The sequence below is a fragment of the Pinus tabuliformis genome, chromosome 1_1 (assembly GCF_031772625.1).
Source record: "Pinus tabuliformis cultivar Carrire ecotype Pingquan chromosome 1_1, CPIR1, whole genome shotgun sequence".
Lineage (NCBI taxonomy): Eukaryota > Viridiplantae > Streptophyta > Pinopsida > Pinales > Pinaceae > Pinus > Pinus tabuliformis.
In genome coordinates, this window is record NC_142297.1 from 496,764,059 (window position 1) to 496,908,237 (window position 144,179).

The following is a 144,179-nucleotide window of genomic DNA, read 5'->3' on the forward strand; positions in this document are numbered from 1 at the left end:
AATCTTCCATCTGAATTTTCCACAACGAGAAGTTTTGGCCATTAAATTTCTCGAACCTAAACTTACCATCTTCCGCCATTGCTCCCACTTGAATGAGGAACCCTTCTTTCCTGCGAGTTTATCAGCCAAATAAACCTTCAAATTTGATACCAGTTGTTAGAAAATTATATATTACGGAGCAATGGAACACATAAAATATTGCAGAAATATAAACACAGAAAATGCATAAAACAAGAGAGACACAGATATACGTGGTTCACCTAGTTTGGGCTACGTCCACCCCAAATAGCTAGTCCTTCCTTTCTATTATCCAACAAAATGAAGAGACACAACCTACAACAGATCCGCTGTAATATCCTCTGTTTTCTCTCACAGTCTCGCCTCTCTATTTCTTGCTCGAAGAATACACATCTATTACATAGCCTCAATACAATGTCCTCATATGAAGAGAGGGGTTTCCTTCTAGGGGAAAAAACCCTAAACTAAACATAAGTTCTACTGTCAGATCATCCGCCTAATGAACGACCTATATTGACTAGAAATTACTATACTTTTACAAGGCAATTTTACATTTGTTTTTAGCTTCGGGGGTGTTGCCCCCGAAACCCCGCCGAGGGACTGTTGGCCCTCGAACCCCCCAGTTGGGGGGGATTGCCACCCCCGGACCCTCATGGGGGGACAAGTCCCCCCCGCATCCCCCCGCATGGATGGGTCTACAAACTTCCTAGGGTGTACATCTGGTGAAGAAAAGACCTCTGAACAATCATGCTCCACATCCAACAATAGGAGAGTGTAGGTAAATCATATTTAAGCTAATAACTCTTATGGGATGGATTTTTAGGCATGAATTTTGCATGCAAGGTAGCATGATGTCAAGTAACATCAATTGAAGTACAGGTTCCAAAAAAAGGGTGAAAGTGATAGGAATCAAGAGTATCACCTCAAGATAGATGGATTGGTCATATTTATGAACAATATTTATGTTCTAGACAACAGTGAGTTGAAGAAGCTCATCTTGAGGGAGTTTAATGTCAAGCCATATTTAGGTCACCCAGGATACTAGAAGACTTTGACAGTTGTCAATAAGTTCTATTACTAGCCGAACCTGAAGAAGGAGGTGGCTAAGTTTGTTGCTAGATGTTTTGACTATCATTAGGTGAAGCTAGAGTGTAAGCACCCATCTATTCTATTACAACCTATTTCTATTCCATAATTTAAATGGGAGGTTATTTCCGTGGATTTCATTATAGTTTTTCCGAGAACATCTAGGCAACATGATCCCATAATGGTTTTGGTTGACATGATGAGCAATCTAGATCATTTCATTGCAGTGAATTCTATGAATATAACAAGTGAGGTGGCTCAGATATTCATCAAGAACATAGTGAGGTTACATGGTGTTCCCAAGAAGATTATATAAGATAGAGATTCCAAGTTCACTTCCAGGTTTTAGAAGGAGTCGTTTGCAGGCTTGGGGACAAAGTTAGCTTTCAACACAACTTATCATCTATAGATAGATAGACAAACATAAAGAGTTAACAAGATTCTTGAGGACATGCCTAGGATGTATGTCAGGCATCAACAAAGGAAGTGGGAGGAGTATATTACACTAGTGGAGTTTGCATATAATAATGGGTATCAAGAATCCTTGAAGATGAGTCCATTTAAGGCTCTCTATAGGTAGATTTGTAATATTCCTATCAACTGGAATGATCCATTAAACATGGTGTTTACCAATATTTTTTCATTTGAACTACAATACTTATTGTACAATAATAAAGGTGTTTTGCTCCTACATTGTTTTAATTGGTCATCACATGCATTAGACTACTATACATTTTATCCAAATCACTAGTACACATTTTAGGTTTTAATCTAATTATTATCACTTATGAGAGTATGAAATCTTTACTCATTTTAGAAACATTTTATATTTTTTATGTTGAGGCAGTTAATTATTTTGTAAACATCCAACAAACATTATATTCTTAATGTTGGCATAGTTAATTATTTTGTAAACATCTAACAAAATAATAGAAAGATTAAAATTCATGAATGACATATTATCACAAATAATATCAACTATAATTATTTTGGGAGGAACCACATTCATAATTATAATCCTTAATGTTTCTAACCCACCACCAGATCTCATCATTAGAAAATAATATAATATGTTAGAGTGATGAGAAATTCCAACCAAGCTAAAGACCATAAATGAGAAAAAACTTAAAAAGGATAATAAAAAAATTAAATTGAAAATAAATATAATAAACAAAATAATAAACAAACTATTAATATAAGACCCAAAATATTTTCTATGATATAGATCAAGTATAATATTCAAGAGTAAAAAATGGTTTTAGACTTAAAAGATAATACATAAATATTATGTTATTAAGCTTATGATATAGATGAAGTATAATATTCTAGAGTAAAAAATGGTTTTAGAATTAAAAGATAATACATAAATATTATGTTATTAAGTTAATTAATAAAATTGATATAATATTATATATAATAGAAAACCAACCTAGAAACAAAGTTAAATATAAACATATAAAAGAAAAAAATCATAATAGAGACTAAAAATAATTATTTAATTTGGAAACTATACGAGAATAATAAAAATATATATGAATGTCAAGTGGATGTTTAAAAAAATAAAACACAAGCTTAAACAATTTAATGAAAATACTAGTCACCTTAATAGTTTATTTAATGAAAATACTATTCACCTTAATAGTTTATTTAGGTTTGTATAAGAGTGATCAACATGATGAGCCTCCAAATTAAACACAAATTAAGCCCCATCTAACATTTCGTAGGCACATGAAGGCTATATTAGAATTCTCCTTTTACACTTGATAATGTTTTTTAGTTTTAATATGTTCATTAGGAAGGTTTAGAGATGATTTCATAGTTGTGCCTAATATTATTTATTTTTGTAAAATATTCTGAGAATATTGGGTAGATTATGAAGATTTGGAGGAGATAATTTAGGAACCTGATCCCTACTATAAGAGGCTTAATATTGGATAATAAATCAACAAGATATTATGAAATTACTGCACAAATTCTCGAGCTCCAATGATTGAGAAAAACTAGGAATGTGTTCACTGTCATTTAATGCACATTCCTAGTGTTGGGAACCAGATCCACTATTTGAGAGATTTTGGAGGGGAAGATTCCTCCTTTCAAGGAGAATTCTTCCCCATAATCTTGCATAAGTATCAATTCAAATTTTCCTATAGGGGTTGTTTTTTCTTAGTCTTCTTGTGGAGAAAACTTGTATTTTTGTAGCTCCACTTTCATTTCTTGCAGGGATGTAATTGTATTAATGGAAATAATGAAGTTTGGTGCCATGTTAAGCTTCTAAATATTGGTCTCCTTCACAAAACTTTGAGTTTCCTTGGGCTTGTTCATCCCAGGAGACTCAGAGCCTTTTTGTATACTTTACATTTCTTCTTTTCACTTCTTATTCACTTGCATCTCTTTTTTTTTGCATTTAGTCTGGATGATCTCTTGTTGTAGGATTAGGTTAAATGGTTGAAGCAAGTTCTTTTGAAGGATAAAAATCATGATTTAATCCTTGGAAAAACTTTGGAATGTCATAGTAATCATTGAGATACTTGGACTAGTTTGTTTATTCCCAAATCTACATTTTTGGAAGTCCCTTGTGAAAATAGTAGTAATTTTCTGTTATTTTTTAGAACAATGAGCTTCAATTTATTTGATTCCACTTGAATTAGATCATACAAAATTCAATTTAATAACAAAATTTACCACATTGCATTTGCACTTGATTAGGTTAGGCATTTGATAGATTAACTAGTTCACTAGTTCTCGAATTTCTAGATTTTAGACTAGTAATTTTATGCTATGTTTTAGCATGTGTTAACATCGACATTTTTGAGTGATTCCACTTATAATGGAGACCAAATAAATCCTATTCAATAAAAAAAATTGTCCCATAGCTTTGTGTGGTAGCCTGTAACTTCATGTAGTAGCATATGTAACTTCCTGTAGCACTCTTCTAGCACATATATACTTGCCCATATTTGCTCAAAAAGCATGTTTTTTGTCGCTTATGGTTGAATCATAACCCTTAGGCTCTAAATCAATGTTTGAGGAGGAATAAGCAAAACTTAGGACTTGCGTTTTTACCCCTGCAAAACATCTCAACAATTTGGGTTAATGGACATATTTATGAACTAGATAATACAATAATGATTTTCTTGATTGCCACATCCAATGAGATATATCAATGGATCTAAAATATTTGAAATTTAATGATTGATATTTAGTTCATTATATTTACTTTATGCCATTATAATATGTTTTATTTCCTTGCATTTTCTTTCCTGCAATAGGTTAAGGTTTCCATTTTGAGAATACCATTTCTAAAATTAGTTTAGGATTTAATTTCATTGCATTCACTCCATTACATCATGACATCGAAGCAAGGATACATTATATGCTGCACATATAGTGCCAATACATCTTAAATTTGTACGAACCCCAGGAGGTGTCAAAGTATGCATTGTTTTCTTCTCTAGTTGATTCATTTGTTTTACTTTCTGCAAAAACAAAATATTTCATTAGGCATATTTCATTTAAAGAACATAAAATTGCATTGCATTATCATTCTCATTCTAGTTTTTTTTTATTAAAAAAAATACTTCTCCAACACCAATTCCCCCATTTGATCGCGTGGTGCAGTAAGAGCCACATCACCAACCACTTTTGCAGATAGAAGTAGAGGAGGTGACAAAGACAGTAGAAGAAATGGATGGAAATGATGACAAGGAAGAAGATCCTATTGGATTTCCCATTCAAGATACTGATATCAATGTGCATATGAAGAACATACCTCCATATTTCCTTCGTAACTTCCATGGTATAAGGTCAGAGGATCCAGAAACCTTTCTATTTGAATTTGAAATTGTTTGTAGATGTTATGGTTACTTATTCAACACTCAAAATTGAGATTGTTTCGGGCAACATTGAAAGATAGAGCTCTTAAATGGTTCATGAGTTTAGGGACTAATTCAATAAGATAATGTAATGATATGCAAAAAATATTTCTAGAAAAATATAAAGATCATGATCTTAAAGAAGAAATCTTTAGTATGAACAAAAAAGAATATGAGAGCCTTGAGGATCTAGTACAGAGGTTCATGTATAATGTTAAGAGGGAAAAATTAATCATTTAGGACTTGACAAACTAAAAACCCTCTTACTTATAACAATTAGGGCTGAGTGAATTCATCTCCTTGATCTCATGAGTAGAGGTGATATATACTAATTATCACTTCAAGAAATTTGTGAAACATGCAAACACATATCAAGAGGAAGGGCAAGAGTAAGTAAATCAACATCAAGATTGGTAAGTCAAGCTAAACTTGGAAATTTTTTTGATGACTTTAGAACTGAAATTCTTAGTGACCTAAGGAAGCAAGTAGACATGTTAAGAATGCAAGATGAGGAAAAATATGATGCTGATATTTGTGTTGTCCATGTAGAATCACATGTTGTTAAATATTTCTCATCATTACCAAGGTTGAAGGAAGTTTACCAAGAGGAAAATGAAGCATGTCAATCACCAACGCAATTATTTTATGTAGCTCCAAGTGGACTATGGAAGCCTAGTCAATTTGGTATGATGCAAGAGCCCCATTCACAATTTCAAGATTATGTACATCCATCTCAAAGTAATTTGAACACACCCTTTCCTTGGCAACCTTGGCGATCTCAACCCCAAAACCAATCTTGGCAACAAGGTTGGTAAGAACCTTATGGGAGAAATCCACAATATACTCAATATTTTTCTGAATATACCCATACCGAACCCCATGCTATTGCTACCATCCACCTCCACCGCAACCACAAACCCAACCACATCCATCTCAAAGATCCACCCCCACTCAACTACCTGTACCACCATTTCCAAACTCACACAAGGAAGTATCTCAAGCCACTTACAATGTTGAGATATAACACTTCCTAACATATCCTCTTGATCTCAATGGTATTCATCTTATATTAGGAATATTATTGCAAAAAATAGATTCTATTGATGCCATTGCAGGACAACACATAGAAAAAGAAGATTCAAATGAGAAGACCAAAGAATCATGCGTTGCACTTGATGGAGAAAAGACACAAGAATCAAAGATTGAGGAAGTTACATGATGTTCACCATTCAATCCTCTATGTGTTCAAGATAATAATCAACAAAAATAAGAATATTTGATTTTCATGGAAGAAGAAGGCATCCAAGATGATCCAAAATAGCAAGTGGTCCAGGGGTATCACAACTATAATTAAATATGGTTCCAAAAAATTGTTAAGTTGCAGGAACACACTCTTCTCTAACAAGTTTTGGTCTCATCTCAGTCAAAGCAGTTGGTATCTCACATTCAGGTACATGCCAAAGCGTATGTTTGGAGCCTACACATGATTTTATCTGTCATCCTGCTATGCAAGTGGCTCCATTGGAAGTATTCCTACACTTGAAAATGACTTTGTTTTTTCAAGTAGAGTAGGATAGAAAAAATATATTAAAAAATGAAAAAATAAGAGGAAAAATAAAATATTATGTGAAAACCTCCTTTGAGGTGCCTGAGATTGGTTCATTGATTTAAAACCTCCATGTGGTGGTTGATGGGTTGGAAAAAAGAGAAAAAAAGAGAAAAATAAAATATCCTAGGTGAAAACCTCCTTTGATATACCTAAGCAGACCTATTAGTTGAAAACTTCATTGAGGCAGCTAGTAGGCCTAAAAGAAAAAAATGAAAAATTGAAAAAAAATTCCTTTGCTCTATGTATCTCTTTGATGAATGCAGGTGCTCTCCAACCTCCGCAAGCAACAAAAACAAGTTGGCACCAAAAGAAAAAGCTGGTCAAAATTCTAGTCAAAGGAAGTCAAACTTGGATTTTCTCCTTCTTTGTGCAGATCCTATAACATGACCAAGAACATGCCAATCCATCACACTCATCTAGTTCCACCATCCACCCCTCCTTTCCAAGGTTTTCCCATTCATTTTCCTCGCTATTCTAAAATTCTACAGGAAGGGTTTGTTTTGCTACAAGAAGTCAAAATACACATAGCATAATTTTTTTTATCATATCTTGAAAAACATGCATCTATTTGCTGAGATGTTTCATGGGTAGATGCATATGGATGAGGGTAACATGCCCAAGAAATTTCAGCAAATGCTGGTGCACACTTTTTGAGAAATCGACCTCCATCACCTACATCCATTTTATTTTTTCTCAAGATTCGTGCATCAAATTCCCAATATTTTTAATGGGAGATGCATAGGGATGATGGAAACATGCTCACCAAATTTCATGTCAATCCAGTATACTTCTTGCGAGATATGCATAAAACAAGTTTGCTATAGGAGGTTGTCCTGAAATGCTACAAGAAGTTCTGAATTGCTACAGGATGGCCGAGAAGAAGCTACAAGAGGAAATATGATTGGAGAAATGGGTCAAAAGGTCATGTTTTCTTTAGGGAAGGTTGAGATAGGTCCACCATAGCCTCATCATTCATTTTCCACACCACTTTACCTATTCTCCACTCTCGTCGTCATCCCTGTCCATGAAAAATATTCATTTTCACCCTTTCTTCCATCCTTTTCACCACAAAAAATGCCTTTGATCCTTGTCAAAAGATTACACATGAATTATCAGTATTTTTAAAGGTATCACTTGAAGGAAATAATGATCCTAGGAGGGTTTATTTGATTGCTACTGGAAGACACACAATCTTGTAGTAGTCTGCACAAGCCCTCTATAACCATGATCGAAACCACTTGGAATCACCAAAATGAAGAATTGACCAACATGAAGCAATGTGGGATTATGTCTTAGATCTTGGGCAGCCACAAAACTTTTTCAGGGCTACTACATGGTCACTGATAATCTCAAACAATAGAAGCTTGATCCACCATCAACAAGACCTACAGTGACAACTTCATTCAGCCAAACACATTCGAAAAGAAATTTAAGAGAAAAGCTAATGCATGGAGAAAAAAAGCATAAAAAGATGACACCTCAAGAAGCTAGCATATCAGACACTACTTTCATTCAGAAGTAGCATGCAACCACCAAAGGATCATCACTAGCAGCTTTAACACCACCAAAGGGAGCTTCAATAATCATATCAGCGACCTCAATATCACCTGTAAAAATACATCAAGGGTAAGGCCCAGGTATGCAATCCTCGAAACATCTCCTACAAACTTATTTTAGCTCAAAAATGTTGTAAGTTAATGAAGGAAAATGTTCTTTTATAAGCCAAACTTAGTAGTAGAGAATCCTTGGACTTATCTTGCAGTTAACTTCACTTTTCCACCAAGACACCTGCACATGGGGAAGAGGGCAAGATATAAGTGAAGAGGTCTTGAGAAAAGTGGGTTGTAATCATTTAGTAGTGATGGAGGATAAGGAGTGCGAAAGGGGTAGGTGACGACCGACCCAGTTAACTCAAAGCACTTCGAGTTTATTTTGCATGCAATGAACAAAATAGAGAAAATTTGAAAAAGAAAAAGAAAAAATAATGAAAAAAATCAACGAAAAAACAAAATAAATAAATAAATAAAAGAAATAAAAGGTGGACCCACCACCTCTTGGCATGCAAAACTTAGTTTCTACATGATTCAGGTTGTGTGCAGCTCATGTACTCACCACTCTCCATCATCCTAGTAGCTCACAAATCAAATCGTATCCCCTATTTGGATTGTTACAGGAAGGCTGTAATTGCTATAGGAAGATCCTGTAGCACTACCAAAAAGGTCGAGAAACTGCTAAAGGAAGCAAATAGAGTGCTACAGGAAGGAACATTTTGCCCAGAACAACCACTAGAGCCTTGGGAAGCAAGCAAATATTCAAAGGAAATGGTACAGGTGCAATCAAAAGGTAAGGGGGTATGATGATGGGATTTCACTTGAGTTTGTAGTCAATTTACAAGATCAAAGTCGCCAAGAATATGAACTAAAAGCAAGGTGTTTCCCTCAAAAGTAAAACTCATTACAATTGAAGAATCACCTAAGAGAAAGAAGCTTCCTTAACCTACATCAGGGTTTCCTTGGGAAACTAAAATAGGGAAAAAATGCAGTAGATAGAAGGGCAACAGAAAGAGCATTAAATATTCCAACAAACAAATCATGAAACATGTCAGCATAGATGAAGAACAATAGGTGAAGGAGGATGGATAAGTTGCTCAGAGGATGAGCAACAATTTTAGTGGGGGGTATGATGGACCTCCAAATTAGACACAAATTAAGGCCCATCTAACCTTTCTTAGGCACATGAATGCTATATTAAACCTTTCCGTCTACACTTAATAATGTTTTTTAGCTTTAATATGTTCATTAGGAAGGTTTAGAGATGATTTCATGTTTGTGCCTAATATTATTTATTTTTGTAGAATATTGTGAGAATATTGGGCAGATTATGAATATTTGGAGGAGGAGATAATTTAGGGACTTATTCCCTACTACAGGAGGATCAATGTTGGATAATAAATCAACAGATATTCTAAAATTATTGCATAAATTCTGGAGCTCCAATGATTGTGAAAATATAGGATTGTGTTACCTGTCATTTAATGTTGATTCCTAGTGTTGGGAACTAGACCTGCTGTTTGAGGGATTTTGGAGGGAAAAGCTTCCTCCTTTCAAAGAGAATGCTTTCTCATCATCTTGTATAAGTACCAATTCTAATTTGTATTTAGGGTTGTTTTTTCTTAGTCTTCTTGTGGAGAAAACTTGTATTTTTGCAGCTCCACTTTCATTTCTTGCAAGGATGTAATTGTATTGATGGAAATAATGAAGTTTCGTTCCATGTTTAGCTTCTAAACCTTGTGCTCCTTCATAGGAATTTGAGTTTCCTTAGTCTTGGAAATCCCAGGAGCCTCAAATCCCTTTTGTATAATTTACTTTTATTATTTTTACTTCTTATTCACATGCATATCTTGTTTTTTTTTTTGAATTTAGTCTTGATGATATCTTGTTGTAGTATTGGGTTAAATGTTGAAGTAAGTTATTTTACAAGATCAAAAGCATGATTTCATCCTTGGAAAAACTTTGGAATGTTATATTAATCATTGAGCTACTTGTATTAGTTTGCTTATTCCCAAATCTAAATTCTGGAAGCCCCTTGTGGCAAATAGTAGTAATTATCTGCTATTTTTTTAGAACATGCTAATAAGCTTCAATTGAGTTGATTGCACTTGCATTAGATCATGAGAACATTAAAGTTTATAACAAAATTTACCCTATTTCATTTTCATTTGATTAGGTTAGGTATTTGATACATTAACTAGCTCACTATTTCTTGAATTTCTAGATTTTAGACTAGTAATTTTCTGCTATTTTTTAGAATGTGTTAATAGGGCTATTTTTGAGTGATTCCACTTGGAATGGAGACCTAATACATCCTATTCAATAAAAAAATTTGTCCCATCCAATTTTGATTTTATTTTCTTGGTCACTTGGTGAATTATCTTCTTGTAGAAAATCCCATAACTTCTTGTAGCAGCATGTAACTTCCTATAGGAGCACCTGTAACTTCCTGTAGCACTCTTTTAACATGTATATACTTGCCCAGATTTTCTCAAAAAGCTTGGTTTTTGTCCCTTATATTTTAATCATAACCCCTAGGCTCTAAATCAATGGTTGAAAAGGAATAAACACCACTTAGGACTTGCCTTTTTACCCCTGTGAAACATCTCAACAATTTGGGTTAATGGAAAAATTTATGAATTGGATAATACAATAATGATTTTCTTGATTTCCACATCCAATGAAATATATTAATGGATATAAAATATTTAAAATGTAATGATTGATATTTAGTTCGTGATCTTTACTTTATGCAATTAGAAGAGGTTTTCTTTCCTTGTATTTATTTCCTCCAATAGGTTGAGGTTTCCATTTTGAGAATTTCCATTTATGAAATTAGTTTAGGATTTGATTTCATTAATTAACTCGATTACATCATGACATCGAAGGAAGGACACATTGTATGATAAAAATATAGTGCCAATACCTCTTAAGTTTGTATGAACCCCAGGTTGATAATTAAAAGTGGTAGCCTTGGGAGTTGCAACATTCTTGTTGCAATACTAAGACTCCTCAAAAGAACAAGAATCCAACTTTTATTGATTTACTTTTCATCCAATATGCTCTTTTCCTTGAAAATTGAGTCAAATCTCTAGACTTCCATATTCTCTGTCTATGTTCCACTAAACATGTGACGATGGCATGCCACATGATCAAACTGTATCCAAACAATCATGTTTTCACTAACACACAAGCATCCATGCTTGTAACCATGTCATGTACAACATCACACTTCATGTTGGTTCATCCTACATGGCTCCATGTGTCCACCACATAGTCCACCCTATTAGCACCCATGTCTAGGTTTTTACAAAATGCATAGTTAAAATAATTTATAGATGTATGAACTTTCGAATTATGTTAGATGATAGGAAATAATACCATAAACTAACATAAAGGTAATTACTGGATTCTTCACTGAAGAAGGGTTATTTTCCATATTCCAGATTTATACCCTAGTGATCTCTAGATCTAGTTTTTTCATCAAGTCTCTTTAATGGATTTTTCCAAATGCCCAAAATTTTGCACCTTAACAAACCCAATCTTCATCACCAGATAGATATTGATTCTCGATATGTGGCACACAATATCAAAAATTCTATGAGTTCCAAGTGCCACTATGCACGTACTTCAACATTTTGCATTTAATTTTATGGATTTTTTTTTAAAATTTTTTCCAGATATCTTGGTACTCAAAATTCTAGATATCAAGAACATGTCACACTTCCACTAGAATTGTTGATGAAATGTCCTTATTTATGCTAACAATTTATAACAGACACATCTACTCCTTCCAAATTTCTCTTGCTTTAGCCCCTTTTCTATCTAGGCCTTGGTTGTAACCTCCTATTTAGACCATGTGAACAAAGGCTAGGGTTAAACACTCCAATCCAAAAATTTTCCTTGGTTACTATCCCAAATTCCGATCTTAATTGCAACCATAGAGTTTTAGTCTTCTTAACTACACATCAATGTTTATACTATTGTCACGTGGTAAACATGCAGCAACCCTTTACCCCCATGTCACCACTTGCAATATCATGTTAGTTGACACATGGAAGCTTCCCTATCCACGTGTCACCTCCATGTAAGGCCACATCTTTGATCAGATGTGTTGGCTTGCCTAACCCATCTAGATTCGAGAATTTTTGTAAGATCCTTTTATAAAATTTTCTAGATATTAAATCTTTTGGATTCCTTCTTTTCCAAATTTGGGAAATTCAAAACTTCAAGATACAACAAAACCAGAGTTTTTTTTTTCCATTGTGCTCCTCTCCTTTCTTTCACATTCCACTACAAACAATGAGTCAAATATCTGTACTTCTAGATTCCCCATAAGCATGCTATGTCGATAATCTACGGAAACATGTCACATTCGTAAACTCTATCCAAACTATTGCATGATCAATTACATGTTAATTGCCATGTCATGTACCCTGTCACACTTCTAGTGGGTCCACTTGACGTGGCTCCATGTGTTCTACACTAACGGTATTCAAAATTAGTTTTTTGCAAAATATGTGGTGAAAAGAATTTATGGATTTCTAGACTTCTTGTACGAATTTACAGGGGAAGTTCCTCAGATAGAACACTAAAGGACACCACTCACAAATAGATCACAGATCAATGCACCAGTATTCTTGACGTGGTTAAAATCCTCAAAGAGGGAAACAATCCATGGTTTGAGCCAACATGGCCACTTCAGGCAATTTATTAATAAAATAAATAAAATTTACATAAGCTTCTCTCGTGAATAGTCACCCTACAAAGGACCCTCCATGCTCTTTAAATAGAGAGCATGGACCAATCAGGTGTTAAGCCACAGATCAACTGTCGGTAGTACTGAGGAGAGAATGAACCATCAGATCACTTCATGTCTAGAACATATCATGACTGTAATATTGTAAGTTACAAAAGTACATAGTAAATAAACACACTTTACCTAACTCTACACTAGACCAAGTTATACTTAACTATTTCCTATGTGTCGGAATATCCTAACATCCCCCCTTAAGAACAACTTGGGATAGGATTGAAGGATGTACAAATATGACACAATAGGAGAAGGAAGGAGGCATTATATTCTATCCCCCCTTAGTGACAACTTCTTGAACTCCAACCAGAAATCGAAGTTTAGTAAACTTCGCCTCTCCGAGAGCCTTTGTAAAGATGTCTACAACTTGAGCATCGATTGAAAAATATTGCACTTCAAGAACATGGTCATGAATGAGCTTTCTGATGAAGTGCATTTGTAGTTCAATGTGTTTGCTATGACGATGTTGGACTCGCTCTTTTCAGAGTTGAATGGCACTTTGATTATCACACCAAAGTGTAGTCAGATGTTGCTGCTGAAAGCCAAACTCTGACAGGATTTGACAAAGCCATAAGGCTTCCTTACTAGCTTCTACGGTGCCACGATACGTTACTTCTGTTGAAGAAAGAGAAATGGCACCCTGTTTCTTACAAGCCCATGTAATAAGTCCAGAACCAAGAGTGTAGACATAACCTACAATAGACTTCCGATCATCAGGGCCACCAGCTCGATTGGAATCAATGAAACCAACCAATAGAGGAGACGCTTCTGCACTGTAATGAATCCCAAACTGAACTATACCTTGAATATAACGAAGTATTATTTTAGCTACTTTCCAATGACTTTCATGTGCGTTTTGCATAAATCGAGCAATAAGCCCAACATGAAAGGAAAGGCCAGGACGAGTATGGGTCAGATACAAAGGTTTTCCTACAAGCTGACGATATAAGGTAGCATTAACTTTAGGGGAAGTACAAGTGATTGAAAGTTTGGCTCCAGACTGAAAGGGATAAGGGGTTGGCTTACAATCTTCCATGTGAAAGTGGCGTAGAATATCATAGGCATACTTGGACTGGGAAAGGGAAATACCTTCCTTGGATTGCAAGACTTGAAGACTAAGAAAATAATGCAAGTGTCCTAAGTCTGTCATTTCAAAATTCTTTTTAAGGCTGAACTTCACATGGTTTATAAGGTTGGGATCACTGCCAGTAAGGATAAGATCATCAACATAAAGAACAAGAATGATAAGAGACTTGCACACTTTCTTGGTGTAGACAATATTGTCAGAATGACACCTAGAAAAGCCAGTATCTACAAGAAAGCTATCCATTTTGGCATACAAAGACTGAGGGGCTTGCTTGAGACCATAAAGGGATTTCTTAAGCTGACATACAAGGCTGGAGTATATTTGTATAAATCTATGAGGTTGTTCCATATAGTTTTCTTCATGCAAGTCCCCATGCAAGAAGGCAGATTTAACATCCATCTGATGGACTTCCCATTTGAAAGAGGTAGCAAGGGAAATAACAAGGTCGATAGAGTTCATTTTGGCAACAAGGGAGAAGGCTTCAGTATAGTCAATGCATTCAACTTGTGAAAAACCCTTAGCAACAAGACGAGCTTTATGTTTACCAACTTTTCCATCTGGTCCAAACTTGGTTCCGTAAACCCTTTTGCATCTAACAAGTTTTCGTCCCTTTGGAAGAGGAACAAGATCCCATGTATCATTTTCCAATAATGAACAATATTCTTCATTCATAGTTGCGTCCCAATCTGGATGGGTTGAAGCTTTTGCAAAGGTGTTGGGATCATAATTCACTGAAGCTTGAGCTAGAAAAGAAGAGGCTATATCGAACTGAGAACATGTACGTCATTTATCTGTAGGATCACCTGCAAGAGCACCTATTGCATCCTGAGTAGCACAGACCCATTTTGGAAGTTGAGGAGCTGAAGGAGGATCTTGAGAAGGTGGGGGGAGGGGGATTTTCATCCTCATTGTAATCATCTGAAGAAAAAATATTTTTAGAAGTAGAAGGGATAGAAAGAGGTGGAACATCCACCAAACTAGGCTCGTGGGCAGATATATTTTCAGAAAACTTTACATCTCTTCTAATGCTAACATTTTTGGACATAGGTGAAAGAAGTCTATACCCTTTGACATCTACAGAATATCCAACAAAAATACATTTTTCACTCTTAGGTTCTAAAGCTTTATGTTTCTCATCTGGAACATGGGCCCATGCTTCACTTCCAAAAACACAAAAGTGACTTACATATGGTTTAATTGAGCTCCATGCTTCTTCTAGAGTTATATTCTTTAAAACCTTAGTAGGAGTACGATTTACTATGTAATTTGCACAGTTAATTACTTTTTCCCAAAAATTAAGAATAAGTCCTGATTGAAGCATACAATTAGCCATTTCCTTAAGGTGCGATTCTTCTTTTCAGCTACACCATTTTGTTGTGGAGTATATGGAACAATATGTTGCATTTGAATTCCATGCTCAGTGCAAAAGTTGATGAATTTGTTGTAAACATATTCTCTACCATTATCAGATTTTAGCTTAAGAATTTGATGTACAGATTGTTTCTCAACAAAGGGCTTAAAGACCAAGAACATGTTAAAGACTTCACTCTTGAGTTTTAAGAAGTATACCCAAGTGCATCTGGAGAAATCATCAATGAAGAAATACTTGTAGCCAGAGAATGAAAGAACTCAAAGCGGACCACATAAATCACTATGCACAAGTTGTAAAGGGTTTGAGGCGTGCCTAGTGGCACATTTTTCAAAAACTATCTCGATGATGTTTTTTGAGTACACATCCGGAACAAACACCATCTCTGTAATATACCATAGGAAGACCTATCACCATATTTTCTTTACATAGATTTTGAAGGGAGCGATAGTTCAAGTGACCAAATCACTCATGCCAAAGTTTGCTCACTTCATCATTATGACCAACAAATACTGAGGGAAGAGTTGATGACCCAAAGTTGTTAAACTTATACAACCTTGTAGAATCATCAGCAATTCCAGTAGCTAAAATTTGTTTAGGATCTCCTAGGTCCTTAATTACAACATCGTGAGGTGAAAATTCAACGATTTTACCTTCACCTGAATGAGTTATCTGATATACAGATAGAAGGTTGCAGGATAAGGTTGGAACACATAATACATCATTAAATTGACCATTGTCTAGATGAACAGTTCCAACCGCTACAACACTAAGAGATCTATCATCACTAACATATATATTTTTGGTGTTACAATCATTTAAAGAATAAAACATGGCTCTTTTTTTGTCCATGTGATAAGAAGCTCCAGAATCAATGAGCCACTCATGAGAATGAGAAGAAGAAGATACATTTAGTGCATAACCAGACCGAGATGCTTGACAACCACATGCAGAAAATACTATTCTTGAAGATGAAGTTGAAGTTGAAGAGTGCTCCAAATGGATGTTATGCTTCTTCATTGTTGCTTCCAAGGCTTCCATATTCTTAAATAATTTGTAATCTAAGTGGCCATCTTGATTACAAAAGTTTCAAAGTCTATCACTCTTGTTCCCTTTGTTTTTATTTGCCTTATCATTTTGAGAATGAAATTTCTTAGGACCCTTGTTTGGTTTAGGACCATTGTTTTTAGGATATTGCGTCTTAGGATTCTTTTAATTTGGTTGTTGCTGGGTGGCTAAGGCTTTCTTAGAAGAGTTTCCAAGATTGAGAAGACCAAGATGAAAGATTTTTTCTTGTTCTCTTATTAAAGAATTAAAAACGGTATCAAAAGAGGGGGACTTGTAGTCTTGTCCTTGAGAAATAAAGGCTTCTTTAGTAGAATGGAAGGTGGAAACAAACATAGAGTAGGCTGGTCCCAACTTAGTATGAATGGAATATATAAGGCTACCATCTTCTTTCTCAACCTTAACACTTTCCAATAGAAGTCTAAGGGTCTTAAATTTGGACAAAAAATATTCAATGGAAGAAAAATTATTGGAGTCCAACATAAGCAACTTATTTTCAAGTTGATGGGCTCTAATTTCATTTTTAATTCCAAAAACTTTAGTGAGTTGTTTAATTTCTTCATTAGGGGTATCAAGTTTTACGATATGGAATCTAAGGTCTGGAGAAATAGACGTCCCTATCAACCCACGTGCTTGATATTGCCTATTTTTCCATTTGGTGGCCTTATCTTCATATTTAGGTTTAGTTTCTTAGCTTGAGGCTATTTTGTAAAGGCCTTTACTTCTAAGTAAATCCACAATGTAGGATCACCATTAGAAGTAGTTGGTGTTGTTAAATAATAAATTGGCATGGAATTTCCATTTTAATAGAAACTGAAGCTGTATATGTTGAAACTAAGTGTTCTAATGGAAATATCTCGAAAAATTAGGCTGATTAAAAAAAAATGGCTCTAAAAACGACTTCCGAATGAAGAAGTTATGGCTTTTGAAGAAAAGTTGTTGAAGATGCCGACGAAGTGCATGAATGTGCGGAAGTGAATGATAATGTTATATTTTAAAAAAATACCCCCTTTACAAAATTAATCTAATTAGCTCACTTTTAAAAAAACATTATCTGACCCACTTTTATAAATAAGTGAAAGTCACTTTTACAATGGTACTTTATGAGCTACCCGCTAAATATTAACTTAAATAAAAGATAAAGAAACTTTAGAATAATAAGTGACTCACTTTTTATAATGGGTGAGAACACTTTTACATAAAGTAAATTTAAAGCATAAGTTACATGTGCTTTTGAAAAAGTAATTGAACAAAATGAAAGACTTGAACTCAAGACCTCTATTCTCATAAAGTAGCTTTGGATCAAGTGAGCTAGTTTAAAAGATTAGTACACACAACCCAACATGGACATGCAAAAAAAATCAAGCTTATGGCTTGAAGTTATATTTTTCCGAAAACTAAATATTTTTGTCAATGTTTCTGATTTTCTGAGACCACACTAAGGCGAGGCGGAAAAGAGCATTTTCATGAGAAAAATCCTTCCTTTCTATTTTTGATTTGTCCAGATCGCACAGAGTCATGAGGCAAAGAGCATATGCAGAAATGAAAGGTATAGATCCGGTAATAAAAACAGAGAGATAAATTAGCCGAAATAAATAGAGAGAAAATAACTAAAACTACAAATAAACATTGTATACCTCTAGATCTTAAAAATGACGTAGCTAGGGCTATCGAAAAACTTTTCGTGTGAAATAAAGGGGTTCCTCACTAGAACAGATGCTCATAACACAATAGAGCAGTCCTCTCAGCTCGAAAGCATTCAGAAACTATAGATCTAGGATATGATAGTCGGATGCAGTTGTACTGGCTTCAGGTTTGGATCACCAATGGATGCAGCCATCAAATAGCTCTGACACCATGTACGGATTTATAGGGTAAGTTCCTAATATAGAACACCAAAGGACACCACTTACAAATAGATCACAGATCAATACATCAGTATTCTTGACATGGTTAAAACCCTCAAATAGGGAAACAATCCACGACTTGAGCCAATGCAACCACTTCAAGCAATTTATTAATGAAAGAAATAAAATTTATTCTATCATGAACGGTCGCCCTACAAATGACCCATCCACGCTCTTTAAGTAGAGATCATGGACTAATCGGGTGTTAAGCCACAGATCAAGTGTCAGTAATACTGAGGAGAGAATGAACTATCAGATCACTTCATGCCTAGAACATATCATGACCATCAGATTGTAAGTTACAAAAATACATAGTAAAGAAACACACTTTACCTAACTCTACACTAGACCAGGTTATACTTAACTATTTCCTATGTGTTGGAATATTCTAACACTTCTAAACTTCTAGATTCATCAAAGGGAAATAAATAACCCCATCAACACATAGGAAGATAAAATTGTGAAGTTTTTAATCTTCCATATCCATTCGAATTTTATTAATACATAGGAAGTATGTCAATAACTAATAAAAAAAGTCTTATTTTCCAAATTCTATAGTTTTTCCCTGGTGGCATCTAGATCCAATTCTTTTTATTAAGCTTCTTTGGAATATCTTTCCAAATGCTTGTAATTCATGACCATCACAAATATTAGAGTCTAATCTACAACATGCGATGCAAAAAATTTGATCAGTTGTAGGTTTAATCGTGCATAGGTTTCAACATCCAACATCTAGGTTGTCAGAAAAAGGATTTTATAAGTGTTTCTAGATGTTTTGATACTTAAATATCTAGATATAAAAAGCACTCCACACTTACACTAGTATTGATCAATAAATTACCATGGATATTCCTCTAGATAGTTTATCACAACAAATATGATAAAAAAAGATTGAAAATCTATACTACGAGGGTTAAATGCCTTTAAATTTTATATTTATTAATTATTGTTTTTCTGCATATGCATGTAATAGATAAAATGTGGAAAATAGAGAAAAAATAAAATACAATCACACACCAACAACAATGAACACAAGATATGCTTTTGGAAACCCTTATGAGAGAAAAACCAACTGGAAGGTGACAATGTTATGCTCTCTTTTAAATGGAATGCAAATAGAAAGGAAATATCACTTTCTATGTAGTTACCTAAGAGTTGTGGCCTGAGATTCCAATCCCCACTATTGGAAATATCCATTGGCACCAATATAAGACATTTTTTTATTTATAAGAGGGGGGTGGGTTGGGGGAATCAATATAAGACAATTCCTTATTTACACATTCATGAATCATAACCAAACAATCTCATATATGTAATAAAATATATAAATGAAAACTTCTTTGTAATAGATCTTTGCAGGAACTAATATATTGATAAATAATTTTTACACATTAATCTACTATTACAAGAGTTATAGGAATCAATGTATAAGTGATACCACCCCCATTTCTACAAGATTTATAGGGACCAACCTATAGGAGACAAGAATCCCCTTTGCTACAAGATTTGTAGGAACCAATCTGACACCAATCCTAAATATTGCAAGATTTGCAGTCACCAACCTACAATAGACACCAATCCCATCTACTACAAATATTCATAGGAAGCAACCTACAAGAGACACCAGACCCCAATATTGTAAATGTTCATATGCAACAACCTACTTTACTGAATCTACTTGTTACTTCAATATTCAATAGGTTAGTTAGCTACTTCCACCTCCACTATGTCTTCTTGTTGTTTCTTCCTTCATCAGGTATGCTTGCTACTTCTACCTTTACCAAGTTTGCTTCTCCCAGAACTTGTTTCTTTTGGAATCTTCCTAAGAACAAATTTGTACAACATTCCATGTATCCAATTTTCCAAACATGATTATGAAATTTTACCTAGGGAAATTCTATATGTCTCCTCGAATATTTAAAATTTTCAAAATCTAAAAAGTCCCAAAAAATAAGTTATAGAAAAAATGCCAAACTAACCCATTTGAATTTGTTTTTTGGACTATTTAGTAACCCTAACTTCCAGTGAGAATATTTTGAAATTATAATGAACCAAAGTATGAAATTTATATCACTTATACCTAGATATATCTTTTATATCTCCTCCAGAGTTCACAATTTGAAACATCTCAGAAAAAAGTTATAGCATAAATGCCAAGCTAGCCTATTTGAAGCATATTTCAAGAGCATTGAGGAAAACTAAACTCCTCAGAGCATATATCCAAAATTTAAGAAAACAAAGATTTGAAATTTTTGTCCCTAGTATCTAGGGATCTATTCTCTATCTCCTCTACACTTCATAGTGTGACACGTCTCAGAAAGAAAATTATAACAAAAATTCCAAGCGGACTTGTTTGAAGCATAATTTGGGAGCATTTAGGAAACCTAAATTCCTCAAAGTATCTCCAAAATTATAGTAAACATGTTAAAATTATGGAGAGAAGTATAAATTTATTGAAATAAGATTAAAAAAAACCAACAACAAATCATAAATCATAAAAAAATTGTTTATCATGGAAAAATCCCAATCCAAGGAAAAAATAGGTAGCAAAATATTATATTAGTCCCTTATCAAAAATTTCAACCATAGGTAACTAGAAATATTTCCTCTCTCTCCTTCATATTTCATAGTCTAAAACATAACAAAACGAAATCTATACTAAAAATGTCAAGCTAGCCTATTTGAAGCATCTTTCAGGAGTATCTAGGAATGTTAACTTCCTAGGTCTAGTTTTATTTGTTTGACATCTTAGTTAGCTTAGATGCAAAATCTCTCTATACTAACATTCCAATATATGAAGCCATGGAAGTTTTCCATTAGATCACTGATCCTGACACGGCTAAATTGGTAGAAATCTGTTTGAAATCTACCTTTTTCAGTTTTAAAGATGACATATATGAACAGACGTGTGGTGTAGCTATGGGATCACCTCTATCTCCCATCATTGCCAATCTATTCATGGAAGACTTTGAAGCGAAAGCCATTGAATCATCCCCATTAAAACCTAAACTTTGGAAAATATTTGTCGATGACACTTACATTATCTGGCCTCATGGAAAAGAAAACTTAGATATTTTCCTGAAGCACCTCAACAATCAATCACATTCTATCAAGTTTACTATGGAAGTGGAAGAAAATGGAAGCCTGCCCTTTCTTGACATCCTTATCAAGAGAAACCAAGATGGCACCATATCTCACCAGGTCTATCGTAAGAAGACCCACATGGAACATTACCTTCATGCTAGCTCTCACCATCATCCTGCTCAAAAACTTGGGGTTCTCAACATGCTAGCAACCAGGGTTGTTCACATTTCAGATGATGATCATTTTGAACAAGAGAAGGAACATCTCATGAACATTTTCGAGAAGAATGGATATAGACGACACCAAGGGATCAAAGCTTTCAAAAAGGTGGAGAATCCTAAAAACAAACAACCAAGGGATGATTATGCGGGTAAGGTCCACCTACCCTACATATTGGGTACCACTGATAAAATTGCAAACATTCTAAAGAAAAACAATATAAAAACCACATTCAAGCCTATGAACACCATTAGCCACTGCCTCAAATCTGTAAAAGATCCTATTGATCCTAAATTCCATAAAGGGGTTTATTTAGTTCCTTGCTCTTGTGGCAAAACATACATCGGTGAAATAGGTCGATCTATCTTAACTAGGATTCAAGAGCATGCCGCTGACATTAAACACAACCGGTCCAAGACCTCAGCATTGGCTGAGCACTCTAGCAAAACCAATCATCATATTTGTATTGAGAACTCCTGTGTGGTGGCCAAGATTGATCATTATCACCATAGGAAATTTAGAGAAGCCATCGAAATAGGAAAACACCCTAACAACCTTAACCACGATGAAGGTTGGAAAATCAATGATAATTGGATTCCTACTCTATTTCGTGATTCTACCTACTCCTAGTTGCTACCTACCCTCTTATCTATGAATTTGACCTTTCTAGGCTTTCCCCATAATTCGCTATCGCTAAAATTTATTAAAATACTCTAATATTACTTGAATGTATTAAAATACTCTAATATTACTAAAATTGATTAAAATACTCTAATATTAAAATCTCAAATTAAAATTAATTGAATTTAATTTTAAATCAAAACCAAAACTTTAATTCAACATAAATCTCATTTAAAATTAACAATTGATTAATAATATTTAATAATTAATAAAAATTTTAATATATACTTTATAAACTTTAAAAACAATTTCAAAATTAAAATTAGTTTAATTCAAAAAGTTTAAATTGGAGCCAAAAACTGTAATTCTATTTAATCTCAAAATAATTAATATCTAAATAATAATATTTGATAATGAATTAAATAAAGGCTATATAACATTAATAATTTGAGAAAGAGATAAAAACAAACATTAAATTTAGTTTTAATTTCCATCCCAAAAATTAAATTATTTAATTAAAAATAGATTAGTTCAATTTTATATTAAGCATCATCCTACTAAACATAAGTTACATTAAATAAAAATATAATAACAATTAATTTATGAATTAATATCAATAATTTTTAATTATTAACAATCCTAAAAATAAAACACTAGACACATATTAAAAACAAGGACTATAATCATTAAAAATTAAAAACAAGGATTATAATCATTAAAAAAAAGAAAAAAAAGGTTAAAACTAAACTTGAATTAATCACCACATGTCAATTCATTCTCCTTCAAAATTGGTTGGCTGCCATTCATTTCCATCTGAACCCTCACCTTTATTTATTTACACTATTGAGTCTTGACTTCTTCACTCATGGATCTATCTTGATGATGAACCACGAAGGATGGTTCGAAACATCGATTCCAATAATTTATATGTGATGACTTTGGAAGACAACAGTACACAACATATAGCATAAACAGATACAATGGAAACACTTAACAATTCTTCAAAAAGTTGTCTTTATTGATCTTCAACTCACCGATTACAAAATCTTCTTACCCTGCGCACACAGCTACAGAGGTCCGCGCACTCAGATGAGGACTCTACCTAGGCCTCCTGCGCACTCAATTGCCGGAGTCTCCCTTTCTCTATCTAAGCATAGGAAGCAGAGCCTTCCTGCCTTAGCCCTTGCTCAATACAACAAAAACTCTTCAACATAGTCCAATGTATATTCAAAGTTATCTCTAAGAATTGTTAAGACTTAATTATTTGTATCTTTTCTAATACAATACCATGGACCTCGGATCATGGGCGAGTCTTCAAAAATGACCAAAAAGAAGGGGCTAAATCCCCTTTGACTCTATCTATCTACATGCTCTGCATCCACATTTTGTGGAGAATTCACATCTCTTACAAAATCCTTTACGAAAATTGACTTGTTTATTAAATTCTACCCCTGGGGACCCCAACCCAACAAGAACCCAACACAAAGATCGTGACTCTCCCTCGAGTCACTCTACTGGTTGTTCCAGTTTCTGGCAGAGTTTTTTGAATGCCTTGATCAACACTTGAAGCTTCGCGATACTGTGTTTTGCTACTTGCTATACCTCCTGGACTAGTTTCTAAGTGGTTGGCCCTTATACTACAAGTTTCATAGTCCTCTAGGTCTGTTGCATGGCCTTTATCTTCTCATGAATGTTCTTTGCAGGCTTGCAGGATTCCTCTGTCCAAGGCTCAAGCTAGGCTTTGAGCAAGGACTTCTTTTTTTGCAACCCCTAGATCTGCATCAATTTTTCCTTGCCTTCCTGCAAGCACACGATGTGTTGGACTGGCACCAACATTCGCGTTGTCATATTGATTTCATCATATTATTGATGTGCTTCCCCGAGCTCCGTGTTCAACTGTTTCAGTGTATCCCATAGGCCCATTTATTGAGTGAATAGTGGGTCGCAACCCTGAACCACGACATCTAGTTAACCCATGGACACTTTGATAGTGACGCCTCATTGTTCCTAAACTTCTGGTGGTGTAGCCGACTACAACTTCAACTGCAACTCAGCTATTTGCATTCGAAAATTGAAAGTCATCTTATCGATTTTCTCCTTTGATGCACACACTGCAACAACCAATTTCCTTACCTTGGATGAGGCCTCTGCATCCTCTGGAATGGTCATCTCAGGCACTGACTTGCAAGCCTACTCAATTATTATTACTAGGTTCTGGCGATGTGTTCACAATTCCTCCTATTGCTTCAGTGCCTAAGTTTTCATGCAAAAAAATGCTCATTATTGACTTTAAACTCACTGACGACAGTGAGTGGGTGTTGTTCTCTAATCTTCAACTCATCTGAGAACCCCTGATGCAACCCATGAAGGGTCTAGAGCAGTAGTGTGACAAGGTTTAGTCCCATATCCTTCAATATGTTGAGCACTGGGTGATCCTCGTTCGATTCCACACGGACTGAACCCTCTGGAAAAGGAAAGACTTTGAGATCCAGATTCCTTTAAATATATGTTACTACGTTATTGCCCTACGTTAGGATCACTTGTGTGCCACTCGCCTTCCCAGCATCCACCTGAATCTTGTTTGCCTGGATCTATAGCTCACGTAGATCCTTCTGGACGCTCCCTAGCATCTGCATGTATTGCTGCAACACCTCTGTCGTTGTGTCTTGTATCTTGTCTGCGATCTCATTAAGATCGCCCTCTGTTAGCACCATGGGATCAATATGTGTCTGCTTATCAGACTTGTGTTTCTTTCGCTATCCACCTTTCTGCTCCCCCTTGTGCCTCTTCAAGATGAAAGGAGTGCTTTTCTCCTCACCGTCGCCTCCTCCCTGGGTTGACAGCTATTGCTCACCAGTATGATGTGATGCAAACTTCTCACTCTCCTCGGCATCTTTCCATTCTCTTTTTTCCTGCTCTCTAGTAGTGTGCTCTTCCTCTAGACAGGCCTTCTCTGGAGCTACCTTGGCAACCTCCTTCTTCTGCTAGGCCGGTGTTATAGATATTTTTGTGCCTTACAACTCCAAGCATGAAATGTCCATAAACCAAGGGCTCCTAAGTCCCTAAAAGTGTTGTTCTAACCCCTAAAGGAACAAGGTCAACAAATTACAGCTTCTCCCAGAAGTTCTCCACCAGAAACTGCTCAGAATAAGTCAAAACATGATCATTTCAGCTGCTCCACTGGCTAAGTGTGTTGCATAGCACCTAAATCCACTGGCTAGGTGCGTTGCAATGCACCTAAATGCACTATGAGGGTGCATTGGGCGAGAAATGACAAATGGCAGTGTCATTCCGCGAGGTGGAGAGACAATGAAAGCTTCCAGAATCTTCTCCTATGACACTTGCCTCACTGAATTCGACCAAGGATGAGTAAGAGGCCTTCAGTATCCAAGTGGAAGCAAGAACTGACAGAGAGAAGACATTAATCAAATCACAAGCTGACTCATCCTCCTTACACACATCTATATATGGACCCCTCATCTCAGAGATCAAGAGGCTGGAATTTTGCACATTGTAAGGAATTGCTGTTGGTTTTGAGACAAACATCAGAGTATTGGGTGATCTATGCTTTGTTCGAGGTGAAGAGGGGCTTCTTTGCTGGGAGGTTGATGCTGGGTCAGGAACCATCGGTTGTAACTCCTCTTGGATCTTCTTGTTTATTAATAAAAACTATTTGAGTTTCTCCTCCATGCTTTTGTATCATTGATGCTTGTTACATTTGTATGGTTAACTTAAATCTGATCCTAAGTTATTTATGAATATAGATCCATGTCTTTGTATAGCTTTCTTCTTCTGTGATCTTACAGGTACTTGGTGAAGCTGGGCAAGTAAGGGAGCAGGTAGCTGGAAGCTGTCGAAGAAGAGAGGGATTGGATCAAAGGATTAGCGCAAGACATAGGTTGGTTCTTTCTACTCCTCTCTATTTATAGTTCATAAAGGAAATACAAAAGTAGTTTTCTCTGTTTGTTTCTAAGGCAGCTGTCACACCTTAGTGGGATAGAGCAGTTCTAAATAGAAACTTTTCCCGGTAACAGCCGGGTTGCGCACAACTTTTTGAGCGGTGTCCTTTTGCTTTTGTGCAATAGAGCTTTCAATGCCTTTGTTGGTTCCTACCTCCAGCGTTGTAGGTTTGCACCACTCCAACAGCTAATACCTTACAACTTCCCGCACATCCGTCTTCGACACTAAATAAGGCAATGAATGCCAAGTTCCTTCTGGGTACTTTCGCGTGTAGATTGAGACGTTGTGAAAGTCAGCCCTGAAGTCAGCATAGGCTGTTAATTGTCTAAGCAAAGTTGGAGATAACCTTGACTACTGATTGATCACCATCCAAAGGTACATCTCCATTAGGACCTGGAAAATATTCGTTTCCTTGATGCGTGTCACATCCTTTGTAGACTAGAGCGAGGCGAATCACGCTGCTTCGGATAAAGCTTCCTTGTGTGCAGGAAATTGGCTGTCCTCTGGCAACCTCCACGCAAATAATATAATAGACAAGTGAAGCCAAGCATAATGAAATGGATTTCTTTCTTCTTGGGCTTCTTGGAAGTTTGTGAGGAACTCCTAGGAGAGATACTTGGACCAACTATACTGCACGCCCCTCGCGCACTTTATAGCAAGTGACACTACCAATGCCGGAACTTTGTTGGCGTGACACTTCCTCATGATCTTGCCTGCAAGGATCTAGGCAATGAATTGGACTGCATGGTCTTGAATGGACATGATAGAGTATCCTCATGACTTTTTCACTAGACCATATTCCTTCTTCATCTTATTAGCAAGTTCCTTTTCCCTGGTTTTCCCTCCAAACTCCTTGGCAGGGTCCACTCCTTTGTAGGGTAACTTCGTTATCATGTGGATCAACATGTATGTTATTGGAATAGGCTGCCCGAGCCATATGATCCCATCGTGCACCAGTACAAGGAGCTGGCACACGTAAATCATATTGATATGTGAGTGGTGATAATGCGGTACTAAAAGCATGTTCAGCAGTCGCGACTGCTCAACGTTGCGAACTCACTTCATGGGTTTTGACTATGTAGCTCCTATTTCACCATAGTATATCTTGGTCATATACTTATGGGTCACCAGATGTGGAATGTTTTCATGTTGCGCGAGGTCCTAGTCCTCCATTTTCGTTTTTGCTGAAGCAAGAGTCGTACCTTCTTTTTCATTAAATCGGAAAACCAATTACATAAAATACAACAGTCCGCGAGGAACTGTGGGCTAAGGAAAAACTATCCTCTTAAAGCCGAGGGCACCGAGCTAAAGGCAAAAAACTTGAGCCCTACAAACAAAACTGCAATACCCTCAAAAGACAGACAATGCTGAGACCGTATGATCTTCCCGCAGAGATCCGATAGACGAGACACAATTCGGGCTAGAAACTGTTATGAAACCAGCTCACAAAAAGATAGAAAAGAGAGATCCACGCCTTAGAATTCAGCCTCTTCGAGGGGGCAACCTCCTTTACATTACATAAATGAACAATTCATGGATGATACAAATGATAAAACCTCCTTTCTATATATAGGAGTCTAAGGAGCCACAATATAATCCAGCCGACCTAACAATAATAATATAAAGCCACAAAAATAGCAATAGAGGGATTCTAAGGGGCACAGAAATAATAGTATGGGGGTAATAGGGGCACAACAATATAAATAGGGGGTATAACTACAATAGTAATGGGGTAATCACTAGTATTATAGGGACCCAACATGCCCCTCTTCTTCAAAAAAGTTTTGTCCTCAACGCTTGAGCAATTCTGGATACTTCTGCACAAAATTCTGATCCTCCCATGTGGAATCTTCAGCGGATAAGTTCTTCCACTTGATAAGATACTCTGAAATTGATCGATTTTGTAGCTGTCGAGTTCTTGTTTCTGTGATTGCTTCCGGTTCCAATATAATTTTTCCTTCCTCGTCAAGTTCTGGAAATATTGTTTGAATTGGGAGCTTGTCACCTATAACCTTCTTTAAACATGAAACATGGAAAACTGGGTGCAATTGAGAAGCTGCAGGGAGCTCAAATTTGTATACCATAGTACCAATCTTTTCCAACACCTTGTACGGACCATAATACTTTGGTGATAATTTATTATCCTTCTTAGCTTGCTTTAGGGACATTTGCTTATATGGTTGTAGTCGTAGGAATACCCAATCACCTACATCAAAACTTCTTTCACTGCGATGTTGATCTGCCTGTTGTTTCATTCTATTTTGTGCCAACACGAGGTTATCCTTTAAGAGTTGGAGGACTTGTTGTTGATGTTCGATGTGATGTTCCACTGCCTGAACCTTAGAATTTTCTCTTAAATATGATGTGATGGATGGTGGTTGATACCCATAAAGTGCCATAAATGGGGTCATTTTTGTTGCTGTATGGAAGGAAGTGTTATACCACCATTCAGCCAGAGGCAACCATTTGACCCATTGTGTCTGTTTATTAGATACAAAGCAACGAAGATATCCTTCCAAACATTTGTTTACTATCTCAGTTTTCCCATCAGATTGAGGATGATAAGATGAGCTATGAGCTAACTGAGTACCAAGACAAGAAAATAATTCTGTCCAAAAATTTCCAGTGAAAATGGGATCTCTGTCACTTACAATAATCTTTGGGTTTCCATGTAGCTTTTGAATTGTTTCCATAAATGCAGTAGAAATTGTACTGGCTTTAAATGGATGTGATAATGCAAAAAAGTGTGCATACTTGGTAAGTCTGTCAACTACCACCATGATGACACTCTTTCCCTCAGACTTGGGTAAACCTGTGATAAAATCCATTGAAACCTCCTCCCAACGTTGGCTTGGAATGGATAAAGGTTGTAATAGACCCGGTGTCTTAATTGTTTCAACTTTATTTTGCTGGAAAACCAAACATTTCGCCACAAACTTTTGAATATCTGATTTAAGGCCATCCCAAAAAAATTCCTTCTTAACCCTGTGGTAAGTTTTTAAAAATCCTGAGTGCCCTCCTAAGGGAGAAGTGTGCAATTCCATAAGAATCTTTTGTTTTAGCTGGGAATTCTTACAGAGGTATAAGCGATCTTTGTACCATAACGAATCATTTTGCCAGCTAAATGTATCAGAAGTACTGGAATCTTGTTGTAGCTTTTGAATAAGTGCCCACACTTCTTCGTCATTCTTCCATTCCTCCCTTGCTTCGTTTATCCAATCTGGTTGGATAATAGAAATGGCACACAACAATGCTTCCACATCCTCATCCTTTCTTGAGAGTGCATCTGCCACCACATTTTGCTTCCCTTTTTTGTAGATGATTTCAAAGTCATAACCCAACATCTTTGTGACCCACTTTTGTTGCTCTTCAGAGGATAATCTTTGTTCTAAAAAGTATTTAAGGCTATCATGATCCGTTTTTACCTTGAAGTGTCTTCCCATTAGGTAGGGTCGCCATTTCTTAAGTGCATGGAGTATTGCCAACATTTCCTTCTCATAAATAGCTTTGCTTAAAAACTTTCCCTTGATTGGACGACTTTCAAAAGCAATGGGTCTTTCATCTTGCATTAGAACAACACCAATTCCATTTCCTGAAGCATCACATTCCACAATAAAGGTTTTTGTGAAGTCCGGTGTAGCTAAGACCGGTGCTTGGCACATTGCCTCTTTAAGATGTTCAAAGGCCTTTGTTGCTTCCGAAGTCCATGAAAATGAATCTTTCTTCAATAATGTTGTTAGAGGTGCTGCTATTCTCCCATAATTCTTAACAAACTTGCGATAATACCCTGTCAACCCAAGAAATCCTCGCAGATGCTTTATGGATGTGGGGATTTTCCATTCCTTAATGGCTTTAATTTTGCTAGGGTCTACCTTAACTCCTTCATGAGATACAATATGACCCAAATATTCCACCTCCTGGACTCCAAAGAAACATTTGGATCTTTTTGCATATAATTGTTTCTCCTCCAATAGTTGTAACACCCTGTCAACATGTTCAACATGATCCTTCCAAGACTTGCTGTAGATTAGTATATCATCAAAAAATACTAACACAAATTTTCTAAGGAATGGTTTGAAAATTGAATTCATCAAACCTTGAAATGTTGAAGGTGCATTGGTAAGGCCAAAAGGCATGACCAAAAATTCATAATGACCCTCATGAGTTCTAAATGTTGTTTTCAGAATGTCTTCAATCTTCATTCTGATTTGATGATATCCCGAACGAAGATCCAACTTGGTGAAGTAAATTGATCCATGCAATTCATCCAGTAATTCATCAATAACAGGAATGGGGAACTTATCTTTAATAGTGAGCTTGTTGAGCTCCCTATAATCTGGACACATGCGCCATGATCCATCCTTCTTGTGCACCAATACTACTGGAGTTGAGAAAGAACTTTGACTCGGTTGAATTATACCAGCCTCTAGCATTTCTGCAACCATACGTTCAATTTCACTTTTTTGGACATATGGATATCTGTACGGCCTGATGTTTGGAGGAACACTTCCTGGAATCAGATGAATAGCATGATCATGATCACGCATAGGTGGGAGACCTTTGGGAGTCTCAAATACCTTGGAATGATTGTCCAGGACTTTTTGGAGATCTGGAGAAATAGATGATTCCAATGTGGAAACATCTAGTGAACATAATTGTGCAATTACACCTCTTTGCTCCTTTTTTAGAAGCTTTGTCATTCCATTAGAGTTGATTATCTTTCCTGGTTTCCCTGCAATACCCCTTAATTCAACTTCCTTTCCTTCCACAGAAAATTTCATGAAAAGTTCTTGAAAATTAAAAGCTATTGTACCCAAGGATTGTAGCCATTGGACTCCTAGTACAACATCAACACCTCCCATTGGAATGGAAAGCATTGGGCTAGTCAATACATATTCTCCCATGGATAGCTTGATATTATGGCACTTTCCAGAACAATTTATTGTTCCTCCATTTGCAATCATCACTTGACACTCTGGTGCTGGATATAGGAAGCAATTCAATTCTTTTGCTACCCTACAATGAATAAAATTGTGGGTGCTTCCTGAATCAATCAACACTATTACCTTTTTCTTCTTGATTTGTCCTTCTATCTTGATGGTTTGAGGAGTGGTAATTCCCGCCAATGCATTACAAGATATGGTCGGATTTATTTTTTCTTCATCTAGGCTTTGTTCCTGGAATATATTCTCCTCTTTTGACCTTTCTTGCTCCTTTTCTTCTTCCTCTTCACAATCTATGTAGAATAATTTCTTCTCAGCACACTTATGACCTTTTGTGTATTTGCTATCACAATTGTAACAAAGCCCTTTTGCTCTTTTTTCTTCCAATTGTTGTGGTGTCAACCTTGTAGGTTGTGGAAGACTATGGGTAACAACACTTCCGTCTTTATAGTTGTGAATGGTATGCTTCCTAGTTGCCATAATTTTGCTTTCCATTTTTCTTGCTAACCTGAATGCCTTCTCTAATGAATCAGGTTCCCAAACGCGCACATCATGTTGGATATTATCCTTTAAAGACCCTATGAACACATCAATCCTATGCTCCTCTGGAATATCTTTTACCCTTATGTTCAATTTTTGGAACTCCTCAATGTGCTTCATTATTGAACCCTTTTGTTTGAGACTTATCAATTGGCTAAAAAAAGTGTTGCTTTTTGTATCCTCATAATGTGCTATTAATTCTTCCGTAAAAATTTCCCAAGTGATAAATTGTTTACGAGAACAAAGCCATTGATACCATACAAACTGATTTGGTTCCAAATATAAAGTTTCCATACATACCTTTTGTGTGTTTTGCACATTATTGAGATCGAAGAATTGCTCCATCTGTAATATCCATGTGGCGGGATCCTTGCCATCAAACTTCCTCATATCGATTTTTGGAACATGGTGAGTCTTTGATCCAACATTAGAGTCTATGGAATCATGATTAACATTTCTTTTGTTCTCATCATGAGTTTCCTTTACTACCTTTTCACCATTAGTGACCCTTTCTTGTAGCAACTTCTCCAACTCTTCCATGTTTGTATTCAAATCTATCTTCAAATTTGCCATCGAATCCTCCATATTAGCTTCCATGCCCTTTATCTTATATTCCACGCCATTTACCTTAGATTCCACGCCACTTATCCTAGCTTCTGTTAACTTTTGTGAGCGTGACATTTGTTGCACTTGTTCTTGTAATTTTGATATATCATGTAGCATTTCTTCCTCTTCTTCATGCGTCATGCTAGAGCTTTCAGGTTCCTTACTAGGTGTTTGCATTTTCTTTCCTCGGGGCACCAGTTACCGATAATAATGCTTTACTATGCCCTTTGAATTCTGTTAAACCAAGCTTACAAAAAAAAAAAAAAAAACTACACACCTTTTTTCACTTTATAGAAGCCTGATATTGAATCTGATTTATCTCTGTAATTTCGGATCATCCAATTATGAAATTTCTACCTGTAGTAGCCTTCTATGTCCTCTTTCCAATGCCACAAGTCTGAGCCAAATTGGATTCTCCAAGGAAGATTTATGTGAAATCTCCCACAGTGACTTTCTTTTAGACTGGTTCAGTAGAGCGAAGTTGTACGACGTGCCACGAGTCCCTGTTTCAGCCTTTGAATCTAAAACACACATACAAGAAACTACAGTCCGTTCTCTTTCTGTACCTTCTTACGAAATTTCAATCCGATCCCCAGAGAGAAGGTTATGACGATTTTCCTCAGGTCACCTGTTTTGAATGTAATTCAGGAGTCTGCAAGAAGACCAACTTCCTCAGATCATATCTCCGAAAATATCGCGCGAAAAGCTCTGACATTCGGACCCAAGGTTCAGCGTGATTTCTTCTCAAATGTTTTATTTTGCGACTTCTGAAACGTCACAGAAAAAAAGTTATAGCGAAAATTCCACGATGACCTGTTTGGAGCAGCGAAACCCTAGAATCCAAAGCTCTGATACCAAATGTTATGAAACCATCTCACAAAAAGATAGAAAAGAGAGATCCACGCCTTAGAATTCAGCCTCTTCGAGGGGGCAACCTCCTTTACATTACATAAATGAACAATTCTTGGATGATACAAATGATAAAACCTCCTTTCTATATATAGGAGTCTAAGGAGCCACAATATAATCCAGCCGACCTAACAATAATAATATAAAGCCACAAAAATAGAAATAGAGGGATTCTAAGGGGCACAAAAATAACAATATGGGGGTAATAGGGGCACAACAATATATATAGGGGGTATAACTACAATAGTAATGGGGTAATCACTAGTATTATACGGACCCAACAGAAACATGCACACACTTTAAATTTAGAATCAGACCCGAAGAGGAAAAAGGGACTAATATAAAAGGATTTCGGGTCTGAATGGGGGGATAACCGTCGAGCATGTAGAATGCGAGAAAATCATCGATTTCCTCCATGAAGCGAAACAAGCATAGAATATAGTCCTCATCTGGACTTGTATCCTTAATCTTAACCGTCAAATCTCCTCACCCGATCCAACAGTGGAGGAAGATGTCACAATACGTAGAAGCATGACGATTGACCACCTGGACCAACCTACATGCTTGTTTATTCCTGACCATAGATCTGTCTTATTTGATCCAATAGCTGAGGATTATATCGCATGCGTCTAAAGCACCGATAATTACCGTGCGATGAGGGCGGTATTATTTCCCATCCCTTGGCCACGTGTTGCTTGGTGACTGGAATCACTCCCATCTCACAAAAACCACTTCTGGCTTGAAGGGCCTGTGATGAACCATATACCACCCCGCGAGCTGTATTGTGTCCACTGACAGAAAACTGGGGGTATTAAGGCGGTCGAGAAAGCTAGGAGTCTAGCCCCTCGCACCATCCCCTATACGCCAGTGCATGAACCAATGTAAGATGATAATCCATCCATCTGGCTGACCATCTGAGAAACAAAGTTTGCACAGTAACTTCCACTTGAAACATTTGTGTTTGTACTTACCATGGTTGCGGAGACCTATAGTGGCCTGCATCCCACAAAAGACCACACTGCAGAAAAAACAAAATTTCATAATGAATCCAAATCATCTAGACCCCGCCTCCATGGCTCTGTTTCGAAACACCATCCTGTCCTCATCCGCCTGGTCATGACAATGTGCCTTTAGTCTATTCTGATGCATCTCTTGCCAACTCAGCGCGACCCTGCTTTTGGTACAGAGCACCCCTTGATTGGCCAAAATATCCGCTAATTTATTGGCCGTCCTTCATACATGGTTAAAGCTTACTGTACAAAGGCATAGGAGGTGAAGCTAAATCTGTTGAAAGACCTGGAGCAGCCTCCAGTGTTTTGAGACTTTTTTCGGCTCCATGTCACAGCTGATTCTCTTGATTGAGTTAATGATTAACCCAGAATCATCTTCGACAATCACATTTTGGCGATTATCCTGCTCCAAGAATTCTAAAAATTGCTGTAGAGCCATTAATTTCGCCATATTGTTAGTGGCACTTCCTAAATGGCAATGGAATATGAAAATGATACTTCCATTTTCATCCCTTAACGCCCCCCCAAAGCCAGCAGTACTCGGGTTGCCTTTTGAAGCCCCATCATTGTTATATTTCAAACAACCCTGAGGGGGAGGATGCAAGTAATCTTGCTCAGTATCCATTTTCATTACCTTCCTATCCAAGCCTTGAGGAATAAGCCCCTGCATACCCAACTGAAGAAGTATATTCATTTTAGCTTTTGAAGGTGGATTCTTAGGGGAAATTCGCACTATAGTACCAACTGTCTCCTTAAGCTGTGTTAAGATCTTCTCAAAAAGGCGTTGGGAGGGACTCTTTTCATTTTTGAAGATTCTATTGTTCCTTTCTTTCCAGAAATTCCATATTATGAAGCTTGGCGTAAGAGCCCAAGCTAAGCCAAGAAATTCATAATCAGAAAAGTTTTGTCTCCAGTTACTTAGGGTATTAATAATACTCCATTTTTCCCTGTCAGTCTATTGGAAAATGGTGGAAAAATTATTCCACAACCTGGAGGTGAAAATGCAATTATTGGGAGGTTGCTCCATTGTTTCCTCTAGGGCTTCACAGAGCTGGCATCTAGAAAGCCCTAGAACACCCCTCTTCCGAATGTTATCCCAAGTTAGAATTTTCTTATGATGAACTAGCCACATGAAGAGTTTAATCTTCATCCAACCTTGATGCCTCGATAGGATCTTCCAAATACTATTCGGTACATGGGAATCCAGCTCAAGGAGTATGCGTTTTTCCTCCTTAAGATTAAAGGTACCTTCATTATTGTTGCCCCATCTAAGTTGGTCATGCCCCCCTGTCACTAAAATCTTCCTTTGTTCTAATAAGTGCCTCTACTTTTCCTTTCATGGGGCTGTCATCCCTGTAATCAATATTCCTCCAGGTTCTCCATTTTCATGCACTGTTGGTTTGATCCCAAAAATATTTTACCTTAGATAACACTTTGGTGTCTGTCTTTGTCTTTGTTGGAATTTGGTACTGAAGGACAGGTGGTTCCCTTAGGCTTTGATCTTCGGCCTAGGGAAAAGTTTCCAAAAGAATTTAATTTTTCTCCTAAAGTGACATTATAATTTTATAAAGTTAGATCTAATTTAAAAGTGACTTTAAGTGATAAAGTTATTAAGTCTAATTTTAAAGTGACTTTTATAAAGTCAATGAAAAATTAGAAAGGAAAAGTGACTTTGGAAATAAATGACTAAGTGGGTCTTTATTAAAGTGGGGTGAATTAAAAAATAAAAGGTGAGATTTAAATGAGCATTTAATTGATCTAAATCTATTTCAGCCATTGGATTTAGAGATCACCCAAAAGTCACTTGGATCACCCAAGAGTCACTTGGAGTTATATTAAGGGAGGAAAATATTACATTCGATTCAATTATTTCTTGAGTAGATTGAGAGAAGGAGAGCAAGAGAGCAAGGGAGATTTCTGGGCGGTGTAACAGCTGCGGAGTATCAGCAGCGGTGTATCAGCAATAGCAGTGGTGTATCAACAACAACAGCGGTGTATTAGCAACTGTGTATCAGCAACAGCAGCGGTGTATCAGCAGTTGTGTATCAGCAACAGCAGCAGTGTATCAGCAACAGCAGCGGTGTATCAGCAACATCAGCGGTGTATCAACAGCTGTGTATCAGCAACAACAGCGGTGTATCAGCAGCGGTGTATCAGCAATAGCAACGGTGTATCAGCAACAATAGCAGTGTATCAGCAGCGGTGTATCAGCAGCAGCAACGATGTATCAGCAGCAACAACGGTGTATCGACAGCGGTGTATCAGCAGCGGTGTAACAATAGCGGTGTATCAGCAGTGGAGTATCAGGAAGGCTAAGTTTCAACAAGGCTGAGATAAGTTGTAAAAGTTTGTTTGCTGATTTTTTTGCTGAATATTTCTCCTACTGTAAAAAGGCATTTTCCAGAAATAAAGAAGAGCTCTCAAACTGGTTTTCCCCAAGAGTTGTAGGGGGTTTTTCCAGGGTCACATTGACAAAAAATCTTAGTGTTTAAATGTGTTTTAATGGTTGTTTATTACTGCTGATTTTTATTTCTGCAATTTCCAGCATTCTATAAAATTTCCAGAATTTGTGTTTTCAGCAAATTTATTTTTTTCAGCTTGTTAAATGTATGGTTATGGGAAAAGGAATTTAACTATATGGGAGAAATAAGGAGAAACTGAAAACCGGGGTGGGAAAACTGAAATTTCTACATGGTATCAGAGCTTGAGTGCTGAAGGGCAGTTTGGGACAGCAAAAGGAAAAATTACAGTTGCTGATTTTTCACTCAGAAAATTCCAGCAAGCTGATTTTTCATAAACAACAGTTTTACCTTTACTACATCAGTGCTATTTTCAGTTTTAGGACAGCAGGATGTCATTGAGATCGAGGGTGGAGGATAGGCTGGATGGGCATATAAATTACAACGTTTGGAAGGAGAGAATGCAGAGTATCTTTGAGGAGGCAGAAGTCTGGGATATCATGGTGCATACCATACAGAACCCTGTTGTTGTGCCTACTGATGCTACTCAGTTGACAGCTTATAATAAAAAGAACAACAAGGGTAAGAAGTTGATTCTAGAAGGAATCAAAGACCATTGCATTCCTCATGTGAGAGGAAAGATCAATGCCCATGAGATGTGGACAGCATTGTCCAATCTCTACCAGAGTACCAATGAGAACCAGAAGATGGTCCTGAAGGAGAAGTTGAAGAACATTAAGATGGGTAATGATAGTGCAGCTGGATATCTCACAAAGATTACTAATGTGAGAGATGAGTTGGCAGCGATTGGAGAGGCCATTCCACCCACTGAGTTGGTGCATATTGCAGTGAATGGCCTCCCCCGTTCATGGTTGAACTTTGCTGATGGGGTTTGTGCACGTGAGACCCTTCCCACATGGGAGAGGTTTTGGGATGATTGTATTCAGATAGAGATCAGGAAAGGTCAGCTTGGGGCAGCCAAGCCAGTTGAGCAAGAAAGACAAAGGGAAGAAGCAGGCTTCCACAAGCAGTGGTGGGGGCAAAGGCAAAGGTAAAGGTAAACAGGGGAATACACAGAAGGACTATTCCAAGGTGAAGTGTTGGAAAGGTCAAAAGATGGGACACTATGCAGTTGTGTGTCCGGAGAAGAAAAAGAAGAAGGGGAAGAACCAGGACGTGGCAGCTTCAGCAGAGATTGAGGACTTTGCTGGTTGTTTTGACCGAGAGTTTGCGTTCACTACGTGTGAGTCCTCTAGTGCAGGATCACCTGCCACACAGGTTCAGAGGGAGCATGCTTTTCCCTCGATTAGTGGAGCATCTTCAGGTATCTGGTATGTGGACAGTGGGGCTTCACGTCATATGACAGGAGTCCGTGAGTACTTCTCAGAGCTTTCAGAGAGTGGCACTGATATAGTACTCGGTGATGACAGAGTTGTTAGAGCAGTCGGGGTGGGGACAATGACATTTCAGAGGGAGTCCAAACCTCCCTTGAAGGTGTCAGAGGTTCTTTATGTGCCAGGGATGAGGAAGAACGTCATATCCGTCTCAGCTTTGGAGGACAGAGGATGAGAGGTACTGTTCAGGGGAGGACAAGTGTTGATGTATCCCTGGGGCACTCCAGCTGATTCAGCTAGAGTGATAGGTGTACACCATGAAAAGGTGTACAAGTTTGCATTCCAGGCCCTTTTGGCATTGAGCAGTAGTACCGACAGCAGAGCTAGCAGTTTTGAGCTGTGTGAGATTTGGCACCGCAGGATGGGACATATGTATCATGGAGCCTTGAGGACACTGCGGGAGATCACTACATGTGTGCCAGATTTCAGTACTGATCACTTTGATACTTGCAGAGGTTGTGCGATGGGTAAGTTTGCCAAATCCCCTTTTCCCAGTAGTGACAGCAGAGCGACGGGGATACTTGATTTGATTCATTTCGATGTGAGCGGTCGGATGTCTCATGTGTGTAGACTGAAGAAGGCCCTTTATGGCCCGAAGCAAGCTCCCAGAGCTTGGTACTCCAGGATAGATACATATTTGCAGGGGATGGGTTTCACAAAGAGTGAGGCAGATCCGAACCTTTACCTTATTGTGATTGATGAGGAGCCTCTCATTTTGGTGTTGTATGTGGATGACTTGATCATTACAGGTGCAGAGAGACTCATAGAGAACTGCAAGAGAGATCTTGCGACGGAGTTTGAGATAAAAGATATCGGCTTGATGCATTACTTTTTGGGTTTGGAGGTGTGGCAAGAGGAGGGGCATTTCTTCCTGGGGAAGGGGAAGTATATTGTGGACATCCTTAGTAGATTCCACATGGAGGATTGTAGACCCATGTCGACACCGATGATCACCAACTGGAAGAAGCTTCATGCTTCGGATTCTGATTTGGTGGATCCCACATTATACAGGCAGCTGATTGGTTCCTTGATGTATTTGGTCAACACTAGACCAGATATCTGTTTTGCAGTCAACACGATGAGTTAGTTTATGTGTCAGCTTAGGAAGGTTCACTGGGTGGCTGCAAAACACATTTTGTGGTACTTGCAGGGGACAGTGGATTATGGTCTGGACTACAAGCATGGAGATGGAGTGAGATTGGCAGGATACACTGATTCTGATTGGGCAGGTTGTGCTTCTGATAGGAAGAGCACTTCAGGGTGCTGTTTTGGGTTGGGTTCAGCAGTAGTGTCATGGTTCAGCCGGAAGCAGCAGTCAGTAGCACTGAGTTCCGCGGAAGCAGAGTATATGGTAGCCTGTCTAGCTAGTTGTGAGGCTATCTGGCTTCGCAAGAAGTTGTTTGGCTTATTTGGTCAGCCGTTGAGACCTTCAGTGATTTACTGTGATAATCAGAGTTGCATTAAACTCACGGAGAATCCAGTATTTCATGACAGGTCAAAGCATATCGGGATCAAATATCATTTCATCAGAGACTATGTTCAAAAGGGAGTTGTGAAGCTTGAGTATATTTCCACTGATGAGCAGGTTGCAGATATTCTTACCAAAGCCTTACCACGGGGCAAGCATGTCTACTTCAGAGACAAGATGGGTGTGGTGAGGAACACCTTCCTCGGTAAGAGGGAGTGTTGAAATTTGGTACCGGAGGACAGGTGGTTCCCTTAGGCTTTGATCTTTGGCCTAGGGAAAACTGTCCAAAAGAATTTAATTTTTCTCCTAAAGTGACTTTATAATTTTATAAAGTTAAATCTAATTTAAAAGTGACTTTAAGTGATAAAGTTATTAAGTCTAATTTTAAAGTGACTTTTATAAAGTCAATGAAAAATTAGAAAGGAAAAGTGACTTTGGAAATAAATGACTAAGTGGGTCTTTATTAAAGTGGGGTGAATTAAAAAATAAAAGGTGAGATTTAAATGAGCATTTAATTGATCTAAATCTATTTCAGCCATTAGATTTAGAGATCACCCAAAAGTCACTTGGATCACCCAAGAGTCACTTGGAGTTATATTAAGGGAGGAAAAGGAGGAAAATATTACATTCGATTCAATTCTTTCATGAACAGATTGAGAGAAGGAGAGCAAGAGAGCAAGGGAGATTTCTGGGCGGTGTATCAGCTGCGGAGTATTAGCAGCGGTGTATCAGCAGCGGTGTATCAGTAACAACAGCGGTGTATCAACAACAACAACGGTGTATTAGTAACAACAACGGTGTATCAGCAACAGCAGCGGTGTATCAGCAGCTGTGTATCAGTAACAACAGCGGTGTATCAGCAGCTGTGTATCAGCAACAACAGTGGTGTATCAGCAACAGTAGCGGTGTATCAGCAACGGTGTATCAGTAACAACAGCGGTGTATCAGTAGCTGTGTATCAGCAACAGCAGCGGTGTATCACCAGTGGTGTATCAGTAACAACAACGGTGTATCAGCCGCTGTGTATCAGCAACAACAGCGGTGTATCAACAACAGCAGCGGTGTATTAGCAGCGTTGTATCAGCGGCGATGTATCAGCAGCGGTGTAACAGCAGCGGTGTATCAGCAGCGGAGTATCAGCAAGGCTGAGTTTCAGCAAGGCTGAGTTTCAGCAAGGCTGAGATAAGTTGTAAAAGTCTGTTTGCTGATTTTTTTGCTGAATATTTCTCCTACTGTAAAAAGGAATTTTCCAGAAATAAAGAAGAGCTCTCAAACTGGTTTTCCCCAAGAGTTTTAGGGGGTTTTTCCAGGGTCACATTGACCAAAAATCTCAGTGTTTAAATGTGTTTTAATGGCTGTTTATTACTGCTGATTTTTATTTCTGCAGTTTCCAGCATTCTCTAAAATTTCCAGAATTTGTGTTTTCAGCAAATTTATTTTTTTCAGCTTGTTAAATGTATGGTTATGGGAAAAGGCGTTTAACTATATGGGAGAAATAAGGAGAAACTGAAAACCGGGGTGGGAAAACAGAAATTTCTACAGTCTTGAGTTCCAAAAAGTCCTCTCTTAACAATGTAGGTTCTTGTTTCCATTTATCCTCCCAAAATAAAGCTAGATCTCCCTCTCTAATTTCCCAGAAGCTATTTTTTTTCACTAAGCCTCTGTTCTCCCATGCCTTATTCCAAATTTGTGAGCAGTTTATGCTTCCAGACATCCTTATGTGATCATTATTTTGCCATATGGTGGCATATTTTTCTTTCCAAATACTAGCCCAATGAGACTTTGGGTCTTTTACCCAACACCACCATAATTTTGCCCCTAAAAGTTTTCTTAGAACCTCTGGATCATCCAATCTAAGACCCCCATGATTTTTAGGTTTGCAAATTTTATCGCAGCTTACTAAGGCCCATTTCTTTCTTTCCTCCCCTTTAACCCAAAGAAAGTCGCTTTGAATGGTTGTAAATTGTTGCAAAACTCCTTTTGGAGCTGGGAGGGCTGATAGCATGAAGACGGGGATTGATTGAAGAACAACTTTTGTAAGCACCAACCAACCAACCAAGTTTAAAGATCTAATAGTCCATTTCCTAATTTTATCCTGCATCTTATTAATCACCGGCTCGCAAATGCTCTTGTGCAAAAGTTTAGCAATTAGAGGAACTGTTATAGACGTTTTTGTGCCTGGCATCACTGAGCATGAAATGCCAATAATCAAGGGATCCAAAGTCCCTAAACATGTTGTTCTTACCCCTAGAGGAACAAGGCCAGCAAACCACATCACTTAACAGAATTTCTCCACCTGAAAACACTCAAAAACAAGGAAATTCTGGATCATGTCAACTGCTCCACTGAGCATCTGCGCTGAATGTCAACTGCTCCACTGTCTACCTGCGTTGAATGTCAACTGCAAAGAAGGCTACCTGCGCTGAGCGAGTTTGTACAAGTGGCAGAGTCATTCCTCAAGGTGTCAATGCCCAGGAAGCTTCCAAAATGACACTTGGATCAGGGAATTCGACTGGTGATGAGTAAGAGGTTCCAAATCTCCAAGTGGAAGCAAGAACCTCCAAGAGAAATCAAGAACTGAAGTGGGAGAGGACACTAGTTAGCTTCATACCATTCTCAAGCTGACTCATCCTCTCTCCAATATCCCTATATATAGATCTCTTCTACACGAGATCAGGGAGGCTGGAATTTAGTATTTGCAAAGAATTGTTGTTGGTTTGTGGCTAGAAATATTGGGTGTGTTATGCTTTGAAAGGAGCTGAAGAAGGAATTCCATTCTGCTAGGAAGGAGATGCTGGGTTGGAGCCCTATGGGTTGTATCTCTTCCTGAACCCTGTTACTTTCAATAAAGCTATCTTGATTCTTTCCTATATGCTGGTGTATTTTGTGTAATTGCATTAGTATATTTGATTTACTTCTAATCCTGAATCATTTATGAATATGTATATTTGCCTTTGTATTTTGTCCTTCTCTTGTTGCAAGTAGCTGTTCTCTTGTCACAGGTAGCTGTTCTCTTGTGATCTCGTGGTATTCAAGTAGTTGTTCTCTTGATCAAGCAAGGAGGCAAGTAGTTGTGGACACACAAAGAGAAGAGGATCTAGTTCGAGGGACAACCGGAAGATAACGGTAAGTCTGTCGATCTCCTCTATTTCATATTTCATAAAGGAAGAAATCATGATAGTTGTATTCGTTTGTTGCTAAGGCGCTGTCACACCTTAGGTGGATAGGATCGTCCTAAATAGGCATTTTTCCCCACAACAAATTGGCGACTCCACTGGGGAAGAACTTGTTTATTCATTTCATTTGTGTTTCTGTCATTTGTTTACTTCATAGACTTGACAACAACTCTTGAACTGTATCTTTCCCGGATGCAAAGTAAAAGTTGCTGCTTTGAACCAGTATGTTGGACTTGTCTATGATTTAAACTAGATCCACAAATGATTTGATTGATCCTTGTGATAGTCTTTAGTACCCTATCAAAGCATCCCTCTGTTTATACCTTGCTTGTGTTTCTGATTTGGCCTGAAACAGTTGATTTTTTAGCATTTTGTGACCCAAAAACCAAGAGAAACGAGAGTTTCTCTCTTCAGCGCAGGCACTGTGAAGGCAGTCTGCATTTCAACGCAGGTCCCGAAGGGGCTACCTGCGCTGAATGTCAAAATGACAGTGTTGGACCTGCGCTGAACCAGTGTGGCCTTGTGCAGCTGGGGTTCTTCGTCCTTTTTTTCCCTGTTTTGATCTCTGTTTTGCAGCCTTTAACCAAGTATAGGTGCTGGTCTTATAACCCTTTTCTTTGCCTGAATTCCACCCCAATTTTTTGTACAAAAAGATTGTGAATTTTTTTTATGTGTTTGTGGCGTCATTTACAGTCTTCCTTTGCATGAGTAAAGTAGTCTTTCTGTAGCCTTTGATTCACATCGGATTGAAAGTGATCTTAGAAGAGAGTTCATTGGCTGTTTGTTCAGATTGATTATAGTTTTACTTTTTCTTATTGGTTTGAATTTTTTCTTTTCAAAGTATCAAACTGAGTCTTTATTTCGAAAATCACAAAGTGATTGTAATCTCTTCTACCCTTGTTGATTTCGAAGAAAGTGAACTTGTTTATTTTGATCATTGTAAAAGAAAATTCAAAGTTGTGCAAAAAGTTTTCTTTGTAGGCATTTATACTAAGAAAGTGAAAACAAACACCTGCATTGTGCATTTTGCATTTGATAAGTTTGCATGTTGGATTTAGGGAAAGTGCATTAGAGTGTGCTGATTGCTCTTTGAGAAAATATAGTCGCTCTCTTTTCCCTTAGTAGCTAGGATTTTCAAAGTTGAAAGATTGTAAAGCTTGATTATCATCTTAGACTGCATTTAGGAAGTTGTATCATACATCTCGTGGTGAACCTTGAAAGGCAAACTTTAAAAAGATCAACCTAAAATAAACTGAATGAACCTAACAACGCTTTGTAACATAATGCACAACATAGAGGTCTAGGCTAGAGACGTGTTCCAGCGTCGTTAAACATAGTGATTGTTGATCTCGAAGAAGGTGGGTGATTCCTACTGAGAGTCGGTGGTGCTAATACAGATTGTGCTCCCATGTACCGTCGCGTATATATTGGGAGACCCCTATAGGCATATATCTTTTATCCTTATGAAGCCGTGTCGGCCGCCCTACTAATCGCAATGCAGTGAACACAGCATTCACGAAGATCGACCACCCGTACCGTAAAAAATATTCTGTGGTTTTGCGAAAGGTTTGGCACACCCTCTTCCTAGATCTCCAGAGCAGTTCCTTTTGGCCTTTTTCAGAATCTATAATAGAAAAAGTCCATCCGAGCACTTGTCACTTCGGGCTCGTTAAAACATCGAAGGAGACTAGAGTCATATTTAGCTTTTTCTCGACTCTTTAAAAGTGAAAAAGCAAGTTGTGTCTAAAAGCGTCTAATAAAATTCATTCCGTTCGGAAACACAAATTTCCCATTTTAATATTTTGGTTGATCGAGTAATCTGCAATCGTGGAAGAAAGTCAATTGAAACCTCGTCGTTCGCGGAGGCTTACGAGTCAACCGTGTTTGTCTCCGGAATTGATATAGTACGGACAAAGCGAACTCGTATAACCGGTTCAAAATCTCCTATAAAAGTTAGAACTAGTGTTCCAACTACATATGAGATACCGGTTACTCCAAACATTTTTGGAAACCCTGCCTCTACAGAAGAAGTTCAACAGCCACAGAGGGACAGTAATACTGATCCTAGTCTAGGGGCAAATACTTGTATAACTGAACCAGTTCCATCTGTAACCGGTTCAGAGAGTTTTGTTCCTCAAACAATTGTCGCTGTCGAAACAACCCCTTCTTCGGCACCAGAAATATTTTACGGACCTGACGGTCTTCCTCTTCCACCTGGTTTGATTGCGATAGAGGAAATTGCAGAGGATCCACAAGCAAGTACTCCAACCCATTTTGGAGTCGGGGTCACTCTATTTCCTTCATCAGAAGTTAATCCACCACAAGTGGAGGTTCCTGTAGAATCGCTAGGCAATCTATTGGATAGACTTAAAATGTCTGAACAACCGTCATCATCTAGGACTGTGTCAAATGATACAACGACAACAGAAGCCCCTGCCATCACTCCAACAATGTTTGCCGGCATACCATCTGTCCCAACTAGCTCACAACCGCTAGAAGGAGTCCACCTAGGGACTATTTCGACAGTATGGTCTGTTCCAGTTTGTTCATCCGGAGTAATATCCAGCAACTCTTATGTTGAGACTCGCCAAATTGATCCATTTGGAGGTCAATTTGGGCAATCCGGTCCCCAATAACAATCAATCCCCTTGAATTCCGGATTGCTACCGTATGGGGGGCAGTATGCCCTTTCATTACCCCCTCCGGGACGGTACCCATACGGGGGTTCGCAACAATATTCAGGTTATACTGGAATTACATCAAGTGGTTGGGTACCTATGCTACCTCAACAACCAAGGGTTGTATATTCTATGCAACAATGTGTACCTATGACGAACATCCCAACCACACCGACTATTGTAACAGTGTCACAAGTTCAAGCGATGCTTGTTGCATGTCAACCTCAGATTTCTCAGGTTGTAATGCAACAGCCCCTTGACCATGGGTCACAACCACAATCGCCAACTGGTGGGGCGACACAGGTCCAAACGGGTACAATTACCCCACACCTTGGTCCAATGGTTAGCATAGCACAACAGAACATGGCTTCACAACCGTGGCTAGTGCAATACCAACAACCACAATTTCAGCAGGTGTACCAAGGTTCTGAGCAGCAGATCTTTGCGAACAGTGGACAACCGTATATCCAAAACGGTCAAAACCAACCACTTTACAGTGGTCAAGTCCACCAACCGTATCAGTCATACCAACATTAATTACATTATGCTGGTATGCAAAGACCCACTGCTCAAGCGATTCCATCGTACCTTAGTTATGCTTCGCCTAACCTGAATCAACAGTTACCATTCGTGGCAACTTTAGAGTTACCTGATTTACACCCGTTAAGCAACGATTCGATTGCTTATGCCCCTTGGTGGCCAGCGATTCCTCACAAGCTTCCATCTGAAATTCCTAAATTCAATGGAAATCCAGGTGAAGACCCATCGACTCACGGATTGACTTTTCATCTGTGGTGTTCGTCGAACACCCTAAACGACGATTCGATAAGGCTTCGCCTTTTTCATAGGACATTGACAGGTCCAGCGGCTAAATGGTATATTGAATTACCTAGAGCCTCGTTCGACAATTTTAGTTCCCTAGCCACAACTTTCTTAACCCATTTTCAATTACCGATAAGGTATGAAACGAGAACAAAAATATTAACCAACTTCAAGCAGACAACTGCCACTCATATATCTGATCATATACATGAATGGCGTCGTCGTCGTAGGATGGTGAAAACATACGTTCTCGATAGAATGTTAGCTGAATGGTTTATAAAGTTGTTACTTCCTGCTATAACGGAAGATGTGGCAAAGGGGGGAGTCGTAATAGAGGAGAAAGTTATTGCTCATGCACAATATCTAGACTTGGTTTATACTCAGTCTGGCACGCTCTACGACAAAATACCTGACACCCCTAGACCGGAATTTTCAATTCCTCCTCCTCAAAAATCCAATAGTGACTCTCATGCCGGTGATGGTGTGATTGGCACGGCAAACGCGAAATTGATAAAGGCTTCGTCTAAGAAAGCCCGTAAGAATTCGGATCAAAATGCAAAAGAAGAAATTCTTGCTTCGGAAGTAAATGTCGTATCAGTAGATAGAGGCAAAGAAACCAATCAACCAGGAAGCAAGAAGAACCAAAACAAAGGGAAGAAGAAAAAACATGGTGTGTCATCTCCTCGAAAAACTTTTTCAAACCCTCCTGGGAAAGGGAAACCAAAAAGTCCATGTATGATATGTGACGAGGAGGATCACTGGACAAGGGATTGTCCCTACAAAGCTGAGCTTAAAAGGTTCTTTAAAAGTTCACAAACCTCAGCTGTGTTAACTGATCCATTCCCCAACCCAGGTCAAAATATGGTTGATAGTGGAAATGCTTCCCCGTCTCAAGTACTTATGTTGTCGGTTTCAAAACAGCAGAATGATGCTTTGATTTCGACAAGGAACAAAGATTACGGGAATCCTCAGCTGTCGAACGACAAAGGTAAAGATCAGCCAAGTGGTTCGACAGAAGTTGTACCGCCCATCATTCCTGAATTAACAATAAAACCACTGAAGGGAGTAGTACACAAGTCGACATTTAATCCTCGCGCCAGGGCGGCGCAGCATTATAACATAGTGGAAGATTTGGCCCAATCTCCATCCGCTATGTCGACTCTTGAGGTATTACAAAATTGCCCATCCCAAAGGCAGGCGTTGTTATCAGCTATTGGTGGGGTTGATCCTAAGGATTCCAATCTTGTATCCTTTGATCACAAAGGATACGATCCTCAGTTACCAGCTCAACTAGCTTTCCTTATTCAAGTGAAAGCCCTCAACAAAACTGTTCACAGAACAATTATTGATGAGGGAGCATCTACATGTATTATGTCGATGAGTTGCTGGAAAACTTTAGGATCTCCAACCTTGTCGCGATCTTCGACGACATTGAAAGCTTTCGACGGAAGGACTTATACCCCGTACGGTATCCTTAACAACTTGAAGGTTGAACTGGGAGGAAAAACAGTGGAAATTGATGTTGAGGTCATCGATGGAAATCTTGACTACAACATCCTACTGGGTAGACCATGGATCTATGCCATGGCAGCTGTTGTGTCGACTTATTTTAGGAAGATCGCATTCCCGTTTGAAGGAGGGATTACGGTCGTCGACCAACAGAACTTCCTCCCTAATGGTTCACAAGTTACAGGAAGCATTCCCATGATCCATGAGAGCAACCATTCGCTTCAAGATATCGGAGTAGGATTATTGAAAGACCCCACAATGATGGGAACTTTCGCGCTACCACCTCCTATTTACATAGGAAATATACCGTTTGTAGCAACCTGCAACATGATATCTTCCACGAAGGTCTCAAAAGATAGTGTTGACATGGATCATTCAATTGTTTTTCCCCCAAGCCCTTTAGAAATATTGTAGCAATCAATGTTTCAAGCATGGGAGGCGAACCCAAATCAACGCTCATCAAGCGTTTGGGTAGATAGGTCTAGAGAATATGGTACCTCATTAGATCCTTGGTCGAAAGTACATGGGACTGACGAATGAATCTTACAATCAATGTTGATTGAGGGGGCACCATGGAATGATCACCACCATCGTTCCCTTCTTCCCGAATATGAAGAAGATACTCAACGTGACCTTTATCACCCTTCAGTTTTTGAATTCCTAACAAATACTGTAAATACGGTGGATTCTGAGCGAAAATTATCCAATATTGAAGAGACTATAGCCATAAATATCTCGACTAAAACAAATGTTGTAGAGAATATTTATGTCGGCAAAGGTTGTTCTCCTTCAGAACTGGAAATATATAACGCTCTTTTTCGCGAATTCAGAGATGTCTTTGCTTGGTCATATGATGAAATGCCAGGCATTGACTCGAGTATCATTGAACATGAAATTAAAATGTATCCTGATGTCAAACCAGTTAGACAACGGCTTCGGCAGGTGCACCCCAAGAAAGCCACTGCCATTAAGGCAGAAGTTGAAAAACTTCTTCATGCTGGATTCATCTACCTGGTTCCTCTAACCGATTGGGTATCGAATATTGTCCCTGTTATGAAAAAAAAAGGGACGATTAGAGTGTGTGTCGATTATAGGGATGTAAACCAAGCTTGTCCAAAAGACAACTACCCTACACCCTTCATCGACCAGATAATTGATGAATGCGCCGGATGCGAAATATTTTCATTTATGGATGGATTTTCCGGGTATAATCAAATAAATATCCACCCACAGGACCAGTCAAAGACTGCATTTATTTGTCCGTGGGGCACATTCGCTTATCGAAAAATACCCTTTGGTTTGAAGAACGCAGGGGCGACGTTTCAGAGGGCAATGAATTATGCCTTCCATGACATCAAGAACATCGTTCAACCTTATCTCGACGACCTTCCGGCTCATTCGCGAAAGCGGACTGATCATCCGCAGCATCTAAGAGCGATATTTCTACGTTGCCGACACTACAAGATAAGACTCAATCCACACAAATGTGTGTTTTGTGTCGGTTCTGGTCGTTTACTTGGATTTGTAGTCTCTAAGGATGGGATTCGTCTCGACCCTTGCAAGGTTCAGGCAATCATTAATCTGCCTCCACCTTCAAATTTGCTTCAGATTCAGAAACTCCAAGGAAAAGCAAACTTTCTGAGGAGGTTCATTCCAAATTACGTAGAACTTGCTAAAGGTTATACTCGTCTTTTGAAAAAGGATGTACCTTACGTCTGGGACCAGGTGGCGCAAGCTTCCTTTGATGCTCTGAAAGATTGTCTAGTAAAAGCATCATTAATGTACGCCCCGGACTATCAAAGAGATTTTAACCTGTATCTGGCTGTAGCAGATACGACCATTGCAATGGTTTTAGTTCAAGAAGTCAATGGAATTGAACATCCTATATATTATTTAAGTAAAAACTTAAATGATACAGAAAGTAAATATTCTTATGTTGAAAAACTAGCGCTTGCAGCTGTTCAAGCGATTCAAAGATTTCGACATTATGTCCTCTTTAGGAAAACTACCATTTTGTCAGATTGCAACCCCATGACTTATATACTGTCGCGACAGTTGCTGGGGGGCAAATATTCAAAATGGATAGCGATCCTTCAAGAGTTTGATCTGGAATTTGTAAAATCCAAATCAAAGAAAGCTCTAGTTTTCGCAGAATTATTGTGCAATTTCCCATCGTCGTCCAACGATGAAACATCAGAAGAATCAATCGTGGACGAAAGTTTGTTTCTAATATCTACAAGCGATGAGTGGTATGGAGATATCATAGTTTATCTCCAAACCCAAAAATTCAGACCAAACACCTCTCACTCCGAACAAAAACGTATACGATACCAAGCAAAAGACTACATGATCGTCGGTGATACACTTTACCATCGTGGTATCGATACAGTTCTGAGGAGGTGCCTTACCCATAAAGAGGCCGAAAAAGCCCTGAATGAATGTCATTTAGGAGCGTGTGGGGGGCATCAATCTGGATATGCAACAGCACAAAAAATCTTACGAGAAGGATACTTCTGGCCAACCATGTTCAAAGATTGCATAATCGCAGTCAGAAGTTGCCACGCTTGTCAAAATTTTGATAGCAAAACCAGAAGACCGCCCGCACCTTTACAACCAATAGTTGCTGTTGGGCCTTTCGCCAAATGGGGCATCGATTTCATGCAATGTAACCCCACCTCGATCGGGGAGCATGGGTATATTATAGTCGCTGTTGACTATTTTACCAAATGGGCCGAGGCGATGCCTACATTGGATAACACTGGTGAAACAACTGCCCTTTTCTTTTTCAATCATGTAGTCGCCAGGTTCGGCGTACCACAGGCTATAGTTACAGATCATGGATCGCATTTTCACAATCACATGATGGTCGAATTAGCTACCAAGCTAGGGCTATCTCACGACAGCTCTACCCCGTATTATCTGCAAGCCAATGGACAAGTTGAAGCAATCAACAAGGTCCTGAAGCGTATGCTGCAAAGGATGATCGGGGTTCATAAAAGAAGGTGGCACCTAATCCTGTACTCATCCTTGTGGGCTTACCGAACGTCGGTAAAGAACGTGACCGGGTTCACACCTTTTCAACTAGTGTATGGCCTGGAAGCAGTCTTGCCAATCCAGTGCGAAATTTCGTCGCTCAAACTCGCAATTGATCTCCTCCCCGAAACTTCAGAAGAAGAGGCTCGTTTCTTGGAATTAATCCAATTGGATGAAACCCGTCGTGATGCCGCTTTGGCTAACGAAGCCCATAAGAAACGAGTCAAGGCTCAGTTCGACAAAAATGTCAAACCCCGTGTCTTCTCAGAAGGTGACTTGGTCTTGCTTTACGACCAAGAATCCGATAAATTGGGAGCAGGTAAATTTGATTCCTTATGGATGGGCCCCTATATTGTTAAAAGGGTGTTAGCAAAAGGAGCCTACGAGTTAATGGATTATGACGGAATTCCACTGGCGCAGCCCCGAAACGGGTTGTACCTCAAGCGTTACTATGCTTAAATAGTAAGTTGCATGCTTTTGTTGTATTTTGTTTTCGCTAAAGTATTTGTTCTGGTCAAGTGATCCACCTTTTTCATTTGTTGCAGATGTCGAACCTTCTGGAAACATGTGTTGGATATGCCGACGGAGCGAGTCGTAGTTCGCGGAACCTATCCTCCGCAGCCTGGGCCATTTTTGATCCAAGCGGCGAGTTAGTAAGTTTCAGAGGTGTATGTATTGGGAAATCAACGAATAACATCGCTGAGTATAGCGCATTGACAGAACTACTCTCTGATGCCATCACACGTGGCATACGCCTACTAATTGTCAGGCTAGACTCACAGCTCGTAATACTCCAACTCAATGGTATATATTCCGTTCGCAACCCAGCTATTTATCGCATGTTCCTAAGGGTTAAGATTTTGGAAAGAAAATTTGATTCAATTCAATACCAGCATATTTCCAGGAACTTAAACACATTAACCGACTCATTAGCAAATTATGTGTTAGATAGACATTTGCAACATTTATAAAAGAGACACATCATCAATGATTGTCCATATGGATCATATATCTCAACCAGAATAAAACTCGAAAATCAAAATATATATAAGTTGTTCATAGTTCATACATAATGTTTAGTAACCAAGACAAAACCGGTCACATGACCCAAAAACTCAAAAATTCTAGGGGGCACCCTAGCCTAGTGGTGCTCATGATAGCACGTCACGGCCTGTGCAATCATGCGCAAGAGACGAGTCCATCGTCTAGGCACACCAGTAGTATGTCGCTGCAGCTGTAAAGGTAACTCATCAATCCTCACATCGGGAATGCCGAGAGTAAGGCTCTCAACCTGCTCCTGCACAGCTGAAAGAGTCTCTGCCACATCAAGATCACAGAGAATAACCCTCCCAGCAGTCTCCCCTGCTGGGGCAACAACTGGTGCTTTCGGGCGAGCTGCTAGACGAACAGGACCAACATCTGCACGCACACATGAGTTTGATTAAGGTCTTGATAGAATAAAGCACAATAAAATTATAAGTAAGAACAGTAAACAGTGAAATGGTCAAAAGTTTTACCAATAGCGCCCCATTGTTCGCCATCCGGTAGAACCAAATCCGGATCACCTCGGAAATCCATGCCTACATATGGGTACTCAGAATAGACCATCTCCTGGCGCTCGAACCACCTGAAAAAGGTATTAGTGAAAGTAACCTGAGATTGACCAGCATGCATAGACATGTGGTCAACCCATCTCTGCATGCGTGGCTCGGTAGGAGAAGGCAAGTTGAGTGCGATATACTGAGGCTGCATCAGTGGTATTTTCTCCAAGGAAAAGGCAATCAGAATAGAACCATACCCAAAGTTCTTCAGCTTCCCGTCCTTCACCTTGGTCAATTGACTTTTCATCTAAGCAAGTACTGCATCACACCAGTTGAATACTTTCGGTTGGAGACACTCCAAGGCATGCTGCACATAAGATCTGTTGGCAACATGTAGAGATGCGCTACCGGCCATGCTACCAATGGTATACAGAATGGACCTGAGAGACCTGTCAGTGATCTCACGGATAACCACCTTGCCGTCTCTGCTCGGCTGGGAACCTTCCCTGCAATACTGGCAGACATAATCTCTCATGGAGTCACTCCCCCGGGCTGAACCTGACAAAGAAATGGGGGTACCCAGCCTTGACAATCCAATCAAGAAGTAAATGTCCTCTATGGTCAAGGGGATGGATTTTCCCCTAATCTAGAATACTTGGTTAATGGGATCCCAAGCATCAAGCATATACTGCAGTAGAGAGATCTGTGCTCTCATGTTAGAGATACGGAAAAACTTCAGCAGGCCACAGTTCCGTAGCGCATTCACCGTGACAGGGTCATGGAGGGCAATCATGTCTTCCTCTTCATGTTCTCGTTCTCTCCATGTAAGGGACATTTTGCTCAAAGATCCCTGCAAAACAAACAAGAGAAGGAGTAAGTTCTTGAGTTTGATGAGAAATTGGCAAAATTTCATCAAAAAATGTGCACAGAGTTGTTTTTCTGAGATCAGCGCAGTTGGAAAGTGTCCTGCCTGCGTTGAAGGTCAAACTGCCTTAAGGCAGCTTGACATTCAGCACAGGTTTCGAATGGATTGCCTGCGCTCATGCCAGAGCGCCCTAATGAAACCCCAGGGGCTCATGGGGGCAAGAAAATAGGCACAAAATGGGAAAAAGAAACCATGAAAAGAAAGAGCTAGAGTTTAGCTCCTACCTGGTCCAGACGGCGCTGAAAATCGTCCGCAGAATCTCCCGGAATCAGCTGGTAAAAATCAAGGGGGAAGAGGCACCTCCAGAGCTCCAACAAACCAAATTCAAATGAAATGGTAAAATGAGAGGTAAAAACACCTTTTAATGGCTTTTTACGTAGTTCAAAGCGGAATATTAGGGTTATAATCTCATTTTCATGCAAATATTATTCATTTCTAACAAAGTTTGATGCAGCAATTGAGAATGCAGTACTATCCTTGAAAAGAGAAAAGCTATTTATGGTAAAAATCAAAATTTGACTATGTAATCGAGCAGTTTTAGCATAAAGTTCATGCTCGTTAAAAAATAAACGCAAGATCCGAGCAGTTTTAACGCGGTCTTCATGCTCGTTAAAAAATAAATATAAGCAGTGAGCAATGTTTCCTCCAGAGTTTAAGCTCATTTTTAAATAAAAAATGAATCTATCCCCGTAAATAACTGCTGTGATCTTAAATTTTTCAGCCATAAAAGCCTTAGTTGTGTTTGCACCTGCCACCTCCACTTTCATTTGGCTGATCGTTCACCTCCATATGATTGTTTACCCATTTTTAGGAACAGTTGCGAAGAGTGATTTCACCTAGCCATCCTTGTGACACTGCCGTGATTGGAAAATTCCAACCTGTACCTGGAATCAGTTGCTATCCCTGTTTATCACTCGTTCCTGAAAAGACGAGTCTTCTTTAAGCTCTTTTCAACTGACTCATAAAATATGAAAAGATTGCCGAGTTTTGGCCTTCCAGCTCGTTAAAGGACCGGAAGAGCTATCCCTCCTCTAGATTTTAATCTTTTTGGACCTGAGGGATTATTGCACAAAAAGATCGAGTGCTTGTTTTGTTCGGCTCGTTAAAGATATCGAAAACTCATCCCTTTTGTATTGTTTTACACTTTTTCGGACTTAAGGGATTAGATGACGAAAAATGAATTTTGGAGTTAACTTTATGTACCTTTTCAGACTCTCTAAAAATGAAAAGGACCGAGTTATCCTTGTCGTTAGATTCGTTAAAATTATTAAATAGCGACAAACTTGTCTTTAGATGAGAACGAGTTTCACTATCGCTAGGCTCGTTAAAACATAGCGATGGGCTTGCCCGAAGGGCAGGTTATAGAACAAGCATATGTTATCCTCCTCAAGCTTGAAAAAAATAAAGAGGTACTGGTCAGCAATGACTGGGGAAAAATTGGGAAAGATCAAGAAAACTTTGATGGTAGCAGGTCGCTCTTGAACATGACACTTTTCCTCCGTATCACATTCGGGTTGGGTTGTTTCATTCACCGGTCACATCACCATGGTCTTGCCATACCATCCATATTTGGGGTAATGCTACCAATCCATCGCATCAGTGTCACCATATGTTCAAGAGAAGTCGTTCAGAAAGAGTCAACCAGGTCCCATCCACTGCCATACATTATCCTTCATCCATTCATGACCGCCACCCTGAATCATATGTCACAGATTGTTTTCACCTCCATTAAAATCATTAGCTCTGTTCCGTGTCACTAATGTGGGATTCATTAAGGCCCTCCTTTGATGGATCGCTCCTTGTCGACATCAGCTCATTATCCAAGGAGTTGATCTAGGAACAACCCCTTCAGTACTTTGAAGCTTGCATGCCTCAATGGCAGGTTTCTCACTTCCGGTGATAGGTATACATCAATGACCTTCGACCAGAAGATTTTGCGTGGTGTTCGACGCCAAGTCCTTTATTCACACCACGTGAATTGTACTGCAGTACCTTGAGGGTCATTATCATTATCGGTGATTCCTCTCGCGCTTGTTAACGATTTACATCATTGACCGGTAATCAAGCGATGTCTTTCCATGTTCGACTTCAGCGCAATTCTCACATGGATCGACTTGTACTTAGAGTGAAGATCGAACGAGTTTGAAGACCCCGGATCTAGTTTCATCCATCCAGGCTGCGATATATATTCAGGAAAAATAAAGACATTTGACATGTACATCATTGCAGCAGATGATCATCCTACTCAAAGGATGATAATTTCACCAAAACTATCAGTCTACCATCAGACGATCGTCTGCTCCATGTACAAAAATGAATTTATAAAGCTGAGCATGGGAATGCCCGCCTCAGCTAGATCATGAAATCAGAATGAATCATAATGTATTGTATTGTATTTTATTACAGGTCTCCTCCCAGCAGATGGATGAACTTCGGATCCTCCTGGATAAAGCATTTCACCCGATAAACGGCCTCATACTTTAGGGGGCAACTGTTATAGACATTTTTTTGCCTGGCATGACTGAGCATGAAATGTCAATAATCAAGGGATCCAAAGTCCCTAAACATGTTGTTCCTACCCCTAGAGTAACAAGGCCAGCAAACCACAGCACTTAACAAAAGTTCTCCACTTGAAAACACTAAAAAACAAGGCAATTCTCGATCATGTCAACTGCTCCACTGAGCATCTGCGCTGAATGTCAACTGCTCCACTGTCTACCTGCGTTGAATGTCAACTGCAAAGAAGGCTACCTGCACTGAGTGAGTTTGGACAAGTGGCAGAGTCATTCCTCAAGGTGTCAATGCCCAGGAAGCTTCCAAAATGACACTTGGATCAGGGAATTCGACTGGTGATGAGTAATAGGTTCCAAATCTCCAAGTGGAAGCAAGAACCTCCAAGTGGACTCAAGAACTGAATTGGGAGAGGACACTAGTCAGCTTCATACCAGTCTCAAGCTGACTCATCCTCTCTCCAATATCCCTATATATAGATATCTTCTACATGAGATCAGGGAGAATGGAATTTAGTATTTGCAAAGAATTGTTGTTGGTTTCTGGCTAGAAATATTGGGTGTGTTATGCTTTGAAAGGAGCTGAAGAAGGAATTCCATTCTGCTGGGAAGGAGATGCTGGGTTGGAGCCCTATGGGTTGTATCTCTTCCTGAACCCTGTTACTTTCAATAAAGCTATCTTGATTCTTTCCTATATGCTGGTGTATTTTGTGTAATTGCACTAGTATATTTGATTTACTTCTAATCGTGAATCATTTATGAATATGTATATTTGCCTTTGTATTGTGTCCTTCTCTTGTTGCAAGTAGCTATTTTCTTGTCACAGGTAGCTGTTCTCTTGTGATCTCGTGGGATTCAAGTAGCTGTTCTCTTGATCAAGCAAGGAGGCAAGTAGCTGTGGACACACAAAGAGAAGAGGATATAGTTCGAGGGACAACCGGAAGATAACGATAAGTCTGCCGATCTCCTCTCTTTTATATTTCATTAAGGAAGAAGTCATGATAGCTGTATTCGTTTGTTGCTAAGGCGCTGTCACACCTTAGGTGGATAGGATCGTCCTAAATAGGCATTTTTCCCCACAACAGGAACTCCCAAATATTTTGATGGGAGGACATCCCTTTGAAAGCCCAGAATTCTAGAGATATTCCTCTGAATAGCAATATTGGTATTAAAGAAAAAAATATTATATTTGGAGAGATTAACTTCCATACCTTTAGCCATGGTAAAGTCACTCAGGATTTGTTTATATGCTAGTGCTTCTTTGACCGTGGGGATTCCCTGCAGCATGGTATCATCAAAAAATTGTTGATGAGTCAAGGCTTGTCCAGTCTTAGAAAGTTGGAGACCCTTGATCTCACTAACTTCTTTTGCATGCTTGATAGACCGACCAAGTCCTTCCATCATGAGGATGAAGAGAAAGGGAGAGAGCGGATCTCCCTGCCTGAGGCCTCTTGAAGGAATAAAAGTCTCGGAGGGAGAACCATTAACCAAAATTGAAAAGCTGGAAGAAGTTACCAGGGCCATGACCCATCTTACCCAGTTATGATCAAACCCAAAAGCAATAAGGACCTTCCTGATATATGTCTAATTCAACTTATCGCAAGCTTTGGCTAGGTCTAATTGCATGATAATACCAGCCTTCCTATTGCTTTTCAATGAGTGCATCACCTCATGTGCTTGAGTGATGTTATTGAGAATTTGTTTGCCCTCCACATAACCAGATTGTTCCACAGAAACTAGAGTAGGAAGAAGAGGTTTAAGTCTATTGGCAACAACCTTGGATATTATCTTGTATACCACATTACACAAAGCTATGGGTCTAAACCTGTCTGGAGTTTGAGCATTGTCCTGTTTGGGGATCAGGGAGATGAAGGAGGTGTTGAGCACCTTCAAAATAGTTCTATTCATCCTGGAATCTTCCACTACATTCAGAATATCCTGTTTAACAATATTCCAACAAGATTTAAAGAAATCCACATTGAAACCATTAGGGCCTGGCGCTTTACCATTCTGCATTTCTTTGATGACCTCACTAACCTCCTCTTCAGTCACTGGCCTATTAAGGTTGAAATTATCCTCTCTAGATACTAGCCTAGGTATATGTCTTGTTAAGTCCCTGATAAAATGCTCTCTGTCTGAAATGGTTTCCTTTGTTATACCTCGAAAGTGCTGAACTAACACAGCTTCTATATCTTCATGGGAATTAAGTAGATGACCTCCCTCATCCTTGATCGAAGAGATCCTATTATGAAATTTGTTCACCATGGTGGATCTATGGAAAAATCTAGTGTTTCACTCTCCTTCTTTTAGCCATTGAACTCTAGATTTTTGTCTGCAAAATATTTCCTCTTGTTTACATAAATTCTCCCAATCTTGATGATGTTTGGTGACTTGATCAATTTTTGCTTTATCAAAGCCATCCGTGATAAGGGCTTGGTTGAATTCCTATATTTTATCTTCAATAGCTTTTTTTGCTTCAAAAATATTGCCAAATTCATTCTTGTTCCAATATTTAAGCCCGAGCTTGATGTGCCTTAGTCTTTTGTGTAGAAGGAACATTCTTGTACCCTGAATATGCAAATCTTCTGACCACCAATTTGCAATGTTGCTGATGAAATCTGGGTGGGTGAGCCATATATTCTCAAATCTAAAAGGTCTATTCCTGGGGGTACCAATGCCCTGAACCTCAAGTTGAACTGACCAGTGATCTAAGCCTACAAAGGGGAGAATTCTCTCTATCATTTCCGTGTCGATGAGCATAAGGTCCTCTGAGATTATGAATCTGTCTAACTTTGAGGCTACTTGACACTCTCCTCCTCTTTTATTATTCCAAGTAAAGAGACCATTACTCGTATTAGTGTCCACTAGCTTCATATTATCTATAAAAGTTTGAAATTCTGAAGAGTCTTTGCTTAAAGTTCTGGTTCCCCCTTTTTTCTCCGAAAGTGATTTGATCATGTTGAAGTCCCTGCCCATGATCCATGGTATTCCTACATGTCTTTTTTTGAGATCCACAAGAGAATCTAGAAACCTCAGTTTATCATCCATTCTTTGAGGGCCATAAACATTCGTGACCAGATAAGTCTCCCTATCTCCCACAGGCTGAATAACCACTGATAAATAATTCCTAGATGCCTCAGCATCTATTATGCCAATCTTTTGGGGGTTCCAAGGATTGAGTATGCCTCCTGCTATATTCTCTGCTTTGAATTCTATAAACTCAAATCGATTGAGCCATTTTCTATGTATTTATTTTATTTTTTTAATGGAACATTTAGTTTCTTGGATGGAGATCATATCCAGAGCTTCTTCTTTCATTCTATTACTAAGTAATCTTTGTTTTCTTTTACTACCTAGACCCCTGATATTCCAAGATGTGAACTTGATTATTAAAGATTTGTAAAGGAGTAGCTGGTTAGATCTTTCATCTTACCTGAATCTATCATTATCTTTCCACATTCCATCAATAGCTCATTTTTCTTTTCCTTGCCTCTTTTATTTCCTCGGTTTTTAGGTGCTAATCCTTGTGTGGTTTTCATAATTTTCACACCTTCATTACCTTGCATTTCATTGTTTCTTTGCTTTTCCAGCCCTTTAACCTGAGTTTTCCATAGGAACAACTAATGTACTCTATTGAACTCTTCTTGAGCTAATGAGTCTACCCCTCCCATGGTTCCCTCTTTCAAGAACCCTTCTAGATCTAGGTGTTCTCTATCAATAATCTCCTGTAGTTCGTGGCCCTCCATTTCCATCTCACTCTGGGTCATTTCCTGGTCCATCTCCAGTTCTGCATCGCTCATCATAGTCTCTTTCTATTTATTAATATCCTATGTTTGTTCACTGTCTTCTTATTTCTCCTTCTCCACTGGACTTCCTTCCATTGCCTGATCTACTTTTGTTATCGCTTCTTCTTCTTTGAGTACTTGTAACCTGTTCTGACTAGCCCCCTTTTGCCCCCTTTTCCTCTATGTACCACTTTTTGAAATCTTCCAGTATCTTTCATTGTGTTAGCTTTACTCTTGTTCTCTATTTTACTAAGAGGGTAGTCTCTGATTAGGTGCCCATGCTCATGGCATCTACCGCATCTAAATGGAATATGTTCATAATCTACTTTTGCACCCATTCTTCATTGAAAACTTCCAAGATGACCTCATCCAATAGATCTCCAGAGAGATTCATCTCTATACATATTCTTGCAAAGGAATTGTATTTTCGCCTTCTAGTGGCCTCAGAAGCTTTAACAAAATGCCCTAATTTATTTCCTATGGAAGATAATGATTCTGTTTGCCAGTAATCAAGAGGTAGGGAGTAGAGTCTTACCCAGACTGGGACCGAAGTAAAAGTCTCTCACTCCAGGACAAAATTCATCATCCGTGGCCACATGCAGAGGCCTGCTGCTACATACAGGTAGGTCCCTCCTTCAAGCGCCCTGTCTTTAACTTCAATATTTGTAAAGACCACAGTGAATAATACCTTTAACCCAAGATGTAGGTCTATGCTTCCTTTTGGTTTCCAGTGGTATTTAATCCATGTCTGTAAAGTTTTTCTAGTGGCCATAATCCCATGAATTTACAAATGATAACATATGTCTGCATGTCGTCCCTGTACGCATGCAGAGCAGGAGCATTTAAAACTACTCTGGTTGTGACCTCAGCTTTGGGTTTACATGATCCCTTTAGTGCTTTGTTTTTTGTTTCCTATTCCTTGTCGTCTTCCTGATTTTCTTTTGTTCTATTATTCTCCCTTGATTTGGTGCAATATTGCTCCTCTTCCATGTTCCTTTTCCCTTTTTCTGAAGGACCTCTGACATCTTCTATTGGTTTCTTACCTTGGCTTGCCATGACCTGCTTGTAGGAGGGAGTGGAGCTCCCTCCTTTGCGCCCTTCCATGGAGTTCAACACATGCAGAAGCCTTAAAACCCTAGCTATTCATTCTTGTTCCTCGATCTTTTCTCTGTCATCTCTTCTCCCCAGTCCTCCATTTTCAACAGTGGGATGTGCATGAGATTAGGAACTTCAAATGTGACCTGCTTCGGCAGCTGGGGAGTGGATACGCCAATTTTTCCTAAATCAGGATCCTTGATTACTTAGTTTTTCCCTTCCACGAAGGGATATACTTAGGTAAATTAGAGATAGGCTCGATTCCCTCAGCAGCAACTTCTTCGACACCTTGGTACTCTTCTTCTTCCAAATCCACCACTTTTTCTGATTTCTTATCCTTTTTCTCCTTTGGCTGCGCCTTTGTATGCTTCCTTGGTGACATTCACACCGACACCAGCTTCTTCTATTTTTCTTTCACAGCTCATTTATTTTCTTTCATGGTGGATTTCTTTTATCTTGTCATAGTTTGTTTCGGTCTTAGTGACCTTAGCGTCGTGGGCAAAACAGGGGTAGCATCCATACTAGATACTTCGAGACCTGGTGCATCAGACACAACCACTTCAGAACTGATGGCTTTGTTGGGGTTAGTACTAGTCATTTTCTCAATGAATAGCTCTCGGGCGGTTGTAGAATAGGTCACAAATGAGGGGCGCATCACAAATTCTTCCCAGAATGCATGATTCATACACGTCAGCTAGCAGAATGTGCAAGCAACTCTTAGAATGCAAATTTCTCTTTGTTGGATTGGCACACATAATTTATAGGGGGATTTGAATTCAAATCTGATTGTTATCTCCAAATTCTGATAATAAATGTTGCTTTGGCAGCAGAGGTTACAATATTTTCTCCTTAATTGTCACCCCCCCACTCCTCTTAACCTCTTTTTGGCCGTCAAATCATGAATAGTAACTCCTATGGTCATTTTCCTGCAAGGATGTGCGACACCCTCCTCCATGGCGCATCGTCTTGAGCGCAACTTCAACTGGTGTACCCTCATCAATTTTCATGTAGCCTGCTCACTGCCTTGTCCTCCACATTGGGCAGTGTAGTTTATAGTCCCACACTCCCTTGCAACTTCCTGGAGCACTAAGACTATCCTACGTCCATATAGTCATTGCGTAGGATTCCCTGTGTACAGCTTCCATATGCTCCCATTCACTTTTCCCAGGAATGGATCTCCATTCAGCTTTGCGAGCTGAACTGCACTACCATCTGTAATTTCCTTGACAATATATGGTCCTAATCAATGCATCTAGAATTTACTTGGAAATTTAGTGAAATTACTATGATATAACAACACAAGGTCATCTACCTTGAATGTGCAAAGCTTGATATGGTGATGATGCCATGATTTTTCTCATTCCTCCTACACTTGTTGGTGGAATCCTACTAGGAAATGGTCTTCCTCTAACTCCATTACTGTGTTATTCATTCCTCTAAGCCCTCACGATCCACCATATCCATCAAAGTTGCTATGCGTAGACTAGGCACAATGTATTCCATAGGCATTACTGCTTCAACTCCATAGGCTAATCTGAAAGGTGTTTGTCCTGTCAGCTTCTTACAAGTTGTCTTATAGGCCCATATTATTGCAGGTACGTGCATATCCCATTCATTCTGCTGCACATTACATACCTTTGTCAATGCGTTCTCCAAGATTTTGTTAAAAGCTTCGACTGTCCCATTCGCCTGTGGGTGATATGGTGTACTCTTCTGATGGTAAACTTGGAATTCATCTGTCAGCATGCTAATTGTTTCATTCAGAAAGTGCATTCCCCTATCACTCATTAATACTTTCGGGCATCCGAATCATGTTAAGACATGTTCAAACAAGAATTTTTCTGTCATAGCCCATTCACAATCTTTTACTAGTTGTGCTTCCACCCATCTGGTTAAATATTCTGTCGCAGTGATAATGTAGTGTGCGGCCATTTTCTTTCCAGGTGGATGAATTGGCCCAATAAAGTTGATTGCCCATTTCTAAAATGCATATAGAGAGACCTGGGGATGTAGCGGTAGTTCGTCCCTTCACGATGGCCTGCCAGTCCTTTGACATGCATCGCACACTTTACGGTATGCTTTAGAATCCTTGTGCAATGTTGTCCACCATAGTCTTGCACGCAAAATATTCATGTAGTTGATTTATCTACATAATGGCTGCCCACATTTCCCCTATGAGCTTCATCAAGAATACTATCACACTCGAAATCTAGCACATGCCTTTGCGATTTCATCCACCCCCATTTTGTAAAAATGTCCCACAATAACTGAAACATCGGTTGCATGAACCATTAATTCTTTCTTCTTCTAATTTGTATGTCCTTTAGGGACCATCCATATATTTAATAAGTGAATAATGTCAAAAAAATGGTCATCAGCTACACGTACTGCAAAGAGCTGTGCATCGGGCAACCCTTCCTCCAAATTACTAGGTTCTTCACCTGTTTCAATTCTTGATAGATGGTCAGGTCCAACATTCAACTTCCCCGGCTTCACAATTACTTCAAAATCATACTCTTGAAATAATAACAACCACCTGCAAATATTCCCCCCCAACACAAGCTTGTTGACCAGGTATTTTAAGGAAGAATGATCTGTATACATCTTGAAATGTCCTCCTAACAGATAGTGCCTGAATTTTTGTAGCGCGTAGACCATGGCCAACCCCTCGCGCTTTGTTGTTGAATATTTTTTCTTAGCCTTGGATAAATTCCTACTTGCAAAGGCTATGGGATGGTCTAGTTCTCCTTCGCCTGCTTGTGTGAGTACTGCACTTAGTGCAATGCAAGAAGCATCTACATGTACATGAAACTCCTTTTTCCAATTGGGGAATACCAAGATTAGCATAGTTACCATATTTTCCTTTAACACATCCAAGATGCATTGACATTCTTTATCGCAACAGAATGTCACATCCTTCTTTAGCAGTCTTTCCATGGGCGCAATAATTTAAGCATAAGCTTTAATGAATTTTCTATAGTACCCCATGTGTCCCAATGTCGCACGTAGTTGCTTGATATTCCTAAGGGCTTCCAAGTTCACAATCACAAAAATCTTTGCAAGGTCCACCATAACCCCTTGCTTACAAACTACATGACCCAGCAAGATCCCAAAAGGAAAACAGACGATACAATTTTTCAAATTCAGCGCAATCTGGTGTCTTCAACATGTATCTGACATCAAGTGCAGACTTGCTACATGGAACTTGACCAAGCCAAGCATAGTCCAGTCATCGAGGTATACTTCTATAAAGTTATGGATGAATTATTTGAATGTTTCTATGAGTACGTGGAAAATATTGCAGGTGCGTTCTTTAAACCACAAGGCATAACAATGTACTGAAACCAACCCCACTCCATTGCGAAGGTTGTTTTTCTTCTATCCTCTGGTGTGATCTTGATTTGTGATACCCAGAAAACCCATCCGTAAAGGAATAGGCTTCCTTCCCTCTAACATTATCTAACACTTCATCTATAAACAACGTTGTAAACGGATCATGAACACAGGCATCATTAAGCTTCCACAGACCTATGTAGATGCTTATTTCTCCCTTTTTTTCTTCTCTTGGACTACCATTGGGCTCACCTAATCAGACTCTTCAACTGCTTCTATAATTCCTACCTCCATCATTTTATCCAGCTCTTGGTGAACTCTTTCCTTGTACTTTGGATTCAGTTGATAAGACCTTTGTTTGATAGGCTTTGCATGCAACTTCAATGTGATCCTCATAACACCCAAATCACCAAGTATGCCCTTTAAATCCAAAAACTTAGTGGGGAAGAGATCCTGGTATTGGCGTAGTAATTCAACATCTTTGCCTACTATAGTGTCATACCAATAGTCTCCAATCTTTGTGAAATTCAGTTCTTCTTCAGTGCCAATGTTTACTTGTCTTGTTTTTAAAGGTGCGGAGATGTCTGGGTACTCTAATTGCGATCCTTTTATCTTGTGATGCCCTTGTCTTTCCGGAATATTGATATTTCTCGGGTCTTCTTCCTCCTCTTCAACGGTCACATTATAGCATTCCTATGCGTGTCGTAGCTAGGTACTCCAATCCGGTTGGGTCCATTCCATAGGTTCCTTCAGTGTTCTAAAGATAACCTCTTTAATTTCTTGAAGAACTTTGTCGATGATTGAAAATCCGTCCTCGAAGCTAAAATCTAATAAGAATCCCTCCTTTAATACATCCATTTTACAGTGCCATGGTGGAGCTTTGTTTCGAGGTACTAGTTCATGGGGATTGTATCCAAGGTATGACAAAATATTTGTACCCACACTAGTTGTCATTCCATTCCTCACGCATTTTTCCACTTTGCCAAGTGATTGCACGGATCATCCTTCCCATTATACTTTTCAGTCAGTCTTGTATTAGCATACCCAAATCAAAACTTCATCATTCTCTTGTAATCACTCCATCCAACAAAACTATCCTTTTGCGTACCCCACCATCACGTGGATGTAGCATGAAACGCTAATTCCAATGCTTGAAAACGATGGTCTTCAGGGACTTTACGCTGAAATTCATCTAGGAACATATTTATGTCAGTTAAACCATCATAATAAGGTAACTTTCCTACCTCTGACGAAACGCAGTGTAGTGACTTCGTCATCATATTGCATCGCAATGTAGATACTCCATGTAAGAAAATTTTTCAATGCTCTATTTATTCGTTTGAGTCAGAAGTACAATAACTCTCCTGGTCCCATGCGATCTGTTCATCTGTCGTTGGACTGATTCAATCCTGATCTAGCATTGTTATCTTTTAGATTTGATCCAGCTCATCATCACTTTCTACATAATCACGGATTGGTTTAGTATAGCATGCCCCTTCTGCAGGGTCCAGTGGCACTATAACCCTTAGCAACTTTCTTTCAAATGACATTGTCCTCTTCTTCAAGTTAATGAACCCATTCATGTCAATAGTCTAGTCGATTTCGAGGAGCGTGGGGTAGGGATTACTGTCATCAACAATTTCTATAACTTCAAAGTCTTCTAATGCACTCACACCTTCGATATCAATCATTACTCCATATAATCGTCCCATAGGGATGATTTTCTGTTGATTTGCCATCTTGAGCTAAATTGGAGACCACTGCAGCGCAGGTTTCCCCATCCTTTCCCATGTTTTTTTTAGTAGAACATTCGCATCAGACCCCAGATCTAGGATGACCTGGTCCATTTCATAATCGCCTATCTGCATTGTTAGCCGCATGTCACATCCTATTCGTTCCTTATTCTTACCAATATTTCTAACTGTACGCTGCTCCATAGAAGTATTTTCCTCATTGAAGCACTTGTATATTAATTCTTCCAATCCTTCCATGGCCTTTATGTCACGCAGTAACTTCATATAGGTTTCCAAGAATGTAGTGAGAATGGAAGGATCAACCTCTTGTGTCACACTTAGTCCCGGTGTCTAGCTTCCTAAGGTGGAAGCCTCAACAAAGCTCTTATTTCCCTCTGTGAATGTTTGCTTAGTGCGATTAAGGTCAAAGGTGACTTCTTTCTCAGGATATTTTCAGACCCATCCATCTTCTTCAGGTTGTTGTCCCTTATCTGTGCCAGTCGTTATACCGCTTCATAGTAAAATATTAATTCTTCAATCCTCCTTGCGAGGCTCAGCTCTCATCATTTGTAAATTCTACGTAGGCTAAATTTTCGTTTCTTGCATCTTAGCTATTAACACCAGACATTGTTCTATGGAATGGTCCAAATTTTTGTAGTATTGACATGAAGGGTGTGTAGGATTCGGTCAATCTCATACAAGGTTCCCTGACTGTCCGCAGTTGTAGCAAATAATCTGACCACGACCTCTACCAGGTCCCCCTCCTCGCCCTTGCCCTTGGCCCTAAAAACCCCCACGCGCTCCTCTTGCGCCTTGATCCGGAGGTCGAATTTTTGCTTGCATACGGTAATTAGGGGTTCTTTCCATCATCAACTCATAGCTTCGACAATGGCACTCTTCGTGGCCCACAGATTTACAAAACTCACAGAATAACTTCTGAGGTGCCTGAACGAACTTTTGAAGCAAGTGGCAATTATACGTCACATGTTGCTGAGTGACTGATAAATGGCACACCATAGCACAGCTCCTGCGCTTGGCCTGACTATGTCTTCTAGCTTCATGGGGGTTGGCCCTCCCACTATAAGATAGTTTCTGTATACTGCACAATGATCTTTATCATGCCCATGGCCCTTTCACTTCAAGCACCAAACCTCTGTGTGTACTTCTGGCTTAGTCTCTTTTTCTTTCTTCAAACAATGTAATTCTAGTTTTAGGCTCGTTAACTGTGAGTGGATCTATTGTACCCATAGGTTTGTATCCTGAATAGGTGATGCATGTAGCCTCATAGTGATCTCCAAGGATTTTGCCTGTGTTGCTATCTTCTGCTGTGATAGAGAAATTCTTAAATTGGGAAGAATTGACGCGATAAACTAGTCGCGACGCTGGCTATCTTAGATTTGCATGTTGTCCTGTTTGATCTAGCACTTCAACCTCTGATCAAAGTCCCAAGGTTTCTCCTTAATCCTAGTTATGATCTCCTTAAATTCAATTACTGACTGTGCCTAATATTTAGGCTTACTAAACTCTTAGTTCAAAGCTATCTAAGTTTCTGCTAGTGATGCATGAGGGTTGTTAGCACAATACTTAATGTACCAAGTTAGTGAGCGATCCTACAAGGTAGTAAACAACTACGACTTATTTATATTATCATCGGTGATTTTTTGCACTATCCATACCGTGTTCGCAACAAAGCAGAATTGCTCTGGATCTTTACTGCCTATGACCTCAAAGATCGTCATCTTCATTGCGTTTGCCATGTTGAATGATGGAGGTGGAGGTGGAGGTGTGGGTGAAGGTGTGGGTGAAGGTGTATGCGATGGAGGTGGAGTGGATGGGTGATGTTTTCTAGGAATACCTTGAGTTATTAGACGAACAACACTTTGCGGTGTAGTCCGCATCGCCCTTTCATCATCATTTGAAGGAGGTCCAATCAATGGGCTATACTTTGGTCCTGATTCTTCACGATTTCTAAAGAATATTCCACTTCGCGTAGCTCTGAACATCAAGGTAATGGAATTATTTTCTTTTCACACAACAACATCTTAATCCAAGTATTCAATGACCTGATGTACTTACCTCGCGATCCTTCAAATAATTTTTGTTTCGCTTCGCTATAGCTAACTAATGTGTCTACTGCAAATTCAACAACAAATCCTAGTAGAACTTGATCAAGCCAGTGATAGACATTCCGCATGATATTGTTATCAAATGTCTCTAACCTTCACACCAATTCTATTGTTCACACTATAGGACCATTGAGCTTCCACCTTCCTTGACTATCTTCCAATTTAGCTAGCCACTCATATAATTCAATTGGAAAAGTGCTAAAGAAAATTTCATGTACCTTTGTATATAGATACCTATTCAACCAATCCCCCTTCTACAGTCGTGGATTCCTATTGTCTTGAGCTGAAAACTTGTGAATCTTCTGACCTAACCAGTTTTCAATTTCTTTCTTAGTCGGATTCCAATGATGCAACATCACACATCTCTTTTAAGAAGATCCCAGTCTTGGAAACAGAACCATTTGTTGACTTAGTGGGTCCTGACCTAGGTTCAGAGTTAGTTGTGCCAACCAAGAAAACCCTACACTATTGGCACTTTTAGAAAAAACCCATGTAGTGCAGGCCGCAGTCTCACCCGAAGCAGTATCGGGGGATGCAGGAACCAAGTTTCTGCATCCAGAGACTAGTGTGATGTCTTCCAGCACCTTAGAGTTGCCTCTATGTAGATTGATAGAATTTTAGGGATTGTTACAATAACTAAGTTAAAAACACCTTTAGACCTTTGCTAAGGTCCACGATCAGTCCATGTGGACCTTAAATAGTCGATTTACCTTCTTTTTCACATAAACAAGCAACCCTAAATCAGAGTTTGCGTAGATCTACTTAATTTGTTATAAAACATAAGAGAAATGGCCTGTAACTTTGCAGAAGTGGATAAGAATTCATTTCATACATTATTAAGACGGATTCAGTAAATTCGAGTAGCATTCAATCATTATTTCATAAAACATATGATTACTCAACAACATATAACATAAACAGATACAATGGAAACACTCAGCAATTCTTCAAAAAGTTGTCTTTATTGATCTTCAATTCACCAATTACAGACTCTTCTTACCTTACGCACACAACTGCAGGGGTCCGTGCACTTAGCTGCGGACTCTACTCAGGCCTCCTGCACACTTAGCTGCAGGAGCCTTCCTTTCTCTACCTTAGCAGAGGAAGCAGAGCCTTCCTGCCATAGCCCTTGCTCGAGACAACAAAAATTATTCAACGTACTTCAATCTCTATTCAAGGTTATCTTTAAGATTCACTAAAACTCAATTATTTATAGCTTTTTTAATACAATACCATGGCCCCCAGCTCATGGGTGAGTCTTCAAAACTGACAAAAAACAAGGGGCTAAAGCCCCTTTGACTCTATCTATCTGCGCGCTCCACATCCACATTTTGCAGAGACTTTACATCTCTTACAAAATTCTTTACAAAAATTGACTAGTTTATTCAATTCTACCCCTATGGACTCCATCTCAACAATTATTCAAGGATAATGTATGTAAATTGACAATCATGTAAAAATGGGTACCCAAATAATATTTCCAATGATATTTACAATAAATTTTGAATACAAACTTTGATTGAAATATTTCTTGAATAGTTCAAATGGTCTCTAAGTATAGAATAATGTGACAGGGTTTGAAGCTTAAGTGATAAAGTTTTAACCCCAAAAAATGTCTTTTAAGGCCTTAAAATGACCCCATAAGGTTTTGGATACCAATTCTCCAAGCTAGGTCATGCTAAAAAAAACTTTATTCTAAGTTGATCCCTCCTATTTTCCCACTTTGAAAGCATTGATATGGATGAAAAATTATACAATGATACAATTTAGATCATACCTCCCTATTTCAGAAAACTTTTGGTCCCCAAAATATTTATTGAATGACGCCATGGAATTTTCTCTCCACCTTCTCCCTAGAATACCATTTTTCTTTGCCTAGAAGTTGTACTTTCAACCCAATATACTAAAGATCATGTGTGTCATGTCTTGTACTTTTGGACCTCTTTTGCAATTTTTTTTTTTATTTTTTAATTTTTTTTTTTTTTATTTATCTTATGTTAATTCTATTTGGAAATCTAGAGCTAAGTGCTCTATGGAATGTAGGACCTAATCCTCTTCCTAATCCAACATGGAAGTCATGTAGGTTTGGAAGGTGGATATAGGACAAGGTTTTTAATAGCGGTCCATTTTGCAATGGTCATATTTCAAAGGGTGTGTTATAGACATTTTTGTGCCTTACAACATGAAGCATGAAATGTCCATAATCTAAGGGATCCAAAGTCCCTAAACATGTTGTTCCTACCCCTAGAGGAACAAGGTCAGCAAACCACAGCACTGAATAACAGTTCTCCACCTGAAAACACTCAAAAACAAGCCAATTTTGGATCATGTCAACTGCTGCACTGGCTACCTGCACTGAATGTAAACTGCTACACTGGTTACCTGCGCTGAATGTCAACTCCAACACTAGCTACCTGCGCTAAACGAGTTTGGACATGTGGCAGACTCATTCCTCAAGGTGTCAGAGCCCAGGAAGCTTCCAAAGTGACACTTGCATCAAGGAATTCGACTGGTGATGAGTAAGAGGGTCTAGATCTCCAAGTGGAAGCAAGAACCTCCAAGTGGACTCAAGAACTGAAGAATAACTGAAGTGGGAGAGGACACTAGTCAGCTTCATGCCAGCCTCAAGCTGACTCATCCTTTCTCCAAAACTCCTATATATAGAGCTCTCTCATGAGGTCTAGGGAGGCTGGAATCTTGTGAATGTAAGGAAGTGCTGTTGGTTTGAGTTTAGAACTATTGGGTGATTTGCTTTGAAGGAGGTGAAGAGGAGATTTCTTTCTGCTGGGAGGTGATGCTGGATTTGGCCTTTTATGGTTGTATCACTTCCTGAACTTTACTTCTTCCATTAATAAAGCATTTGAGGTTCTTCTATATGCATGTGTCTCAATGGTGTATTGTTATGCTTGTATATTTGATTTATTCTAATCCTTGAATCAATTATGAATGTATGCTTCTTGTAGTTTCCCTTTCTTGTGATTTTGCAGGATCTTGGTGTAGCTGGGCCAGTGAAAGAGCAAGGAGCTGGGAGCAAGCAACAAAGAGAGAAGATTGGATCAATCATTAGCGGAAGACATCGTTTAGTGGATCTCTTCCTCCTCTCTCTTACATATCATAAAGAAGTAATCTCAAATAGCTTTGCTTTGATTGTTGCTGAGGTACTATCACCCTTAGAGTGGGATAGGGTCATTCCGTATTGGATACTTTTCCCAAAAACAAATTGGCGACTCCGCTGGGGATCGTATCTTGTTGGTTGTTTGTGTTTTTTCTATTCATTTCATAAACAAAGGGAGTACCGAATCGAACTGCATTTGGATCTTTCAAATGCAAAGTAGAGGGCAGCTACTCTAGCTCAGTTTCTGGGCATGTTTATGATTTCAAGAGCTGATCCACAAGGAGTCTGAACAGCTCTTAGTGATAGCTTTTCATCCTCCTTTTCATCCCTTAGTGTGTACTTGACTGATAGCTTCTGATTTGGCCAAAAACTGTTGATTTTTGAGCAATCTGTGACCCGGAAACTGAGAAAAACGAAAGTTTATCTCTTCATTGCAGGCACTGTGAAGGCAGTCTGCATTTCATCGCAGGTCCCGAAGGGGCTACCTGCGCTGAATGTCAAACTGACAGTGTATCACCTGCGCTGAACCAGTTTTTCATTGTGCAACTGGGGTTCCCTGTTGTTTATTGCCCTATTTTCATCATTGTTTTTGCAGCCTGTTGTCAGTCAATGTGCCTATCTGAAACCAACTTTCCTTACCACTATTCCACCTCGGTTGTATAAAGAAACTTTATTTTTTCTTTCTATATTTCTTATATCATTTGCAGTTTCCCATAACGAAAGTGAACTAGTCTTGCTGTGGCCCCTTAGATCTAGACCTGTGATAAGTGTCGTTTTGATCTTAAGAGTTAGTTGGTTTGCTGTTCATAGCTGATTGAGCTTTTTCTTTCGTCATGTGGTTTGAATTTATATATTTCTAGTGTCGAAACAAGTAAATCTTAAGGTGTCTTTTGGTTTTGGACAAGCTTGTTTGCTTTCACTTGAAATTGAATTTGAAATTATACAACAACTTTCTTTTTGTATAACATCAACATTAAGAAAGAGAAAAGAAATACCTGCATTTTGCATTTTTCATTTGATAAGTTTGTATGTTGATTTAGGAAAAAGTTCATTAGTGTATGCTCTTTGATCTGTGTGAAAAGATGATGTCTTTCTTTTCCCTCAGTAGTTAAGATTTTCATAAGTCGAAAAGATTGAAAAAGCTTGCTTCTCATCTTAGACTGCATTTAGGAATTTGTATCATACATCTCGTGGTGAACCTTGAAAGGAAAAATTTAAAAAGATCAACTTAAAATATATTGAATGAACCTAACAACTCTTTGAAACATAACGCAAACACATAGAGGTCTAAGCTAGAGACGTGTTCCGGCGTCGTTAAACGTAGTGACTGTCGATCTCGAAGAAGGTGGGTGATTCCTCCTGAGAGTCGGTGGCACTAATACGGACTTGTGCTCCCACGTACCATCGCGTATATATTGGGAGACCCCTATAGGCATATATCTTTTATCCATAGGAAGTCGTGTCGGCCGCCCTACTGATCGCAATGAAGTGAACACAACATTCACGAAGATCGACCACCCGTACCGTAAAACGTATTCTGTGGTTTTGCGAAAAGTTTGGCACACCCTCTGCCTAGATCTCCAGAGTAGTTTCTTTTGGCCTTTTTCAAACTCTATAACTGAAAAAGTCCATCCGAGCATTTGTCACTTCGGGCTCGTTAAAACATCGAAGGAGACTAGAGTCATCTTTAGCTTTTTCTCGACTCTTTAAAACTGAAAAAGCAAGTTGTGTCTAAAGCGTCGTTAACAATTTATTTTAAACGGAACAATCACCCTTTATTCCTTTGTTGATCTTCGAAGTTAGTCTACCTTCATCACAAAGTTCTTGTAGAATCACTAGGAAATCTTTTGGATAGACTAAATATGTCTGAGCAACCGTCGACATCCAGGACCGTGTCATCCGACACAACAGCGGGAGAACCTCCTGCTGCTACTCCAACGATGTTCGCTGGTATACCATCTGTCCCGGCAAATTGTCAACAACAAGCTGGAGTCCAATCAGAGACTGTTTCGACGACATGGTTAGTTCCTATTTCTTCATCCGGATTATCATCTGGTATTTCTTATGTTGAAACTTAACAACTTGATCCAATGTGTCTTCAAAGGCTAATCTACCCTTTAAACACTGGATTGCCACCATATGGAGGGCAGTATGCCTTTTCATTGTTCCCCCCCGGAGAACAACCATATGGGAGTTTACAACAAAGTTCAGGTCAAACTAGAATTACATCCAGCGGATGGGTACGAATACTGCCTCAGCAACCAAGGGTTGCATATTCAATGCAACCAGTCCACCCTGTGTCGAATGTTGCCACTATACCTGGTATGTTGATTGCGTCGCAAGTACAAGCGCTACCTGTTGTATGTCAACCCCAAGTTTCTCAGGTTGCCATACAACAGCCTCTTGTCTCGACAACTCAATCACAAACTCCGGTTAGTGCCTCCTTATCTAGAGCGACTCAGGCTCAAACAAGTACTATGACTCCTCATCTTGGTCAATCATCCAGTATTGGACAACAGAAAATGGTCCAACAACCGGAGCTGGTTCAAACTCAACAACCGCAATTCCAGTAATCATATTAAGGACCCGAGAAACAAGTCTTTGTAAGTAATGGGCAACCGTATAATAACGGTTATGCCCATCAAACTTGTCAAAGTTTCCAGCATCAAATACATTATGCTGGTATGCAAAGACCCACTGCTCATGCGATTCCATCTTATCCTGGGTATGCTCCGCCTAACCTGAATCAACAGTTGCCCTTTGTAGCAACTCTATAATTACCAGATCTAAACCGGCTGACGAATGATCCAATTGCTTATGCCCCTTGGTGGCCAGCGATTCCTCATAAACTTCCATCGGACATTCCTAAATTCAATGGAAATCTAGGTGAAGACCCATCGAATCACGTCATGACTTTTCATCTGTGGTGTTCGTCGAACACCCTGAACGATGATTCGATAAGGCTTCACCTTTTTCAGAGGAAATTTACGGGTCCAGCGGATAAATGGTATATTGAATTACCTAGAGTCTCTTTCGACAATTTCAGTTCCCTAGCCACGACTTTCTTAACCCATTTTCAATTACCGATAAGGTATGAAACTGGAACGAAAATCTTAACCAACTTCAAGCAGACGACGGCCACACATATATCTGTTCATATACATGAGTGGCATCGTCGTCGCGGGATGGTAAAGACTTACGTTCCAGATCAGCTATTAGATGAATGGTTTATAAAGTCATTACTTCCTGCCATAACGGAAGATGTGGCCAAGGGGGGAGTCGTAACGGAGGAGCAAGTTATTGCTCGTGCACAATATCTAGACTTAGTATATACTCAGTCCGGAAAGCTCTATGATAAAATACCTGACGCCCCTAGACCGAAATTTTCAATTCCTCCTCCTCCTAAATCAAATAGTGACTCTCATGCCGGCGATGGCGTGATTGGCGCAACAGACATGAAATCGATAAAGGCTGTATCTAGAAAGGCCCGTAAGATTTCCGGTCAAAATGCAAATGAGGAACTTCTTGCCTCGGAAGTAAGTGCCGTGTCGGACGACAAGGGAAAACAACTGAAGCAACCAGGGGGCAAGAAGAAAAAGAAAGGGAGAAAAAGGAAACCCCCTACGGGGTGTCATATATGCGATGAGGATCATTGGACAACAGATTGTCCATACAAAGCTGAGCTTAAAAGATTCTTTAAGAGTTCGAAAACCTCAGCTGTGTTGACTGATCCGTTTCCAAGCCCGAGAACCGAGCTGGTTGCTAATCAAAATGCTTCCCGATCCCAAGTGCTTATGTTGTCTGTATCAAAGCAGCAAAATGATGCTTTGACGAGGAATAAGGATTATAGGAATCCAAAGTTGTCGAACAACAAGGCTAATGAACAACCTAGTAGTTCGACAACAACTTTGACCGAAGTTATGCCACCCATCGTCCCTGAGCCAATGATAAAGTTGCAAAAGGGAGCAATACACAAATCGACATTTAATCCTTGTGCGAAAATAGCACAGATAGAGGACCTGGCCCAATCGCCGTCCGTTATGTCGACACTTGAGGTACCAAAAAATTGCTTCTCCCAAGAGAAAGCTTTATTATCAGCAATAGGTGGAATTGACCCAATGGATTCCAATCTTGTGGCCTTTGATCATAAAGGATATGACCCTCAGTTACCATCTCAACTAGCTTTCCTTATTCAAGTGAAAGCCCTCAACAAAACTGTTCATCGAACAATTATTGATGAGGGGGCATCTACATGCATAATGTCGATGAGTTGCTGGAAAAATTTAGGATCTCCAAACTTGTCGAGGTCTGCGACAACGTTAAAAGCATTCGACGGAAGGACATATACCCCATATGGTATACTAAATAACTTGAAAGTTGAACTAGAGGGAAAAACGGTAGAAATAGATATTGAAGTCATCGATGGGAATCTTGATTACAAAATCCTACTAGGAAGACCATGGATATATGCCATGGCAGCTGTTGTGTCGACCTATTTTAGAAAGATTGCATTTCCCTTCCAAGGAGGAATTACAATCGTTGACCAACAAACATTTCTCCCCAACAGTTCACAAGTTACGGGAAGCATTCCAATGATCCATGGAAGGAATCATTCGCTCCAAAATATCAGAGTAGGTCTCCTAAAAGACCCTGCCTTAATGGGTACTTTTGCCCTACCGCCTCCGAATAATCTGGCGGAAGTGGCCGCAGTGGAATATGAAACCTTCTATATCTAATGGATTTGGACTCCGAGGACGGTTCTTGTCTCATGTCAACCTCGTTAAAAAATGAAACAAGGAGTCATGAGGATAATTCTTATCTCGTGTCAACCTCATTAAAAAATGAAACAATCCCCTTTCCAAATCTCAAAGGTAAACCTTCATTCCAACCACCGAGTTGAATGCAATGAAGCTTGGGGGGCATGCACCTCGATTTGCGTTATTATGCCGGGGGCATGCAAACTTACCTACGAGCAGTTTTAGCACATAGTTCATGCTCGTTAAAAAATAAACATAATATTGAGCAGTGTTTTGGAGCATTCAAGCTCATTAAAAAATGAACCCATCCTGGTAAATAACCATTGAAGTATGTAACCTGATCAACCATAAAAGCCTTGGTCGTGTTTGTGCACCGTCACCTCCACTTTTCATTTGGCCGATCGTTTACCTCCATATGATTGTTTACCCATTTTTGAGGAACAACTGCGAAGAGTGATTTCACCTAGCCATCCTTGTGACACTGCCGTGATTGGAAAATTCCAACCTGTACCTGGAATCAGTTGCTATCCCTGTTTATCACTCGTTCCTCAAAAGACGAGTCTTCTTTAAGCCCTTTTCAACTGACTCGTAAAATATGAAAAGATTGCCGAGTTTTGGCCTTCCAGCTCATTAAACGACCGGAAGAGCTATCCCTCCTCTAGATTTTGATCTTTTTGGACCTGAGGGATTATTGCACAAAAAGATAGAGCGCTTGTTTTGTTCGGCTCGTTAAAACTATCGAAAACTCATCCCTTCTGTATTGTTTTATACTTTTTCGGACTTAAGGGATTAGATGACGAAAAAGGAATTTTGGATTTAACTTTATGTACCTTTTAAGACTCTCTAAAAATGAAAAGGACCGAGTTTTCTTTGTCGCTAGACTCGTTAAAATGATTAAATAGCGACAAACTTGTCTTTAGACGAGAACGAGTTTCCCTATCGCTATGCTCATTAAAACATATCGATGGGCTTGCCCGAAGGGCAGGTTATAAAACAAGCATATGTTATCCTCCTCAATCTTGACAAAAATAAAGAGGTACTGGTCAGAAATGACTGGGGAAAAATTGGGAGAACCTCAAAGCTTTAATGGTAGCAAGTCGCTCTTGGACATGAAACTTTTCCTCCGTATCACATCGGGTTGGGTTGTTTCATTCACCGGTCTCATCACCATGGTCTCGCCAAACCATCCACATTTGGGGTAAGGCTACCGATCCATCGCATCAGTGTCGTTATATGTTCAAGAGATGTTTTTCAGAAAGAGTCAACCGTGTCCCATCCACTGCCATACATTATCCTTCATCCATCCATGATCGCCACCCTGAATCATATGTCACAGATTGTTTTCACCTCCATTAAAGTCATTAGCTCCGTTCCGTGTCACTGTGGGATTCATTAAGGCCCTCCTTTGACGGATCGCTTCTTGTCGACTTCAGCTCATTATCCAAGAAGATGATCTAGGAACAAACCCCTCAGTACTTTGAAGCTTGCATGCCTCAATGGCAAGTTTCTCACTTCCGACGACAGGTATACATCAATGACCTTCGACCAGAAGATTTTGCGTGGTGTTCGACGCCAAGTCCTTTATTCACACCACGTGAATTGTACTGCAGTACCTTGAGGGTCATTATCATTATCGGTGATTCCTCTCGCGCTTGTTAACGGTTTACATCATTGACCGGTAATCAAGCGATGTCTTTCCATGTTCGACTTCAGCGCAATTCTCACATGGATCGACTTGTACTTAGAGTGAAGATCGAACGAGTTTGAAGACCCTGGATCTAGTTTCATCCATCCGGGCTGCGATATATATTCAGGAAATATAAAGACATTTGACATCTACATCATTGCAGCAGATGATCATTCTACTCAAAGGGTGATAATTTCAGCAGAGAATTATCAGTCTACCATAAGACGATCGTCTGTTCTATGTACCAAAATGAATTTATAAAGCTGAGCATGGGAATGCCCGCCTCAGCTAGATCATGAAAGTAGAATGAAAAATAATGTATTGTATTTTATTTTATTATAGGTCACCTCTCAGTGATTGAATGAACTTCGGATCCTCCGGATAAAGCATTTCACCTGATAAACGACCTCATACTTTAGGGGGCAACTGTTATAGACATTTTTGTGCCTTACGGCATGAAGCATGAAATGTCCATAATCTAAGGGATCCAAAGTCCCTAAACATGTTGTTCCTACCCCTAGAGGAACAAGGTCAGCAAACCACAACACTGAATAACAGTTCTCCACCTGAAAACACTAAAAAACAAGCCAATTCTAGATCATGTCAACTGCTACACTGGCTACCTACACTGAATGTCAACTGCTACACTGGCTACCTACGCTGAATGTGAACTCCAACACTAGCTACCTGCGCTGAACGAGTTTGGACATGTGGCAGACTCATTCCTCAAGGTTTTAGAGCACAGGAAACTTCCAAAGTGACACTTGCATCAAGGAATTCGACTGGTGATGAGTAAGAGGGTCTAGATCTCCAAGTGGAAGCAAGAACCTCCAAGTGGACTCAAGAACTGAAGAATAACTGAAGTGGGAGAGGACACTAGTCAGCTTCATGCCAGCCTCAAGCTGACTCATCCTTTCTCCAAAACTCCTATATATAGAGCTCTCTCATGAGGTCTAGGGAGGCTGGAATCTTGTGAATGTAAGGAAGTGCTGTTGGTTTGAGTTTAGAACTATTAGGTGATTTGCTTTGAAGGAGGTGAAGAGGAGATTTCTTTCTGCTGGGAGGAGATGCTGGATTCGGCCTTTTATGGTTGTATCACTTCCTGAGCTTTACTTCTTCCATTAATAAAGCATTTGAGGTTCTTCTATATGCATGTGTCTCAATGGTGTATTGTTATGCTTGTATATTTGATTTATTCTAATCCTTGAATCAATTATGAATGTATGCTTCTTGTAGTTTCCCTTTCTTGTGATTTTGCAGGATCTTGGTGTAGCTGGGCCAGTGAAAGAGCAAGGAGCTGGGAGCAAGCAGCAAAGAGAGAAGATTGGATCAATCATTAGCAGAAGACATCGGTTAGTGGATCTCTTCCTCCTCTCTCTTACATCTCAAAAGGAAGTAATCTCAAATAGCTTTGCTTTGATTGTTGCTGAGGTACTATCACCCTTAGAGTGGGATAGGGTCATTCCGTATTGGATACTTTTCCCAACAACAGGGTGTCCATCCAACGTATTTCTAGGATTGATTACCAGAAATTCCACTGGGTACTCCGAAGATCCACAAAAACAATAATGTCTTTCAGAGTGCCTTCTGGTTTGACTACTGATCTGTCAACCAATTCCAACATAATGATGGCCGATTTAAATGTTGTAATCCCAAGGATCCCATAAGTTTCTGCAGTCAAGATATTTATAAAAGCTCCTAAGTCCACAAGGCTGTTTGGGAAGTTATTTCCTTGGATTTGGATAGTAACAACTAGATTTCTGGATATTCATATTTAACAGGTATTTTCTTCCCTAAGATAAGACGAAAAAGTGTTCCTAACACATGGATAGTAGGAGGGTATTTTCGTTTTCTTCCACTCTTTTTAACACACAATTCCTTAATAGTTTTAGCATAGATTGCAACATCTTGAATAGCCTAGAGAAGAGGAATTTTAATACATAAAATTTTCAATTCCCATACAATATCAAAATAAGAATAAACTGGTCGTTTAGTTACAACAATTCTCTCGGGGTACGATGGAGCAACATCTGTAGTTGTAGTGGATTCTTACTGTTTGGTTGATTTATTAGGAATCTCTATTTGAGTAACAACTATGGTGGACTGAGAGTGTTCTATTAAGGGATTCTTTTCAAAAAAATTCATTATCTACATACTCTCGATTTTCCGCACCATCCTCTGGAAAGATCGCCTCTCCAGATGTTAACTACAACTCGTTACACTCAAATGTAGTAGAGTCATAATGTGGGGTTTTCAATAATTTCCAAATACTGGATGGGTCTATTATTAGGATTAAGATTCGGCTGGGTGGGTTGCTGAGGATGCAATGGAGATGTAACATTTGGGGGTAATTGGTGCAGAATTTGTAATCATGGTTGTGACTGAGGAAATGGGCCAACAGATGGATTTATTTTTCCTAGAGGGAATTACCAATTATAAGACCACATTGGTCCCTATGTAGGTGAATTTTCCTAATGTGATGGGAATAAGTTATTTGATGGGTTTTTCCATAGAGATGTAGAATGTTGTTGATTAATCCATGAAGGTCCAACAAATGGCTGATTTGTCCATGGCGATGTAGGGTATGATTGAGATTTCCATACGGTATTAAAAGGTTGCTGGCCCGACCATTATGGTCCATGAATATGTTGCTGAGTATATTGTCTAGAGTGAACAAAGTGGGATCTTGGATCATACCTGGAGGGAGTGTCTACCACTGCCGTCATTGTGCCATGAGATACGTTGGCTTGAGATCTTCCTCTGCGTTCTTGAATACAAGTTTTAGCTGTGTGAGCAAGGGACAATGTTCCGTTGAGTGGTATTTAGTGCATATGGCACACATTTCAACTGTGTCTAGGGGGCACTCTTTGTGGCTATCCTTCTTTCGACAACAATGGAAGAAAATAACTAAGGCTTGTTCTACCTATGCTTTTTTTTTCTTCGCGTGTAGGAAATCCAACTGTGTAGTTAACGTACTCAAAATATCAGTTTTAAAGTCTTCTTGGAGATTACCAATTTCTACACGAGTGACTCCTCACCCTGTAGTCCTGCTGGTTTTGTAAAGAGGGTTCCAAATCCTAGATTTGGTTCATGTACTTCCTTGCTAGTAATTGATACACAATTTTACGATGTCATCATATTATTCCCTAGAAATACCACCTTGTCCCATTAAATTAAGTGTTTCTATCCATTCATCTTTGATTCCTCTAATCAAAGCAGTTTTCAGTATTTCTCTAGGTAAAGGCATATAAGGTGATCTTTTCAGGTTATATTGGAATATTTCGAGATATTATTCTAAAGTCTCATCTTCTTTCGACATCATTTTAAATATTTCTTCTTTGAAATCCATATATGTTAGGTCCCTATAATACTAGTGATTCCCCCATTACTATTGTCATTGCATCCCTTATTGTTATTATTATGCCCCTATTGTCCCCATATTGTTATTATTGTGCCCCATAGAATCCCATTATTGTTATTTTTGTGCCTTTATATTATTATTGTTAGGTTGGCTTAGTTATATTGTGTCCCCTTAGACTCCCATATATAGAAAGGAGGTTTTGTCATTTGAATCATCCAAGAATTTTTCATTTGTGTAATGTAAAGGAGGTTTCACCCTCGAAGAGGCTGAATTCTAAGGCATTGATTTATCTTTTTATCTTTTTGTGAGCTAGTTTCCTAACATGTGGTATCAGAGCTTCGGATTCTAGGGTTTCGCTGCTCCAAATAGGTTATTGTGGAATTTTCGCTATAACTTTTTTTCTGCGACATTTCATAAGTGAAAAAAAACCCATTTGGGACCAAATCGCGCTGAACCGCGGGTCTGAAGTTCAGAGCTTGTCTCACTATAGTTTCGAAGATATGATTTGAGGAATTTAGGGTTTTTGCAAGCTCCAGAATTTAAACTAAAACAGGTCATCGTGGGATTTTCGCTATAACTCTTTGGCTATGAAGTTTCAGGAGCTAAAAAAAAACCCATTTGAGAAGAAATCGGTTTGAACCTCCGCTCCAAATTTTAGATCCCGTGTCGCTACATTTTTGGAGATATAGTCTTAGGAATTTATAGTTTTTTCAGACCCTCAAATTACATTCCAAATAGGTCACCTTGGGAAAACGTCAAAACTGTCTCTCTAATCATCAGATTGAAATTTCGTAAGAAGTTACAAAAAAAGGATGGACTGTTGTATATATTTTTCAGATCCAAAGGTCAAAAACGTGACACACAACACTTCATACAAGTTCACTCTTCTGAAAAGGTATATAATCAGGTCATCTTGGGAGATTGTACATAAATCTTTCTTAGAGAATCCAATTTAGATCAGACTGGTGGCATTGGAAAGAGGACACTGAGGGATACTGCATGTTGCTATTTTAGAACTAGAAGAGTTGAAATCACAAAAATACATGAGATTAAATTTCAGGCTGCTAGAAAGTGAAAAAAAAAGGTGTGTAGTTTTTTTTTTCAATTTTTTCATCAGCTTGGTTTGAAAAATTAGTTTGAAGGAATTCAAAGGGCATAGTGAAGAATTATTATCGGTAATTGATGCCCCAAAGAAAGAAAATGGAAACACCTAGTAAGCAACCTGAAAGCTCTAGCATGACTCATGAAGAAGAGGAAGAAATGCAACATGATATATCGAAATTACAAGACCAAGTACAAAAAATGTCACTCGCACAAAAAGTAACAGAAGCTAAGATGGATGATTTAAAGAAAGATGTAGAACCTAAGATGGATGGTTTAAAGAAAGTCATGGAAGCTAACATCGATTATTTAAAGAAAGGCGTGGAAGCTAATATGGATGGTTTAAAGAAAGGCGTAGAAGCTAAGATGAATGGCGTGGAAGCTAAGATTGATGGCTTAAAGAAAGGTGTAGAAACTAAGATGAATGGCATGGAAGCTAAGATGGAAAATGTGGAAGCTAATATGGATGGCATGGAAACTAATATGGATGATTTGAAGATAGATTTGAAGACAGGCATGGAAGATTTAAAAATAAATTTGAAAAAGTTTCTACAAGAAATGCTTACTAATGGTGAAAGGGTAGTAAAGGAAACTCATGATGAGAACAAAATGAATGTTAATCATGATTTCATAGACTCTAATGTTGGACCGAAGAACCACCATGTTCCAAAGATCGATATGAGGAAGTTTGATGGCAAGGATCCTAGAACATGGATATTACAGATGGAGCAATTTTTCGATCTCCATAATGTGTAAAACATGTAAAAGGTACGCATTGCAACTTTATATTTGGAACCAAATCAGTTTGTATGGTATCGATGGCTTTGCTCTGGTAAACAAATTGTCACTTGGGCTATTTTTACGGATCAAATGATAGCACATTATGGGGATACACAAAGCAACACTTTTTTTTTTATCTAATTGATAAATCTCAAACAAAAGGGTTCAATGATGGAGCACATTGAGGACTTCCAAAAATTGAATATAAGGGTAAAAGATATTCCAAAGGAACATAGGATTGATATGTTCATAGGGACTTTAAAAGATAACATCCAACATGAGGTTCGCCTTTGGGAACCAGATTCATTGGAGAAGGCATTCAAGTTGGCAAGAAAAATGGAAAGCAAGATTATGGAAACAAGGAAGCCTATCACTCACAATCATAAAGATGGAAGTGTTGATGCCCCTAGCCATCCACAACCTACAAGGTTGACACCATAACAATTAGAAGAAAAAATAGCAAAAGGGCTTTGTTACAATTGTGATAGGAAATACACTAAAGGTCATAAGTGTGCCGAGAAGAAATTATTTTACATAGACTGTGAAGAGGAGGAAGAAAATGAAAAAGAAATGTCAAAAGAAGAGGATATACACCAGGAAAAAATCCTAGAAAAAGAAGAAATGAATCCGACCATATCTTGTAATGCATTGGCTGGAATTACCACTCCTCAAACTATCAAGATAGAAGGGCATATCAAGAAGAAAATGGTAATAGTGTTGATTGATTCGGGAAGTACCCATAATTTTATTCATTGTAAGATAGCCAAAGAAATTTTGAAGTTTCAAGCAGTGGAAGATCACATCGAGCATCACCAACAAGTTCGCCAACTCTTAAAGGATAACGTTACCTTGGCCCAAAATAGAATGAAACAACAGGCAGATCAACATCGCAACGAAAGAAATTTTGATGTAGGTGATTGGGTATTCCTACAGGTACAACCATATAAACCAATGTCCCTCAAGCAAGCTAAGAAGGATAATAAATTATCACCAAAGTATTATGGTCCGTACAAGGTGTTTCAAAAGATAGGTACTATGGCATACAAATTGGAACTTCCTGCAGCTTCCCGAGTGCACCCAATTTTCCATGTTTCATGCTTAAAGAAGGTTATAGGTGACAAGATTCTAGTTCAAACAATATTGATGAGGGAGGAAAAATCATATTGGAACCTGAACCAATCAAAGAAACAAGAACTCGACTGCTATGAAATTGATCAATTTCAAAGTATCTCATCAAGTGGAAGAACTTACCCATTGAAGATTCCACATGGGAGGATGATAATTTTATACAGAAGCACCCAGAACTACTCAAGCATTGAGGACAACACTTTTTTGAAGGAGAGGGGCATGTTAGGTCCCTATAATACTAGTTATTCCCCCATTACTATCGTCATTGTATCCCTTATTGTTATTGTTGTGCCCCTATTGTCCCCATATTATTATTATTGTGCCCCATAGAATCCCACTATTTTTATTTTTGTTCCTTTATATTATTATTGTTAGGTTGGCTTGGTTATATTATGTCCCCTTAGACTCCTATATATAGAAATGAGGTTTTGTCATTTGAATCATCCAAGAATTGTTCATTTGTGTAATGTAAAGGAGGTTTCCCCCTTGAAGAGGCTAAATTCTAAGGTGTTGATCTATCTTTTTATCTTTTTGTGAGCTGGTTTCCTAACACTATACCTAGAATAGTCCTGGTCTTTAGTGACGAATGTATTTTTCATCTGATCCCATGAAATTATGGTACCTCCTCCCAATCCCATAAACCAATGTAAATATGCTCCCTTTAAGGTGGAAGGAAACAATTTTATTTTTTGAGGATCAGTGGTATAGTCATAACCTCGACATAAGACATGAAATTCATAAACACATCAGGGTCCTCAAAATCCATTCCATGAAAATTTGGAATATTTTGTAATGGGATGGCTATTGTCAGTGCATTGGCTTATGGGTCGACAATAGGGTACTCTATAGTCGAAGTCTGTGCTTCTGGCACTGCGTTTGCCATTTGGTAAAAAATATGCTAGTAATCCTCAGGGATCTCATGGTGAGGAGGTATTATCCGAAAAATTGTGTGTTGGCTAAACTCTGGGTTTTGAGTAGGTCTCATAACATTGTTTATATTAGGAATTTCAGATTCTTTCTTTGCAATGGGTGTCATTCGAAATCCTAACTCAAAAATTTGTGGATGTGCCTCACTTGTCTCACCTTCCCCCTCTCTTAAATTACAAGAATGCCCCTCACCCTTACTAGAAGGACTAATATTATTAATTGATCTACCTTGGAGACTTTGTTCAGACCTTACATTTTTTTCATGAATCTCAGTGTGAGCTGCAATGGATGATCCTTCTACTTGAGGGGCCACAGTAGAACCCTTCCTAGATGTTGTTCGGGGACCTAATAACCCTTGAGATTCTAAATGGTGAATGATTTCATATATAAAGGTATTTGTTCCAAGGCCAGAATGACCTTGAGTTTTGATGGTTTTTGGAATAGGTTTTGAATCTATAACTACTGGATTTGTAGTCCTAGGATTTCTCCTAGTAATGCACACCAAACAATAAACAAGTATCAGTTGAGGGTAGGCACTGACACACAATTTTTACTTGGTGAATGGGAACACTCTTACCTTTCGTACTTAATACCCAACCCTACAGGGATACGACTAACACTTATTTGACAACCACCTTGGAAATGGCACCAAAATGTTGGGCTATTCAATTTCTCTTAAAAGGACCAACTGGCTTCCACTCATTAAATTGTCAACCATGAACTCGTTTAGTTATTTCAAGGTTGTCCACATAGTATGCTTCAAGAATAGTGCTAATGTGATATAATTTGTTGTAACACCCTCCTCCCACATCTACCAAAGTAATCGACCAACTGAGGTAAACATGTGATGAGAGGCTACTATGATATGATTCAACCTCCTAAGTGACCTTAAGGAAGTGGAATCGATAGAAACACCTCAAACATACCTGCCACATCAGCAAGAACACTCCTAAGGAGCCATCCTAGCCACTTAGGTATCATGCCCCTAGGTCCCACTGACTTTTTAAGCTATTAAACCTTTGGGCACTCCCATAATATGGGCATACCAGCGTCCAGAGAGAACTGGACGCTCCCACAAGGTTGCATGCCTATGTCTAGGGACTATTTCTAGTAGACCTGTGCTAGAGTCTGTGTGATTTTAGACACTTTTGAAGTCCATATTTTCAGCCAGTGCCCAAAACTTGATGTAGCTTCCGGAATCCATTAAACACATGATGGCAAGATTAAAAAACCAAAAACTAACTCCAGGACTAGACTTGACAATTCCCAACTCGGACTGACGTTTTGTCAAACACTTGGAATCAATGCAATCTACAGGTATAAACAACAGATTTAAGCATAAGGGTATCATACTTATCTGAGAATCGCTAAGAAGCATTCTTCCCTTATATCATTAGCTGCATTATCATATATTAGGTCATAGATACATTGTTCATTCATTTACCAATCAAAACATGAGGAAATCCATACATCAAAACTGTCATAATACATGCTTATAACCAACAACATAATAATAAAGATATCAAGGATACATTAGCCATAAAATCCACATATAAACTAGTCTATTTATACATAAGATATCAAAGAGAGAACCTCTTATTGATGAATGAAAAATCCAACCTGGGATGGGACTACCACGTTCCACCCAACCATAGAATGGCTAAGGCAAATGTCTCTTCATCCATTCACCCTCGTGCCATATTCCAAGCATGAATGTAGGACTCAAACCAAAAGAACCAACCAAGGAATATTGAGGCTAAACCACCTAAAACTCATCAATAGAAACTAGGCCTTACTATAATCCATCTTGGATCACTAGGCCAACACAATAAACATGTAATAAAGGGCTTTATCATGATCTCAAATATATCACTAGGACAAAGTAAACATGGATTTCACAGGATTTCTCCACCTACACCATGAGGAATTTTCCTATATCCTAGTCTCTTAGGATTTACCGCAATCCACACCAGACCATTAGGCCGTAAAATAAGACCCATTCTCTAATCTTTACAGCATATCCCCTCCTGGAATTATTAGGCCTGATGGATAGCACCCACCTCTAGGCTTTACCATATATCCCGCTATTCACGGTCGAGGATTCCTAAGCTGATTGAGGCAATACAAAATTGGACTTTACCACAACCCACAATTAGGTTCAAGGGTTACTAGGCCATGTTTTCTACCTCCACTGGGTTTGCTTGTTGTTTATTCCTTCATCAAGTATTCTTACTACTTGTACATTTACCAAGTCTGCTTCTCCCATAACTTGTTGCTTTTGGCATCTTCCTAAGAGAAAATTTGTACAAGAGTGCGGGGAAAGGTCTTTTCAAAGATTCTTCTTTAATGGGAACTTTTTCTCTCCCAACTTCTCTTGTCGCCTCGATCAACATGATCTCCATTTCCAATGATCTGTGGATCATCGCTACTCGAGATTAGGTTGATTTGTTTGGTGATGTTATACCGCTAAGTCCTTTTGAACAAGCCTATCAAGAAGTTTTCTTAGCTTCAACGACCGCTTTAGAAAGTCACGATGTTCTCAGTATGCACCTCGATATGTATTCGCAATCTCCTTGGCTTGGTTCTTGGGATTTTTTGGATCCCTTGAATGATATATTTCCCACTGACGAGACTATTGTTGAGGTTATGTATGTTTACCAAACTCCTTGGAATGATGCCTGTTATTGTTCCTCGTTTCTTCCAAGTCTAAATGAGATTCCTTTGTGTCTTGATGCTTTTTTTTCTCATAACCAGACGCATCCACTTCAAACACCTGTTTTGGTGCATGAAGTTTTTTCCGAAGGTAATATGGGAAATTTTACTACTACCTTTCCCATTGACATTTCAGTCGAACTTGAAGTTGTCAAGATCTTTCAACTAGAGAAATCTTTTTCTCCTAATGAGCTTAGGATTTTCTCGCTTAATCGAGTTTTTACCATTTTCCCATTATTACAATGGGGTATTCATCCTAAGACTCATAACCCTCACTCACTTGAGGGGAATGGGGAAATAGCCATTTATGTGTGTTATTCTACTTTTTGGTTGAGGTGATGCTTACATGTCATGCCAACGATGAAACTTTGGTTTCATTCTCTCTTGATCGATTACCCAAGTCTAAAAATGGCCTCCATCTGAACTCTTTACGCGTGGTCATCTGTGTAAGTATACTTTTGTACATTAGTGTGTGAAATCATTGGTGTGCATTTTTTATTTTTGGTGTGATTGTTTTCTTTGCATACATGTTTCCTCTGCTTACCTTGTGTTTAACTCAGTTCATAGATGTCGTCAAAACCATTATGTTGGTTTTGCTGATGGTGCTTTTCGTAGCACACATAACTTATCATTCGCGTCTTAGGCACTCTTTTCCACTTATGGCAAGTTGATCGATTTATAAGGTATTTGCTATAGAAATTCTACAAATTCTCTACAAATCTACCTCTAAGACTGTGTAGAAAATATGACTGTAGATTAACCCGATAATGAAATATACCAAAGAAAAATAGTATAACCTACTTCTATTATCAATTTTATTTGCAGAAGCTTAAAGATAGAGCAAGATCTAGCTGAACACATATAACCAAAAGAAGAAGAATCAATGCATAATACACATGAAAATACTATGGGGAAAGCCTCAGCTAAAAACCCCACTATCTGTATTATCATACAAGGTGAAAATACATAGAGATTATACAAATCCTTAGCTCTCACAGCTAGCCAGCTCTTATTACAATCCTCACAGGTGGTCACAGGCAATTGTGGCTTCTCACAAGCCTTCTTCGCTGCCCACCAAGCTCCTATTTCCTTGTGTTGTTCCTAGTGGATGATTCTCACCTCACCAAGTGGAACACTGCTCTAACACACTATCAGAATTGCGCAATCCTCCAAGGAACCTTACCTTCACTGCATGCATGAGTTTCCTTTATAGGAAAATACATGCAACTGATAGTACTCTGTCCTTGTCTTTAAGCTCAATTGGGTCTTTCTCAGAATAGACATGCATGAGTTTCTAATGAGGGAATCTTTAGTTATATGGAGTACACTAGTTGAGAGCATGCATGCATCAATTGACTAATAACTCACAATTAGTTCCTCAAACAATTTGGAACTAATTTAACTGGGCTTAAGTTAAATAATTACAACTAAAATATAAATCAATCTTATCTCCTTAATTGAGGAATAATCTCCTTAATTGAAGGGATAACTATTGCATCACTTTAGAAAGACTTCTAACTTGAATTTCTCCAACTAATAAATTCATAATGAATTAATTAATTATTTCCAATTAGCTGGTGAGTCTAAATTCGATTTTAATTCACAATTTTAACTCAAGGACAAATTAAAATTGGAATTTCTGGATCCTATTTTTATCATTTCTTGTTGCTATTTTCAACACTCCCTCTCAACAAGAAAGGAATTCAACTCAATCCCAATCATGAAACTTTGGAATGTTATGCATGCAACACTTCTCTCTAGTGTTGTTTCTCCAACAACTCTAGAAACAAAAAAACATCCAACTAGAATCAATATGATGCATCTGTCATCAATGTCTCTGATTGCTATTGCCTCTGTCAATTGAAAAATTTACGCTTCGGCTGACTCTGCCTTTCTACACTATTGTCAATCCTTCTCTGCGCTCTTCAGTGTTTGACGTCTCTAGCCTTTGTCACTTTAATCTCTAACTGCATTAATCCCACTGATTCCTCCTGCTACTATGTACTTTGGGCTCCCGTAGCAAGGTACAATCCATGATATAAAACCTCTCAATGGACCCTACCCAATTTCAACCTTTTTGAGCCTATGACTTCACATCACCCCACCTCACATCTAGAGGTATAGCTGCATGTGATCCCTCTGCCCACTTCTCCAATTGTGGCTCCTCCACAATTTTCTGAGACTTCTTTTGGGGTTGCATGTTGAGAGGTAATTTACTCTCCCTCTCAACCACCAAGTCTCTAGAATTTTGCTTTCTCCTCAAGGCTTTGCATGCATCTTGAACCTCAAGAGTGTATAGGTTCTTGACTCGTGAATCGATTTGTTTCACCTGTCTCATGGTGATGTGTCTAAGGAATGCCTTTCCTTTACTAAAGACAACATTGTAGCCTTTTTCCTCCAACATCATGACCAATACCAAGTTCTTCTTCAGTCCAAACACATACTTCACATCTGTCATGGTGATAGGAGCTCCATGCTCCCTCTGCAAAGCAACCATGCCCACTCCTGAAACACTATACTTTTCATCGTCACCCATCTCTATGAACATCTTGAGGTCTTTCTCCTCCAAGGCACTGAATAAAATTTTATCGCCAGTCATGTGGAATGAGGCTCCACTCTCAAGATACCAAACACAACCCATCATCGATGACACCATGCATGCGATGAAGGTAAAGTCCATTTCCAACTGAGAGGCTAGTGCCTCACCTTCCGATCCTTCCAAGGACCCCTTCTTGGACTTGTTCGATGGTAAATTAGTCGCATAACGTCCCATCTCGTGACAACTAAATCATCTCACTTTAGACTTGTCACCGTTCTTCCCTCCATGAGAAGAATTCTATTTGGAATGGGAATTGTTCCCCTTCCCTTTCCTTGCCTTACTTGCAAAGGAAAAATTTTCTTCATCATCATCCTTGGATGAAGAACCATCTCGTGTGCTCCTCCTGATCTCCTCCTGCATGAGATCCAACCACAGTCGTTCCCAATCTAGTAGTTTCTCCCTTCCATTCAGAGAGTCCTGGTACCTATTCTAGCTCTTTGGAAGGCCAAGGAGAGCGAGGCTCACCATATCATAATCGACAGTCGTTATTCCCAAAATACCAAGCTCATCTCTGCAAGTGGTGAGCTTGTTTAGATATTTGGAAATAGTATTGCCCTGCTCCATCTTGATTCTTCGAAGCTTATCCTTGAGTGCTAATTTCCTCTGGTCACTATTGTTCTGGTAGAGGTCCTTCAATGTCTTCCACATTGAATATGGAGTATCCTTCCCCTGGAAACTCGAGACAATATGGTCTCGAACTCCCTCAAGGATGATCCATCTCACCCTTGCCACACACTTCTTCAACTTAGCCAACTCTTTTGCATTAGTTGATGCTGGCTTTTGGATTTCTTGATCAATGAAATCCTTCAAGCCATTGTCTTCTAATATAGCCTCCATGCGATCTTTGCATGCTATGTAATTCGAGCTACCTTCCAAGGCATACTCAAGTCTCAAGCCATAGAACACCATTGGCCAACCTTAAAGTATGACAAGAATTCAATTTGCACCTACAACCCCGAACTTCAAACTTCAAATTCTCTTCTTTGTATACTGTTCACTGCTCTAATAAACTAGGCTCTGATACCATGTAGAAATTATGCAAATTCTCTACAAATCTACCTCTAAGACTATGTAGAAAATCTGACTGTAGATTAACCTGATAATGCAATATACCAAAGAAAAATACTATAACCTACTTCTACTATCAATTTTCTTTATGAAAGATTAAAGATAGAGCAATATCAAGTTGAACTCATATAAACAGTAGAAGAAGAATCAATGCACAATAGACATGAAAATAATTTGGGGAAATCATCAACTAAAAACCCCACTATCTATATTATCATACAAGGTGGAAACTACATAAAGGTTATACAAAGCCTTAGCTCTCACATCTAGCCAGCTCTCAGTACAATCATCATAGATGCTCACAGGCAATCTTGGCTTCTCACAAGCCTTCTCCTCTGCCCTTCAAGCTCCGATTTCCTTGCGCTGTTCCTAGTGGATGATTCTCACCTCACCAAGTGGAACGCTACTCTAACACACTGTCAGAATTGTACAATCCTCCAAGGAACCTTACCTTGACTACATGCATGGTTTCCTTTATATGAAAATACATGAAACTTATAGTACATTGTCCTTGTCTTTAATCTCAACTGGGTCTTTCTTAGAATAGATATGCATGAGTTTCTGATGAGGGAATATTCAGTTATTTGGAGTATACTGGTTGAGTGCATGCATGCATCAACTGACTGATAACTCACAATTAGTTCCTCAAACAATTTGGAACTAATTTAATTGGACTTAACTCAGTAAACTGAGTTAACTAATTACAAATAAATATAACTCAATCTTATCTCCTTAATTAAGGAATAATCTCCTTAATTTAAGGGATAACTCTTGCATGACTTTAGAAAGACTTCTAACTTGAATTTCTGCAACTAATTAATTCATAATGAATTAATTAATTATTTCCAAGCAGTTGGTGAGATTAAAGTTGATTGTAATTCACAATTTTGATTCAAGGAAAAAATAAAATTGGAATTTCCGAATTCTATTTTTATCATTTCTTGTTGCTATTTTCAACATTTGCCTGGGACAGAAAACTAATAATATTGCTAAGTACAGTGCAGTTATTGAATTGTTATAAGAAGAATTTGCTCTTGGCATTAGAAATTTAGTTGTTAAGTTAGATTCACAAATCATTGTGTTACAATTGAATAGTCATTACTCAATAAGAAATACACAAATTTTTTGTATGTATCTACATGCTCGATTATTGGAAAGAAATTTTGATTATATCACATATCAACACATTCCATGAAATTTGAATACATTAGCAGATGCATTAGCAAATTATGTTCTAGATAGACATTTGTGTAACTTATAAAACCGATCACATCATCATGATACATGAACACATAAGTAGAATATATATATATATATATATATATATATATATATATATATATATCGTGTCTGTCAAAGTTTTTTCATCAAAATCTCAAAAAATAAGTGTTCTGGGACACATGGCTTTCAAAGCCTACAATAGTGCAAAAAAACATGACTAGAAAAAGGCTATTCGCCCACATGATGCTTGCGATAGCATGAGACCGCTCTGATCACTCGGCCTAACAGACGACACAATCTCGTAGACACTCCTATTGTATGCCTCTGGTAACGCAGTGGCACATCATCTATAGTCATATATTCTGTAATCCCTTGGGTCAACACTTCCATATTTCATTCAATTTCTACCATAGGATCTACTCCTTCCTCGTATGGAGCATCTTCTATTTGACGTGCTAATCACCGTGCTATTTTTGACATGCCAGGAGGCCTTTCTAGCCCTACATATGAACATCTATCACAAGTAAACTCTCAGATACACTTTAAAATAAAAAATCATAAAAATTGAAAAAATTCCAAAAAAATGTTTTACCTGCATCGATCCATTATTCAACCAGTGCTAGAGGCAGATCTAGATCTCCTTTGAAGTCCGTGCCGGCAAGGTCATAGTCATCCACAACGATCAATTGTTGGCATAGAAAACCAAAGAAAAATAGAGGGAAATGCATCCACTAGCCTCCTCCCCCTCGAGGCATGATCTCACCCCATATGAGTAGACTAAGATCTTGTGGAGTTAGATCCTCCACCTCTACCCACTGGTATCGAAATAGGGGCACATGCTCCAAAAATAAAGTGACCAAAATAGATCCAAAGCCAAACTACTTCAAGTTTCGCAGCTTTCCTTTGGTTAGCTGTCTCTTCATGTTGACCAGCAATCCCTCACACCATTTGAACCCAGTTGGAGTAAGGCAATCCACTAGGTACTATAATTGTGATTTTGAGATCTTGTGCAAAGCTATTTCCCAAACTATACGAGCAATGGTGTGTAGAATTGTCCTCAAGGGAATATTGTTTATGGTTTCTATCTTCACCTTCCCGCTCACAGTTGTCTCTGCACCTGGGAAATTCCTTCTGATTAAGGTATTGGTGTTCTCACTTCTAGCAAGGGCTCCAAATATTTAGCCTCTTTCCCCTCTTTTGGACAATCCAGTAATGAAGTAGATATCATCTACTTCTAGCTCTATTTCTTGTCCACTGATGAATATCTATTGATCAACATCCCATAGACTGATCAGACACTGTAGAAACTCATTTTGAGCTCTGAGTCCTGGGGTTCGAAACAATTTCAATAACTCATAGTCCCTCAAAGAATTGACGCATTCAATGGTTTGGGTATCTTGGTGATCTTCTACCTCATGGGCCCTTTCCTTCCATTTGATGACCATGTTGTCGAAATCTCTTGGATGCAACCCATATACATTGATTAGATGCCCTTCCACAGATCGAAATAATCAAAACACCGATCAAGAGAGAGGATTTATCTTTCAATTTTCCACTTTGCATCTAGAGTGATTGTCTTAATTGTTTGTGCGCTGGTGGCACGAGATCCTTCTGGGCTCAGGGGTGATTAGCATGGATCCGATGAGTAGAATCGCACTGGTCGCTTCCCCCCACCCCGATTTAAAAAATTGAAATCCTCCCCTTAACTAGCTAAAAATCCTATGAAATGGCATGAAATTAGAATGAAAAGCAAGAGAAAAGGAAGATCTCTTACTTGCAGTTGATGGTTTGTGAAATGATGCCCTGGATCTCCCACATTGCTTTCCTGAAGAATCAAGGAAAATAGGGTAAAATGCACTCTCCAATTTACTCCAAGTAAAATGGTAAAAATGTTTACTTTTGGTCTCTTTATATGTTTTTAAACACATTTTTGCCAATATTTTATTATTTTTCTCGATACCAGTGATGTGTGGTTATATTTGTGTAGTTATAGGCTTTTTTTGGTGGCTAGAGTGAATTTTTTTTACCGATTCGACAAGTTTTTGTTTTATTTATTTTTTAGAATCATTACAAATAAATGAAAAAGGAGCCCCTCTAGAGACATCTTTAGGATCTTTTCAGACCTACAAAATATGAAAATATCATCGAGTACTTGTCTTTTTGAACTCGTTAAATTAAATGAATTGACGTCATCTCAGTATATGCTTACCCATTTTTCAGGCTGAGATTGACTATTTATGAAAAAGGTACACCTTGGTCGACATGGTCAAGTGGTTCTCTCGAATATTGTTTTCTACCTTTTCAGGTTCGAGAGACAAATTATGAAAAGGGAAATGATGGAGTTTTCTTTTTCGTCTCTTTTACAAACTCCTTAAATATGAAAAAGACACTGAGTTATTCTTCCATCGGACTCATAAAACTTACTAGGGTGGATTCATTCGAAGAATGAACTTATACGAAAAGAATATGTTATCCCCTTCAACCTTCTGAATAAAAATAATTGGGGTACTTTCTATAAATAGTGGGGAAAAGTCAAAGTGAATCATCTCTCGTATAGGTAGAATGTCACTCTTGAACATGACAATCATCTATTTCTTGGGATATCCTCACTCAGTTACTTATCCTTCTGGGTTTGCGTCATTCATTTTTCCTCTCATCTGACTATTTGATTTCGTCATCATGACCCTTGGTCCTATGTTGAGTCAAATTCTACCACATTCCAGAGTTGTGTCCTTGATGTTCAAGAGAATTCCTATCTCGACTTTATTACCTATACATTGTCTAACCTTTTGTTACAGTCTTAGAACATACTCATTTATTCCACTTTATTCCTTGTTTCGTGTCTATGATGAGGGAATCTTTGTGGCCCTCTTTTGATGGGTCACTTGCTATCGAATTTAGCTCATTATCCAGAAAGATGACTTAGAGACCCCCTTTTAGTACTTTAGAGCTTTTATGCATTAATGGAAAGTTCTTTGCATCTGGTGACAAGTTTTTCATCATTGGCCTTCGATCGGATGATTCTTTGAGTGTTCGACTTTGGCTTCATCTTCACATTCATGGATTGTACTATCGTACCTTGAGAGCCATTGTCATTATTGGTGGTTTATCTCATGCCTGTTAATGGTCCACATCATTGGTCAGTAATCAGTTAGTTTTCTAGCATGTTGGATTTCGACACATCCATTCACATGTTAGAATTCGTACTTTGATCAGGTTGGGATGAAGTGCAAGACCTTGAGTTTTTTCTATTATAACTCATGCTACAAGAAGTTATGTATTTTTCGTGATTGTACACATGTTTCTTCTATACAGATGGTTGTGACCATACCGTGGTACTTTATATTGATGATGATCCCTCTATATTGGATGGCTGCGTCAATACCTTGGATCTTAGATTTCTAGACGATCCTTTTCATTCGAATGACTGCACCCATACCCTAAATCTTTGCACATAGTCCTTTCTATCTGGATGGCTACGTCCATTCTGTGGACTCATGTTTTGATGTTAAATATGTATATGTATATGCATCCTTGATTCCTAGGTCTCTTGACAGTGTTTGTTCTCGTCCCTTCAAAATCTCGTAAAGCATCTCAGTCATCACTCCCTATTCCGCCTTCATGCTTTAGGGGGAACTTGTTACACAATATTTTGTCATGTCTACTGCACTTCCTTGTGTCATACTCCGGAGTGCCCGAAACTTGGCAATTATGCAGTGTACCCATCCTAATATGTAGTCCAGATCCTCCATGAAACACTGACGAAAACATGCCTTGAGCCTTCCATGAAGAAGTAAGCTCTAAAACCCTAATTTCAGGACCAACACGACTGTGGCACTGTCAACAAGTTCTGATGGAAATGTTCATTATACTGGCCTTGCGCTGCCATCATGCTTTTTACTTGGATACTTGCGCGGGTCCCTAAAAGGCAAGTTTTCCCAAAGAGGACAAGAAGATTCGTGATTTATAGGGTGCCAGAATGACGAGATTGAGGTTGTTCGGTGCGGATGTGGTCAAATTCTCCCAATATCTCCCTTTGATCTTATCCCTATGAGCTACCTCCTTGAGATGAGGGCCTTCCCCTATCTTTGGAGAGATCCTAAATTCCTCCTCCTACCTACATATTCATCCTCTCCCATTCTGAAATGGTTGGTCTTTGATTATTTGCACCCTTATGCTGAGATAGTGCATACATGCTACTCATTTGGTTTGGAGAAGGAGTGCTTAGAGATCTTGAGCTTGGAATTGGACATTCACTCAAGGAGATCTTATTGACATCAAGGCTTGGTTTTATGCTTTCTCCTTTATTTCATTAACATATACAACTGCTAGTTCACTTTCCATAAATGTTTGTGTTAATGCATCATTTATCTTAATGATCCTTGATCTGTTAAGTGGATTACTTTCAATTATGCTTGTTGCACTTGTGTTATTTGTTGTGTCTTTGATATTTTATGCAGGTATCCAAATGCTATGAGCAGTAAAGATGAGCTTGGGGAGCGAGCAATTGACATTTTCAGCAAAGGAGTGAGTTATAACATCAGAACGAGGTAGGTATCCTTCCTCCTCTCTCATTTCAATTGTAATTTAAGAAAGTGTCTTGTAGATTGTCACATAGTTTGCTAGTCCCACTCTTTGGGCTAAAGGCATCGTCTCTGTCCGTAGAGAGGATTTTCCTAGACAACAAAATGGCGACTCCATTGGGGAAGATATAACCTTTCCATCCATTCCTTCAATCAGATTCTCTGATGAGTTTGAACAACCATCCATTTCTTTGCTTGTGTCCATCACTATAGATATATGCAGTCACTGGTTTTTGCTTGAGAGTGTTGAACCTATTCTGATTTTAAATATTTTTTATTTTTTCCTTCTTTTTCTCACCCAGTGCATTTTTTTCTCTAATAGAAGTGATGACAACGCTAATTTTCAATTTACAGTCATGCTTCTCTACCTTTTATCACCCTTTTTCCTTTAACATGCATGCTAATCTCAGAGGATAAAAGAAAATTAGGGTTTCTTCTTGTTTTCAGTGGTTTTTAACCTCTGTGAGTGATTTTCCAATGTAATTACAATGTGTTTGTCTTGATTGTTATCCTTGTGTGATTGCAATTGTCTCTTTGTTTTGTTGATGTGTGTTTGGAGCTTGATTTCCTTTTAGGGTTTCTAGGTATAATTCATCCTTCATTCATTGCTTGGCTTGTTTCTGTGAGATTGATTGCTTCCATTTAGGAGTCTTGCTGCAGTCAGGAGACCATTTTCAAGTTGCTTTCACTTTGTGCTTGTGAATTTATTTTAATTAGTGTTAGATTGTTTTGGTACTTTGAAAATGGCTTCTACTCCATTGTCAAACTTAGATTACCTTTGTTTTCTTTGGTAGAATTGAAAGTGAATTCTTGTTTTGATTTCATTGTTTCAAAAAGAAAAGTGAAAGCACTTCTTCATTTAAGTATTTTGGAAATGATTTGCATTCGAACCAACGTGAATGGAATTTTCATTTTAGTTGCTTTAGATTGAATTTTTCCCTTTTCTCATTGCATTAGTTTGCATTGTTGAATCAAAGTGAAAGGAAAAGAACAAAAGGATTAGTGCATCTTAGTGAAAGAAAAGTGATTTTTGTTTCTCATAGGATTTTATTTCGGAATTCCATTTGTTAGTGAAAGTGAAAGAGTAGATTTCATTTTTACATTTTGCATTGGAAAGATAAAGAATTATGTTTTGATTCATTTTGCTTGATTGATGCATTATTTTGTTATCTCTCTTCCTTCATTAGTTTATCCTTCATTGAATGAAAATATTTCATATTTATCATTTAGTTGCATTGAAGGAATTCATGTGACATCATTGAGCCATAAAATTGAAACCTTATTCAAGATAAGCTTAAAATTGACCTCAATCAACCTAAGGATAATTTTTAACCTAACACAAATATCTAGAGGTCTAGGCTAGAGATGTGTTCTGGCATATTTAAACATAGAAAGTATCGTTAAATGTCTGCATTGTATCCTGGGGGTGAAATCTCGTCTCAGTACGGAAAGTATATTGAATGTTCTCTAGTACTTTATGGTATGTAGGAGGCACTTCAGTATGGAAAGTATATAGTGATGCTCCCATAGAATGGTTATGCATTAGACAATGCTAACACGTAGTTGTGGTCCCCGTACCATCGAGTATATATTGAGATACCCCACTAGGTTGCTATCCTTTAGCCAAATGTAACCGAGTCAGCCGCCTTGTAAACGTTATGCACCAAACACAACATTCGGGGAGATCGGCTGTCGTATGTCAAGTCCTTGGTTTCAGCTAAGGTTTATATAATGGTTCACAGATATTTGGTAAACCCTCTTGCTGAACATTACCCATTTTGATTTATTTGTTGTTTCGTGTCATAAAATTAATTTCCACCGATAACATGTCAAACTCATGCAGTTGCTTCTTGGCCTCACATTGAGTAATTCCTTGTAAATTTTATTTTTAATTAGTCCTCAACGAATCATCTCTTCTCCTTCTACTATTGAGAGAAATTAATTGTGGCTGAACCATTGCGTTCACCTCATAGTTCCCCTTCATTTTCTGATACTGAAGGGTCTTCAGAAGGGGTTCATCCTGAACTTTTACAGTTAGTTGAAGCTCAAGGCTTTGAACCTAGAATTGTCCCAAGTATCAAAGATCTTGCTTCTCATTGTCCACCTCTAGACTCATCATCGTCTCAAAAATTTGATCCAGAAACCCCGATGAGTCCACAAAGGTTTGTTTGATATCCCTCGAATCTGCTATTCAATCCATTTGTGTTGTCTCCTTAACATCCTTATAGTCCATATGATCAAGAGGGTGGTCCTTTATAGTTATCTCCTCATCCATATTAGATTCCTCCTCAGCAGTTGTTTCCACCTATGGCTTCAGAAGGTGAGAGTCCAACCTCTCCTCATGGTCCTCCGAAAGTCTCCACTACTCACACTCCTAGTGTTGATAATGAATCCGAATATGACTTTCCTCTAGAAGGATTTCCTTATGTGGGAAGAGTTCCATCTCAACCGGCTCCTGAAAATAGTGGGCCTATGCTTCGACATGGTTATACAACTTTGGCTCAACTAGTTTCAATAAATCCCAATGCTTCTTCATTATACCGAAATCCAATTTGGTCATCAAATTCTATGCCTACTTCTGGTCTATTTATTCCTAAGGGTACCTCTCAAATCCCTGTGAAAATTTTCGTTACTTCAGTTCTGATCCAACCAAAGATTCCATCACAACTGTTACCTTTGTTTCAACCTTCTATTCTAGTGCACCCAAAAATTTTGGTTTATACATCTGTAAGTTCCTCAATTCCCCCATAATGTGGACCAAATGTACCACCACCTCATTCATAGCCTGGGGAACAAAATCCAAATATTCCTCTTGTTTCAAGTGGAACCCATGTGAGTGGATCACAACCTCATATGCTTGGAGTGAGTCAATCTAATCCTAGTGGTATTCCTAATCCTGTTGATCCGTCCAGGGTAGGTATTATCAAGTATCAACAACCTTATATGATGCAGATACCTCTCCAACAGCCTTATCTTCCATATGCTTCAGAAGCATTGCAAAGTCCACCTTATATTCCATACACAGGTCCTCATGTGCAACGTGGTCAAAATAATATTCCCGGTGCATATCGTCAAATCCTAGTTGGGACTTATAAGTACCAACAAAGAATCCCTTAAGGAACTGTTCAACAACCTTTACTGCAACAAGGACAACCTTTGTAGCAACATGGGTAATATTTGTAGTAGTAGGGGAAACCTTTATCGCTGTTTCAATAGCCTTTGCAACAACAAACACAGTTTGTTGAATAACCCAACCAACCCTTGTATCTGCAAGGTCAACCATTGCAGAAATAAGGACAATCCTTGCAGAAACAAGCTCAGCCTTTATATCAACAAGGTCAAACCCTGCAGACACACAAGGCCAACCCCTGCAATAGCAGGGCCAACAAGTTTATTACCAGGGTCAGTAGTTGCAACAAACTTACAATCCATATGCTGCGCATAATTTTTATCCACCTTATGGTTATCAACAACTTATGGAAGGTCAATATAAACCCTACCCTGGAAAGAATCCACCTTATGGTCAACGTATCCTCAGTGGAGGAAAAATGAGGTGTCTTATGGTCAAAATCCCCCACTTTGGGGGGCAAAATCCTTACCAACAAGGTTGGAACCTATAGAATGGGTCTTATCAAAGGCCTGATATGCCTTTAAACCCGCAATTGCCATTTTTAGTGATGTTGGAACTGCCAGTTGTCTCAAGGCTCACTAATGATCCAATTCTTCATTTGCCTTATTGGCCTCTAGTTCCCACTAAAATTCCAAGTGATTGCCCCAAATTCGAAGTAAAAGCTAAAGAGGACCCTCAGGCCCATGTGATGACATATCACTTATGGTGTTCTTCCAATTCCTACGTTGACAATTCTATTTGTCTCCGCCTCTTTTAGCGAACCTTAACAGGTGTCACCACAAAGTGGTACATCGAGTTGCGTCGAGGTACCTATGCAAACTTCAACTCTTTGGCCATGGCCTTCCTCACCCACTTCTAGTTACCAGTTCGTTATGAAATTGGTACTCACTTGCTTACATCTCTGAAACCGAATACCACAACCCATATCTCCGATCACATCCATGAATGGATCAGTATCACCTCATCAAATTTGAAATCCGTGATGAGTTATCCACTGAATGGTTCACCAAGTCATTTGTAAACAAAATTTCTGCAGATATAGAAATGGGAGGTTGTGTTACTAAGGATCAAGCTATTGGTCGTGCCTAGTATTTGGATTTGGTTTATTCCCAATATGGCATGGTATATGAAATTTTTCCTGATGCTCCAAGGCCGTCTTTGGATTTAGCATCTTCGAAGCCTCCTGATGTGCCACCTGTTGATGGTATCATTGGATCAGTATCTCAAACTTCCACTAAATCTTCTTCAAAGAAAAAATATGTTTCGAATACTAGTTCTAACCCTCCTTCAAAAGCCCCATCGAATCCTGGTAAAACCTTTGAGGTCAATGTCGTCCAGTCTACCGCGGTAGACAAAGCCTCAAAAGGTTAAAGGTAAATAAAAATATGATACCCCAAAATAAGATCCTCCTAAGCCATCTGCTGATGATGGCTCCAAATGAAAGTCAAAATATCCTTGCATCATTTGTGAGGAAGATCATTACACCAAGGATTGTCCTCGACATGTAGAAGTTAGTCATTTATTGAAAGGGGCCTCAATTGTATTGAAAGAGCCTTTTCCATCATAATAGACTTAGTTGGTAGACCAACCACAATCCTCTACCTCATCCAGTTCTCAAGTTTACATGATGATGGGTTCACTGCCTATATCTATTGCAACCCAATCAAAAGATTATCAAACTCCTCAAAAGTAGACGATGGAAAGCGAAGCCACCGATATACCCTCTACTTCCACTCCACCCAGTTTCGGTTCTCTACATATCAAGATACCTAATAATGAATCCGCTATCTGACTACCTCCCAAATGTGTTCTTTGGAAGTCATCCTATAACCTGAATGTTAGAGCTTCTCAACATTATAATATTGTCGAAGACTTAGCTCAAGCACCTTTGACAATGTCTACTTTGGAAGTTCTCCAAACATGTCCAAAACAACGTAAATAATTATTGTCTGCTATAGGAGGCATTGATCATGTTGATTCGAACTCGATTACTTTAGATTTAGAAAACCATGTTCCTCATCTTCCTCATCAGATAACATTTTTGATTCAAGTCATTATAAAAGGAAGGATGATTCACTAAACTATCATTGATGAAGGTGCCTCAACATTCATCATGTCTATGTCATGTTAGAAAGTCATCGACTACCCACCTCTCAACCAGTTCCCTTATACCTTAGAGGCCTTTGATGGTAGAAGGTTTCATTGTTATGGTATTCTCACGACTTTGCCGATCACCTTGGAAGGGACGACTGTCAAGTTAGAAGTAGAAGTTGTAGATGCCAATTTGAATTACGACCTTCTATTTGGGTGAAGTTGGACCCATGTCATGTTTTGTGTAGTTTCCTCTTTGTTCCAAGTGCTCCATTTTCCTCATGAAGGGAAAATTGTCACCATCGATCAATTATCCTTTTTCTCTTTCGGTGCCTTGAATTACAACTTCCCATATGTGGGAAATACTGATATTCCATATGAGTGTGGGGGCAGGTCTTTTCAAAGAATCTGCTTTAATGGGAACTTTTTCTCTCCCACCACCGCATGTTGCCTTGATCAACATGATCTTTATTTCCAATGATCCGTGGATCATCCCTACTTTGGATCAGGTTGATTCGTTTGGTGATGTTATGCCGCTAAGTCCTTTTGAACAAGCCTATCAAGAAGTTGTCTTGGCTTCAGCAGTCACTTCAGAAATTCATGTTGTTCTCAATATGCACCTGTATAAGTATTCACAATCTCCTTGGCTTGGTTCTTGGGATTCTCTGTATTCCTTGAACAAGATATTCCCCACCGACGAAAGAATTTTTGAGGTTATATCTCTTAACAAAACTCCTAGGAATGATGCTCATCATCGTTCCTCATTTCTTCCAAGTCTAAGTGAGATTGCTTCGTGTCTTGAGGCTTTTGTTGCTCATAACCTGAGACGTCCACTTCAAACACTTGTTTTATGCAAGAAGTTTTGTCTGAAGATAATATGGGAAATATTGCTGCTACCTTGCCCATTGACATTTCATCCCCACCTGAATTTGTCAAGATCTTTCAACTAGAGACATATTTTTCTCACCACGGGCTTAGAATTTTCTCGCTTCACCAAGTTTTTACCATTTGCCCATTATTGCAATGGGGTATTCATCCTATGCCTCCTAACCCTCACTTACCAGGGAGGCATGGTGATCCAGGTGGATATTGGTAGCCACCCACTTATTCCACATGGACCCCCACCATTTTTTATTTTAGTTTTTCAGTTTCCTTATTTGTAGCACAATTTTCTATTTTTGGCAGTTTTTCGGGTCCTGAACTTCAGGAGCCATTTTGAGGCCCTAAACAATGTTTTTTGGGAAAACTGGGAGCAACATGGAACACAATGAAAAGTTACTCACTCAAAAGTTGTAGTCCTCGGATAGATCTTTCTAGCGAGGTGTTTTTCGTGTCAAACGGAGATCGTATGCAAAAGTTACGACCCCGGGAATTTGATGTACCAATTTACCCAAACAGGGCCCATAGTTTGGTGCTTCATCTCCTATGGTTAGGTTTTTGGATGTTTAGGGTTTTCCATTGTTTCTAAACAATAAATATGCCTTTCAACCTCATTGTAACATAGTTCAGAGGCATGTAGCCACCACATCTCTTCTCAAAGATAAGCTACCATCGCCCAAGATTGTCTTATTTCCATCCTATTTGTAAGCATATTTCAGTATTTGATATTAATGAAATGAAGTGTTATTTGTATTGCATATTTGTACTTATGGTTATATCTATAATTTGTTGCGTTCCTAGACATATTCTCGCTCAGCATGACATATCAATATGCTATCAAGATCGAGCAAAAGTTTAAACAGAAGAAGCGAGACTTTGGATCTGCAAATCCGAAGCAAGGGAAAGGTGCCCCCAAACTGCAGAACAAAGGATAAAGCCAAGTCAGGGCAGACCAGGACAACTCACAAAAGCCACAAGAAAAGAACAACATCTAGAAGCCGAAGGACATGGGAAAGTGGTGTGAGTTCCATAAGAGCTCCACTCATAACACAAGTGAGTGTTGGGCCAAGCAGTCACTGGTGGCCGAGATAAAGGCTTCAAAATCAGATGCATGTTCCAAATCTAAGTCAAAACCCGACAAGGGGAATGAAAAAGGGAAGCAGATTATTGATGTGGGGCCCAACGCCACCGTTGCTACCACAAAGATCCAAAAGGAGGAATCCAAAGATCCAGAGGAGGAGGAGCACCTCTTCCACTCTGAGATGTGGGTAAAGGGTTGCCCCCTATAGTTCATTGTTGATAGCGGGAGCCAGAAGTACCTCATTTCGACAGAGGTCATGAAGAGGCTACGCTTACCGCCAACAACACATCCACAACATACACCATCGGGTGGCTTCACCAAGGACGAGATCTTTATGTGAGCCAACAATGTCACCTTCCATTAAACATCAAGCCCTTCATGGATGAGGTATTTTGTGACGTTTCTCCCCTTGATGTTTGCGATCTATTGTTAGGCCAACCATACTTGTGGAAGTGACATGCTATGTATGAGTCAATGCCTCATGCTATTATTGTTACTCTGGGAAATAATTTGAGCAGGATACTAGAGGTAGCATCGCCTACCACCATCTCTTTGGTTACTGCAAAACAATGCAGTAAGCTCATTTCCAAAATTGGGAAGTTTGTTTTCCTGATGATACGTCCTCAAGGAAAGAAGAAGATGGTGGCCACAACGTCTAGATAGGGCCCCTACACACAACAACAACATATGGACAAGGTCATGGAGGAGTGTGAGGACATATTCACCTCCCCCGTAGGGGTGCCTCTGCACTATCAAGTCAAGCACTCCATCAATTTGTCCCCAGGTTCGCTGCTCCCCAATGGACCAATCTATCAATCCTCCATTCTGGAGAATAATGAAATCAAGAGGTAGATTCAAGAGCTGCTGCAGAAAGGTCACATCTGGCGAAGTTTGTTGTCTTGTGGGAGCTCGATCGTGTTGGTACAGAAGAAGGATGGGACTTGGAGACTCTGTATTGATTAGCGGGCATTGAACAAGATCACCGTTCAGAATAGGTACCCAATCCCACAGGTTGATGACCTTTTGGACCAACTAAAGGGGGGGAATATTTGAGCAAGATTAACTTAAAGTTAGGATATCACTAGGTACCAATCGAAACCTCCGATGTGTGGAAGACTGCCTTCAAAGCCAAGGAGGTCCTTTTCTAATGGTTGGTTATGCCTTTTGGGTTGACAAATTATCCTGCAACCTTCATGAGGCTGATGGATGACATCTTGCAGCCATTCTGTTGGATACCTATAGTAATAGGTTTCATATTTCATGATTGATTATTGAAAATCCAAATATGCTCTGCTTTGCTACTACAAAGATCCCATATTTCCAGGAAATCAGAGGTGTGTGAAGTACTTCAAATATTGAGGACCTTATTACAAATTTTGTGGATGATTCAACAGTTTAAACTGGATCATGCCATATTTCAATTTTGAGTTGTAGAATAGAGAAAGAAGTCTGTCCAAACAGCTTAATCTTGGCAGACAAATAGTACAGGTAGAGAAACAAAGGTTCCCAAAAGTCTAATCTGGGACCTTGGAAGAGATAAGGGTAGAAGTAGATAGAGAGAAAAAGGAAAAAAGCCAAAGAAAAGAAAAGGCAAGTGAGGGTTGCAAGTCCAAGTGCCCCTCCAAGAAGAAACAAAAAATGCTAGGTGAAATAGTTGGGTAAGCAGTTGTGGTTGCAGAAAAGACATGTTCACCATTACATAGTGTCAAAAATGTTTTGCCTAGGCAATGAACATATCAGCAAAAAAGGTGGTGAATTTCATGGACTTACAGCAGAGAGCATCACTAACTTCTTTTTCCCCCTCTGCTCCATCATTAACACCCCCTTTCTAAATCCCCCTCCTTCACTCATACTAACTCCTAACTCTACTATGTAACTCCACTATTTTACCCCTACCCCTAATAATACTAACACTAAGGTGTATAAGGCCCTAAATTTTATGTATTTTCCCTCCCACAGGCATAATAGCCATATATTTTCAGAAGGGACCAAATGGCATCTGGCCAATTTGGTGAACCTTTTCCACCCCTCTCCCCTCTGCTGCAAGTTATTTTTTCCTCAAATTCACCTCTGCATGGGTAAAACCCCTCTCCAAACCCCATTGGCCTATAAAATCCTTTGCAAAGGTTACAAAAACCAAAACCCGCCTCTGGCACGATTCCCAATCCCACTACATTACTGGTTAAGCGAGAAAAGGTGAAAAAACCATTCAAAACCCGCTAACCTATAGTTTTGCGCCCAAACATTTAATGGAATATTTTATTCCGCTGGCGGGACCCTTCCCCAACATGCTCGACCAGTCGGGAGGCCCGCCAGCCGTCAGATCCCCAGCGCCCAGATCTAAGGGTGGGCGGTCAATTTCAGATCTCGATGTGCCGACATTTAGCGTCCGGGGAAAGCGGTTTTACCCGTCCCGTACAATGGACGCGTGGCGGGCGGTAAGGTTGTTCGGAGCCCCCCTCCCACTTACCGCCTTTGCCCAAAGGTGGTGCGGGGAACCCACTTACCGCCACCCCGTATACCGCTATCCCACATCATGCCTACACGTCATGTCTACGCCATTCTGACGTCACCCCGCCGATCCCCGCCCCATCGTCCCTTGGCCCTCCACGCGGACCCGCCTTTGTACCCGCCTGCCACCGTGTCCTGCCGACCTGGCCAACACCTCAGCATCCACGTCACCCCTCACCTGGGCCCCGCCATGACGTCATGCTGACGTCATCGGCGGAAAAGCGCCAAATTCATACTTTTGCCAAATTTACCGTTTTAAACGGCTAAACGCATGTTTTTGTCGTTTATTTTGCATGCGAAGACTGAACTAGCCGTTGTCAACCTGCTGCCGCGAAATCGTGCATTCAGCCATCAAATTCAACAAGTAAACCGTTCAAAGTTCAAGGCTTGACTGCATTAAGCCTTTGCAACCCAGCCCGCGAGCTTCCAGGTCGATTTGCCAGGTATTTTGCCGTTTTCTCCCATTCTGCCCGTGAATTCCAGTTCTCTGCAAAATCACCATTAAAGTCTGATAAAAACTCTAAATTCAACTCTAGCTAAGCACCCAAATCAGACCCAAGTAACTTGTGCCATTCATTAGCCCCAATTCCGCTCTGCACAAACCAACTCGCGGGTTAAAGTTGCAGAAATGGTCCTGAAGTACCCGGCATTGTTCCTTTTTGCCAAAGTACTGGTTGCCTGCAATCTTCCCGAACAAGCACTAATACCTCAGCAAGCATTCCCTTAAACAATCCACATTCCTGGAAATCATCAGTACTTTGCCAGCTTCAGTACAATTTCATACTAGAAGAAGACACCACACTGATTGCAGCTACCTGCTGCTCAAAGTCTTCAAGAGATTCATCAAAGTTCTGCATCCTGCTGCACACTTTCAGACTATATAATGGCAGCATCTGCATCCTCCTCCTTAGTGTCACTCCACTGAGTCAAACCAATAAGGAACTGGAGGCTATGCCATTAGTTGACAAAGACTGTCTCATAAATGATTTTGAGGGAAACAGAAACTTCTTGAAGACCTTCACCACACTAAGGGAAGACTATAAGGCAGGACTTGGTACAGATGGGATATGGGAGTCAAACCTGCCCTATTACTGCCTCCCAGCTGTGAATGTTTTCCCGGAAATCATTCACTTATGTGCTCAAAATTATGATCAGGAGCACAGAGCTGTCAACACTCAACTAGGGAGGATTTTATTCTATATAAACGCTGACACCATCAACAAAATGCTGCACTTTGAACAGACAGAGTTATTGGTCCCTTTCTCCATGAGATCTTTAATAGAAGCAGGTGAGAAGATGACCAGTGAGGAGCTGCAGAAGGTCACCAGGAATTACATGTGGCCTAAGAACCAGCCTACAGGGCCACCTCCTTATCCACATGAGCACTTCAATGACTCAGGCAGGCTGCTCCTGGACATGATAGCCTATGTGCTAGGCTACCAGAACAGCAAGCATGTGGATCTAGCCATGCTTGTGATGCTATCTGCCTACAGCCCACGACAACCCCCTGCCCGAAAGTACAACTTTGCCAAGTTCATAGCCAATAGGATCCATGATCAATTGTGCAAATTGGACAGACAAGGGGTCTTTAGATATTCAGCATACATCTACCACCTGTTCATGTTTCATCACTCTGAAGCTTTCCCATGCTACATCAGAAGGCTGGACAACAAAGGGGAGAGAAGATCAGTCATATTCTGGACCTCAGTCTATCATGAAATCACAAATTCACCCTACAGCTATTGTGAATTTGTAGATCAGTTTGTATACCCAGTCTCCAACATACTTATGAAATCCCCTCCACCTAGAATATCAAATGAGATCAAGAAAGCTTTACAGCTTTCTAAGAAATACAAAATAGGTGATTGGTACCTATATGAACACCACACTGTGTTCAGAGTGTATGGGTGTGAGCTCTGTCCATACAGACTACCCAAGTATGTTCCCATGAGATTATTTGCCTTGGAGTATTACAGGCAATTAATCCAGTCAGACCTCACTCACTTCCACAGCTCAAAGAAAAAAGCACACCTTAACTTCAAAAATGAGCTGGGCCCTTTTATCATGAATAAGAAGGAAGGATGGGAGGCTGCAGATTTGATCCTTAAAGACAAATATAAGTTGTCTTACAGTTTCCGGTGGGTCCCATATGACCCTCAAGGTTTCATTACTGCCAGGAGAACAAAGTACAGACTCTTAGCCATCAAACACTGCCACTATCCACATCTAGAACAGTATGCAAACTTACAAGAGTGGCAGTTGGATACCCTTGTTGAGAGCTTGTCTGAAGAGGAAAAAATAGTTAAAAATATGAAAGAACTTGAAAAAACTATTGACCTGGACTATGTGATCCAGGTACCTTTCAGGCTGCCTCAAACATCAGAAGGAGGGACCTCAGTTACTAGGACAGCGCCACCAACAACAGCACCAGGCTTGGATAAGGGAAAGGGAAAAATGGACGCCGAAGACGAAGCAAAAAAGCAGCAGTCAGAGCAGGGAAAGCAACAACCAGAGCAAGAAACAGAGCAGCAAAAAGAACAAACTGGGCTGCCAGAAACCACCTTATTGCAAACACCACCCCCTCAAGTGGAACCTCTGACTACTTCAATTTTACAGACCCCGGCACATGAAGAAAGGGGCACCAAAAGACAAAGAGAAGAGTCCACTCCCCTCAGTGGATCCTCCCACCAACCAGAAGCTAAAAGACAGAGGGCAGACTCCCCTGAAGTAGAAGACATTACTGAAGATGTCTTCAATGATACAGCCAAAGATAGGGAGGGCAGCCAACACACAGGGACTAGCTCTTTTCAGCAGGAGCAGAATTTACAGCTTGGCTTGGAGGTATCATCTTCTTCCCAGCAAAGCCAGAAGCTCAAAGGTGTTAAGGCCACCTTCAAAGAAATCAAGGCAGCAAATGAACTATTAAGGGCTGAGGTTTACAAACAATTTATAGATGCCACTCCAGCCCAACAAGAAAGATTGATGTCGGTCTACGACTTCAAAGAGGAAAAGATGATATTCAGCCATTTCAAGCCTAAGGGGCCGAACCCAATGTCAACTGCTGATTTCATCAAAACAAGGGTGGAGGTCTTGTCCAAAGACATACATCCTATGGACCAAATTGAGCTCCATAAGCAGACCGGAGAAATGGTCTATGCCACTTTGGTAGATAAGGCCACACTAGCTCATGAGCTGAAAGAATCCTTGAAGCACACAAATACTCAACTGGATTTTGAGAGATTGTCTTCCAGGGCCAAGGATAACAGGATAAAATCTCTTGAAGAGATTATTGTTGATCTAGGGCATAACCCTAGTGACCCAACCGGGGTAAAAGCCCTCCTGAAGAAAAAAGAGGATGATCTCAATGCCATGAAAAAGAGATTGAAGCTGTCACCTACAGAACATCCTCAGACAGCTGAACTGCAAAAGGAAAAACAAGTTGATCAACAGCTTGATCTATTATTGCAGCAGGATCAAAGGATCCAAGAGTTAGAGAAGGAGCTGGAGAAGTCATTACAGGAGAAACAGGGAGAATCCACACCACAAGCTCCCCAAACAGATTCTACAGCAGCAACAGGCTCCGGGGCAGCAGTGGCCCCTACAACAGAAGCAACAGGTACAACAACAAATACAGGTGATCAGCCCAGCATAGAAGAACTGACTAAAGCTGTTAAGCAAATGGAGCTGCAAGCAGATGAAATAAGGAAGGCAAAAGAAAAACTGGCAGAGATAGATGCCAAGTATGATCAGTCTAAAATGACAGTGGCAGAACAGGGCAGACAGATCAAGACCCAAAAGGACAGAATCAAAGCCCTGGAGAAAGAGCTTGATCTCAAAAACACCATGGCTGAGATCAAGAGGATCTTATGGAATAAAATCACCCAAAGCATGATTAAACAGTGGAAATCACTCAAAACAATCCATGAACATATGGATTTAATTGTGCAAGCTCAGATAGATATCCAGAGGGCTAAAACAACACTAGGAAATAGACCTGACCAAGCTAGCCAACTGATAGACTTTCTGAACAGGCAAGACAAAGATGAGCTAGCAGCAGTTGGAATCACCAACAGAACAGAGGCCATCCTTATGGCTAAAAAGGTGCTAACGCTCAGAGGATATGTGCAGACGGCAGAAAGGAGGAGCTATGAGATACAGACTGAAGTTGAAGACTTCAAACTCAGGATGGGAATGCTACAGGCTAGAGGAATGCCTAGCTTATTGAGCGGTACAGGCAAATTGATCAACAGAGATCAATTTACAAATAGGATGGCCGCGTACATTGAAAATCAAATCACTGCATCCAGCAGTACTTCTGAAGAAACAGTTCCTCCTACAGGACAGAGTTTGTACACTCAGCTTGAAGGGTCATTTTTTATTGAAAATGAAGTTAATCATCTATTTGAAACTCCTCCCAGTTTTTTCAGATACACAGAGCTTGATGAGACATTGATTAAAATGCGAAGGCATCAAATGCCCAAGGAGGACTGGTGGCAAGCCATGCTCCAGATTCTGCCACGATAGTTTCAAAACTCCAGGTCAAAAGCCAGCTCAGGTCACCGCAAGACAAGTGTAAAGTGGTCAGTGATTGGAAAATATCTAAAAGTGATTCATCACCTAGCAGTGACAGCTAGCCACATTTTTGAAACACACGTCTTCAGCCGACTCCAACTGCTACAAAGTCAACAGCATCTGACAGATTTTGACAGCTAAAGGACTAAGAGCTATTACTGCATTTACTTCTTCATTTACTTCTTCAGCTACTGCTCACTGGCAGTTGGCAGCATATTTATGAGGCATTTACTCTTCTTTCAGATATTTTCCCAAATGTAAACTTGTATATATGCCCCCCTTTGTAACGCATAAGGGGTTGTTGTAATTTCCTCTTGGAGAACGTCCATCTGCTGTAATATTTTCAGAGAATTAATACAAAGGAGGAATGGAATTTCCAGAAGCTTGGTGTATTTGATGTCTTGTGGTGAATGATGCATGCTACAGGATTCCATGGGTGTTGCCTTAAAACTATAAGTATTCTCAAATCTTCTGTTATGTGTTTTTTTGAGTCTTTTGTTCTCTTTAGTTGTTTAAATGTCTTATACCTGACAGTAAGGTGAAAGAATAGTTTCAGGATTTAATCAAGCATTACCCTGAACTCAAACTGAACTTTCATCTATGTTTTCCTCAGATACAGTGATATAAATTGCAATTCTTAACTGCTGCATTTCAAGCTGTGTCTTAGTTGTAACAGACTTTCCCAGGGATTCAATCTTGCCCCTGAGATCTCTGTTTTCCTTTTCTTAAACCTGTCTGTGTGGAAATATTTAGACAATAAGTGGAAATTCTTAAATGCTTTCACTTTGTGTTGCCTGTTTCCTGTCATTTAACCAAAAATATGTTCTAATAAAACACTCAAAAGGCCCTGTAAGTTCCATCTTTCATCTCACAGATTCAAACACATTAAGTCACAGACTCCATTGCCCAATGATATTCAACCTATCTGGAAACTACATCACTGAAGTCTAAGGGAATTTCATCAACCAAAACACAAACATAACCTGTACTCAATACCTAGCCTAAAACACTATCACTGTAGATATAAAACTTCAAAGAGAGAGCCCTCTCTGATCACTGTTTGGCTAGAAACAGTGGTTAAAAGATTGGTTAGTGGTTACCCCGGCCGTATTCCCTTGGGAGTCATAGGGAACAACCTGGGTGTTAACATAATTGGCGACTCCACTGGGGACTAAGACTATTCAATTACTATCTATCTTCCAAAGCTTTCATCAAGCCTGAAACTAGCCAAGACATCTTAGGACTGTTTTTCTGATACAGGGACAGCCTTAGGGAAGAGCTAACTAGGGAAACTTATCCTAGCTTTGAAACATATATAGTCATTCCAGAATTCTTATTTAGCCCTTGTAAATACAAAACTTCTGTATAAAGTTCTGAAAGAATACTTAGAAGCTGGCTCCCAAAAGAAACCCAAGGCATACTAGGGCAAACCCTGACCCTGATCAACCCATCATTGTTGATAACCCAAATATCATTCCAAAGAACATAAGGAGACAGCACAAGCAGGATAAGCCTGCTGATTCAGATATAAGGTCAGACCAACCCATCCTAATTCCCACTCCTTGCAAAGTTCTTTTTCGTTCCACACCCAATTCCCCTAGTTCATCTTCAACCCCTCAAAGCCCTCCCATTCCATCTTCACCATCTGCACATACTCACTCAACCAGTTTCCCACTTGTTACCCATCCTGTTAACCCTGTTACACCTGTAATCCCAGTTGTCCCATTTGTTCCTATCAACCCTATTAATCCCATAAACATGGCTAACAGATATGCGCCATTGCAGATTCCAGCCAATGCTCCAGCTCTACCCCAAGACTATCAAACCAGACTCTCATTTTTTGATTCCCATGGCCCTTTGACAGCCATCCAGCATGCTAAAAAGATGCAAGACCACTTTGAGACCTATGAAATTGATGATGATAGTGTCAGGATGAGAATCTTTGTTCAAAGCTTAACTGGAGATGTCAGAACTTGGTTCAGATCTTTAAATGCAAATTCCATTGCAACCCCTGAAGTCTTATACCAGGAATTTACCAACAGATGGGAGAAAAAGAGAGATCCCCACCACATACTTGGTGAATATAACACTATTAAAAGAGGTCCCCAAGAAACGGTGTTGGAGTATTGTGCCAGGTTCAACAACATATACAATGCCATCCCTCAGAACTTAAGGCCCCCTCCTGATTTGGCTCTTTATAACTTCCCTGATGGTTTTGATTCGGATATGGCCTATCAGTTGAGAGAAAGAGACCCTCCAACCCTTGCAGAAGCTCAAAGGGTTGCAGTCACTGTAGAGGCCAACCTAATTGCCAAAAGAAACAGGGCAAAGCTGGAAAAGAAAACTGGCTTCAAAGAAGAACCCTCGGGTTTTGACCAAAAGCTAGATGCAATTCTAAATAGCATGAAGAGGTTGGGGGAGAGAGTGGAATCAGTAGAAAGAAAATCATCATGGGAGGCACCACAAAACAATCCTCCTAGAAACCCAAATTTCAGGAGAGTCCAGAACCCCAATATAGGAAAAACTAATGCTGACCAAGATATCAGACCCCCTTTTCAAGAAAACTATGCAGAAACTTCTTCTGCAAATCAGCTAAATGAAGACCCTGAAATCAATCTAATAGGGCTGGATGGCAAAAGCCATGTATTCTTAACTCAAGAAGACCATGAGGAGGATGAAAGTAACACATTTCAAACTAAGTCAGGGGAATCCTTTGACTTCAAACAAGGATATGATACTGCTGTCTATGAAGTCCACAAACAATACAAACTAAGGAGTAGGACTGTGAATGTAAATCAACCCGAAAAGATAAAAGAAAAACAGCAAACCAAGGAAACCTCAGTCACTAAAACTGATCACGAATCAAACTTGCCTACAAAGGAAGTAGTGGTTGAAGAGGTTACAGAACCACTGTCCCCATCAAAACAACCCATGGCAACCTTATCCTCTGAGCCTAACCCAAATATGGCCCCTCAAGACATCAATATTAGGGGCAGGTTCCAAAATCAAGAGGAAATCCCACCAGAAGATGTAACAAACAAGGAAAGAACTGCAACCCGTGACCCCAAAATGCAAATTGACAAACCCTTTGACCTAGGAGTAGAGATTGGCAAGTTAAAGGTAGCAATTCCCCTCTCAGAGCTAGCAAAGCATGACATGTACAAACAACAGATTAAAAAATCCCTTCAACTCACCAATAGCAAAGATGATGTAAATGTGTTAGACGACACTCCAGAGTTACTATTTGGTCCAGAGGTAGATGGAAAAACAGTAGTCACAGGGGTCTTACCTTTCTATGTCAGCTTACATATACATGACAAAATACTGCATAATGCAATGTTTGACTCAGGTGCCTCTCATAACCTAATGCCAAAAGCAGTCATGGAAAGATTAAACTTAGATATCACAAGACCATACAAAGACCTGTTTTCCTTTGATTCTAGTCAAGTCAAATGCTTGGGTCTAATTAAGGATTTGTGTGTGTCCCTGGTCCAGTTCCCCAACAAAACCATTTTGATGGATGTCGTTGTTGCTGATATCCCACCCAAGTATGGGATGCTATTATCAAGATCATGGGGAGCCAAACTTCAAGGCTCCTTGCAGTTAGACATGTCATATGCAACCATCTCTGTCTTTGGACAACCAAAAAGACTTTATAGGGAAACACTCATGAAGTATATGGTTAGCAGTGAAGAAAAACCCCAAAATTTCCCAATATATGCTGTTCATTCGGACATAGACTCTTACATCCTCTTTAATGACAGCATAGGCCTCTCGGACAATCACATTAGCGCAGAGACATTTAAACCAGAACAAAACGTCGTTCTAACAAGTAGCACCTATCAAACATCAAACAGTCCAAAAAAACACTTTAGCTCTCCCCTAGGGGTCAAAGATGGTCAGGCAAATGATGAAGCTATCCTAGAAAACAAATGGGAGAAGAAACCCCAACTCATGCTCACACTACCACCCCAAGAACAGAACCTCAAATCTCCTGGCCAGCAAGGCATCTTGTGGGTCTTAGAATTTGATGGCTCGGTTAACAAGTTAGGAGCAGGAGCTGGAGTATGGATACATAACAAGGAGAAAGGCTATGCAGCAGGCAAGGCCTACAGATTGAATTTTAGATGCACCAACAACATGGCAGAATATGAAGCTCTATTACTAGGCCTCAAGATTGCAAAATCATTACAAACAACCAGCCTCTCCATCATGGGAGACTCTGATCTGGTCATTCAACAAGTAAAAGGCAATTTTGTCACTAATGACAAGAGGCTGAGTACCTACAGGTCTGCTGTAATTGAAATATTAGAGACCTTTCCTGAGTTTGCTATCACAAAAATTCCAAGGGGGCACAACCTCCATGCGCATAGCCTGGCAACATTTGCCAGCACTTTCAAATTCCCACTGGAACCTAACAACTGTTTCACAGCTGAGGTCAGGTACAGACCCTCTATTCCAAACAATGTCAGAGAATGGCAAGTATTTGAGGATGACATGCAAATAAACAATTTTTTAACCTTGCAACAAGAGTTCACAGGATTAAATATTGATCTTGAGACAGCAAGTCAATCACAAATGCTTAATGAAGCAAGTCAATCACAAATACAGTTTCAACAATCTGCTCACCCAATGTCACTTAGGACAGCAAAACAACTACTCAGCCCAACCATTTTCAACAGTGAAAACATTCAACAAATTAAACAAATTGACTGTGAAGGGATGAGTAACATTGAAACTGAAATCATACAACTCAAAGACAATTTCCTCCCAATGGGCCTTACCCCATTAGAGGATATTTTTGACTCAAATGACATCCCTAGGAAGCCAAAGATGCAGCCATTAGATGCAAGAGTTGAAGAATGCAATATTGGCACTATGGAAAAGCCTAAGATAGTAAAGCTATCTGCCTCTTTGCCCCCTGATCAAAAGCCCAAGTACATTGATCTCTTTAAAGAGTTTCAAGATGTCTTTGCTTGGGGATATGAAGATCTCAAGTCCTATGACACATCTGTCATCCAGCATACCATCCCTCTCAAGCCAAATCAAAAACCATTCAAAAAGAAATTGAGAAGGATCAATCCTGTGCTCCTTCCTTCCATTGAAAAAGAGTTACATAAAATGTTCAAGGCTGGTATCATAGCTCCAATTAGGTTCTCTGAATGGATTTCAAATTTAGTCCCTACAAGAAAGAAAACTGGTGAGATCAGGCTTTGTGTAGACTTAAGAAATCTGAATCAAGTGTCACTCAAAGATAACTACCCTTTACCCAAAATGGATCACATCCTTCAGAGGGTAGTAGGAGCTTCAAGGATATCACTGCTTGATGGATTCTCAGGCTTCAATCAAATCCTAGTGCACCCTGATGATCAAGACAAAACTGCATTTACTACCCCATGGGGAACTTTCAAGTATGTGAAAATGCCCTTTGGATTGAAAAATGCAGGGGCAACATTTCAAAGAGCAATGGACATTGCTTTTGCAAAAGAAATTCATGATTTCTTGGTCATTTACTTAGATGATCTTACACCCTTTTCAAAATCTGACCAAGAACATTTGAAACACTTAAGACAGATTTTCATAACATGCAGAAAATATGGCATCTCCTTAAACCCCAAGAAGTCTTTATTTGGTTTGGAAGAAGGGAAACTTTTGGGACACATCATTTCAAAAGATGGCATAAGAATTGATCCAGATAGGATACAAGCGATCCTACAAATGCCTCACCCTAGGAATGTCAAAGAGTTGCAAGGATTCTTAGGAAAACTCAACTTTTTAAGAAGGTTCATCCCAAATTTAGCAGAGTTGATCAGACTACTAAACAATATGCTAAAGAAGGACTCAAAGGTTAAGTGGACTGTGGAAGCAAAGCAAGCCTTTGAAAGCATAAAATTGGCTTTAACCCAAACCCCGGTATTGACTAATCCTCAATTTGACAGAGACTTTATCATTTTCTCTTTTGCCTCCCAGCATACTATTGCTACTGTATTATTGCAGAAAGATGATCAAGGGAATGAAAAGCCCATTGCCTTCTTCAGCAGAGCTCTTAGAGATGCTCCTTTGAAGTACCAAATTATGGAAAAACAAGCCTATGCCTTAATCAAAGCTATCAAAGATTTCAGGATTTATATCCTTTACTCTCATGTTGTGGCTTATGTACCAAGTCCTATTGTCAAAGACATTCTCACCCAAGAAAACTTAGAGGGTAGAAGAGGAAAATGGATTGCAAACATACTTGAATTTAACATTGAAATAAAACCTACAAAGTTGACAAAAGGGCAAGGTTTGGCCAAGTTAATGACAGAAGCAAATTTCCAAGCCTTAGATATCAACCAACTGGACAGTGAAACAGAGCTGGCGACTCCAAAGATCAATGTAGCCTTTGAACAATCTCCATGGTACTCTGATGTCTGTCATGTGTTACAAAACCTGTGTGCTCCCCCAGGACTATCCAGAACTAAGTCTAGGTTCCTAAAAATGAAAACATCTAAATATTGTGTAATAGATGAGAATCTACTCTGGAAAAACCATGAAGGTATTTTGCTGCACTGTCTCATTGAGAATGAAACTCACAATATAATGCGAGAATTCCATGCTGGAGACTGTGGTGGACATCTATACTGGAAACCCACGGTGGACAAGATACTAAGGGCTGGTTATTACTGGCCCACCATGTTCTCTGATGTGAAGAAATTCACAACATCATGCCATAAGTGCCAGCTATTTGAAGGCAGAAGACAGTTGCTGCCACTTCCTTTGAGGCCCATTTCAACAGAAAGACCTTTTCAACAATGGGGCTTGGATTTCATTGGAGAGATTCATCCCTCATCTTCAGGACAACACAGATGGATTTTGACTGCAACAGACTACTTCACCAAGTGGATTGAAGCTGCCCCATGCAGACAAGCAAATGACTCAGTGATCATTCAATTTTTAGAGAACAATATACTGGCTAGATTTGGCTGCCCAGACAAGATAATAACAGACAATGCTGCTGCCTTCAAATCCAAGAAAATGGTAAACTTCTGCCATAAATTTCACATTACTTTGGGCCATTCTACAGCTTACTATCCTCAGGGAAATGGTCTTGCTGAATCATCAAACAAAAGCTTGATAAACATCATAAAGAAAGTGCTGGAAGAGAACAAAAAGAACTGGCACAAGAAACTAGTAAATGCTTTATGGGCAGATAGATTAACCACCAAAAGATCAATTGGGACCAGCCCATATGAGTTAGTCTATGGATTAGAGGCCAGATTTCCTTCATCACTAGGGGTGCCAGTTATGAAACTTCTACAAGAAAGTCAAGCAGAGCCAAATAATATGCAAAGAAGGATCAACCAGATAATCTGTTTACAGCAGACCAGAGAACAAGTCTACAGCAGAGTGCAAATACTACAAGAAAAACTGAAAAAGGCCTTTGACAGAAGAACCAAAGCAGAAGATTTCAATATGGGAGACAAAGTTTTAAAGTGGGATGCAAGAAGAGAAGAGAAAGGCAAACATGGGAAATTTGATTCTTTGTGGAAGGGACCATTTGCTGTCCAAGCAGTACAAGGTAATAACACTTATTTCCTTAAAAGTTTGACTGTAACTGAACTGGATGAAGGTCCTGTCAATGGCAGGATGCTGAAGCACTATTATGATGGTTCACTATGATAGGGATCCAAAGGTTCATTGTATATATGCAGGCCTACATATGTTTTCTATTTTTAGGTTTGTAAAAAGATGTTTTTTCAAGTGCTGCACCTAGCAGCAACAGGCAGATAGAACCAGAGGCTCCCCAACAAAAAGCACACAATTTTGACTAGTTACATGCAGCAGATTTCAAAGATTAAGATGGACAGTCAAGGAACAAGGCAATCTGACCTGCTGTTCTTGGTCTTTCAAAAGAAAAACCATCCCCATGTGGAGCCACTGTTGGATACCTATAGTAATAGGTTTCATATTTCATGATTGATTATTGAAAATCCAAATATGCTCTGCTTTGCTACTACAAAGATCCCATATTTCCAGGAAATCAGAGGTGTGTGAAGTACTTCAAATATTGAGGACCTTATTACAAATTTTGTGGATGATTCAACAGTTTAAACTGGATCATGCCATATTTCAATTTTGAGTTGTAGAATAGAGAAAGAAGTCTGTCCAAACAGCTTAATCTTGGCAGACAAATAGTACAGGTAGAGAAACAAAGGTTCCCAAAAGTCTAATCTGGGACCTTGGAAGAGATAAGGGTAGAAGTAGATAGAGAGAAAAAGGAAAAAAGCCAAAGAAAAGAAAAGGCAAGTGAGGGTTGCAAGTCCAAGTGCCCCTCCAAGAAGAAACAAAAAATGCTAGGTGAAATAGTTGGGTAAGCAGTTGTGGTTGCAGAAAAGACATGTTCACCATTACATAGTGTCAAAAATGTTTTGCCTAGGCAATGAACATATCAACAAAAAAGGTGGTGAATTTCATGGACTTACAGCAGAGAGCATCACTAACTTCTTTTTCCCCCCTCTGCTCCATCATTAACACCCCCTTTCTAAATCCCCCTCCTTCACTCATACTAACTCCTAACTCTACTATGTAACTCCCCTATTTTACCCCTACCCCTAATAATACTAACACTAAGGTGTATAAGGCCCTAAATTTTATGTATTTTCCCTCCCACAGGCATAATAGCCATATATTTTCAGAAGGGACCAAATGGCATCTGGCCAATTTGGTGAACCTTTTCCACCCCTCTCCCCTCTGCTGCAAGTTATTTTTTCCTCAAATTCACCTCTGCATGGGTAAAACCCCTCTCCAAACCCCATTGGCCTATAAAATCCTTTGCAAAGGTTACAAAAACCAAAACCCGCCTCTGGCACGATTCCCAATCCCACTACATTACTGGTTAAGCGAGAAAAGGTGAAAAAACCATTCAAAACCCGCTAACCTATAGTTTTGCGCCCAAACATTTAATGGAATATTTTATTCCGCTGGCGGGACCCTTCCCCAACATGCTCGACCAGTCGGGAGGCCCGCCAGCCGTCAGATCTCCAGCGCCCAGATCTAAGGGTGGGCGGTCAATTTCAGATCTCGATATGACGACATTTAACGTCCGGGGAAAGCGGTTTTACCCGTCCCGTACAATGGACGCGTGGCGGGCGGTAAGGTTGTTCGGAGCCCCCCTCCCACTTACCGCCTTTGCCCAAAGGTGGTGCGGGGAACCCACTTACCGCCACCCCGTATACCGCTATCCCACATCATGCCTACACGTCATGTCCACGCCATTCTGACGTCACCCCGCCGATGCCCGCCCCATCGTCCCTTGGCCCTCCACGCGGACCTGCCTTTGTACCCACCTGCCACCGTGTCCTGCCGACCTGGCCAACACCTCAGCATCCACGTCACCCCTCATCTGGGTCCCGCCATGACGTCATGCTGACGTCATCGGCGGAAAAGCGCCAAATTCATACTTTTGCCAAATTTACCGTTTTAAACGGCCAAACGCATGTTTTTCGCTTATTTTGCATGCGAAACTGAACTAGCCGTTGTCAAGCCTGCTGCCGCGAAATCGTGCATTCAGCCATCAAATTCAACAAGTAAACCGTTCAAAGTCCAAGGCTTGACTGCATTAAGCCTTTGCAACCCGGCCCGCGAGCTTCCAGGTCGATTTTCCAGGTATTTTGCCGTTTTCTCCCATTCTGCCCGTGAATTCCAGTTCTCTGCAAAATCACCATTAAAGTCTGATAAAAACTCTAAATTCAACTCTAGCTAAGCACCCAAATCAGACCCAAGTAACTTGTGCCATTCATTAGCCCCAATTCCGCTCTGCACAAACCAACTCGCGGGTTAAAGTTGCAGAAATGGTCCTGAAGTACCCGGCATTGTTCCTTTTTGCCAAAGTACTGGTTGCCTGCAATCTTCCCGAACAAGCACTAATACCTCAGCAAGCATTCCCTTAAACAATCCACATTCCTGGAAATCATCAGTACTTTGCCAGCTTCAGTACAATTTCATACTAGAAGAAGACACCACACTGATTGCAGCTACCTGCTGCTCAAAGTCTTCAAGAGATTCATCAAAGTTCTGCATCCTGCTGCACACTTTCAGACTATATAATGGCAGCATCTGCATCCTCCTCCCTTAGTGTCACTCCACTGAGTCAAACCAATAAGGAACTGGAGGCTATGCCATTAGTTGACAAAGACTGTCTCATAAATGATTTTGAGGGAAACAGAAACTTCTTGAAGACCTTCACCACACTAAGGGAAGACTATAAGGCAGGACTTGGTACAGATGGGATATGGGAGTCAAACCTGCCCTATTACTGCCTCCCAGCTGTGAATGTTTTCCCGGAAATCATTCACTTATGTGCTCAAAATTATGATCAGGAGCACAGAGCTGTCAACACTCAACTAGGGAGGATTTTATTCTATATAAACGCTGACACCATCAACAAAATGCTGCACTTTGAACAGACAGAGTTATTGGTCCCTTTCTCCATGAGATCTTTAATAGAAGCAGGTGAGAAGATGACCAGTGAGGAGCTGCAGAAGGTCACCAGGAATTACATGTGGCCTGAGAACCAGCCTACAGGGCCACCTCCTTATCCACATGAGCACTTCAATGACTCAGGCAGGCTGCTCCTGGACATGATAGCCTATGTGCTAGGCTACCAGAACAGCAAGCATGTGGATCTAGCCATGCTTGTGATGCTATCTGCCTACAGCCCACGACAACCCCCTGCCCGAAAGTACAACTTTGCCAAGTTCATAGCCAATAGGATCCATGATCAATTGTGCAAATTGGACAGACAAGGGGTCTTTAGATATTCAACATACATCTACCACCTGTTCATGTTTCATCACTCTGAAGCTTTCCCATGCTACATCAGAAGGCTGGACAACAAAGGGGAGAGAAGATCAGTCATATTCTGGACCTCAGTCTATCATGAAATCACAAATTCACCCTACAGCTATTGTGAATTTGTAGATCAGTTTGTATACCCAGTCTCCAGCATACTTATGAAATCCCCTCCACCTAGAATATCAAATGAGATCAAGAAAGCTTTACAGCTTTCTAAGAAATACAAAATAGGTGATTGGTACCTATATGAACACCACACTGTGTTCAGAGTGTATGGGTGTGAGCTCTGTCCATACAGACTACCCAAGTATGTTCCCATGAGATTATTTGCCTTGGAGTATTACAGGCAATTAATCCAGTCAGACCTCACTCACTTCCACAGCTCAAAGAAAAAAGCACACCTTAACTTCAAAAATGAGCTGGGCCCTTTTATCATGAATAAGAAGGAAGGATGGGAGGCTGCAGATTTGATCCTTAAAGACAAATATAAGTTGTCTTACAGTTTTCGGTGGGTCCCATATGACCCTCAAGGTTTCATTACTGCCAGGAGAACAAAGTACAGACTCTTAGCCATCAAACACTGCCACTATCCACATCTAGAACAGTATGCAAACTTACAAGAGTGGCAGTTGGATACCCTTGTTGAGAGCTTGTCTGAAGAGGAAAAAATAGTTAAAAATATGAAAGAACTTGAAAAAACTATTGACCTGGACTATGTGATCCAGGTACCTTTCAGGCTGCCTCAAACATCAGGAGGAGGGACCTCAGTTACTAGGACAGCGCCACCAACAACAGCACCAGGCTTGGATAAGGGAAAGGGAAAAATGGACACCGAAGACGAAGCAAAAAAGCAGCAGTCAGAGCAGGGAAAGCAAGAAACAGAGCAGCAAAAAGAACAAACTGGGCTGCCAGAAACCACCTTATTGCAAACACCACCCCCTCAAGTGGAACCTCTGACTACTTCAATTTTACAGACCCCGGCACATGAAGAAAGGGGCACCAAAAGACAAAGAGAAGAGTCCACTCCCCTCAGTGGATCCTCCCACCAACCAGAAGCTAAAAGACAGAGGGCAGACTCCCCTGAAGTAGAAGACATTACTGAAGATGTCTTCAATGATACAGCCAAAGATAGGGAGGGCAGCCAACACACAGGGACTAGCTCTTTTCAGCAGGAGCAGAATTTACAGCTTGGCTTGGAGGTATCATCTTCTTCCCAGCAAAGCCAGAAGCTCAAAGGTGTTAAGGCCACCTTCAAAGAAATCAAGGCAGCAAATGAACTATTAAGGGCTGAGGTTTACAAACAATTTATAGATGCCACTCCAGCCCAACAAGAAAGATTGATGTCGGTCTACGACTTCAAAGAGGAAAAGATGATATTCAGCCATTTCAAGCCTAAGGGACCGAACCCAATGTCAACTGCTGATTTCATCAAAACAAGGGTGGAGGTCTTGGCCAAAGACATACATCCTATGGACCAAATTGAGCTCCATAAGCAGACCGGAGAAATGGTCTATGCCACTTTGGTAGATAAGGCCACACTAGCTCATGAGCTGAAAGAATCCTTGAAGCAATACTCAACTGGATTTTGAGAGATTGTCTTCCAGGGCCAAGGATAACAGGATAAAATCTCTTGAAGAGATTATTGTTGATCTAGGGCATAACCCTAGTGACCCAACCGGGGTAAAATCCCTCCTGAAGAAAAAAGAGGATGATCTCAATGCCATGAAAAAGAGATTGAAGCTGTCACCTACAGAACATCCTCAGACAGCTGAACTGCAAAAGGAAAAACAAGTTGATCAACAGCTTGATCTATTATTGCAGCAGGATCAAAGGATCCAAGAGTTAGAGAAGGAGCTGGAGAAGTCATTACAGGAGAAACAGGGAGAATCCACACCACAAGCTCCCCAAACAGATTCTACAGCAGCAACAGGCTCTGGGGCAGCAGTGGCCCCTACAACAGAAGCAACAGGTACAACAACAAATACAGGTGATCAGCCCAGCATAGAAGAACTGACTAAAGCTGTTAAGCAAATGGAGCTGCAAGCAGATGAAATAAGGAAGGCAAAAGAAAAACTGGCAGAGATAGATGCCAAGTATGATCAGTCTAAAATGACAGTGGCAGAACAGGGCAGACAGATCAAGACCCAAAAGGACAGAATCAAAGCCCTGGAGAAAGAGCTTGATCTCAAAAACACCATGGCTGAGATCAAGAGGATCTTATGGAATAAAATCACCCAAAGCATGATTAAACAGTGGAAATCACTCAAAACAATCCATGAACATATGGATTTAATTGTGCAAGCTCAGATAGATATCCAGAGGGCTAAAACAGCACTAGGAAATAGACCTGACCAAGCTAGCCAACTGATAGACTTTCTGAACAGGCAAGACAAAGATGAGCTAGCAGCAGTTGGAATCACCAACAGAACAGAGGCCATCCTTATGGCTAAAAAGGTGCTAATGCTCAGAGGATATGTGCAGACGGCAGAAAGGAGGAGCTATGAGATACAGACTGAAGTTGAAGACTTCAAACTCAGGATGGGAATGCTACAGGCTAGAGGAATGCCTAGCTTATTGAGCGGTACAGGCAAATTGATCAACAGAGATCAATTTACAAATAGGATGGCCGCGTACATTGAAAATCAAATCACTGCATCCAGCAGTACTTCTGAAGAAACAGTTCCTCCTACAGGACAGAGTTTGTACACTCAGCTTGAAGGGTCATTTTTTATTGAAAATGAAGTTAATCATCTATTTGAAACTCCTCCCAGTTTTTTCAGATACACAGAGCTTGATGAGACATTGATTAAAATGCGAAGGCATCAAATGCCCAAGGAGGACTGGTGGCAAGCCATGCTCCAGATTCTGCCACGATAGTTTCAAAACTCCAGGTCAAAAGCCAGCTCAGGTCACCGCAAGACAAGTGTAAAGTGGTCAGTGATTGGAAAATATCTAAAAGTGATTCATCACCTAGCAGTGACAGCTAGCCACATTTTTGAAACACACGTCTTCAGCCGACTCCAACTGCTACAAAGTCAACAGCATCTGACAGATTTTGACAGCTAAAGGACTAAGAGCTATTACTGCATTTACTTCTTCATTTACTTCTTCAGCTACTGCTCACTGGCAGTTGGCAGCATATTTATGAGGCATTTACTCTTCTTTCAGATATTTTCCCAAATGTAAACTTGTATATATGCCCCCCTTTGTAACGCATAAGGGGTTGCTGTAATTTCCTCTTGGAGAACGTCCATCTGCTGTAATATTTTCAGAGAATTAATACAAAGGAGGAATGGAATTTCCAGAAGCTTGGTGTATTTGATGTCTTGTGGTGAATGATGCATGCTACAGGATTCCATGGGTGTTGCCTTAAAACTATAAGTATTCTCAAATCTTCTGTTATGTGTTTTTTTGAGTCTTTTGTTCTCTTTAGTTGTTTAAATGTCTTATACCTGACAGTAAGGTGAAAGAATAGTTTCAGGATTTAATCAAGCGTTACCCTGAACTCAAACTGAACTGTCATCTATGTTTTCCTCAGATACAGTGATATAAATTGCAATTCTTAACTGCTGCATTTCAAGCTGTGTCTTAGTTGTAACAAACTTTCCCAGGGATTCAATCTTGCCCCTGAGATCTCTGTTTTCCTTTTCTTAAACCTGTCTGTGTGGAAATATTTAGACAATAAGTGGAAATTCTTAAATGCTTTCACTTTGTGTTGCCTGTTTCCTGTCATTTAACCAAAAATATGTTCTAATAAAACACTCAAAAGGCCCTGTAAGTTCCATCTTTCATCTCACAGATTCAAACACATTAAGTCACAGACTCCATTGCCCAATGATATTCAACCTATCTGGAAACTACATCACTGAAGTCTAAGGGAATTTCATCAACCAAAACACAAACATAACCAGTACTCAATACCTAGCCTAAAACACTATCACTGTAGATATAAAACTTCAAAGAGAGAGCCCTCTCTGATCACTGTTTGGCTAGAAACAGTGGTTAAAAGATTGGTTAGTGGTTACCCCGGCCGTATTCCCTTGGGAGTCATAGGGAACAACCTGGGTGTTAACACATTCACCAACTCACTTTAGTGGTATACTTGGATGATATCTTGATCTTCATCCAGAGCTGGGAAGAGCACCTTCACCACATCCGACAAGTTCTCAAAACACTGCGGCAACACAACCTATGTGGCAATTTGGAGAAACGCACTTTTGGCATGACCTAGGTTTAGTACCTGGGATACATTATTGATGAACGGGGGGTGCACATGGATCCAGCCAAGATCCAAGTCATTCGGGATTGGCTAGCTCCAACCACTTTGATAGAGCTCCACAACTTTCTGGGTCTTACCAATTTATACCGTAGGTTCATGTTGGGATTCTCTCATATCACTTGGCCCTTCAATCAATTCACCAAGGGAGGAGAAAAAGAAAAATTATTTTGGTCTAAATATCAACAGAAGGCATTCATAGAGTTGAAACATCGCCTGCTCTGCACCAATGCTCACGTTACCAGAATTGCAACAACCAATTGAGATTTAGACAGTTGCCTTTGACTATGCTATTGGGGCAGTCCTTACTCAATAGGGGCATCAAATGACATATAACTATGAGACACTTTCAGACACAGTCCCAAAGTATCCCACTTATGCCAAAGATATGTATTCCATTATGCAGGCTTACCGACAATGGAAGCATTAAATTTTGGGGAAGGAAACGGTCATCCACACAGACCACTGACCCCTGTAGTTCATACAAATGCAAGGGAATTTGTAGAATGATCGCCATCAGAAGTGGTCCACATACTTGCAATAGTTCCATTTAAATATCAAGTATAAGAAGGGAAGCACCAATAATGTTGCAGATTGCCTCAGTTGATCACCGATCATGTCATTAACCATTGTGCTCAACTCTTGTGGGCACAAGAATTCTGATTGGCCACTTCTCTACAGAAGCAACCTAGAATTCGACCACACACACCAGACTCTCTTGGAGGGTCAGCAAGTTCCTGATTTTTACCTCTAGGATGCCATGTTATGCTACTTGGGACACCTTTGTGTTCCTTCAAGAGAGCATGCCAAGATGATTTGGGAAGCGGACTACACTTGGGCCGCTTTGCATTTCAGGGTCGAGAAAATGGTGGCAGTACTGCAGAAGTATTTCTATTGGCTGAATCTTTGATAGGATGTCGGGAAGTACATTAGATCCTGCAATGCCTGCGCCATTGCCAAACCGATGATAAAGAAGCAAGGAATCTATACTTCGCTACCTACCCCTAGTTGACCTTGGGAATCCATCTCCATGGATTACATGTTAGGCTTTCCTTCTACTAAGCATGGAAACGACTGTGTTTTTGTGGTTGTCGATAGATTCTTGGAGATGGCCATTACGGCAACCTGAAAGAAGAATATCACTATAGAAGTCATTGCTAAACTCTTCTTTGAATGAGCGTGGGTACACTTTCTGATCCCACAGTCTATCATCTCAGATTGGGACAACAGGTTCCTCGTACATTTTGGTCCAGTCTCTGGACGATTCTGGACACCAAGCTCACTAAGTACACAACTTTCCATCCCAAAATTGTTTGCCAAACCCAGGTCGTCAAAAGGATGATCATACACATTCTATGCATATACAACTCAAAGCATTCACGCACATGGGATGAGAGCCTCTCCTATGTTCAACACAATTATAACTGAGCTCTCCACAACTCGATTGGCCACAACCCTTTTCAAGTGGGCTTGGGATTCTAGCCATTATGTCCCATTATTGTGTCCATGCCATTTGCAGCTACTCAGGCTGATTCGACTCATGTCCACTCCGAAAACAATAAGGAAAACAACTTCATTGAGCATATCCAACATATCCGCCAGCAGATCCATGACATTCTAGAGAAATCAAATGCTAAGTACAAGCAGCGACATGATCAACATTAGGTGCCACACAAGTTTCACATGGGCGACAAAGTCTGGTTTCATTTGCTAAAGGAATGCCTTACCAGATCCTATCAGAAACTCAGACCACTCTGATATGGTCCTTACACCATTACCAAGGTTGTGGGAGACAATGCATTTGAGCTCAACATTCCCCCATTCCTTGGCCTGCACCTAGTGTTCAATGTGGATTGTCTTCGACCATACTTCCCACCACTGCTAGACACATCAGACATTGTAGAATCGCTCACACCTAGAGAGTTAAATGCAGATTTCATGGAACAAGCCACAATTGATCAGATCATGGACAAGCAGATCAAGAACACCCGATAGCAAAGGATCCAACTATATCGAGTTGTCAAAGTAGGCCAACTCCTTCACCAGGGAAAGTGGCTCACCATGGACCAAGTTCAGTAGAAGTTTCCTCATCTCATGGAGGAACTCAACGCAATGGGGACCATTGCTTCATAAGGGGGGAGGAATGATCCAGGTGGATATTGGTGGCCACCTGCCTATTCCACATGGACCCCCACCATTTTTTCTTTCAGTTTTTCAGTTTCCTTATTTGTAGCACAATTTACTATTTTCGTCAGTTTTTTAGGTCCTAAACTTCCGGAGCTATTTTGAGGCCCTAAACGACTTTTTTTGGAAAAACCTGGAGCAACATGGTTCATTGACCGATGTTCTCCACTCAAAATTTGTAGTCCTTGGGTATATATATTTCTAATGAGGTTTTGTGCGCATCAAACAAAGATCGTATGCCAAAGTTATGGCTCGAGGAAGTTGATGTACCAATTTACCCAAACGGGGCCCACAGTTTTGCACTTCATCTCCTAGGGTTAGTTTTTTCGATATTTAGGGTTTTCCATTGTTTCTCAACAATAAATAGGCCTTTATGCGTCATTGTAACACATTTTAGAGGCATGTAGCCGCCAGATCTCTTCTCAAAGATAAGCTACCATCGCGCGAGCTAGTCTTATTTCCATCCTGTTTGTAAACATATTTCAGTATTTGATATTAATGAAATGAAGTGTTATTTCTACCGCATCTTTGCGTTTATGGTTATATTTGTAATTTTTTGCGTTCTTGTTTAAATCTGGATCACATGGAGGCATAACCATTTATGTGTGTTATTATACTTTTTGATCGAGTCGATGCTTACATGTCATGCCAACGTGAAATTTTAGTTTCATTATCTGTTGATCGACTACTCGAGTCCAAAAATGGGTTCCATATTAACTTTTTACACGTGGTAATCCGTGTAAAAATACTGTTGTACATTAGCACATGAAATCATTGGTGTGCATTTTTGTTTTGGCGTGGTTGTTTGCTTTGCAGACATGCTTCCTCTTCTTACCTTGTGTTTTACTCGGTTCACAGATGTCGTCAAACCATTATGTTGGTTTTGTTGATGGTGCTTGTCATAGCACACGAAACTTATCCTTTGCAGTGTGGGCACTCTTTTCCCCTGAGGACGAGTTGACCGATTTACAAGTTATTTCCCTGGGACGAACAACTAATAATATTGCCAAGTACAATGCAATTATTGAATTGTTATCAGAAGAAGTTTCTCTCGGCATTAGAAATTTAGTTATTAAGTTAGATTCACAACTCATTATGTTACAATTGAATAGTCATTACTTAGTAAGAAATCCACAAATTTTGTGTATGTATCTATGTGTTCAATTACTGGAAATAAATTTTGATTATATCACATATCAACACATTCCACAAAATTTGAATACATTAACAGATGCATTAGCAAATTATGTTCTAGATAGACATTTGCATAACTTATAAAACTGATCACATCATCATGATACATGAACACATAAGTAGAAGGCATAAACATATATATATATATATATATATATATATATATATATATATATATATATATATATATATATATATATATAGATATATATATATATATATCTATATATATATATATATATATATATATATATATATATATATATATATATATATATATATATATATATATATATATATATATATATATATATCACGTCTGTCAAAGTTTGTTCATCAAAATCTAAAAAAATAAGTGTTCTGGGACACATGGCTTTCAAAGCCTACAATAGTGCAGAAAAACATGACTAGAAAAAGGATATTCACCCACATGATGCTTGCGATAACATGAGACCGCTCTGATCACTCGGCCTAACAGGCGACACAGTCTCGCGGACACTACTGCTATATGCCTCTGGTATCATAGTGGCATGTCATCTATAGTCACATATTCTAGAATCCCTCGGGTAATCACTTCTCGATTTCATTCCAATTCTACCATAGGATCTGCTCCTTCCTCGTATGGAGCATCTTCTATTTGACATGCTACTCATCGTCTTATTGTCGAAATTCTAGGAGGCCTTTCTTGCCCTATATCCACACATTTATCACAAGTAAACTCTCAGATGCACTTTAAACAAAAAATCCTAAAATTTGAAAAAATTCCAAAAAGGAAGTTTTACTTGCATCAGTCCACTCTTCACCCAGTGCTATAGGCAGATCCAAATCTCTTCTGAAATCCATGCTTGCATAGGCATAGTCATCCACAACGATCAGTTGTTGGCGTAGCCAACCAAAGAATGGTAGAGGGAAATTCATTTGTTGGCCTCCTCCCCCTCAAGGCATGATCTCACTCCATCTGAGAAGCCTCAAACCTTATGGAGCTGGATCCTCCACCTCTACCCAATGGTATTGAAATAGGGGCACACGGTCCAAAAAGAAAGTGACCAAAATAGATCCAAATCTGAACTGTTTCAAGTTTTCCAACTTGCCTTTGGTCAGCTGTATCTTCATGTTGATGAGTAGTCCCTCACACCAATTGAACACTATTGGAGTAAGACAATCCACTGCATACTGGAATTGTGAATTTTTGATCTCGTGCAAAGCCTGCACCCCAGCTATATGGGCCATGGTGTGTAGAATTTTCCTCAAGGGAATCTTGTTGATGGTTGTTATTTTCACCTTCCCACCCACAGTTGTCTCTACACCTGGGAAATGCCTTCTGATTATGGTATTTTTGCTCCCACCTCTAGCATGGGCTCCAAATCATTGGATTCTATCCCCTCTTCTGGAAAATCCATTAATGAAGTAGATATCAAGTACTTCCAGCTCTATTTCTTGGTCTCCAATGATGAATATCTATCGATCAACATCCCATAGATGACTAGATAGTGTAGCAGCTCATTTTGAGCTCTGAGTCCTGGGGTTCAGAAGAATTTCAATAACCCACAGTCCCTTAAAGTATTGACGCATTCAACACTTTGGGCAACTTGGTGATATTCTGCCTCATTGCCCCTTTCCTTTCGTTCAATGACCATGTTGTCAAAATATCTTGCAAACAACCCATATACATTTATTAGATTCACTTCCATGGATCGAAATTATCAAAAAAATGATCAAGAGAGGACTTCTCTTTTGATTTTCCACTCTACGTCTAGTGTGAGAGCCTTTTGGGCTTAGGGGAAATCAATGCGGATCTGATGCGAAAACTCACGTTTGTTGTTGGGAAAAGTATCCAATACGGAATGACCCTATCCCACTCTTAGGGTGATAGTACCACAGCAACAATCGAAGTAAAGCTATCTAAGATTTCTTCTTTATGAAAGTAAAATAGGGGAGAAAGAGATCCACTAACCGATGTCTTTCGCTAATGGTTGATCCAATCTTCTCTCCTTGTTGCTTGCTCCCAGATCCTTGCTCTTTCACCGGCCCAGCTACACCAAGATCCTGCAAAATGGCAAGAGAGGGAAACTACAAGAAGCATACATTCATAATTGATTCAAGGATTAGAATAAATCAAATACACAAGTATAACAATACATCATTGAGACACATGCATATAGAAGAACCTCAAATGCTTTATTAATGGAAGAAGTAAAGGTTAGGAAGCGATACAACCATAAGAGACCCAATCCAGCATCACCTTCCCAGCAGAAAGAAATCTCCTCTTGACCTCCTTCAAAGCAAATCACCCAATAGTTCTAAACTCAAACCAACAACACTTCCTTACATTCACAAGATTCCAGCCTCCCTAGACCTCATGAGAGAGATCTATATATAGGAGTTTTGGAGAAAGGATGAGTCAGCTTGAGAGCTGACTAGTGTCCTCTCTCACTTCAGTTATTCTTCAGTTCTTGAGTCCACTTCGAGGTTCTTGCTTCCACTTGGAGATCTAGATCTCTTACTCATCACCAGTCAAATTCCCTGATCCAAGTGTCATTTTGGAAGCTTCCTGGGCATTGACACCTTGAGGAATGACTGTGCCACATGTCCCAACTCGCCCAGCGCAGGTAGCCATCTTTGCAGTTGACATTCAGCGTAGGTAGACAGTGGAGCAGTTGACATTCAGCGCAGATGCTCAGTGGAGCAGTTGACATGATCCAGAATTGCCTTGTTTTTGAGTGTTTTCAGGTGGAGAACTTTTATTCAGTGCTGTGGTTTGCTGAACTTGTTCCTCTAGGGGTAGGAACAACATGTTTAGGGACTTTGGATCCCTTATATTATGGACATTTCCTGCTTCATGCTGTAAGGCACAAAAATGTCTATAACAGTTTCCCCCTAAAGTATGAGGTCATTTATCGGGTGAAATGCTTTATCAGGAGGATTCGAAGTTCATTCAATCGCTGAGAGGTGACCTGTAATAAAATACAATACAATACATTATTTTTCATTCTGCTTTCATGATCTAGCTGAGGCAGGCATTCCCATGCTCAGCTTTATAAATTCATTTTGGTACATAGAACAGACGATCGTCTGATGGTAGACTGATAATTCTCTGCTGAAATTATCATCCTTTGAGTAGGATGATCATCTGCTGCAATGATGTACACGTCAAATGTCTTTATATTTCCTGAATATATATCGCAGCCCGGATGGATGAAACTAGATCCGGGGTCTTCAAACTCGTTCGATCTTCACTCTAAGTACAAGTCGATCCATGTGAGAATTGCGCTGAAGTTGAACATGGAAAGACATCGCTTGATTACCGGTCAATGATGTAAACCGTTAACAAGCGTGAGAGGAATCACCGATAATGATAATGACCCTCAAGGTACCGCAGTACAATTCATGTGGTGTGAATAAAGGACTTGGCGACAAACACCACGCAAAATCTTCTGGTCGAAGGTCATTGATGTATACCTGTCGCCGGAAGTGAGAAACTTTCCATTGAGGCATGCAAGCTTCAAAGTACTAAGGGGGTTGTTCCTAGATCAACTTCTTGGATAATGAGCTGAAGTCGACAAGAAGCGAACCGTCAAAGGAGGGCCTTAATGAATCCCACATCAGTGACACGGAACGGAGCTAATGATTTTAATGGAGGTGAAAACAATTTGTGACATATGATTCAGGGTGGCGGTCATGGATGGATGAAAGATAATGTATGGCAGTGGATGGGACATGGTTGACTCTTTCTGAACGACATCTCTTGAACATATAACGACACTGATGCGATGGATTGGTAGCATTACCCCAAATGCGGATGGTTTGGCGAGACCATGGTGATGAGACCGGTGAATGAAACAACCCAACCCGATGTGATACGGAGGAAAAGTGTCATGTTCAAGAGCAACTTGCTACCATTAGAGATTTGAGGTTCTCCCAATTTTTCCCCAGTCATTTCTGACCAGTACCTCTTTATTTTTGTCAAGCTTGAGGAGGATAACATATGCTTGTTCTATAACCTGCCCTTCAGGCAAGCCCATCGCTATGTTTTAACGAGCCTAGCGATAGGGAAACTCATTCTCGTCTAAAGACAAGTTTGTCGCTATTTAATCATTGTAACGAGTCTAACGATAAGGAAAACTTGGTCCTTTTCATTTTTAGAGAGTCTGAAAAGGTACAGAAAGTTAACTCCAGAATTCCTTTTTCGTCATCTAATCCCTTAAGTCCGAAAAAGTATAAACAATACAGAAGGGATGAGTTTTCGATAACTTTAACGAGCCGAATAAAACAAGCGCTCGACCTTTTTGTGCAATAATCCCTCAGGTCCAAAAAGATTAAAATCTAGAGGAGGGATAGCTCTTCCGGTCACTTTAACGAGATGGAAGGCCAAAACTCAGCAAACTTTTCATATTTTACGAGTCAGATGAAAAGATCTTAAAGAAGACTCGTCTTTTGAGGAACGAGTGATAAACAGGGACAACAACTGATTCCAGGTACAGGTTGGAATTTTCCAATCACGGCAGTGTCACAAGGATGGCTAGGTGAAATCACTCTTCGCAGCTGTTCCTCAAAATAGGTAAACAATCATATGGAGGTGAACGATCGGCCAAATGAAAGTGGAGGTGGCAGGTGCAAACATGACCAAGGATTTTTATGGCAGATAAATTTACGATCACAGAGGTTATTTACCGGAATAGGTTTGTTTTTTATTTAAAAATGAGCTTAAACTCTGGGGAAAACATTGCTCACTGCTTTTATTTATTTTTTAACGAGCATGAAGACCACATTAAAACTGCTCGGTTTTTGCATTTATTTTTAACGAGCATGAACTTTATGCTAAAACTGCTCGAAATACCAGTCATAAGATAAGAAATGTCCCCTGTGAGATCTCTATTTTTTAAGGAGTTTCATCTTCACTAAGCTTTACTCCATATCCTTTCTTTATGCAAGTTCGGAAACGACTAATCCAAAAAACAGATAAGTAACCACTCTTTGCTTGCACTCCAAAAGGTTTGCATGCCCCCAGGTATAAAGTACAATTTCAAGGCTGCCCCTACTTATCCATCAAAACATTTGTTTTAAAGGGTGAGGCTTACCTCTTTCAGGTTACCTAAAGATTGTTCTGTTAATCTTTCAAACTGAATACTTCCTTGGCAATGTATACCGAAATAGACAAGGGTGAATGACGTTTGTCAAACACGTAACTTTGAAAAAAGAATCCTATTCCAGAACAACCCCTCTTCCATCCACGGACGGGGTACGGACTAGTCATATTCTCCCGCAGAAATTCTACCTTATACCCAGAGTTTTCTCTTCCCGAAGCAGACCAGGATGCATGCCTCCTGGGTTCCAGTCCCATCTTTCCGAATCACTCTCACTCACCGGGAAGGAGGACTGGGGGTGGAGACATTTCTTGATTGATTATACCATTCAGGTTTGGTATGTGACTATTTGCGATGCGTGATCCCGGAAATGAAAGTTGGTCTACGAGCTTGACCATTCTTCCTTCGTGTGGAAAACACATTACTCTAAAGAGTGAGGAGACTATTGCTCCCATACAATATATATAGTCTTGTCCAAGGAGTAGGTTATAATCCAAGGGTCCTTGAACGACCATCACGTTCATTTGAACGACCTTCCCTTTCAATGTAACAGGCACATTGGAGAGGATCCCTAATGGTCGACTGGTTCCTTTATCGAAACCCGAGAGATTTCTTATCTCAGGCAAAAGCGCCGGGGAACCCAATGCTTTCCAAGCAACAGAGGAAAGGATACTCATAGATGCCCCCCTCATCAATGATAGTGCCAGCCATTACCATTCTGTATATTTGGACTATGATTCTGAATGGTATACTGGCTGGCAACCGGGCTCTGCCTAGTTGATTCCAATCAAAGGATACAACCAGGTTGCTTGGTGGTGGGACCGAATACACGACCGGATATGACCCTGACGATGTTCCTTCCTACGATAAAGGAATGGGCGCATTGCCCTGATTCTCATCAGAGTCTGTGTTGATGAAAAGAATCTGGATGGTGTCATCCTTATTCTCTTCGGTGAGGGTGTCATTTGAAGATGAATCTTCAGTGACGGTGTCATTTGACGATGAAACTTCTGAAGGAAGAACCGGGTCAACTGCCGTTTCAACCTTTGGACTTTCGTCTGGTCTAGATTCAGTAGGTTCATTTTCAATGACTGACACTTCAGCCGGCCACTTGAGCGGGTCAACTGTATTCTCAACCAACGAAGAAATTGGCACAAGTTTTTTGTATCCAGGAGGAAGTCTCAACGGTGAAACCGGACGATCTTCCAAAACTCTCTTCGCTTCGTCTAAGAAGGGACAACGGTGGATGGCGTGATCGCCTTCACACAGTCTGCAGGGGGATCTTGCTCCCCCTCTTTGTCTTGAACCTTCACTTTCGCTGGTTGACGGTAAGCATTCAACATGGCTATCAGAGGTTGATGCTCCCGAATTGTGTAAATGAGGGGACCAGTCCCTTAGTATCCGGGGAATACAGGGACAATCTCTATGGAATTGGTTTCCTCTACATATGACACATGGCGATTTAGGTCCGGTCTGTGCTGTGTGTGGATTTTTTTCAGATGTCTTTTGCTTGCCCCCAGTCGCCTTAGGCTCCTTCTTCTTCTTCTCTCTCTTCTTCTTCTCCTTCTTCTCCATGGGAGCTTGGCTTTTGCCGGCTCTACCTTGCGAAGATGAAGGATTGGAAGAAGAGTTATAGGAAGTAGAAGGTTGGTGGGCAGCTCTAGACTGATCTAACTGTTGACTCGACTGTTTAGGAACCATGGTGTTCTGAACTACATTGGTTGAGAATAACCAAATTGGCAGGCCAATTGTCAGTCCTGGAAGCGACAATGTGGCCATGTGGGGCGCACCAACTTCTCCCCAAGAGGAGAAAGGACTAGGATTTCCATCATGGGGAATTCCTTGGTTGGGGCGTTCCATGTTCTCAACCTACAGATCAACGTAGGAATAGGAGGTGATTATGTTCCGTTTAAAATAAATTTTATAACGACGATTTAGACACAACTTGCTTTTTCACTTTTTAAGAGTCGAGAAAAAGCTAAAGATGACTCTAGTCTCCTTCGATGTTTTAACGAGCCCGAAGTGACAAATGCTCGGATGGACTTTTTTAGTTATAGAGTTTGAAAGATGCCAAAAGAAACTGCTCTGGAGTTCTAGGCAGAGGGTGTGCCAAACCTTTCGCAAAACCACAGAATACGTTTTACGGTACGGGTGGTCGATTTTCGTGAATGCTGTGTTCACTGCATTGCGATCAGTAGGGTGGCCGACACGACTTCCGATGGATAGAGGCTTTGTCCCTATAGGGGTCTCCCAATATATACGCGATGGTACGTGGGAGCACAAGTCCGTATTGATACTTATCGCTTCACCGTGGAGGAATCACCCAACCACTCAACGCTAAGATATCACGTTTAACGACGCCGGAACACGTCTCTAGCTTAGACCTCTATGTGTTTGCGTTATGTTTCAAAGCGTTGTTATGTAAATTCAATTCATTTTAAGTTGATCTTGTTTAGCAGTTTGCCTTTATGGATCACCACGAGATGTATAATACAACTTCCTAAATGCAGTCTAAGATGATAAGCAAGCTTTTCAATCTTTCAACTTTGAAAATCTTAACTACTGAGGGAAAAGAAAGACATCATCTTTTCACACAGATCATAGAGCACACACTAATGCACTTTTTCCTAAATCAACATGCAAGCTGTCAAAATGCACATGCACAATGCAGGTATTTCTTTTCTCTTTCTTAATGTTGATGTACTACAAAAAGAAAGGTGTTGTATAACTTTGAATTCAATTTCAAGTGAAAGCAAACAAGCTTTTGTCCAAAATCAAAAGACACCTTAAGATTTACTTGTTTCGACACTAGAAATACATAAATTCAAACCATATGACGAAAGAAAAAGCTCAATCAGCTATGAACAACAAACAAACTAACTCTTAAGATCAAAACGACACTTATCACAGGTCTAGATCTAAGAGGCCACAACAAGACTAGTTCACTTTTGTTATGGGAAACTGCAAATGATATAAGAAATACACAAAGAACAAATACAGTTTCTTTATACAACCGAGGCGGAATAGTGGCAAAGAAAGTGGTTTCAGATAGGTACATTGACTGATAACAGGCTGCAAAAACAGGGATGAAAACAGGGCAACAAACAGCAGGGAACCCCAGTTGCACAAGGCAAAACTGGTTCAGCGCAGGTAGTACACTGTCAGTTTGACATTCAGCGCAGGTAGCCCCTTCGGGACCTGCGATGAAATGCAGACTACCTTCACAGTACCTGCAATGAAGAGAGAAACTCTCATTTCTCTTGGTTTCCGGGTTACAGATTGCTAAAAAATTCACAGTTTTTGGCCAAATTAAAAGCTATCAATCAAGTACACACTAAAGGATGATTAGGAGGATGAAAAGCTATCACTAAGAGCTGTTCAGAGTCCTTGTGGATCAGCTCTTCAAATCATAAACATGCCCAGAAAATGAGCTAGAGTAGCTGCCCTCTACTTTGCATTTGAAAGATCCAAATGCAGTTCGATTCGGTACTCCCTGTGTTTACGAAATGAATATAAAGAACACAAACAACCAACAATATACGATCCCCAGTGGAGTCGCCAATTTGTTGTTGGGAAAAGTATCCAATACGGAATGACCCTATCCCACTCTAAGGGTGATAGTACCTCAGGAACAATTGAAGCAAAGCTATCTAAGATTTATTCTTTATGAAAGTAAAATAGGGAGAAAGAGATCCACTAACCGATGTCTTTCGCTAATGGTTGATCCAATCTTCTCTCCTTGCTGCTTGCTCCCAGCTCCTTGCTCTTTCACTGGCCCAGCTACACCAAGATCCTGCAAAATGGCAAGAGAGGGAAACTACAAGAAGCATACATTCATAATTGATTCAAGGATTAGAATAAATCAAATACACAAGTATAACAATACATCATTGAGACACATGCATATAGAAGAACCTCAAATGCTTTATTAATGGAAGAAGTAAAGTTCAGGAAGTGATACAACCATAAGAGGCCCAATCCAGCATCACTTCCCAGCAGAAAGAAATCTCCTCTTCACCTCCTTCAAAGCAAATCACCCAATAGTTCTAAACTCAAACCAACAGCACTTCCTTACATTCACAAGATTCCAGCCTCCCTAGACCTCATGAGAGAGATCTATATATAGGAGTTTTGGAGAAAGGATGAGTCAGCTTGAGAGCTGACTAGTGTCCTCTCTCACTTCAGTTATTCTTCAGTTCTTGAGTCCACTTGGAGGTTCTTGCTTCCACTTGGAGATCTAGATCCTCTTACTCATCACCAGTCGAATTCCCTGATCCAAGTGTCATTTTGGAAGCTTCCTGGGCATTGACACCTTGAGGAATGACTGTGCCACATGTACCAACTCGCCCAGCGCAGGTAGCCTTCTTTGCAGTTGACATTCAGCGCAGGTAGACAGTGGAGCAGTTGACATTCAGCGCAGATGCTCAGTGGAGCAGTTGACATGATCCAGAATTGCTTGTTTTTGAGTGTTTTCAGGTGGAGAACTTTTATTCAGTGCTGTGGTTTGCTGACCTTGTTCCTCTAGGGGTAGGAACAACATGTTTAGGGACTTTGGATCCCTTAGATTATGGACATTTCATGCTTCATGCTGTAAGGCACAAAAATGTCTATAACAGTTGCCCCCTAAAGTATGAGGTCGTTTATCGGGTGAAATGCTTTATCAGGAGGATCCGAAGTTCATTCAATCGCTGAGAGGTGACCTGTAATAAAATACAATACAATACATTATTTTTCATTCTGCTTTCATGATCTAGCTGAGGCGGGCATTCCCATGCTCAGCTTTATAAATTCATTTTGGTACATAGAACAGACGATCGTTGATGGTAGACTGATAATTCTCTGCTGAAATTATCATCCTTTGAGTAGGATGATCATCTGCTGCAATGATGTACACGTCAAATGTCTTTATATTTCCTGAATATATATCGCAGCCCGGATGGATGAAACTAGATCCGGGGTCTTCAAACTCGTTCGATCTTCACTCTAAGTACAAGTCGATCCATGTGAGAATTGCGCTGAAGTCGAACATGGAAAGACATCGCTTGATTACCGGTCAATGATGTAAACCGTTAACAAGCGCGAGAGGAATCACCGATAATGATAATGACCCTCAAGGTACTGCAGTACAATTCACGTGGTGTGAATAAAGGACTTGGCGTCGAACACCACGCAAAATCTTCTGGTCGAAGGTCATTGATGTATACCTGTCGCCGGAAGTGAGAAACTTGCCATTGAGGCATGCAAGCTTCAAAGTACTGAGGGGGTTGTTCCTAGATCAACTTCTTGGATAATGAGCTGAAGTCGACAAGAAGCGATCCGTCAAAGGAGGGCCTTAATGAATCCCACATCAGTGACACGGAACGGAGCTAATGATTTTAATGGAGGTGAAAACAATCTGTGACATATGATTCAGGGTGGCGGTCATGGATGGATGAAAGATAATGTATGGCAGTGGATGGGACACGGTTGACTCTTTCTGAACAACATCTCTTGAACATATAACGACACTGATGCGATGGATCGGTAGCATTACCCCAAATGTGGATGGTTTGGCGAGACCATGGTGATGAGACCGGTGAATGAAACAACCCAACCCGATGTGATACGGAGGAAAAGTGTCATGTTCAAGAGCGACTTGCTACCATTAAAGCTTTGAGGTTCTCCCAATTTTTCCCCAGTCATTTCTGACCAGTACCTCTTTATTTTTGTCAAGCTTGAGGAGGATAACATATGCTTGTTCTATAACCTGCCCTTCGGGCAAGCCCATCGCTATGTTTTAACGAGCCTAGCGATAGGGAAACTCGTTCTCGTCTAAAGACAAGTTTGTCGCTATTTAATCATTTTAACGAGTCTAACGACAAGGAAAACTCGGTCCTTTTCATTTTTAGAGAGTCTGAAAAGGTACAGAAAGTTAACTCCAAAATTCCTTTTTCGTCATCTAATCCCTTAAGTCCGAAAAAGTATAAAACAATACAGAAGGGATGAGTTTTCGATAATTTAACGAGCCGAATAAAACAAGCGCTCGACCTTTTTGTGCAATAATCCCTCAGGTCCAAAAAGATTAAAATCTAGAGGAGGGATAGCTCTTCCGGTCACTTTAACGAGCTGGAAGGCCAAAACTCGGCAAACTTTTCATATTTTACGAGTCAGATGAAAAGAGCTCAAAGAAGACTCGTCTTTTGAGGAACGAGTGATAAACAGGGATAGCAACTGATTCCAGGTACAGGTTGGAATTTTCCAATCACGGCAGTGTCACAAGGATGGCTAGGTGAAATCACTCTTCGCAGCTGTTCCTCAAAATAGGTAAACAATCATATGGAGGTGAACGATCGGCCAAATGAAAGTGGAGGTGGCAGGTGCAAACACGACCAAGGATTTTTATGGCTGATAAATTTACGATCACAGAGGTTATTTACCGGAATAGGTTCGTTTTTTATTTAAAAATGAGCTTAAACTCTGGGGAAAACATTGCTCACTGCTTTTATTTATTTTTTAACGAGCATGAAGACCGCATTAAAACTGCTCGGATCTTGCGTTTATTTTTAACGAGCATGAACTTTATGCTAAAACTGCTCGAAATACCAGTCATAAGATAAGAAATGTCCCCTGTGAGATCTCTATTTTTTAAGGAGTTTCATCTTCACTAAGCTTTACTCCATATCCTTTCTTTATGCAAGTTCGGAAACGACTAATCCAAAAAACAGATAAATAACCGCTATTTGCTTGCACTCCAAAAGGTTTGCATGCCCCCAGGTATAAAGTACAATTTCAAGGCTGCCCCTACTTATCCATCAAAACATTTGTTTTAAAGGGTGAGGCTTACCTCTTTCAGGTTACCCAAAGATTGTTCTGTTAATCTTTCAAACTGAACACTTCCTCGGCAATGTCTACCGAAATAGACAAGGGTGAATGACCTTTTTCAAACACGTAACTTTGAAAAAAGAATCCTATTCCAAAAGAACCCCTCTTCCATCCACGGGCGGGGTATGGACTAGTTATATTCTCCCGCGAAAATTCTACCTTATACCTAGAGTTTTCTCTGCCCCAAGCAGACCAGGATGCATGCCCCCTGGGTTCCAGTCCCATTTCCGAATCACTCGCACTCATCGGGAAGGAGGACTGGGGGTGGAGACATTTCTTGATTGAATAGACCATTCAGGGTTGGTATGTGACTATTTGCGATGCGTGATCCTGGAAATGAAAGTTGGTCTACGAGCTTGACCATTCTTCCTTCGTGTGGAAAACACATTACTCTAAAGAGTGAGGAGACTATTGCTCCCATGCAATATATATAGTCTCGTCCAAGGAGTAGGTTATAATCCAAGGGTCCTTGAACGACCATCACGTTCATTTGAACGGTCTTCCCTTTCAATGTAACAGGCACATTGGGGAGGATCCCTAATGGTCGACTGGTTCCTTTATCGAAACCCGAGAGATTTCTTATCTCAGGCAAAAGCGCCGGGGAACCCAGTGCTTTCCAAGCAATAGAGGAAAGGATACTCACAGATGCCCCTTCATCAATGATAGTGCCAGCCATTACCATTCTGTATATTTGGACTATGATTCTGAATGGTATACTGGCTGGCAACCGGGGTCTGCCTAGTTGGTTCCAATCAAAGGACACAACCAGGTTGCTTGGTGGTGGGACCGAATACACGGCCGGATATGACCCTGACGATGTTCCTTCCTGCGATAAAGGAATGGGCGCATTGCCCTGATGCTCATCAGAGTCTGTGTTGATGAAAAGAATCTGGATGGTGTCATCCTTATTCTCTTCAGTGAGGGTGTCATTTGAAGATGAATCTTCAGTGACGGTGTCATTTGAAGATGAAACTTCTGAAGGAAGAACCGGGTCAACTGCCGTTTCGACCTTTGGACTTTCGTCCGGTCTGGATTCAGTAGGTTCATTTTCAATGACTGACGCTTCAGCTGACCACTTGAGCGGGCCAGCTGTATTTTCAACCAACGAAGGACTTGGCACGAGTTTTTTGTATCCAGGAGGAAGTCTCAACGGTGAAACCGGACGATCTTCCAAAACTCTCTTCGCTTCGTCTAAGAAGGGACAACGGTGGATGGCGTGATCGCCTTCACACAGTCTGCAGGGGGATCTTGCTCCCCCTCTTTGTCTTGAACCTTCACTTTCGCTGGTTGACGGTAAGCATTCAACATGGCTATCAGAGGTTGATGCTCCCGAATTGTGCAAACGAGGGGACCAGTCCCTTAGTATCCGGGGAATACAGGGACAATCTCTATGGAAGTGGTCTCCTCTACATATGACACATGGCGATTTAGGCCCGGTCTGTGCTGTGTGTGGATTTTTGTCAGATGTCTTTTGCTTGCCCCCAGTCGCCTTAGGCTCCTTCTTCTTCTTCTCTCTCTTCTTCTTCTCCTTCTTCTCCATGGGAGCTTGGCTTTTGCCGGCTCTACCTTGCGAAGATGAAGGATTGGAGGAAGAGTTATAGGAAGTAGAAGGCTGGTGGGCAGCTCTAGACTGATCTAACTGTTGACTCGACTGTTCAGGAACCATGGTGTTCTGAACTACATTGGTTGAGAATAGCCAAATTGGCAGGCCAATTGTCAGTCCTGGAAGCGACAATGTGGCCATGTGGGGCGCACCAACTTCTCCCCAAGAGGAGAAAGGACTAGGATTTCCATCATGGGGAATTCCTTGGTTGGGGCGTTCCATGTTCTCAACCTACAGATCAACGCAGGAATAGGAGGTGATTATGTTCCGTTTAAAATAAATTTTATAACGACGCTTTAGACACAACTTGCTTTTTCACTTTTTAAGAGTCGAGAAAAAGCTAAAGATGACTCTAGTCTCCTTCGATGTTTTAACGAGCCCGAAGTGACAAATGCTCGGATGGACTTTTTCAGTTATAGAGTTTGAAAAAGGCCAAAAGAAACTGCTCTGGAGTTCTAGGCAGAGGGTGTGCCAAACCTTTCGCAAAACCACAGAATACGTTTTACGGTACAGGTGGTCGATCTTCGTGAATGCTGTGTTCACTGCATTGCGATCAGTAGGGCGGCCGACACGACTTCCTATGGATAAAGGCTTTGTTCCTATAGGGGTCTCCCAATATATACGCGACGGTACGTGGGAGCACAAGTCCGTATTGATACTTATCGCTTCACCGTGGAGGAATCACCCAACCACTCAACGCTAAGATATCACGTTTAACGACGCCGGAACACGTCTCTAGCTTAGACCTCTATGTGTTTGCGTTATGTTTCAAAGCGTTGTTATGTAAATTCAATTCATTTTAAGTTGATCTTGTTTAGCAGTTTGCCTTTATGGATCACCACGAGATGTATAATACAACTTCCTAAATGCAGTCTAAGATGATAAGCAAGCTTTTCAATCTTTCAACTTTGAAAATCTTAACTACTGAGGGAAAAGAAAGACATCATCTTTTCACACAGATCATAGAGCACACACTAATGCACTTT